We start from the raw sequence: 122,627 nt of genomic DNA on the forward strand, positions 1-122,627 counted from the left end.
GGCATAGATTTGTCTTTCAATGGTTAACTTTGTTCTTACATTTTATTGTATTTTTAATTCTTTGAACATTTGAGGTTTAGTCATTTGAACGTTTCATTCTAACATATATTTAATTTCACAGTATAATAATAACAATAATACTAGTAATACTAACTTATTTTTAAATTTTAGAGATTAAATGAATTAAAGTTTTAAACACATACGAATTTTAATTTTAAATTTAAGTTTAAAAACTAAAAATATATTTAAATAATAATAAATAATTTTAATGAAAACCATATTATAAAACTATTGACTTTTATGACAAATGAATAGTTTAGTTGATAAGATAGAAGTTTTTATACCAATTATCCGTAACAAATAAACTCTTGTTCCCAACGTATATACAATAGTGGAAATGGCTTTATACTGCTTGTCAATTAAAACTACTGTATATAATAAATTTGTCAACTTTTATAATAACTATCTTTATCGATAATACACATAATACAACATAATTAACAAACTATTACATTTATTATAAATATTCATCATATTATTCTCGGAGTCTAATAATTATACCTTGGATTTTCACACAGATACTTTTTTTAATTTTTTTTTGTTCTATATCTAACAAAATTTACGAGCGATCCAAACAATTTGATACTAGATAACATTCAACAAATTTTATATTTCGTTAAAATACAATTTAATACTCAATGAGCACAATAAAAATAATTCGAGAAGAACACGGAATAAGACTGGGAAGCCACAGTCTAGCATATTGATAAGTCAAAAAAGATTCGCCACAAAGATGATAATTTTTTATAAAAATCAGAGTTTTAAACCAAGAACCAACAAAATCCTCTAGTAAATGCATATATCATGACTCGAAAGTATGTATTTGACGTCCCTATATATAGGTACAAATGTTTAAGACACCTAAGAAATCTTAAAAGAAAGTCTAAAGACATTGGGTCCAAATAATTTCCGTAATTATTCTTCAATTGTGGTCATGATATTCACGTTCTTTAAATTTCTCTTTTCACGGAATATTATAAGATTCAAGATTGAAGGAGACATGTTTTGATCTTTGACCTTGTCATAGATCATTTAAATTGCAAATGTTTTTCTTCAAGTTCTTCTCATATATCTTTCAGAAGCTAGTCCTTTATCATTCCCTCCTCCTTAAAGGGGATTTGTCCTCAAATTCGTACCCTTAAAGATTCTTTATCATTTGTAACTTTTTTGAAAAAACATTCCAATATTATCTAAAATTCAATTAGGCACATTTGCATCCTTATTAACTATTAAAGAAGAAAAATCATTAGTACTTATCCAGACACAACTAACAACAAAGTATATCTTACAATATCAAAATAAGAAATTCTAATCAATTTAGATATTTAAATGTTAAAACATGAAGATCATTCCAAATATTAATACAATTAAGTTTGCCTAGTGCAAAAGACATTCTTAATATCATATCAAATTATAACAATTTAAAGAATTTATATTTATACTTAGATAAAAAATTAAATATATATGAATTCAATCCAAATTACTTTGTCATAAGAAAACTCTTAAACTAAACTTAATATATGGACTTTATTTTACTGAATATTAGTAACTTCCATTAATAGTTAAATTTTATGATTTGAAATAATTAAAAAAATTTATGATTTTCTTCTAGTTAGAGATAATTTGTGGGTATCGTTATGCACCTATTGTCCGGGTAGCAATGTTTTTAGGTTTTGTCATCTTATAATCACAATCAACCGGTTCTGTTTGGTATTAATTCTTCTTTTAATTCATAAAAATTTATCACAGACGTCAATCTGTTAAGTTAAAAACTTTAATAATAGTTTTCAACTTTCGTTATTTTTTATGATAGAAGTACATATTCAATTGATTATGTAAAAAAATTCTACTAATGACGTATAGTAATATATTATTCAACGTGTTTCGGTGTAGATATTTTCCAGTGTGTCTTTGTTGCTCCTGGCTGTCTGGGACGCTTGCTCTTCTCCAATTGTTGTTGTTCATACTCGCCAAAGGAGGGGGAGGTACCTGCAAAGATACTCCCCCTAAAATATTATACTGCTCTGAAATATTATTTAGGGTCTCTAGACATAAAAAGAACGTACCTGAACTTTTGCCCTGTCATTGTATTTATAAGCAAAATAAAAATAACCACCTTACCTAAAAATATGGTTAGTGGCTTTATAAATATCTTAACCGTTTAAGATATTTTATGTAATAAATATAATATCTAAGATATTTTATAAATATCTTACTACATAACATGCCCCCCAAGTCCGAGTTAACGGTTCCGTTTTACGGACGTGGTAACTATAGGACTTATGAGTTTGAGGGAAGGTTGTATTCGCTGTGGTCTGAACGTTTCAAACCAAGGATGACCGCGCGGTTGAGTTTGAAGGACCGAAAAGATATGAAGCCGAACAGCAAAAAAGCGGGAATGAGTGAGGCCGAGCGTGAGGACCTGAATGGCCGAGCGGTAGAGGCTGTATAGCCGAAGGTCATAGGAGCTGAATGCTTGAGGCCACGGACGGTAGAGGTCGAGTGGCATGTGAGGCTGAATGATTGAAGCCAAGCGGACATAGGAGCTGAATGCTTGAGGCCACGGACGGTAGAGGTCGAGTGACATGTGAGGCCGAATGGACAACACTAATGGCGTCGAACGGCCGAATACTTGAACGCTCGTGGCTATGTATGGCTGAGCGGTTTAAATCAAAGTGCGAATACCTTTGATGCCGAACCGCCGACTGTTTGAACGCTCGTACACATGAGTTGTCGAGCGGTTGAAACCAAAGGGAAGCCGAACGGCCGACTGCTTGAACGCTCGTACACATGAGTTGTCGAGCGGTTGAAATCAAAGGGAGGCCGAACGGCCGACTGCTTGAACGCTCGTACACATGAGTTGTCGAGCGGTTGAAATCAAAGGGAGGCCGAACGGCCGACTGCTTGAACGCTCGTACACATGAATTGTCGAGGATGAGGGTCGAGTAAGGGTATACTGGGTGTTCAAGGGAGAACAGTTACCCGTGGGAGTGTATCCCGAATGTACTGGGTGTTCTTGGGCGAACAGTTACCCGTGGGAGTGTATCCCGAATGTACTGGGTGTTCTTGGGCGAACAGTTACCCATGGGAGTGTATCCCGTAGAACGCTTGTGGACATGGTTTGTCGAGCGGTTGATGTTCTGGGTGTTCTTGGGCGAACAACTACCAGAGGGAGTGTATCCCGTAGAACGCTCGGTTTTCTGTTGGCCGTCTACTGTGACCTGCATAAGATATACAATATGTAAAAAATATAGAGCGTTTTAAACCTGGCGGTCGAACGTCAATAGGATCGCATGGTAGAGCGGTCGTTTCGATAGATGGTCGAGCCGTAGAGGCCGAGTGGTCGAACGTCAAGGAGGCTGAGTGTTTGAACGCTTTAGGTCAAGCGTTCGTGAAAAACGAATGCTGGGATGCTTGAGATGCAAATCGCCGAACGATTGAGGCGAAAGGGTGGAGGCCAGGCGGCCGAACGTCATTGAGACCTACATGCTGAACTGAGGCAAGCGGACGAACGTTATCGAGTCCGATTGGCTGATCATCACTAGGGTCGAATGGCCCAATGCTTGAGTGCTCGTATAGATGTATGGTCGAGCAGTAGAGGCTGAAAGACCGAGAGTCAATGAGGCTGAGTGGCCGAAAGCAGGAACGTTCGAGGTTGAATGTTTGAACAAATGAGACCGAATGGGCGAAAGGTTGAGCGTTCGGGAGGCCGAAGTGTCGAATGGTTAAGGCCCAGGTGCCGAACGTTAGGAGGCCGATCATGAGTATGGCCGAATGTTGGAGCGCTCATGTTGGTGTATTGTCGAGCAGTAGAGACCGAGCGACATGTGAGGTCGAACGTGAGGACTGTGTGAACGCTCGACACATAGGTTGTCGAGCGGCCGAGTGGCACGTGAGGCCTAGCGCTAGAGACCGAACGTTAATGACGAACGAAGTGCCGAACGCTGAACGTGTGAGACGCAATTGGCCGAACGCTTTAGGCCGAACGGTCGTGAAAACAAATGCTGGAATTGCTTGAGACGCAAATGGCCGAACGATCGAGGCAAAAGGTTGGAGGCCAAGGGGCCGAACGTCATTGAGGACGACTGGGCGAGCATCAGTTTAGTCGAATGGGCGAACGCTTGTGGATCTGAATGACCGAATGCTGGAGTGTTTGAGGCCATGGATGACTGAGCGCTAGAGGCCGAACGTCAATAAGAAAGGCCGAATGGTCCATGCGAAGCTGCTGAACGTCGATGAGACGGATGGTCGAACGGTTGAGTCCAAGCGTCCGAACGTTGTTGAATGCTGGACGTTGGTGGAGCCGAATGTCCGCATGCTGAAGTTTTTAAGGATGAAGAGCCGACAATGGAGTGCGGCTCGTTCTTGAGTGTCGACCAGGAAATGGTCGAACGGCAAGGAGATGGTCGACCTGAAATTGTCGAACGACAATAAGGAAAGTTTTGCCGATCGGTCTCGATACACATTCGGTCTTGTCGGTCGGCCTAGATGGTCGACCTGGAGGGTGGCGCGTCTTTGATGGTCGACCAGGAAATGGTCGAACGGCAATGAGGAAGGTTTTTGACGATCGGAGATGGACGACCTTGGAGGGTGGCGCGTCTTTGATGGTCGACCAGGAAATGGTCGAACGACAATGAGGAAGGTTTTTGACGATCGGAGATGGACGACCTTGGAGGGTGGCGCGTCTTTGATGGTCGACCTTTAAATGGTCGAACGGCAAGGAGATGGTCGACCTGGAAATTGTCGAACGACAATGAGGAAGGTTCTGTCGATCGGTCACGGTCGACACTCGGTCTTGCTGTCGACCAAGGAGGACGACCTTGGAGTGCGCCGAATGGTTGATCGCCAGGGAGGTCGAACGGTGGATTGCCAGGGAGGCCGAATTGTTGAACATCAGTGTGGTCGAACGCTGGAACGCTCGTGACCATGGATGGTCGAGCGTCATTGAAGCCGAAAGGCAGAACGTTTGGCGAGGCTGATTGCTGGACGCTTGAAGCCGCACGTCCGTTAGGTCAAATGGCCGATCATGAGTAGGGCCGAACGTCATGGAGGTTCAATAACCGAGCATCAGTTTGGTCGAATGACCGAACGCTGGTGGATCCGACTTGCCGAATGAAGGAGTATTTGAGGTCATGGATGACCGACAATGGAGTGCGGCTCGTTCTTGGTGGTCAAACAGGAAATGGTCGAAGGTCGTTCGGAGTTTGAAGTTTGGGGAATAGAATTTGGGTTGGATGATGTGGAGGCAGAACCGAATGACGCGTGGATTGTGCGAGGGTTGCGGAAGACGTGGAGACTGGGTCTGACAAGACACCGAAAGGGTTTACCCTGGGTGACAACCGTCTTCTTCCCGCCTCTCTGTAAAATCCCTTTCTGCCCCAAAAAACCCTAGAATCAGCCACACTGCGGAACGGCCGATCCTGAGGTTGTCGTCGACGGGAGCCGCGATCCAAGGTGATCGAAAACCATGGAGTCCCCAGGTTTGGGATGGACTGGCGGAAACGCAAACCTAGCCCTGGCTCGTGGCGCTGCGGATGGCGCGGAGGCAGAACCGGACGGCGAGGTGATCTTTCGTGTGGGAGTCTTCCGCGAAAACCGCGAGTTTGCTGCCGGCGAGCCTGGTCATGTGATTGGAACCGAGCTCCTGGCATTGGGTTGTGATTTGGGAATTTTAGGGTTTTTGGTTTGCGGATTGTGCGATCGTGGAGACGATGGGGATGACTTCATGGTGCCCTTGTGACAGCAGCGCCTGGTGGCGCGCCGGAGGCTGATGGGCGGACCCGATTTAGGGGCTGTCTTCGGAACACGTTGGGTGTAGTTTTCAGAAGAGAGGTTGTCATTGGAGACGAAGAGTGATAACCTGAGCTCAATTTGGGGATTTAGGGTTCCACTTTTTCCCGCGCCTGCTGAGAAACGATCCTCTGCAGGTAGGGATTTCACTAAACGGAAGAGAAGATCATCTAGCCGTAAATCACGCTCTGATCACAGAGTCTTTGTTCATCCATCAGATTTCAGTTCTTGTCTCCTTAGAACTTAAGGATACAGAGGTACGAGCCTATAGAACAGGTATGTTTTTGCGCTGGATCTGACCCGCAAAGGGGTGTGATTTTGCGGAGGTGCTCACTAGCGCGATTTTGCAGAGGTGCTCGCAGTGGCGTCAATGGCTCGCGGAGGAGATTCCTGGCGGTGATGCGGCGGCTTCATCTCGAAGAAGTGATTCGTCGAGGCCGAGGCTCCACTTGTGGCTTCTTTGGGTTGGCACTCGGCCCCACGGTGGGCGCCAAAATGTTTCGGTGTAGATATTTTCCAGTGTGTCTTTGTTGCTCCTGGCTGTCTGGGACGCTTGCTCTTCTCCAATTGTTGTTGTTCATACTCGCCAAAGGAGGGGGAGGTACCTGCAAAGATACTCCCCTAAAATATTATACTGCTCTGAAATATTATTTAGGGTCTCTAGACATAAAGAGAACGTACCTGAACTTTTGCCCTGTCATTGTATTTATAAGTAAAATAAAAATAACCACCTTACCTAAAAATATAGTTAGTGGCTTTATAAATATCTTAATCGTTTAAGATATTTTATGTAATAAATATAATATCTAAGATATTTTATAAATATCTTACTACATAACACAACGTAATTTGTCAAATTATAACCAAAGAATCTGTGAATTAAGTTATTGTAGCATCGTCTATGAACATATTTGGGTACGAGATAAAAACAAGGAATATATTAAATTAGTTGACACATAACTTCGGTGGCAACGGATTCTCGTCCTGTCTTCCATACTTATGACTTCAAAATATTACATTGAAAGCATCACAATAATATATTAATCTCAATCTCACCCTTTCGTTTTCTGGAATTTCAGAAAAGAAAAATTACATCTCCCTTTTTTGTTAATTGAAATTCTAAATGTGTTTTTGGAAATAAGTTATGTAAAAGTATCTGCAATCCGTTAATTTTATGTTTATGCATTAATTGAAATGTCAAAAATCTCACTTAAACTGGTTTGAATGATTTCCCAAACTTACACTTAAATTTTTTGTTTAGCCTCTACTTTCTCACCCTTTTCTTCACCTTTTTGCCAGTGGTTTCTGAAAAATTTCTGATGGATAGGGATAAGTCTAAAAATGAGTATGCGAAAAACAAGTGTAGAATAGAAAAAATAGTAAATTTTACATCGATCTTTATTTTCTACTACTTTGGTCTTACTTTAAAAAAATAACAATTTAATCTTTTATATTTTTAAAGTGATTCAAATTGTTTCTTTGGTCAACTTAAACTTAATCTTCAATCTTCATCTCAGCATTCATCTTTCACCTTTTTTTTTCTTTCTCTACCTCTCAAATGCTTTTTTGTCCATTCTCGACCATACTTAACTTCTTCCTCCCTCCCACCCACACTCAACCTCTTTTTTAACAAAAATAATAACATAAAAACAAAAAAATAAAACTCGTTTCTTGAATTAATAAAGAAAAAAAACAATCTTTTTGTTATCCTTTTAGTGTTGACAAAAATAAAATCCAAAAAGGTTTATATATACAATGCAAGATAAGTTAAGTTGAAACAACATTTCAAATAAGGTTACAAATTCAAAACAATGTTTTGTTTTCTATTTTTGAGAGAGAGAGAGAGAAGAAGAAGAATCGAATAAAAGGGAACAAGAAAAGGATAAGTATTTGGTGGGGAGAGAAGGGAAATAAGAATAAGGTTGATGGAATACACTGGAGAATGGGGAAGAAAAAGGAATACGGAGGAGGAAAACGGAAAATGAAACAAAAAAATTAATTTTAAATATTAATAGAGTTAAAATTATATTGAATTATTTTAAGAATATTAAATAAACGAACTTTTTATAAGATAAAATATTTGTTAAGAAGTGCACTTTAAATCTAACTCAATTCCATAAAACTCATTTATAAGTTAAGAACTCATTTATAAGTTAAGGTTTGTATCCACTTATATATTATAAATTGACATTTTCTCTAGTCGACATGAGACTTCCAATCCACCTCTCACGTCGAGGTATAGACATGATCTCAACCATTAGACTAGACATTAATAGGTGGTCTAATAACGGCCTGATAAGGGTGGAACAATATGTCAGACAAATAATAAATACCATGTTAAGTAGTGAACTTTAAGCTTAACTCAACTCCATAAAACCAGCTTATTGAGATTAGTCATTAGTCAAACTAATCCATACCAATGACATTGTAAAAAAATAATTATTTAAGTTATACATTTTTTAATATTATTAGTTAATATATATCATTTAATTGATGTATCCGTATTTCTTTTGTAACAATTTTCTTTTACAACTTTTACTTATATTTGTAATAACATATATTTTTGTTAAAAGTAATGATTATTATTTCATGGATCTCCTTTAAAAAATTAATTACTAATCTCACATGTGTATATATATATATATATAATTTTTAAATATATTTTTGTACTACTTAAACAGAATAATTTCGCATAAATCAATTGACATGTGTTTTTGTTATTTAAAAATATATAAATGTCAATTTTATTTTATTAGAAAGAAAATAACATACAAATCATATTTGACTATTTCTCTTTTAAGATGTTTTGAGATTAACAAACTCTCATCTATTTGAATTTCCTTATTTATCTTCGCGTGAAAAGTTATCTTTCACAAGAAACTTATTAGATAATTATTAAAAATTATATATTATTTAACAGTGTTATTATTTATTATATAGACATAAATTGATGTTATCAAATTGGTATTAGATGTTAAATTAGGCTTAATTAAAGTCTAGTTTCCTAAGATGAGAATAGAATTTGAACTATGGTGCTATATGCTATTAAATTCCTCTTTATTCTCAGGTTCCATATTATGGGAGAGAATGTTAGAAATTTTAACATTAATTAAATGAATGACCAAATTATACTATACAATTTTTTTATATCATAGGCCTTTAAAACTAAAAATATTAATGAAAGATTCTAAGAGTGTGGTTCTTATAAGATATTGTCATTTAAACAAAACTTACAAAAAACATTAAAGTCTTCAAATGGATGAAACGTGATTCCTTATATCACGATAAAAACTATTTAATTATTTCAAATTGAGTATTGTATTAATTTCCTTAATGTATCTCTATTAGAGCTAGGTACGTGAACAAGTTGGCGTGTTTAGACTTAAACTTATATAAATTAATACTATAAAAAAATATGTATATATAACCTGAAATAGATGAATTTTAATTTTTATAATTATTTTTTATTTATTATTTTTCAAATAGCATTTTTTTCATTTTTATATAATTTTTTTCTCTAAATGAATAATTATAATTCTCAGTCCATTTTTCTTTTATTTAATTTTCGTAAACCTGGTTTTATTTTCCTCTTTTTTCAATGGAAAACAGGGTTACAATCTCTCCCACCTTCTCTCTTTCACAGGTTCAAAACATAAGGTCTCCTCTACCCATTGTCCACGTTCAACTTATGTATGTCCGACATGCGTTGTCCCATTCTATTATTAGCATTGCCACCCACGTTGACTTTTCTTATAACCTTTTGAGAAACTAGACTTTGACAACCTTTGCAAAACAACGCACCGGTTAACAACTCTCCTTATTAAACGTTAAATAATACATATTTTACATTTACATTACAAAATTAAAATAATTTTAAAAGATAATCTTTTATACTTTTAAAAAAATAAAAAATAAATAAATATCAAATGAATATAAAGTTTTTATTATTGTCAAAATATTATTTCTGATTTTAACAAGTAACAAAATAAAGAGTCATCAAATTTTATTTGACAGCAATTTCTAATATAATTACAATTCTATTGATGCTCGTTTCTTGGATTATTCTTAGCATATCGTTTTTGATTATTGGATTGAATTTTAATTTTGTGGGAGAAATTCTTCAATATGCTCCCATCTGCCACGAGACCTCGCTTCTGAATATAAAACACTTTTTTTATTTGTTTTGCGAAAAGTTCCACAGAAATGGAATGGTCGAAACTTCAGTGACCAAACACGTAAGAAACAGAGGTGTTGAAAAATATGTAGTTGGCGGCTACAGAACCCTAACTAGGTCTTCGTCGTAACATACGTTTTGAGAGAAAGAAAACGTCTTTGTCGTTTCACCATTGCACACTGTACCACCAACAGGCGGCACCAGTTAACGACAACAGAATCTGCATTTTCCTTGTAAACTTCAACGCGTTATTTAATGATTTCCTACTTCCAATCACCCACATGTAATATATTTATTGGTTTCTTGTAACGAATTTGTATATAATTAATCTTCGACGGGTTTCCTAGACCAGCCATAACTGTTTCTGGATTTTTCAACTTCAGTTTTTATTCAAAGCTGTAACTATTCTAGGAGAGCGTAAAAACTAAAGGAATATACTCATCGTAAGTGGCCATCGAGGAACACATAGGAGAAAAAGTCATCTATCCCTAGCCATCGACTCCTGTTTTGAAAGCTCTGTTCGTGCCATAAATTGAGCAAAGGGATAGCCTTTCCTCTGCCTTTCTTGATCTTTCTCCACTTCCAGACCTTTCTTTCTCTCTCACCTCTTTTTATTTTCTTTCTTTAATCTTCCATCCTAGTTTAAGTCTCAAACTAGGTGAACTTTGTTATATATAAAACACTTTCATTTGATCTTCTTGGTATTGGTCTTGTGACTCTCGAGGTATTTTAATCAGAAGCTTAGTTCGTTGCTTATACAGTTGAGTTGAGTGTTTCATCAAGTAACGTATTTCTGATCGCTTCTTCTTTACAAGATTTTAACTTTGGTACCCATCGTATATACCCATATACAGAGTCATCACGGAATTTGGTGTTTTGTCCCCCAGAGAATGAAGGGCCAAAATAATCAATACCCCTTAAACTCTGTTTCCAAGTTTTTCAATGCTCAATTTCACTTTGTTCGGTTCATCGCCTATATCGTTATTCTGGGCTTTGGTATAACCATTGGGGTTATCTTCAGTTTCTATCTTAGGAACTGCAACTTTAGTCTACAATTCACGCAGTTGTCACTCTCTTCCTTTCCGAGAACACAAATCCTGCCAACACCAACAGCAAAACCAGAAATATCTAATCAAACTCAAATTCAGACACAGATTCAAACTCAAACAGAAATCCTCACAGTAACTCAAACTGAAATTCAAACTGAGAGTGGTCATGTAGGATTGAAGGATTTCCTTCAGCCTCCCGAAGTTGTGCATGACATGGACGATGAGGAATTGCTTTGGAGAGCTTCAATGACTGCAAAGATCCCTGATTACCCGTTTGACCGAGTTCCGAAGGTTGCCTTCATGTTCTTGACAAGGGGTCCTCTGTTTTTGGCACCTTTGTGGGAGAAATTCTTCGAAGGGAATGAAGGGTTGTATTCAATTTACGTGCACTCCAATCCGTCCTACAATGGATCACGCCCGGAGAGTCCTGTATTTGAAGGTCGAAGAATTCCCAGTAAGGTCAGTTTTTTTTCTTATCCAGTTCTTACATTTACTATTCTTTTATTGTCAATTATGGAAATGACTATTTTTTGTGTGGGTGGGATCGTTAACTTAGTCAACGACAAATATATCCTAGGTACCGATCTCGGATTATCATCTACTGAGAACCTATAGCTACCATAATTGGAATGCATCATACAGTATGCAATTTTTTGTTAGAAAAAGAAAAGATCATATGCTGTATTTCGTATTCTATATTACAGATTTCTTGTTATATTCTTGTACTTGTAGCTGTGCAAATTGTTTAATGGAAAGAACAAATTAAAAGCCACAAAAATAAGAATTCTCTATTTTATTATAATCACATTCCCCAGTTACGAGGACTGCAATGTGGGATGCTGAAGCTTATTTTCACCCTCGTCTCTGGTCAAAATTATTTTTTAAAACTTAGAAAAAGTAAAACATGGTCTAAGTTGAGCGTTCTTTTGTTGTTTAGGATCACTGGAACGTAGAACTCATATTGGACATCCGATTAAAAATAAGATGATCGTTACAAACGATCCAATACAGTAATTAGCATTCAAATTGATAGTTCATGTCCCTCCCTTAACTGGTTACAGCTAGCTGCTACTGGATTGGGGAAACATTTCCAAATTAGCAAACCCAAAGTGACAAAAGGACAATGATGTTTACTACCTTTTAGTGTAAATTGTACACCATGTCAATTCTTTACGAATTGATTTATTTGTCTTATCAGAAAGTACTTATCAATTGTGTGGATCCTCTATTACAACCATAATGTCTTGTGTATAAAAAAAGAGTAAAACGAATCTCAGTCCTCACGTAATAGGGTACTACCGTTTTTAATTTTATTTCCATTTATCTAGTTCCAATACCGACAATTTGCTTCTATTTAGAAAGAAACATTGGTCAATACTGTTCATCTCATTATCTGCTATTGTCATAATGCAGGAAGTGGAATGGGGCAATGTGAACATGATTGAAGCCGAACGTCGCTTGCTGGCCAATGCACTCCTTGATATCTCAAACCAACGCTTTGTACTGCTGTCAGAGTCGTGCATACCACTCTTCAACTTCTCAACCATCTACACTTACTTGATGAACTCTACCCAAAACTATGTCATGGCATTTGATGATCCAAGTTCGGTTGGCCGAGGCCGGTACAGTATCCAGATGTTGCCCGATATCTCCCTCGACCAATGGAGAAAAGGGTCCCAATGGTTTGAAATGGACAGAGAGCTTGCACTAGAAGTAGTATCTGACAAAAAATATTTCCCAGTTTTTCAAGAGTACTGCAAAGGTTCATGTTACGCAGACGAACATTACTTGCCAACGTATGTGAGCATCAAGTTTTGGGAGGGGAATTCAAACAGGAGTTTAACTTGGGTTGATTGGTCAAAGGGTGGTCCACACCCTGCTAAGTTTCTGAGGTCGGAGATTACTGTCAAGTTCCTAGAGAGTTTAAGGAATCAGAAATGCAATTATAACGGAGATAGCATCAATGTCTGTTTTCTGTTTGCTAGGAAATTTGCACCTAGTACTGTGTCCAAGCTCACGAAGATTGCACCCATGGTAATGCATTTCTAATACTACCATAGGTACAAAAACAGAGATTACCTTATGACAATTCATTCATTCTTTTTATCTTGTAATTTTGTAACTTTCCGGTATAGACTTGTTTAATCAAATACGGTGAGTTCTCCATTGGTTCCATACATCTGTTAGACTAATGAGAACTGGATGTTTCAAAAACGGTGACAGTCGAGGAAATACAAAACCAATTGAAAGATTTAATACACCTGCATTAGACATAAAAAAACAAGGTACGTCTGGAAACACAAAAGAAAGTGAAACAAATAATTTGGATACCTCCATATTCCTTGACGGTCAAAAAAAGACAACAAATGTCAATAATTAGATAAATTTCGCTAATCAAAGCAGGCATGCTTACTTTTGAAACCCTCTTCATTACAGTCGACGTCAACCATTATTGCACAGACCCAACAATGAGGTTCTTTACCCACCTGCACCAAAACATATTTTTGCCCTTTACCTCTTTTTAGAGCCCTATTATTATGTTAATAACTCCTACATTAATTTAAAGCAGCTTCAATTAGCGGAAAACCTCGAAACCAAAATCAATCTTGGCATTTAGGAAAGTGAGCGAAGGACAAGCATCAAACATATACGAGACTAAAAATAATTAGGAAAACAAAACCCTCAATAATCTGATTTACAATACTACCACCAACCATCCACACAACCTAGTTAGCACCTAGTCCCTTATTTCACTGACTCGTTCCACACGCATCTTCAGACATGGAAGGTGACTCGGAAACAGAGTCCGTCGAGTCATGACACGGCGACACCTCGACCCCACGCAACTCCTCAATCATCTTCACCACGTGGCTCATCCTGGGCCGTTGATCAGGTGCAGCTGCGGTACACGTCATCGCAATCTGAAGCAGCCCCACCATCTCTTCCTCAATATCCTTATACCTCATCAGTTCCAAATCAAACACTTCAGCTGTCCATTCTTCCCTCACCACTGACTGGACCCACCTGGGCAGGTCCACCACCCCACCGTAAGCACTACCTGCACTCTCCACCACGGAGGGGCACTTCCCAGTTAGAATCTCCAGTAGGAGCACACCGAAAGAGTACACGTCAGACTTCTGGGTCTGTTTTCGACCATCCGATGCTTCCGGCGCGCGATAGCCGTTGGGCCTCCCACCCAATGGGCCTGGCCCCGCGAAAACCGAGAGCCCAAAATCAGACACGTGCGCGTTGCCCTGCTTGTCGAGTAAGACGTTGGTGGATTTGATGTTACCGTGGGTGAGTCTAATGGACTTGCACGAGTTATGAATGAAAGCCACACCTCTCGCCGCTCCCGCTGCTATTTTCAGCCTCGTGGTCCAGTCCAGTGGGGTTCGTCCGGGTCCTCGGTTCCCTGTCGGAAGCACATCAATTCGACCATCAGGTTCCATTTAATTACACATTTGCCACTACATATATAACTTTCAATTTCCTGGTGCAAAAACCTCCTATGCACTTTTTGGACATTCAGCTGCCAAAAGATAAAGCTAAAGGCCAAATGTTGCAGGAAAAGAACATAAAGCACTATAGTTCTCCTATTCTTTAATTTTTTTATTATTGAAAAGCAGTCCAAGACAAAGGAAAATCAGTCTGCATGTTACAATACATTGTCCCGATTCCCAGGGGTTTATGATTGTGATTTGTACAACAACTGTTCAGTTAACAGTTCCTTTATCTACAATTGCTGGAAACAATGTATTAAAAAATTACTACAACGTTGCAAGGAGGGAGAAGGGAGGAATCATCATAAAGAGAACCCACCCAATGCACATGGTTCATGATCAAAATTTGAAGGAGACTCGTAAGTGGACCCCCCCCATGAAACCAACTACATCTAACCTACATAGAGGGTAACCTACACACGCTCTGGGTATGGTCCTAGTTGCAACGAAAATTAATTTCAAAGCAGTTAACCCACTCCTGAGCTGAGGGGCAGCTAAAGAACAAAAAAAAAATGTAAAATTTTGTTTTATTTCATTCATGTGGCCTATGACATACAAGCAGACAAACAGAAACAGTGATGAAGGTGCAAATGAAAAAACGAAATGACGTAGGTAGGTTAGAGATACCGTGAAGGAGCCAGAACAAGGTGGCATTGGGCATGTAATCATAGACCAGCAACTTCTCCTCGCGCGCAAAATAGTAAGCTCTCAAACTAACGCTATTTGGATGCCTTAACCTTCCCAACACCTCCATGTGTTGCTCGAATTCCCTCTTCCCTGTAATCTGCGCGTCCTTCAGTCTCTTCACCGCAACCACGTTCCCATCATCGAGCACTGCCTTGTACGCGGTCCCAAACCCTCCCTTTCCAAGCATTTCCGCAGATGCTCGCAGCAAGTCCTCTAGTTCAAACCTTTTCTCACCCTCGAAGAACACCATGCGACCCCTCTCAAACCCTCCCTGAGCAGGGTACGGACTTGACGAATACACAATCTTCTCACTCTCAAAAAGCTTCGTTCCCTTCCCTTCTTTTAACTTGTAGTTTCTCCAGAAGTAACAATACAAAAGCAAAGACACTATTGCAAGAACCAAAACATCACCAACTATAATAGCTATAAGCGCCACTGGGCTTATTTTAGAAGCACCCTTCTCGTGGCTTTTACTACTTGACGTTGGTGTTGACGTTTTTGGCATTGAGCTTGGTGAAGATGATACCGTAGGCGTTGGGCTGTTATGGTTCTGTGGTAACAACGGCGAAGCAATGGCGCCTTCTGATCCGGGTTTGGTTGGGTCGGATGCGCATTTTTTAACTGGAGCACCACAGAGAAACGGGTTTTGCCCGAACGATGATTCGGGGAAACTTGATAACGTTTTGGGTATCTCGCCGGAGAGGCGGTTGCCGGAGACGTTGAATTCTTGGAGGTCGGGGAGGTTGAAGGCAGGAATGTGGCCGGAGAACTTGTTTCCGTCGAGGCGGAGAGTGAGGAGGTGGGTCAAGTGGGAGACCGTCGCCGAAATCTCGCCGGAGAAGTTGTTGTTGGACAGATCGAGTCGGTAGAGGCGAAAGAGCGACGTGACGGTGCCTGGAAACTCGCCGGAGAAGGCGTTGCGAGACAAGAAGAGGAGTTTGAGGGCGGTGAGGTTGGAGAGGTCGGGAACGGGACCGGAGAAATGGTTTCCTTTGAGACTGAGAACTCGGAGCTGAGTTAGAGAAGTCAAGGGATGAATGGAGCCTTGGAGGTCGAGGTTTTCGAGAACGAGTCGCGAGACACGGTCGCCAATGCACGACACGCCGCTCCAGGAACAGGGGTTGGTGCTGCTGGTATTCCACGTTGTGAGCTTCTGGGAAGTGTCTGAAGCGGTTTTGAAGGTCACGAGAGCGTCAAAATCTGGGTTACTGGAACCTTGAACCGTGAGAAGAAGAAAATGAAAAACCAGAAAAGGAGCAAGGTGAGAGAGTCTTGCTGCCATTGTTACTCTCAGAGATATAGAGAGAGAGAGAGAGAGAGAGAGAGGGAGAGAGAGAGAAAGTAGCGAGAGAATAGTGTTTGCGTTTGAGGCTGTGTAAAAAGGTTGGTGTTAAATGTGGAATTAATGTGAAAATGAAAGGGCTTAACGGTAATGGAAGGAGAGTAATAATTTGGGTGGAGTTATTGTTATGGAGAGAGGGATTAATTGAAATGAGCGTATTGTGTTAATGCAGTTCGTGGTTTTGGTGGTTTCGGAATACTGACACATCGTTCTGCCTCAAAAGACTATACTAATATGCAACTTTTTGCTGTTACGTTCAACTGAAAGACCACTCTGTCGTTACTGTTCTCAAATGTTTATGACCAATAATGAATTGTGTTATTATTGGTAAGTAGTGGTACTAATCTTTTATTATTTTCTAATACGTTTGATGGAGACTTCATAATTTATTACTTTAGTTTATATCACTTTTCACGGTACCACATCTAAGAATAATTTTAGGTACTTTTTTTCAAAAATTTATGTATAGTTATTAATATACGCGATTATACCATACTACTTACTAATATGCTTCGATTATAATATTTTGTTGATTTAATTTTGAAAAATTAAGCAGTAGCAGAAGATAAATCTGGGATCCAATAGTAAGTTGAATTATAGTATTATGGATGATAATCGGCTTCACATTTTGGTTTTGGACTTACATGCACGTGTTGTCCCATTTCAACGAAGCTTTAAATACTTCTCTTTCTGCAAATGTTGAGCGTTTTCTTCTTCTCCGTCCTTTCTCCATCAAAATCTTCTTCATATTTTTTTTGCCCCTCCATGGGGAACTTCACTTTTTATGTTGCATAGCTTTGCATCGAGAAATGAAGAGTGGAGGACCAAAAACGGAGTTCAAATATGCTATAAATAAAGCTCAATATGACAGAGATAGATCTTGGACTCAGCTGCCAAACACTTGTTTATTTAATCTTTTGAACTAATACTCAATTATTCATTTTTTATTGCTAATTGCTAGAAGAATTGTTCAGAACTGAGGAGATCCGTGAGAAGCTACCTTTCTCTCTCCCTCTCTATGTGATCCGTACTAGAATCAGTCTGCCACCAGCTTACTCTATCATGCCATATTGATTAAAATACGACTCTAATGCTTAGTTCACATAACCAATCCATTAAAATTGAAAAGAGTATTATTTAAATAATTCTCTCTAAATTTAAGTAACCTTTATATGTATGTATAACTTATATTAAATAACTTTTTTATAAATAATTGTTATTTACAATTTTCGATGTAGATGTTCTCACACGTTTCGTACCATTTAATTTGTGTTTAGTATACTTGAAATAATTTGAAAAATAAGAGAAAGAAAATAGTTAAAATGATATTGTTTATCTGAAATGAAATAGAGCAGGAAAAATGGTGAAATTTAGGTGTTCTGTATTTAATAGAAAAGAAAATAATTTTCTTTATGTATGACTATTATATTCATGGATTTTATTTTAATTTTTGTGTATAAATATCGTATGTTTAAATGATTTACATAATGAATTATGTAGGAATGATAATATTTTTATGTAATCTATTTAAATAAAAATCAGGGTTTCGCAATCATATAATGGATTATGTTCAGTTATTTGGAAGCACCTAAACAGATTCCAATAACAAACAATGTCAAAACTACACAGAAAAAGTCATGAAAACAAAAAAATTCATGTTGCAAATGCATTCATATGCTTTGTAATCTAATCGTCAATAAGAAATGGACTTTACCTGATTCAATGATAAAGAATTGATTTATAAAATTGGTTTATAATATTAATATATTATAATTTTATTTTATCTTGTAAGATTTTTAAATCATTTTTTTTATACTAAAATATCGTATATTTACATCGAAAACATGAAATGTGAAAATCAAAAAGATATAGTGTGATAGACTTAAACCTCAACTAAGATATACTATTGTAACTTTAATATTATATTGAAGTAATAAAAATTATAATCAATTCAATTATACACAACAAACTATGTTAAAAAAAATCAATTTATTTGGTTAATTAGGTTGTAAGTGCACCTTTGCATAGTTATATTAAGAAGAATCAATTTATTCTGTTACGTTGAAAGTAAATTTTTTTGCTATTTATTTGACGTGATAGATTAAAAAAGTTTACTATCAAATCTCCTCTCATTTATCTCTAAATTCACTCATATAAACAATAAAAAATTTATCTTTTAAATCATCTCAAATTCCCTCAATCACTCTCCTCCAAGTTTATTTAAATGAACAAAGCCTTATGCTGTGTTCGTTTCAAGCGAATTTACTGTTTAGAGAGATTTGCGAGCGAGGAATTGAGATGTGGTTGGCGTTCGTTTGCGCGGATTGAAGACGATGGAACGCGATGGATTTGCGGGATTGCATGATTTGGACATCTTCGCTGAAGTGAGGCGATTTGCGGTGATTTAAATGACAATTACATATTTGCCCTGATAAAGCAACTGAAATTAAAGGTGTTATATTCGGTTACGCGTCGTTGTATTCGGTTACTGTGAAGCACATTGTATTCGGTTACCTGGGGGAGGAGAAGGAGAGTGAGAAAGAACAGCTTGAGGGGAGAACGAAGAGAAACGGTAGGAGGAGGTTCGAAAGTGAGGGGCGAGGAAGAAGACGGAAGCAATCTGGAGGGGCGGCGGTGGAGGAATGAAGAAGGTATTGAAAAGGTTGGGAAAGATGAAATGGAGAAACGGCGACAGACAGGCGTGAGAATGAGAATGTAAGATGGAATGGAGAAACGGCAAACAGCGAATCAGTGCCACCCTTTCCATCACTGTTTAGCTTCTCTTTTCTTACCTTTCCAATCCACGTTACATATCAAACAACACAATCCCCAATCCCCAACCCCCTTCTTCCATCTAAATATATCATCATCACCTTCAATGAAAATATCCTTGCTTCTTCAAACTTCTAAAACTATTATCTTTTCTTATAAAATAAATAATTATAGATTTAAATAAATCATTTTGGTATTGTAATGTTAATTTAGTTTTAAAAAAAATATAAAATAAAACGTGTGATTTCAAATTATCTATTGAAAAAAATCACAAGAAATGTTTTCTTTAAAACAAAAGGAATAACATCCACACTTCCTCCTGTATACCACATATCACATTCTCAATGACTATAATTTTTTCTCAAACTAAGAAAATGTCTTTTAAGAAACAACAATGTATTTTAGTTTTATTCTTATACTTTATTTGCATTAAAAAAGGAAAAGCAAAAGAACGAAAATGAAATCATTTAAATATTTGTAATTAGTTTTTATCATTCAAGGGCAACCAATTTTAAAAATTATTTATAATTTTTATCTTTTTATAAATATTTTTACAATTAAATATAACATTAATAAATAACATTTTATATTATTTTTATAATTAGGGGTATTTTGGTAATCTTTAATTTTTACTAATTAAACTAAATTTTTAAATCTATCACATCAATCAAATTCTACACTAATTTTCACAACTTTACTTCCAAATCCACTCTCAATTACCCACAAATCCACTCAAAAAAACAACTAAAAAATTACCCTCAAATCCACTCAAATCCATTCAAATCATCTCCCCCAAATCATCTCCCACAAATTACCCCAAAAGAACACACCCTTAGTTATATTGTAAGTCTACTTTTGTTATTTAGTTTTCTCTTATCTTTTTCTTTACAAAAGATCAATTCATCAACATTATTCGTTTCCTTAATATAATATCAAGAGCTTGATCTCTCAATGGTCTCTGCTTCTGCAAAATCTCACATTTCCCTCCCTTTTCAAAACTCTTCTAACCCATCAACGATTATTTTCTACCCTAAGAAAATTTCTTAGTTTGGTAGCAACAAATTCTTGTACCATCAAAAGTTTATAATTCTTGAAATTTCTTGATGGCACAAATGTGCCTCTAAAGTTTGTCACTACTGAAGATGAAGCAACTACCAACGTTAATCCTCAGTTTACGAAAAACATCATCATCTAATATTTATGTGACTTATCGCTTTGATGCCTTAAATATTGTCAAGCATGCTCAGAGATGGTGGGCTTCAACTCACATCTGAAATATATAAAAAGTTTACAATATGTTACTAAGGTAAATGCAGCTCGCTTCATTTCCGTATAAAAAACGCTGACTAATTTTTTTTACTCGTTCTACAAAATGTTTTGTCGTAGGTTTACGGATTGACATGTGATCCACATAAATTTATTATAAACTTTATTTTTATTTAATTAAATTAGTAGAAATAATATTTTTATAAGCCCATCTCTTAAAATAAGTTATATTCATGATTTCATAATTTATAATTTTTTAAATACAAGTTTGTTGAAAATAGAAATAACTTTGAATTATACTGAAACACAAACGAGAGAGTTACTTTGCATGTACTAAACACAAGTGAGCGAGCTACTTTTAGATGACTGAAGAAGAAACATAATATAAGCAAGTAGGAAATACACATATGTTGTGCTAGTTTGGCTGGATTTTAGAAATTTTGGTTAACATTTTTTTAACTCTTATCAGTATATTTAAATAACATAATTAACATTTATATAATTAACTAATATAAATATAAATAAACTTAATCTTGTTAAAAATATTTAATAAAAATATTTTTAAAGATTCATATATAAATTATATTTTTTAAGTTGAAAAAAGACAAAATTATTTAATTTTTAAAATATTAAGATTAAATTAAAACAAAATAAAAATATAGACGAAATTGAAACTAATACACACTTAGTGCCAAGTCACACTATTATTACCACGTGATACATATGTCAATTTTTTTAAAATAATAAAATAATAAAAAATAAAAATATTTAAAAAATATTTAAAAAATTCAAAAAAAAATCTGACATGTAACATCTCAAAACCTAACTGAGACAAAATAAAAAATAAAAAACTTATTTGAAAAAAGTTATAAAAATTAATGACCATCTATTTAATTAAATCTTTAAAAAACAATTAAGCCCAGGTACGAAGGTTTTTTTGACGTTATGAATTTTTGGCTCGACTTTATATGGGTCAAGATAAAGGAGTTTCCTTTTTTTTTATCTGAATTTTTTTCTTTAATTTCTATAATATGTGAAAGGATCAACATATTCTTATTATACTTAGCTATATTATAAATTATATAATTCAAAAATATTTTGTTAATATTTCAAATTATAAATTCTATAACATAGTCTTAAATATGAAGTATTATAACTTAGATACGCAGACAATATATTATATATTATGGAAATGAAAGAAAAAAAATTATAGAATACATAAATAAAAACCCTAAAATCAAAAGGCATAACGAACCATGAATAAAATTGGGGAGTGGTGACATTCATTCATCATCTATTCGTATTCAGCTAAACAAACAAATTGCAATCAATATATGTTATCCAATTAAATTTAAAATTTGATTTTTATAATTTGAATCTTATCAAATACATATCTGTAAACAACACGTTACAGAAACTAATCAGTACTCGGTAGGATACGTAGTGTGAGAGGTGTAGGTGGTGTGATCAGAGGAACTAGGAGGAGATCTGGGAGGTGAAGAGAGATAAGGTTTTGGTGGTATTTGCAACACCTCCAAGCTTCCTTCCATCATATCTACCACTCTACTCATTGCTGGCCTCTTTGATGGCTCTGTCTGAATACACCACAAGCTCACAATAATCAACTTTCGTATCATTTTTCTATCACTTTCACTTTTTATGCTTCCCAGTCTACCCTCCTCATTCAGCTCAAGACGTTTGTAAACCCACTGTGGAAAATATACTTCGCTTGAACCTTCACCTTCAACATTCTTATTCATCTTTGCCCCCACCATTTCCAAAACCACCATCCCATAGCTATATACATCAGATTTATGAGAGACTACTCCAAAATTTCTAGAAAATACCTCAGGAGCAATATATCCTATAGTCCCCCTAGTTCCCAATAAGGACACAATACTTTCCTTTTTCTGACATATCTTAGCCAGTCCAAAGTCTGAAATCTTGGGACAGAAATCCTCATCAATCAATATATTGTGAGGCTTTATATCAAAATGCAAGATTTTAGTATTGCATCCTCTGTGTAAATACTCTAGTCCTCGAGCAATTCCAATCGCAATATTGTAGATGGTTTTGCAGGTTAATCGAAGACTAAGCTTAAGTGGATCCTTGTCTTCATATAAGAACTTCTCTAGAGATCCATTAGGCATGTATTTATATATGAGAGCTCTTTTAGAACCTTCCTGACAGAATCCTAGTAAACTAACAATGTTAACGTGAGAAGTGAGACTGATGCTGGCAACCTCGTTGATGAATTCCTCACCGTTACCTTTGGAGTCGCTTAAGATTTTCACTGCCACGAGGCTTCCATCGTTTAACTTGCCCTTGTAGACGCTACCATAGCCTCCTTCACCCAATTTGTTTCTGAAGGAGTTGGTGGCCTTCTTTATCTCTGAATAACTGTATCTTTTGGCTGCAAGATGACCGTGGGTGTTCAGAAACATCTCAATGATCTGGTGGGTGGGGTTTCTCTTGTTGTAATAGCGTCTTCTAATGTACCAACCACCCAAAACTATAACTCCGAGTGCTCCACTCACGCATGCAACTGCACAGTTTATACATAACAGTTTAGAAAAATAAAGTATACTGTTATTTTTACAACCGACTATACACACTTTACATTTATTATTTTACTTTTTTTTTCTTTATAAATACAAAAAAAAAATCTTTTTTAATGACCAAAATATATTGTAAAATGCATCTAAATGTAAAAAACCATTTTTCAAATATTTATGGACACCAAAAGTAGCATTAACAGTTAATATACACTTAAGGAAAAATTGATAAATTTATATGTTCTATGATGTGATAAGAAGAGAGATATAGAAGGAAAAATAAAGTATGTAATAAGTATATAGATAAAATCAGGTTTATAGGTTATATTATAGGACCATGATATTTTAACAACTTTTTTTAACAATTTTCTAACAACGAATGATGTGTCATTATTTTATTGGTTCGTATATTTGAAACGGACCAATCACATGTTACCACATAAGTTATTGTTAAAAAGTTGTCAAAAATAATTGTTAAAGAGAGATTTTCCTATATTATATGATGTGATAAGAAGAGAGATAAGAAGAAAGATATATGTAATGTAGATAAAATGAATGTGTATACATGCACGGTTACTTCTTCTGTATCCATTTGATTAAAAGAAAAAATATTTTTCACTGGTTAAAAATAACATGTGTATAAATTAATTTATAGAAAAATAAAATTTTCAACTTATAATTGAATTACTAAATTAGTTTAAGACAATAAATTTCTCAGTAATTTATATTTGGTTTCATAATACTTGTATTCTGTAAATTGTGGAAACGGCAAGAAAAGATGTAATATGAAATTCTTTTGCTGTATATTTTTTCAATAGTTTTGTTTTATTACTTTACACTAAATCTAATTTTTTAGAGACTAAAAAAAATAGTTGTTGTAATAAAAAATGGTCAAAAATACTAAATTAAAAAAAGAAGCAATTATTTAAGTTTTTTTAATATATGTTTTTAGAACCTATTCCTATTTACAATAGTTTAACTATTGCTCACTTGACAATAGGACGAAAATAAACACTGTATACAATATTATTAGTTAAGGGTCGAACGAAGAGATTTAATACATACCTGCTATCACTATAAGACGAGTTTTTGTTGATTTCTTTCCTGAAAAATTACAAAAATATGCAAATATTTCTTAGTTAGCACAGCAACATAATCAGATAAGAAAACAAATTATTCTATAGAATAAACGGGGAATTAATTAACATTTAAATGATAAAAATAAAATTAAATATAAAAAAAATTAGAAAATAAGGTTACAAAAAGAATTTTTTTTTTACCACAACGTTTATGTGTAATTGATTCGTTTCAAATGCTCTTCTAAAAAATAAATTCAAATTAGTCAATAAAATAATAACACGTGATCCATTATTAAAAAATTATTATGAAAGTTGTTAACATAATCCTTAAAAAAATGTGACTTGTATGTCTTTTAAAAAAGTTTGAAATTAGCAAAAAGAACTTATTTAAACACTACATACCAAGTCAAACGAGGTTTTGAGATAAGACAGGATAAAATAAAAACTAGTTCAAATGCCTGACAAACATATCTTACGTAGTGAATCTAAAACAAACAGAATTATATATAAATTTTGTGACATTAAAATAGTTATTTAAAGAATTATTTAATGTTTTTACATATCAAAACATTTGCAAATCTTCTTAAAATAAATCAAATCTCAAAAGCATCTTATTCTAAAATACTGTAAAATTATTGCATTTTTTAGTATTAAACATCATTATTATAAGTCGACGAGACTCCAGCACAGCGACGGTGGTAGAATAGATTTTAATGTTAAAGGATCATGTTTGATAGATTTTTGTATCATGTAACAGAGGGAACGAACCTTGGTCACAGTAAAACATTCCGGTGTTGTCAACTCGACATTGGCCTCCATTAGCATACAGACACCTAGAACAGTTCTGAGATAATTCTATTCCAATTTCGATTTCATGAGTTACGTACTTGAAAGGGTCGTTGGGATCAAGATCCACAAACTGCACGTCGAAGCTTGTAGGAAGCTGAACCATTGTACATCCTTTGAGGTGACTGTAGCTGGAAGAAGGGTCGGTGTCCACCAGTGAATATAGTGTTTCGTTTCTGCAAATTGCTGAGTTAGAAACAGAGTTGTTTGGTGGAGCACTGAGGGCGGGTCTACATTTGAGTACGTCTACGTAATGATTTAAACGAGAAGTCTTAGCCAAGGGTGAGCTGACTGTGAAAGTATAGTTGTGGTTGAAGGTTTCACAACTTCGTTGTAGCAAAAAGTCGCGGAGTTCATCGTCTTTGACGGTGATCTTAAACTGCTCGAGCTTCACAATACCAAACCATTTATTGCTGTTTTTAATGGTTTTTTGGGCCCCTGGTTCGTGGTCATCACAGCCATGTATCACCAACATGCCACAGTCTCGGTGACGTATGTCGGTGAAAGGAAAACTGATGTTGCCGAGATCGCCGCAGTTAATCACGGAAGGACAGCTACCACCCAATACCCCTTGTACAAGGCATGCAAACAAAACGACTCCAGACACATGAAGTGCAGCCATCTTTGGGTTGGTTATTTCTGGAGAGTGCTACAGTAGTCTCTTGATTGGGATCAACCTAAGTCTTATTGTAATGGCCTCCTCAAAGAAAGTGCGTGAAGAACAGAGGAAACAGAGGTCACCACGGAAATGTCAGCAACCGACAAGAAAAGGAAAACGACCAAACAGTGTTGTTGTTATTTTCCACCGCACTGACTTTGACATGCAGCCGTTTCTGACTGAGTCAACATGCAACAATATTATTATTACATTGAACCTAAGATCAAACCAGTTCAAAAGTCTATTTTTGTCGAGTCTCTGCGGCGCAAACTCACGTAGTTACTGTATAACTTCCGGTAAATCACTGCTACAGTTACAATTATTGCTCTATTTTAGAAAGTAAGACACAAAGAAGCAGAATAGTGTGTTATAAATTTGAAATACTGTAACATTTACTTCATCTTATGTAGTATCCTAGCCTACAAGTCACAAATTACAATGTCTCACTTGATAAATGGATGGGAGAAGTGGAAGGAGAAGACAATACAGGTTTAGGTGGAATTTGCAATAACTCTACTTTGCTTTCTAGCATTTCCAACACTTTACTTATGGCAGGTCGGGCTGAAGGATGAGTTTGTATGCACCATAAGCCCACAATTGCCATCTTTCTTACCAGTTTTTCATCACTTATATTTCGCATGTTTTGCAAGCCAAGTTCTTGCTTTGATTCAATACGATTGTATATCCAATCGGGAAAGTAAATTTCGCTTGAGGGGTCTAGCCCATTTATAGTGTTCTTCTTTCCTCCAATCATTTCTAAGATCATCATTCCATAACTGTAAACATCTGATTTATGCGATACTACACCAAAATTTCTAGAAAAAACTTCTGGAGCAATATAGCCTGCTGTTCCTCTAGCACCAAATATTGACACCACACTTTCTTTTCGGGAGCAAATTTTTGCCAGACCAAAATCTGAAATCTTGGGATTGAAATTCTCATCCAACAGAATGTTATGAGGTTTGATGTCAAAGTGTAAAATTCTAGTATTGCAGCCTTTATGCAAGTATTCTAGTCCTCTAGCAACACCAATTGCAATATGATACAACATTTGATTGTCCAATTGATGATGTGTGATTAGAGCATTTTCTTGACAGATAAGTTTTTCAAGTGATCCATTGCACATAAACTCATAAACCAAAGCTCGTTTAGAACCATCGCAACAGAACCCCAAAAGCGTGACAATGTTAATATGAGAAGTTCTGCTAATACTAGCAACTTCATTGATGAATTCTTCTCCGTCATCTTTTAATTCGTTTAGGATCTTCACAGCAACGTAACGTCCATCCTGTAATTTTCCCTTGTATACACTACCGAATCCTCCTTGGCCTAGTTTGTTTCTGAAACAGTTGGTCACTTTCTTTATCTCAGAATAACCATACCTCTTAGTCTGAAGGGCTCCATGTTTTTTCAGAAAGACCTCAATCCGTTGATTGGTTGGATTTTGCTTCTTCCTTCTTGTATAGTAGATCTTGACCATCGCTATCAGTAAAACAACTGTAACAGCTGGAGAGGTTTTTCGTATCAGAAAGATTGTTTAAAAAGAATTAGAAAGAAATCCTATACAGAGAAACAGAATGATTTCGGTTATATTTAAGACTGAAGAATTTAAAGTAAGCAATGACTAATTAATGATTTCAATGCAAGCCAATCCATCTAAGATACAAAAGAAGCCTAAACTCAGTATAGATTGGCAGCTAATTTTGATATTATGGCTGCTTCAAAGATCAGTTTGCTAATGGTGTTCAGCTTTTAGTAATCAAGAACAATGAAGAGCTAGAATAATGCTAAAGTTTTCTAATGCCTAACTACTGCTGCTGAGTTGAAGACTTTGGACATTGGAGTGCAGGGCTTAGGCCAATCACGGTCGTAAGCAAGTCGGGGAAATCTGGATAAGGATAGAGATTGAATTTTTTGTTCCAGGATGCATAAAAGAGATAGATAAAAGACCAAGTTAAAAGGAAACGAAAAACTGATTGGATTATACACTTTGATAAGGAAGCAATGTGAACAGAAAAATAATCCAATTCCTACTTTTTTTTGTAATAATAATATTAAATATAATACTATAAACGATCCTTAATTATGACACTAACTGGTTAAACTTTAAGATATGACTTGTACCATTGTTAACTATTTAGCATTTTATACGAAGACAGAAGAGAATAGTCTACCATTACAACAAACTAACACATATATTAAGAAGCCCCAAATTACTTTTGTAAAGTTATAAAGAGTGAGCACATTTATTTAATAAGTGGTGTGTTAGTAAACGAAAACACTAAACTATGTTTCCAAAAGTAAATTATTTTAATTAATAAATAAATAATAACAAAAAAACCATAATGAAAGAAATTTCTCAAATTCTAATTTAGACCAATTAAAAGGAAAATTAATCTATATGCATTACCTGATGCGAGTCCCAGTACCATTTTCGTAACCCAGCTTCTGCTCCCTGCAGATGTTAGAATATGGTTAATAACTATTTTTGTTAGAATTCTTTGAAACAAAATCAATCGTTAAAATTAGCCTTCGAAAAAGAACACAAATACAGAGCAACCGTATATGTTCTAATTTTACTTAGTTTAGCATATCATCTACCTTTCGCTAATTCAAGGTATCTGGTAATTTTATATTTCTGATAGAGTGTACTGTATATGTAGGTGGTAAAAATGTAAAGTATTTCTGAATACCTGTGGCGCAATAGAATTTTCCTTCATTGTCAAGTAAACATCGTCCTTTTCCATCACCAAGACACCTTTCACATTCATTCGATAACTGAACTTCAATAGCAGTAGTACTGATTACAAATTGAAAGGGGTCGTCAGTAGGACTTGCTTCTACAGCAAGCTGAACGGTTGAGCATGGTGCTAAAGAGCTGGGCCACTGGAAACCCGGAGGAGTTAGTATATTTGGATTGCCATAGAAGATGTTGTACTCAGAACAGTTTGAATATTTATGAAAATCCTTGGAAAGGGAGGGTTTCAGGGACTGACTGCATCTGAAGATGGTGATATTGTATTTGTTGACGAAAGAAGCTAAAGGAGAGGAGTGAGGAAGAGTAAAATTCTTGCTGAACGCTTTGCAATTTTTGTTTCGCAAATAACGTTCTTGTTCATCATCTGAGATCAATATTGTACGAGGTTCTACCCTTAGAACAGAGTACGAGGTTGATGTGGAGGTGCCTAGTTTGATAGTTTTGGGAGAGGAAGGAGGAAGTTGTTGACAGCCATGTATAACCAATAAGCCGCAGTGTTGTTGCTCGGTGGTTGTGAAAGGAAACCGAATGCGCCCAAGAAATCCACAGTCCGAATATGGTGGACACGTTCCATTCTGAGCTGAAACAATCAGAAAAAGCTGTGACAAAAATACTATTAGCCATTTCAAAACAAGAACCCAGGCCATTATTTCAATTTGCAAAATAAATATGGTAGAATTTCTTAAAAACATTAAACGCATTCAATGCATCAAACATGAGAAAATCCCCTTTTCTAAGTGCAGGTAGTGACGAACTTCAAGAGTTTATAATTAAGAACACCATGCCCTAATAAGTTGTGTTGCATGTTGTTTTTCGAAGTGTCCACGAGTTATCATCATTTTTGAAGTAATTGAGACGCAGTTGACTTCGAAAATGACGGCAGAAAAATAGTTTTATATAAATTGTGATTTACTTTCTTATAAATACTACTTTATGTTTTATTAAGTAATAAAAACGAGAAAAATCAGTGAAACAATAGTGATTGGGGCTGTCGTGAAGTAAGTCACCCCTCACAGAATTCCACGTAATCAATCCAACAAAGCTCTTGGACCAATTTAGGATAGATTTATTAAATAGAATCTGATTAGATAGGCTGCTGCTTGTTTATATCAACAAAAAATTCAAACTTTAGGTAATTGGTATATGTATGATTTTCTAGGATGCTTACTATCCCCATCTTCCTATGTGACTTTTATGAGAAATCTATTTGTGCCTTTTATAAGACATGTTTTTAAATTGTTTCTTATATTAATTTTGTTCATTAAATATATATTTTAACAACTTTATATTTTTGTAATTAATAATTATCAAATACTATGGATGTTTAATATAATAAACTAATTCTTTCCTATTAAAATGGAAAACTATAAAATTTACACTTTCATTAATATTAATAAACATTAAACATCAATAAAACAAATCAGTTCAATCGCTCTACGATTATATTCACAAAATCGAAATTTTAATCAGTCGGATAAGCTCAATTCATAAAATAAATAAGTATTTTTTTTATGTTCATATACAAGAAAAAATATTGACACAATGAATCTCACATGCAATTACATTACTAAAACACCAATAACTAAATAAGTATAAACTAAAATTTATGATAATTGAATGCGGATACCACTTCGTTCACATTTTTCTCGTATATAGTTTGTTTATATAAATTCACAAAGTATAGTTTTATTTTTTATTTATTTATAGTTTATAATATGTGACCTAAAAATCTTGCAGCATGTATTATGTTTCTATTAAGGTCATATGAATTATCAACTTCAGATAATTTTTGACATCATATGCATTATTACGTGAAAACAATTCTACTACTACAAATATGTTATTTTGGCCAAAATTTCTCTTAATTTTAGAACAAAATTTATAAACCCATAAGAATACTCGAAAATAAAAGAAGTTTATCAAAACTTAGAAAAGAACAACATTGAATATTTTAGAAAAGAAAATCATTATCTTTCTTGACTAATACCGATTTGCAGGTTTGATATTTTGCTGAGCATTTGTTAATGGCTGTCGTTTAGCCTAAATGTAGAACTGATTGCTACAAAACGCGTTGAATAGATATTTAGACAAAGTGAGAAGAAATTTAAAGCTGTTGAATAGAACATGGACAAGTAGATGAAAGGGAATTGAAAATGAGATACAGCCTTTTAAACGCCTCTCTTTGTAGCCATGATCATCAGCATGAAGTGAAGTCGGGTGCGCACATGTTTTGAAAACATTGTGTTAAAGTTTAATAATGATGTGTCAGAAATTAATTTCAGTGGTGTCAAATTATTTTTAAAAAGTATTATTACGACGAAAAAAAATTCACAAAGTATATTGAATTTTGGACGTGCAATTTAATTTCACTTTTAAGTGGTTTGAGGAACTTATGACGTGCAATCTATATCCCTAATTCTCTACTTTGGGTTTAGAATTTATTTTTTAGATTGATGATTATTTTGTTTTACTTAATTGTATTAGGATTTGTTATATTATTTGACAAATTTGTTTTATATGACGTATTTATTTATTTTAAATTGTTATAAAATCTTTCAATATTTATACGAAATAAACAATTTTATTTATTGATTAACATTTGTATTATATTTTTTATTAAAATAAATCTTATTCTTAATATATAAGATTTTCACAAATTATAACATATTTTTCTAGGTTTTAAAGACAGGACTTATCTAAATTCTACTATTATCACACAATTCAAGTCTTCTAGTGACAAGACTTATGTTTTTAATTGATGAGCGATAAAACTTAAATATTTAAAAGATAAGATTTATTTTAAATTAAGTTGATTCTACCTATTAATATACACGTGACATGTAAGAATATATATATAATATTAAAGTTTCGAAAATCATCTAATTGAATAATTTTTAAAAATTAGAATACTTAATTGCAACAAATATCAGAAATTATTTAATTGATAAAGTCACTTTATCCTTTAATAGAAAGACTAAAAAGTAAAAATTTCGAAAAAAAAAAACATATATGAAATTTTGTAGTAAATACTGAAATTTTTCTTTTTAAAAAATAACTATAATATTATATATAATCTCATAATAGATGGAAAATAGTTTTAAGATGGAGGGTAAAAGCTAAACAATTCAATTACAGACAATTGGTTTTATTTAAGAATATTTTATTTATAACTTATTTTATACATTTATTTCAATATTTAAAATGAGTTGATCCAATCTATTTATTTATTATGTTAAAATCAAGCCTAATTAATGGTTGACTATTTATTAATCTATTGTTGTTCAAAAAAGTTTATGTAGATTATTTGAGTTGTATTTATCTTACTTCACATTAAAAAAAAACAGTTATTAACCCGACCTCACTTGAAATCATGGTGAGATGAGTTAACTCATAAATTTGAATCTACTTTTACACTTCTAATAATTTTATCTAAAAGTGTTTATCCTTGTAAAAATAAAATTGTGCGGAGGAAGGAAACAATGTTGCTTTGGAAAAACAAAAATGAAGTCTACAAAACTGCCAAAATTGTTATAATAAGCAAAAACAACAACACAAAAAGTAGTCGTCAATTTAAGAAGTAAAACTAAATAAAAATATTTATAGTTGGATTTTGTACAAAAAAAAACTATCAACTTTTGTAAGAAAACTATAAAATTCTTATATTAAGCCAAACACACAACACACAGGTACTCATAAATTTATTAGCGAAACTAAAAGCAAATCATACAGGAATTAGTGTAATGTAATGTAATATATGTTACGTATTAAAATTCTCACAAATTATAATGTGTCACCTGACAAGTTGACTGGAGAAGTTGAAGGATCTGATAAAAATGGTCTGGGTGGGATTTGCAGTAACTCAACTTTACTTTCTAACATTTCCACTACTCTACTTATGGCTGGACGAGTTAAAGGATAGGTTTGGATGCACCATAAACCTACTATTGACATTTTTCTCAATATTTTGTCATCATTTTCATTTAACATATTTTCTAAACGAAGCTCTTGATCTGATTCAAGAAAATTGTAAATCCACTGAGGAAAATATATTTCACTCGAACAGTTTACTTTAGCCTTAAAATTATGTTTCATTCCAGCCATTTCTATGACCATCATTCCATAACTGTAGACGTCTGATTTATGCGACACTGCACCAAAGTTTCTGGAAAATACTTCTGGAGCAATATACCCTGCAGTTCCTCTTGCACCAAATATTGACACAGCACTTTCTTTTCTTGGACATAGTTTTGCAAGTCCAAAATCTGATATTTTTGGGCAGAAATCATCATCTAGTAATATGTTGTGAGGTTTTATGTCAAAATGCAAAATTCTAGTGTTGCAACCTCTGTGTAAGTACTCTAATCCACGTGCAATGCCAATTGCAATATCATATAGTATTTCGTAATCCAATTGGCAAGAAGCCCGCATTGAACTTTTGTCATCATATATAAACTTATCTAGAGATCCATTAGACATAAACTCGTATATTAGAGCCCGTTTAGACTTATCCAAACAAAACCCCAAAAGCCTGACAACGTTAACATGTGAAGTCCTGCTGATACTTGCCACTTCATTGATGAATTCTTCTCCATTGCCTTCTGATCTATTTAAAATCTTCACCGCAACATGTCTGTCGTGTAATTTCCCTTTATATACACTACCGAATCCCCCTTGGCCTAATTTGTTTCTGAAAGAGTTTGTCATTTTCTTAACCTCCGAATAACTATACCTCGCCGTAGGAAGGGGTCCGTGCTCCTTCAGAAACCCCTCAATAATCCGATGGGTTGGATCCCTTGGAAACAAAAGAGTAATAGCAGAGATGATATTTGTCCTGAAGCAGCAAGCCAGGACCATCAGTAAAACTACGACTCCAGCTACTACCAAGGCAGAAGCTGCAAATTTTATTCAATATGAAAGGAAAATGTCAAGCAAAATTAATGATCTATCATTTCTTTTGATGAACTGGACTAACTTTTGGCTTTTTGTTAGAAAACAAATGTAACAAATATGCCTAGTGTTGTGATAATCCAAACTTATATATAACTGTCATAATACAGTTAGTTTGTTAGCCTTTAGTTCTACGTTACCTATGTACTGTGCCTTATATAAGGCAATACTCTTTGAATGAAAATATATCTCAGTTCTCTCATTTTATGTGCTCTCTCTACCTTTCCCTAAACATCTCTGCATAATTCTCTGATAAGTCTTCCCGCACTAACACCTAGAAGTTATACTTGTGCCTGCATGTTGGCTCGTGTATGATAAAAAGAACAGCCAGTTTTACAGAATTATTAATTTGTAGACTATGGTCGATCCAAACAAAATGATAATCGAGTATTTAGTGTTCTACCTGTTGCCATTACCGGAATCTTCTTTCGGAATTTCTCTGCACAAGAGAAGAGAGATAGAACAAATCAAAGCAAATAATTTATTTAAACCAATTAATTCCAAACATTTGCTAATGCAGCCTTTTGTATTTATTTTTTGATGATTTAATAAGCGCTTTTCATAGTTGTTGTTGTATGGGCAGATTCACGAGATAATTTTACATGAGTGAAGAAGACATCAGGCTTTCAGCAATTATGAACGTGAATGGATCTCGAGCGTTTTTAAATGTAACCGTACCTGTGTGACAGTAGAACTGATGATCGCGGTCAAGACTACATTGACCTTCTCTGAGATTATAGCACTCATCACAATCCTTAGATAATACTACTTGAACAGTCATCTGAGCAGATAAAAACGATAGAATGTCTGTGGTATCAGGCTTGTCCTTTTTTGATAACTGAAGAACTGAGCAGGATGAGAAAAGTTTATGAGCCTCATCATTTTTAGGTAAGGAAAGGCTGTCATAATAGATATCATAACCATACTGAGTGCAGGAGTGATTAAAATAATGTGGTGGGGGTTTCATATTGAGGTCATGTTTGCATCGGAACAGTGTCACATTATATTTTATATAATAAGAGTATAAAGGAGAATGGGATTGAAGACTGTAGCTATTATTCAAAGTGTCACAGATGTTGTTTTGTAAACGCCGGTGCAAATCTTCATCCGAAATTGAAATCCCATCCTGCTGAATGTTGCCTGTAAGCACAAAGTATTTTCCATTTTTCTCCAGCTGGATCAATTTTTGGATTGATAGAGGATTATCACAACCATGTATGGGTATCAAGCCACAGTCTGGTTGTTCTGCCTTGGTAAAAGGGTAATGGAAAGACCCAAGATTGCCACAAGTAAAGGAGTGTGGACAACCTTGGTGCCCATATCCATAACCAGCACAGAGGATGAGTAGAAGGTGATAAAACAAGAGGAAGTTGAACAAATATACGATAGCCATACCAAATTCCCAATTGCTAGTAGCTGGTAAAACAATATTTTAAGGAACAAGTGATGGAATCTCTTAACAGTGAGCGGATTCTCTATGAATGATGTTATGCTTAGTGTTCTTAATCTTGCATAGTCTCACCCCATTCACAATATATACATGTCATGAATGAACTAATCTAAAGAACGTCTTTGATTGGCAAGTTGACTTGGAAGATGAGAGTATGGAAGACTTGGAAAAAAAAGTTAAGTGTAGATACAAACATGTCATTGTCTTCATAATTACAACAATGAAACCTGGCTCAGCTTTCCAGTCAATTTCTCCCATTGATTTTGTCCCGGACCCCGTCCTGCAAAACCACAGTCTGGTTGTTCTGCCTTGGTAAAAGGGTAATGAAAAGACCCAAAATGGCCACAGGTAAAGGAGTCTGGACAAGGTTGGAGCCCATTTTCATACCCAGCACAGAGAATGATTACCAAGTGAGAAAACAAAACAAGTGGAAGCAGAGCAGATCAAGTAGAGCAAAACCAAAATCCCAATAATTTAGGATAATGCGCTAAGGTGAGTGTTCCTTAATCTTAGGCAGTTACATGGGCTTCACAGTAGATAATGTCATGTATCAACTCATCTAAATGAACTTCTTTGATTCGAGGGTTGACTTGGAAAACATGTAAAAATATTGGTAGATACAAACGACCCTTACTTGGGAAAGACACTTATCTAGTCACATAGTAGGCTAAATACAAATTCATAAAGTTTTTTGATAAATTATGTAGTCTTCAAATTTTTTTTATTTCATATTTAGTCTTCAAAATATTTATTAATTAGCCTCAAATTTAAATATTAATTTTTTAAAAATAATTATAATTAGTAATCAATATAGATATAATTCATAAATTGACTATAAATTTTTATTTATAATAAATACTATTATAAATATCAATAATTTTAAATTTATAAATTCGTATTTAATTAGTTATTAATAATATAGTGATTTTTGATTATTTGTTCTTAAAATAGATTGTTATTTTTTTTTGTAATGTTATAATTTATTATAGCATTCAATTTATTTAATAATATCAATAAAATATTTTTGAAACATTTGTTCATTTATATTCATTTTTCATTCTTTTTACTTAATTCAAATCACAATTTTCACTTTCTATCCTTCCTTTGTTTGCTTCTCAAATTAAACTTTAAAAACTTGTAATGAAGTAAATTATTTAATTTTGTTTGTTTAATTGTTGGACCAACCTTAAAATGAAGATATCAATTTAGGTATTGAGTTAATACAATTTTTAAAAAAATTAATAATATTAAAAAAATTGTAATAAAAATCAAAGGTCTTTTTTTTTTTCATTTCAGAAGTTTGCAAACATACAGGTCAACTAATTTACAATCTTACATGACTTCAAATACATAAGTTGTCTTTATTTCCTTCTAAAATACTTTATACTGAGAATACCTTTACTACCAAATTCACTTGAAACTTAAATATAAGATCTTCTACTTAAAAACTCTCAAAAACTAAAAAGATTTAAATTGAGACCAACAAAAATTTCTTAAAATTTCAAAGCAAGATATATAACATTAGAGTAAAAATTAAATAAAATCTTACATCCTGTGTAGAACAATGAAACTCACTTAAAAATAGTATAAGATCTCAAAATAAGACATTGTATTAAATATGTTCCTAAAACTAAACTTATACTGACAAGGCTTATAAGACAAAAATCTACTGTATATATTTTGATAAAATATTTTTATTAAGAATAATAAAGAAAATACATTTTTAAAAAAAACAAAAAAAAAAACTCTCCAACTTATGACATCAAACTAAAAGTAAAAAATAATTGTAACACTACGATCTTTATAAATTAAAACTTTCATATGACAAATTGTGCGGAGATGGTGAAGGAGAAGACAAAAATGGTTTAGGTGGAATTTGCAATAAATCAACTTTACTTTCTAACATTTCCATCACTTTGCTTATGGTTGGTCGAGTTGAAGGATGACTTTGTATGCACCACAAGCCCACTATTGTCATCTTTCTCACCATTTCATCTTCACTTTCATTTCTCACATTTTCTAAACCAAGATCTGAATTTGATTCAAGACGACTATAAATCCAATGAGGAAAGTATATTTCACTCGACCGGTCTACTTTTGTCTTAATATTCTTTCTTCTTCCAACCATTTCTAAGATCATCATTCCATAACTATAAACATCTGACTTGTGTGACACAGCACCAAAGTTTCTGGAAAAAACCTCTGGAGCAATATATCCTGCAGTTCCTCTGGCACCAAATATGGATACCATACTTTCTTTTCTAGGACACACTTTTGCAAGTCCAAAATCTGCAATTTTTGGACAGAAATCCTCGTCCAGTAATATGTTGTGAGGTTTTATGTCAAAATGTAAAATTCTAGTGTTGCAGCCTCTATATAAGTACTCTAATCCACGAGCAATGCCAATTGCAATATCATTTAATATTTTCCAATCCAGATGTTGAACATCCTTTGATGCATTTTTGTCTTCATTTAATATTTTCCAATCCAGATGTTGAACATCCTTTGATGCATTTTTGTCTTCATAGATGAACTTGTCAAGAGATCCATTAGGCATAAACTCGTATATTAGAGCCCGGTGAGTATTGTCAAAACAAAATCCTAAAAGTCTAATGATATTAACATGTGAAGTTCTACTAATACTCACAACTTCATTGATGAATTCTTCTCCGTTGCCTTTAGATACAGATAAAATTTTTACTGCAACAACACGTCCATCATGTAATTTCCCTTTGTACACGCTACCAAATCCCCCTTGTCCTAATTTGTTTCTGAAAGAGTTGGTCATTTTCTTAACCTCTAAATAACTGAACCTGGCTGTGGTAAGGGGTCCGTGTTCCTTCAAAATGCCCTCAATAACGCGATGAGTCGGATTTTCCTTCCAAAACAAAGGATAGAAGATCTTTGTCCTGAAGCAGCAAACCAAGACCATCAGCACTACGAGTACAGCAGCCACCACGGTCGAAGCTGGAAAATATTTAGTGTATATAAGAAAGTAATGTCTTGTGTGTATGAATAAAAGACACCAAACATGTTTACAGGCTATCCTTTATGTTGATCAGCTTGACTAGATTTTGCCTTTTAGCAATAAAACCAATGTGACATGCAAATCTGCCTAGTATTTAGACTCGAACAGAACCTGAATGGTGGCCTTTGTATGATTATAAAAAATAATTATTTACAGAATAATTAATTCTGGATCCTGATCGATCGTATAATAAGATGATAAAACTGAATTGGGTGCGTTTAAAGTGCTCTACCTGTTGCCACCTTCCACATTTTCTTTCTGGTTTCCTCTGCATGAGGAAAGGAAGAAGAAAAAAAAAATAAAAACGAATTATATAAACCCTTTAATTCATGTCAAACATTTTGGTAACGCAATATCTCCTAGTTATTTTTTGATTATTTAAAATTGCAGAAGAATCGTACCGTAACTGTTGGCACAAGAAAATTGCTCTCTGCTGTCAAGTTGACACTGCCCTCCTTTGCGATAGTAGCAATCTGAACATTGATCTGTTAATGCTACTGTAACAGTGACATCGCCAGTTACGAAAGTAAATGGGTCATTGGCGTCAGGCACGTCTTTAATTGGAAGCAGGACCTTTTTACACGCTTTCAAAGAACTCTGAGACGCATCCTCGTCTGTTTTATTGAAGTGGTTGTAGTAGATATCGTAGCCAAGGCACGCATTATACTTGCTCATATTTTTATTTGTGACATTGAGGGTCTTGTTGCACAAGAACAGACTTGTGTTGTATAACAATCTAAAAGCAGCAAAGTGAGATTTAAGAGGAAGAGTATAACTGTTTGTGAAAACTTCACAACTTCGGTTCTGCAGAAGATCATAAAAATGTTTGTCTCTTAATTGAAAAGTTGCGAAACGGATAGTAGAGCTACTAATAAGCGAATATGTGGTTACAACCTGAACCCAACCTCCATTTGGTTGTAATTGGATATATTTGGGCGTATGTGGATCATCACTACAATTTCGTATGGACAAGAAGCCACAGTCGGGGCGTCCAGTTATAGTAAAAGGGAAAGTGAGATTGCCAAGATATCCACAAGGAAATGAACACCTTCCATGGTCCCCGGCTGCCAAGAGAAGTGGCATAAACTTAGAAAACAAAAGCAGTAATACGAATCCATGAACCGGACTCATGCTTCTTCAATCGCACACTACCTTTATGAATGAGCTAAAAGTGTTATAATTGAACAAGAGTTGAGTGTCTTCAACTGTTTTAAGCGTTCTTGGTGATGGTTGGCGTGACCGGATGAGTTGATAATACGTCAGTTGACTTGGAGAGTGACCTTGGAGGACATAGTCTGAGAAATACGTATGGAAAAATTATCACAGTAGGGTAGCCATAGTGGGACACGGCAATCGAACCCAGAAAAACCAAAGATAATAATTCTTTCGGTACGTGGGTCAGTGAATACTCTTTCATATATAGTCAACAACGAGATATCTATCAAAGTTCTCCATGTCAAAGTTAGTTTGATGAGATGACCTATTAAATATATATTAAACTTGGCACATGATGGGGACACAAAAAAAGGTGATGAACTTGATCATAAAAGTGTAAAAGTTAAAATGGAAGAAGTGTAGATAATAATATAGAGTTGAGTTAGTCGGCGAGGGATAAGAATCATAAAAATAGAGATTGCAAAGAGTAAATAAATAACTATATATATATATATATATATATATATATATATATATATATATATATATATATATATATATATATATATATATATATATATATATATATATATATATATATATAATTTTCAGAGATTGGGCCAAACAGGTCACAATTTTTCTTTTCTATTTTTTCTTTTGTTTTTTTCTTTAAAAAGATATTTTCCAAGGTTTTTACCAAATTCCTTTTTAATTAATTAAAATTAAAGAAAAGAAGAAAATTAATTAAACATTTATTTTCTAGCATATATTTTTTGAAATAAAATTTTATTCATTCTAGACGAAATTGAGTGTTGAAAGATTTCCAAAAAAAATAACAAATATATAATTAATAAATAACTTATACTTTGGATTTTTTTTCACCTTATTTTGTAATAAATCTTTCATTATAGTCTATATGATCCAAACTCCACTATAAAATTAATCATAATAGTATTATATCTTAGACAATTTCTCCTTGTCACTTATTAATTATAACAAAAATCACCTATTTTGTTGACTGAAAATTAACCATCCAACTAACTTGTCGTTCCGGAAAAAAAAAATACTGTAAAATAACTATAAAAATGCTATTATGCCTCCATCAATTAAATAATTTTACTAAAAAAAAATAATAACTCAGATTTCTTTCTATCCTACAGTGTTGAGAATCTCCTTAGAAATAAAAAAGAAGAAAAATACTTTGTGGTAAAACAAAATTAGTAGAAATTCATAAACTGGACTGATCTTCCACTTAAATTACTCCCTCTGGTAAATCTGTAATGACCTATGTCCTGCTTCTGCATCTCACTTAAAACCAACACGTATTTTAACATTTAAAATACACGCAAACATTTCTGAGTAATTAAACTTTGCAATTGTAACATATTTTTATTCTACGGATTGATCTAATATACAAAAATCACACATCATTGTATAACAAATCACTCCCTTCTATCACTATATTATTGAGTTTATTGAAAAGGAGATTTTCGAGTTACACAAATACTAATAACATTAAAGTTAACCATACTTTTTATTCAAAAACATCATTCTTTATTTAAAACTTTAAGACAATATATTTTTCATCTTTATATATTATTCTACTTCATCGTATCACACACTTAAATTCTCAAAATGTCGGTTGGGAATGTGTTTAAATTTTCAAATCATTTGCATAATAGTTTATGCTCCATCTTCTACAACCATCTAACCCTAAGTTGTCAATATTTTCTCAAAGCCCAAAACCACGGTTAACAGTGCATCCTATCTTATACCAATAAACATTGACAGTTACATTTGTGATAGACAGAACACGCTCCTCCTCAAAAAGGATAAGAATAAAACTGAACCAAAACATTTTCGTTGGTTTTTTTTTATCTGTTACTTGTTTTTCTTGTGTTTATTCTATATGCATGTTTTTTTTGTTTATTTCCTAGATTGATTTCTTGATCTCAACCCCTTAAATACGAAATAACACCTTTTTCTTATTGTATTCTTATCTTCATAATTATGTATAATTAACAGTATCAAACCTATCAATCTTTAACATCATTTAAAGGGATAACGACGACAATCAAACAAAAGTCTTATCCTTTCTGATACATATAAAATCTTGTCTGCATCTCTCAATTTGCACCTTCGTACATATCTCCACTGCCACGACAAACTTGTAAATATTTTTCTTACTTTTTTTTCGCTCAAGTTTTGAGTCCGTAAAAAACATCTTACGTGAATATAATTTGACTTCTTACCCTTCAATTAAGACTAATCGAAATTCATATGCAAATAATTATTTAAACACACTACCTTTACATATTCAAACATCAGCATATATTTTAATTATTATTTATTCTATTTTAATTAGTACTTAAAATATTTAAAATAATTATTTTTATGGTAATTTTTAATATATCTTGTCAACATAGTTTACATGATAGGCTTAACTTATATTGTTTTTAAAGATTGATTTGAAAAGGTGAATTTGATTAAGAAGAAAAATACGTAAAAGTTATTTGGATTAAAGAAAAAATAATAAAAAATAAAGAAAAATAAAAGAAAAATTTATTAAATTTATTAAATAATGTAATGAGTTTGATAGATTAAAAAATTTTATTTAATAAAAGTAAATCATTATTATTTTACTCTTACTCATAGAGAAAATTAAAATAAAATGTAATTAATATAAATTAAGTTAAAATGAAATAATTTTTGGATAATTAGTTTAAATAACATTAAGTAATAATTTTTATATTTGAAATTATTATTATTCATGATATTATAAATTTATTTAAATTATTATTATTTTTTAATATTATTATTATCTTGTAATTTTATTATTTTATATATTTTACCTATTTATATTATTATTTATTATTTAAAATGATTATTAGTTTTATTATTATTATTTAAAATATATTCATTATTAGTATTATTATTATTATTATTATTATTATTATATTATTATATTTATTTAAATAAGTTAAGGTTAAATTTATAAAAGTATAAACTTTCTTTGCATAGGTAGTGTTGGAGAATCTAATAAGAACACAATTTAAATTAATTTTCTTAAACGTGAATGATAAATGTCTTTAAGAATTTATCAAGCAAATCTCTCTACATAATAAAAACTTCTCAAAATACTCAAAGATACAAAAACAGTTTTGAATAATTAATATAAATCCAGGATAGAAAAAAAAAGAAAAGAAGAGAGAGAGAATCAATACAGAATTGAAGTGATCCCTCCCCCGTTTCTCTACATCCTTCCCGTTCTATCTTTTTCACTTTTCAATCCTCGTCAACCGGACTTAAATAAAAACAAACACACAACATTGATATGTTTAAAAGAATTTATAAATTTAGTTGACTCAAAATAATTTGTATTACTTTTTTTTTCTATTCCTGCCCCCTCATACTTGAATTATCTTTGATTATCTGAATTCTTTTTACCTATTATTATTTAATCAATTTTATAAAAATTTATTTATTACACTAATTTTAGTATTTGTTAGTTTACTTTTTAATTTTTTAATATAATTCAAAATAAAAAATAATTAACATTATAAATTGAATGAAGTATATAATTATATAATGATATGTAGAATTACTTTGTTTAAATAAAAATGACTTTGTTCAAATAAAATAAAAAGTATGTACAACATAAAATATATAAAAAAGTATATAATAATAATTTCATAAGAATTTAATTATTTTAAAGAAATTTAAATTAATAATTACATAATATATTTTTATCTAGACAACACAGATTTCATTTAGTAAAACTTATGTAATCATATATTATATCTTTTAATATTTATAACTAGTTTATGAATAAATTTATTAAATATTTTTAAAACAATAAACTTATCATTTCGGAATTTATAAGTTACAAATTCATCAACTAGTAATTAACTAATAGTGACTAATTGCCAAACATGCCTTTAGTATACATTATCTACAATGTATTTGCTAATGACTAACTGACTGCCAACTTAATTAACTAATTTATAATATAGTTTGAGCAACAAAATATTGTTTGATAAGATACTTAAAATATCCAATTTTAAGAGAGGGTGGCTTATAAGTTTTAAACCACATTAGATAGCTTATAGTATGTACTCTTTAATTTTATTTTTTTATAATTTTCTTCTATTATTATGATTTATATTTGATTATATTTTTATTATGTTTTATCCTTTTATTTATTATTACATATTTGTTTTTTATTTTGTAACCACAATTAATTAACTTACCATTTTCATTATTTGTTGGGTTAGCTTTTAATTTTTTATGCAATTAAAGTACAAAAAACTTAATATTACAAATTGAAGTAACCAATTCCCTATTACACGATGATATATGAAAATTACACTCAATAGAAATTATAAAAAAAATAAATAGTATTTTGAAATGACAGACAAAAAATAACTTTTGAAAATTAATAATTAAATTTAATTAATACTCATTAGAGAAATAATCAGATAAAAATGATTTATTCAAATAAAAAATAAAAAAAATATTTAAAAATAACTTTTTAACAAGAAGTTAATCACTTTTAAAAAAATCTAAAATTACAATTGAATAATAATATTCTTTTCTTGAAAATGTTAATTGTATAATAAAACTTATGGTATTTTCATTCGCCAACTAGTTTATTAGCTAGTTTTATCAACTATTTTATCGTTTAATTTTACCAACACTTTTAAGATAAGCTAATTCATGAGTTCAAAATTTATAAGATAGGAGCTTAACAACTAGCAACTAGTTTATCGGTTGGTTTCCTCAAATATATCTCTAATATATGTTTATACTTAAAGCATTAATAGATTAGAAATAAATAGTTAATAAAAAAAATTGAATGAAAGTGTTTAGTTTATCATATGTCCAATTTTTCTTATAGAGGAAACTGGTCAAATTCGCTTCACATGAAGGATTAGATACACAAAGAACTTATATTTCACTTGGAGACACAATAGCAGTTAAAAATGAGTCAATGACATCACTCTCTACTTAAAACTTTAAGACAATAAGTTAATGAGTCTTTCATTTTTATATAATGCTCTACTTTCTCATTTTTATCCAATGTGGGACTTAGACTTAGACTTACACTTACACTTAAATTCCCAATAATTTCCCCCTCAATGTGAGTCATTTCCACATAAGTACACTCCTCTTCCAGCGGAAGCATTTCCAACCAACCACAACCACGAGTAGCCTTTCGTACCTCACTTACCTAAAAGAAGACTTTCGATATAGGAAAAATTATATTCTTTTAAGCCGGTCACCAAGACAAACCATACCACTATTGGGTCTATTTAGGAGGAGGTTCACCGGAAAGACACGAATGACATCTAAGTCCAACCATATAAAGGATTGACAGCACTATATAAAGATTAAAGACTCATTAACCTATTACCTTAAGGTTTTTGGTAGAGAGTGATGTCAATCTCTTATATGATTGGGTTCATATTTCATTAGTATTGTGTCTCTCGGATAAATCTCCTCTTCGGTAGATCCAACACTTCTTAGCATTTACATCTCTTCTACCGCACAAAAGATCAAAGCAAACAACGCATACGCAGCCTATTGCATGTTTTTTTTTTCTTGTGATTCAAGAAAGGGTGCATAAATGCTAGTTTGGTGACAATTTACAGTACGTTCATTGATGAGATCATTTTACACGAATGAAGCACAGCAAATCAACTTCCCAAATTCCCAATTTTTTTTAGAATGAAGTTCTGTCTTGTCATGTATGACCCCTTCTAAAATGTGCATTTGATTCAGAAGTTGACTTGGGAAGAGAGCATCAAATACTTGGAGAAAAATAGGTAGATGACAAACATGTTTTCGGTTATGGGATCATCTTTATTACTCCAATAATGAAGAATGTGACCCACCACGTTTTCCGTTCAATTTCTTGAAGCAACGTGCTTCATTTCTAATCTGTGAAGCAAATATACAACAATGTTGCGCTTTGGTAACTTCTTTTCAGAAAACTCTCTTCACGTAGTTCTTTTTTTCCTTCCATAGAACTCTTTTGTGGTGAGTACGAAACCATCCACCATGTGCAATAACTTCTTAACCAAAACGATTGAACTTTTATTCAGGTTTATTCTCTTCCGCTGTCACTTTTTAACATTTTTATCTTCTAATCACGTTGAGCTTCGACCATTTTTTGGTAGTTTTTGAATTCTTTTGTGACTTGGTTTTCAAAAAGTAGACCTAAACCATTGTACCGAAATAATGCTACCAAAACATAGTGGGCCAAAAAGATACTGTGCTCATTGGTCCACAAACATTTTGAATGAACTAATTCTAGCCTGTAAATGGTTTTTCTGGATACATTATGACTTTGTTATTTGTCTTCGACCATGGAAGCTGTTCGTACGAACTTTAAATTGAAGTGATCGAGTGTTTTGTGCCAGATGCTGTAAAAAAGTATTTCGTGGCAAACATTTACATGAATCATAGCATTTCTGCCACTGAATAAAAAATTGCTGACGTGAATTTGGATGGATTAATTTTTGAAAGCGTTTCAATCCCCAAGGGTTGGAAAGGTGATGGAAATTTGTACAAAGCACGCAATGCTTCATAGAAGATGAAGATGACAACCACTTTTGTGGGTACATTAACTACTATACAAAAGAATTTACCAGGCACCGATTTTAACCTTCCAAATCTAACGATGAATCAGAGGTGAAGAATCTTCAGCCGCCCAAAAACCCTTCCAGGCACTCTCCCAGCCATGGTTTACTACTCAAACGCAATACCCATTTTAGATGAATTTGCGGATATTACATATACATCTGTCGCTACTTCAAGTGAGATTCAATCAATTAATTTGCTATAAAAATCGTTAATACAAAAAATGTGAAAGGTAGCATAAAGAATTCTAGAATAAGACCCCAATTTTGAGCCTATGAGACCTTAACTCCACTTGGACGTTTTCCTTCCATTGCATCCTTCTTATCACGGCAATCAGAACAAAGAAAGGGACCTTGCCAGGGTTTGGAGCTGGTGGAGAAAATTGAACCCGCGTGCACAGAAATGCCCTCACTTGGAGCAAGATCAACTTGACAAACAGCACAAACAAAAATACCAGATGTTGATTGCCCCGTGTTCAAGTTGTCATCATTTCCTAATCTGCAAGCAGGCCATACTAACTGATTTCAAAGTATTTCAAAGAATAAGATAGAATTTGTGATTCAGCAATTCTAATAACTCCATAAGCAAACCAGGAAAATACTTCCACCAAGAACAAATTCATAGCTACTGCACACATTGAAATTGGGTCACGTAGATCCCAAATGGATATCATATCAATTAAGAGAGAACTATAATGCACAATCATTTATCGCCACATATAAACTGATTAAACTATATAATGTACTGTAACACTGAAAATAAAGCAATAAAGATAAAATTTTAGTTCGTTTGATCAAGAAGGGTGCTGATATAAATATTTATGAGGGAAATACTGTTTCTAATAGTAACACTGTCAAAACAGAATTTGGATATGACAGATATAAATATTTATGAGGGAAATACTGTTTTAAATAGTAACATACTGTATGTCAACAGAATTTGAACACCTTCCTATCGTAAGTTCTTATCTTCAAAATCATGTCCAACTAACTCTAATCCTATCTGAAAACCTACTCGAATTGAAACAGAGTCTATAGCCATGGGTGATATTCATAAATGACAATGCATAACATTGAAGATCCTTAATGTTTGCGCTTTTTGTTGGGGAGCAAACTTAATGCGCGCAGAGACAAGTCCATTAATGTTAGATGAAGAAAAATCCAAGTTGATCTGAACAAGATCAATTAAATAAACAAATGGCTGTCAGAAAAATCCTTAATGCCTGCACGTATCTCAAACTATCCCAGCATATCACTTACCAGTCAGTAATACTCCCCTACTTTTAATGACATAATAAATATGGAAAACAAAAATGCAAGTAACCTTCATGAAATTTTCTCATTTTCCTCAATTGAATAATTTTTCCTACGAAAGAGAACGACGGATTACCTTTCAGCAAGCATTGCCGATCCTTCTTCAAACAGTTCCTCCACTATATTTATAGCTGAAAGCTTTTTTGATAGCTTACTTGCAGAATCACGGGATCTCTTCCTGAAGGAAAGAAGATCTCTCAGCTTGTTCCGCTTTTGGGGGGGAGGTGTTGGTGGCAATTCATTATCAGGTGGGATTATGTCAACTACTATGCAAGTTGTATCATCCTTTAATCCTCTCGTTCGTAGTGCTTCCTGAATAACAGTTGAAATGTATATACAAGTGAGAAGAAATGCAAACTCTGTAACACTATGCTAATGTCAATCACAAGCCAGAAGACATGCTGATTTGGTTAAACTACGGATAGCAATGTAGTGCATACTACCTTGACAACCTGCATAGCTGCAAGTTCCGCAGGCAAACCTCGACAAGATTTTGCAGCCATTTCTGATGATAGAGCATCCCATATGCCATCAGAGGCAATTATAAGCCTCCCACCAGCCTTTGATAGCTATAATCCATCACAAAGAGTAAGCTTTTATCCTGAACAAAGACCTCACTGGCTGCATAGGCATTGTATATCTGACATAAAGAAAATGAAATTATCTGGAAACAAATTATACCTTCACTTGTTTGACATATGGTATGGGAACAATGAACTCTCCAACATCCATGTCTCCAATTGACCTAGAAAGGCATAGACCCCCTGGCCAGCATCGAAGGGGACCAATCTGTAATGGTTCAGAACTATACTTCAAAACAAGGATAAGCAAAATTCAAAACTCCCTAAATTAGATGCTGAAAAGGGGGCATGGGAGAAATGGAAGATTTCTCCTTTCTTCCATTTTAGGATGAAAAAATAAATATAAGTACAACTAAATATGCTCACCTCTGCACCACCAACTATGCTAAGTCTCCCAACTTCACCTCCACTAGCAGTTACACGTTCCCTCCTGTGCATACAGAGTAACTTGTAACAAAAAGCATTAAAAAAATAATAAGCAAACTAATTAGGCCTTAAGGGATAAAAACATACTCTTCAATATTCTCTTCAAGTCTGTGATCAACAGTTAAGGAGGAAATAGCACCACCCTGGGCATCTAGTACACAACGGGAATCTCCAACAGATGCAACAGTAACAGTCCACCTATCCACTATTACAAACGTGGCTGTGGTTCCAGAAGTTTCTCCTAGACAAAACCAAATGAGGGCTCAGATAATCAGTAAAACGGAGAAATACATTCCTGATTCCCTTGTTCCGTATTTTAACCCTCCCAATATGAATGAATAACTATACTACCACCAAAAGTGAAAGAATAAAAGGTAAAGTCCACACCTCGGCTCTGAAACTCCTTGTCGGTCTTAACGAAACCCGCAACCAATGCCCTGGGTAAAGCATGCAACCACTCATCTCGCCCAAGCCCACGAGGAAGAGCACTCAACACGTGATTTAACAAATTCTCCCTAGTAAAAATAGCAGCAGCATTTCCATTATGCCCATCAAAGATCTGTGAACCAGAAGAAATGAGTGACCATCTCATAGGATGATGTGCTTCCGTCCAAAAGGACACTCATTTTAGTCCGAAAGGACTGTTGCCACAGCCCAAGACTAAAAAGTAAAGCTAAATTTCAATTAGAACAAGCAGAGCAAAATATAATCAGAAGCAGAAAAGTTGAACAATACCGCAAATACAGAAAAGGATGATGAAGGGTTCCCGGGCACTCGCTGACAATCTGTCTTAATAAGAAAGTAATCCTCCCCTTTCTTGGACTGAGCTGCATGTCCAAACCTCACAGTAGGCTTTTCCATCTTCTCACTCTTCATCTCTCTCTTGAGCAATGCGGCAAGAGGCACAAGATCGTGATGACGCCGCCTCCCTTCACCAGAGGCCATATCTTGCCCCACCAAAGAACCTTCAGCTTCCCCTTTTTCTCTCGACCAATTACTCGAAATCAAAAGGTCCTCACTCTCGCAAGCATATTAGACCTCCAAGCATAAAACACTCCTCCTACGAGTAAACACTTCTTGACAATATAAATTTTATCCCAGCCTGATCTACATTCATCGCAAAGATCAACAATTACCAACTCATCCCCAAAAACAACCAAATAAAGCATGTAAATCCAAAGTGCAAAAGCAACTTTTAACAATGCATCATGCAAGTATGACCCAGTTTTGACATCTACCAAGGTTTTAATGTACGAATACGGGAAATTGCAGACAAAAGCAACCACAATAGCAGGAAACTGCAACCACAATTGTTGTGGCGGACTCAAAAAAGTCTCGACCTGCAGTTGAAATCGCAGGCTGTTTATTAAATCTTGACCTGTACTGAGCTTTATGAACCACGAGCTTGAATTACTTTTTTCTTTAAAAAAAAACAGGGAAAACTTGTTGCTGGGTTCAAAGTACCCAAAACATAGAACAATTTACAACCTTAAAAAGTAGACGACAAAGTAGCTGAATTACCAGGGTGAATGTCTGGATGTCCACCACGCGCAAAACCAGATCAGATAAGACTGCTACACCAAGCAAACTAGAAGAGAAGAAAGAAATATTTCAATACGTATGCGAAACGCGTATTGGTGACTAGGTATGAACTGTTAAACCCAATAATGCAAACCCATATATGATCTTCCATTAAACAAATAGAAGCACCCAATTCTTAGAGAGAGAGAGAGAGAGAGAGAGAGTTATTCACTTTAAAGAAATAAGAAACAAAAAAAAGCATAAAAAACCTTACGACCAACCCAACACTAAGTCAGTTCGGAGAACAATTTTCTACCACCAAGAAATGAAACAAAGATTTCAACTTTTATATGTAGATTCCACCCCAGAACCAAAAAGAATAACAATAAAGCAGATGCTGCTGGCGTGGTTGCACGGGATCAAGCTATTTTTCATGGAAAGAAGAAAGTGGCTTTACTGACTTATAAAGCCTTGCTTGCAAACACCCACATTCTGTTTCATAAATGTCGGTATCTATAAACTTTCTTTCTCTCTTTCCTTCCCTCAGAGGGAAAAAAATATACACACAAAAAAAAATGCAACCCCTTTTTTTTCTTTCTACTTTCTAAGAAAAAACGAGTAAAATACGGTGAGGAAGTAGTGACAACTGGAAAAACATGTTGTAGCAGGCAAGTGTGAAATTGAGATGGACATACAACCTAAGCAGGAGACCAATTTCCGTCACAAACGAAGGGAAAGAGTGAATGAGTTTGATTATCTATCTCCTTGGATTATGACAAGAACAACTAGAAGATAAGGGAAATTAAATTAAGGAAAGAAACAAAGAAGCAGACTTGGTGAAAGTATACAGATTAAAAAAAAATTCCGGGAGAGGAAGATGGTGGGGACCACCCAAAATTGTTTGCAAGAAAAAAAAAAACTGGTTGGGAGGTGAAATAAATAAAGAAATGTGAGTATGGAAATTCGTGAATCGAAAGGGACACGTGTTGTAAGGGTTTGCATTTGTTTCTGGGATCGCAATGATGTCGACAACGAAGCCTTGTTGTTTGTTTGGTTGAGAGAGAAAGTGCGCTGCAGCTTTGCATTGCTTTGCCTTGCACACACCTCACACTGGACCACATTTTCTCTTATTTCTCAACTCTACCCTCTTCTTCACTCAATTCAATAGTCCCTTTTTTTAATTTAATTAATAGATGCGTAGTTAAAATAATTATAAATAACTCTGACTTTTAATGAGTTGTTTCTTAATATTGAGACTACTTATATAATGTATTACAGATGGTTTTGTTCAAATAAAAAATTATTATAATATACATCGGAAATTAATTTCCAAAATATATTTATTACTCGAACATACCAGATACACTATAGTTGATCTACATGCTTGTAATTATTATTTTATATCTATTATCTATTATCAAGATAAATGTTAATTTTTTAAACTATTTTAATTAAATATTTATGTGTAATTTTCTAACTAGAGTTGGTAATTTAATATTTAATATGTTTAATTTTAATAAATTAATCAAGCGATTAAAGCAATGCATGTTATATTTAAATTAAGGGGCTGACAAATAGGGATTTTAGGTGTTGCATCTAGAAAGCATGGTTGGATTTTAGAGTTGGACTGAGATATGTATTTTTTTAGATTAAAAAAATGGGACACGAACTTAATAAGTGAGAGGGTGTTGATGGTATTTTGCAAAGTTCTCTTTTCTTTGCCTTCTCAAATATAGAAATATATCTCCATAATAAAAGTACTTTTATATGTAAAATTATTTTATATTTTTAAATCTGATATAAATATTTTTAATATTAATATTTTTTTAAGATGACTTTATCTATTTAATATTTAGTATTATCTTATCTTTTAAATATATAGATATTAATATTGATAATTGTTCAAGTTTATCTCATGGTACTAATATGTTTCATTTTTTTAATTTTTTGTATGATTATAGTTCTGATTTGATTAAATAAATATTGGAGTATTTTTTGAATATTATATTTAGGTTTTTTTGTTTCTAAACATGGACATAAGAAATAAATTTGAGTGGAAAAAAAGATATATGAAATTGAAGTTATTTGGATTAAAAAAATAATAAAAATTAAAGAAATTTAAGAGAAAAATTTGCTAGAGGCTATAAAAGATGTGGTGAATTTAATAAATTAAAAAATATTTTAATTATTATAATTAGAATATTATTATTTTATCCTTGGTTATTAAAATAAATTAAAATAAAATATATTAATGATAAATTATGTTAAAATGAAATATGAATTATTATTTAAAATAAATAAAAAATTCAAAATAATACAATTATATTGAAATAGAATGAATTCGAAAGAAATTAAATTCAAATAAATTGTTAGTTTAAATAAAATTATTATTATTATTATTATTATGAAATGTGATTTATTATTTAAAATGAGAAAATTAAAATTAATAAAATTATATTAAATATGAAATTGTAAACAGTAAAAATTAAAAAAAACATATAATTATTTTTGTAATTAAACATAAAATAATATTACTTTCTCCTGTAATATCTTGACTCGTGCAATGATAAAAAAGGTTCACCCTTCTCAAATTTAGTTGCTCAAATCCCTCCAAACATTTTCTTTTTTTTCTCTGTTATAATTAATTATATAATGAGAATTTAGTTTTAAATAGAAGGTTGAATTGACCTAGGTGGTTTTAAGTGAAGATAGACATGCTGTGGATATAATTTTATGAGATGACAAGGTGACTGTCTTCAATATTGTTTAAATTTTGTGTGTTATTAGTATTAAGACAATAATACATGTACAGTAGATATTCTGGTGATCATCAATAATATATATGTTGTTCTCCACCATTTTTTATGTTTTCACCTTCTCATCTTTTATTTTTATATCATTTTTATGTGTCATGGAATGCTAAGCCTTTTAATTTATTTTATTGTAATTTTCAATGAATTATGAGCTAATGTAATAATTGGTTGATTATTTTTTTATTATTATTGTGATTTGTTTTTTTATATGTCTTTTTGTCTCTCAATCAAAAGTTAGTAACAAGTTAGTATAGTGTTAAATTTATGTAACATGTATCATACAAGTCTCATGACTTTTAATGTTAATTAAGAATTTATTTTGATTAAATGTGAATAAGATTTTGTCAATAATTGATAATATATTTTAATTAAAAATGAAAACTTTAACCAGTATTAATCAATAATTTGTTTTAGTTAATTAGTTTTTTACTTGGTATAAAAGACAAAAAATAGACATGATAACATATAGTATAATATTTAATTGATAATGTATTTTAGTTAAATTTACTATTATTAATCTACAAAATTTTTACTTCTTTAATTGATAACTGAAGTGTGAAAAAGAGTTGTTTTAACATTTATAAATGAGCTCAATCTTGTAATTATTCATGTTGTTATGTAAAATATTGTACAGGAAAGAGTGTATTATTTGGAATCTGTTAGCCAATTTTCGCTTAGCGCAAACCAAAATTTGCAGAGCCAGCAGGAAGAAATTCGTATAGCGCATCATCACAAGACACCATTATCGCAAGAGATTGCGTCAAATGTGTACGTTCTAGATGACTAGAAGTAGTTAAATTTTTCTTTCGTTGGAATTGGATGTAATGAACTCACTCTGATATAATTTTCCTGTTCAATATATCGTTGTTCGTTCATATGTTCTTTCTTGAATTTACTATCATTGTATGGAAATATAATGTTATTTGAATGTTTCTAATTACTAGAAAGTAACTTTGAACATGGACATAGATACAACACCTAAGTGATTTGGGATCTAGGGATAGACTCAATAACTTAATCATTCTTAGCATCGGACTTAATGCAAATTGTATGTTAAATTGACTAAGGGATTAACAGTTTGATATATTAATTTAGAACTAGTTGCTAAGGGATTAGGACTATGCCTTGATATGAATGTTTGAATGAAATAATGATATATTTATCTTCATATGATTAATGAAATCCAATTCCAACAAAGTTTCTTTTAAATATAATTCCTTGCACAACAACTGTTTGATAAAATACCAAAAAGAGTTTTTTGTGTTGTTTTGTACATTTTGACGTCTAATTGAGTTATAAAAGGAAGAATTGTCATGTGTTGCACAAGTTCTTTGGGAGAAGATACTCTAAACTTACTCTCTAAACTTACTCTCTAAACTTATTAATAACATACTTTGTTTAATAGTAAAAACATCAACAAAGTAATTGAGAATTTACATCTATTAATTGTAAATTTAAGACAATAATTAATTAAAAAAATAATTTTTATATAACAAATGATGAATCCTATATTGAAAAGGAGGGAAATCAATATATTTTGTTTATTATTATTTTTGTCTCTTTTTATGTTTTTCTAATTTTATTTATTTGTTATATAATTATTCTGTTTAATCTTTATCTTCTTTTATTACATTTATTATTTTATTTGAGTAACCTAATTATATAACTTTTATAAGAACTAATTTATTATAAATTAATTTTATATTCGTTTGGAGGTGACTCAGAGTGAGTTTTAACTTTTCTATTTTGTTAGCTAATATTTTAACAACATTAATATTGTTATTGTTTAATAGTATTAGTTTACTACATCAATGACAATGTTATCATTTATTAGAGAAAAAATGATTTGGTTGTACACTTAACAAACAACATTTGAGAAAATGAGATTTAGTGAGAATTGAGTATCCCAAGCATAATTGAATTCTATAGCACCTTTCCAAACAGGTTGACCTACGTTAAGAAGATAAACATCACCTGAAACTTGTAAAAGTAAACGCTCAATTGTTTCAACAATTTGAAATCTTTTGCAATCTAATTGCACATTTGTTTGAGGACATGCACACCAATTTTTGATAGACACAGTCCATCATGGCTTTTCATGTACTATTCATTCTGTTCCGTATTAGTTTACATAGATATCACTTAAAGAACATTGACTATAATCTAAAATCATCAAACATAACACAAGTTGCCAACATTTATTTATAAACAAGAGTTATATCTCTTTCACTAAAAGAAATCTCACCTTAAGAAACAAAACCAGACAAAAGAGCCACGATAAAAATCTTTGTAATTTATAATAATACAAATACAAGTTTCACTCTACAATATGTTTAGACAAAGAATAACATTGTACATCATTTTATTTACAGGCGCACTTGAACTAGTTCCACTACTTTAATAAATAAAATTTCATTTGAAATCAGACACAATAAGAGAATGAAATCAAAATTTAATCATAAGTTAGAAAACAGTAAGAATTAGTAGAAGAGAAATATACTTTCAATTATATACGTGAGTAATAAATACGTTAAAAATAGAAAGAACTAATGAGATAAAGCAATAAGTGACTAGTCATGCATCATATCATTCCGAAAATGTTGCAATCAATTTCAAAATCCCATGAAGGCGTAGTACAGCAATAAAATTCGTATTATTTTTCAGAACACATGTGTAACTACTAATTTTAAATCAAATTTCTCCTCATTAACTAATTTTTTGTCCCTTTATAGTACTAATTCTAAATTAAAAATAGTAATCAATTTACTTATTATTTTGAAATTTGTTAATAATTATATTATTTTTCTAAAATAATCTTTAAAATCATCACTAATCATAGAATATTAAATTAACATGAATTATTACTATTTATGGCATAAGAACAATATATTTGTTATATAAATATAGAATGATTGTATATATATTGGTACGAGTATCGTATAATTGATTTTTAGTCACTACATTATTCAAATAACTGAATTAAATTTTACATTTTTAATTTAATTGTTACACTAATTCCTCGTATATGTATCATAAATATATCCTAATATTATACACATAAATATTTTAAAGTAGTAGTATATATTCCAGCAATAATGTGTGTGACATAACACACCACTATATAACTAACATGTAGATTACATGATCCGATAAATGAAAGATGTATTTTAAGAATATTTTCTAAAAATTAAATATTTAATTTTTTTTCTTATCTCTACAAAATTTAAGTTATCTTTTAATCAATTTTGTATCTTACATGTAAAAAAATAATATATATTTTACTAATAACAATACAAAATATCTTTGAAATCATTAAGAAATAATGTTCTTTTCGTTTCAAAATAATAATTTTTTAAATAATTTATATTTATTAAAAAATGTAATTATTTTGTAGAATTAAAATAACGTTTGTAATGTGTTTCTCGTCATAAGCTTTTATTAATATATATTAAAACGTTAAATTTTATAAAAATATTACATTATATAAAGGTATTTCAATTTATAAATATATAATAGTTAATGTTTTTTTATAAATATGTACTTAGATAAAAACAACTGTAATTTTGAAATTGGTGAAATGATAATATAGCAAAAACAAAAATAATACTGCATGGCCTATTTGAACACCAAACAAGTGACTAAAATCTAAGCCAACTGTGAAAACTTAAAATACATGTTCAGTGATAAGTGTTAACGTGTATAAAAAGATTAGAACTTAATTAATTTCATAATAATTCGAGAGGGTAAAAATACTTCTAAAGTTGGATAAATGCCTTTCAAAGATGAGATTGGCTGAAGAAGAAAAAAAGGTTGTTTGGTAATAAAATATTGAGAAGATTAAAAGTCGACTGGCCTACTGAGATAACAAATATTTATTATTTAGAGGCCAAATTGTGTTGTTAAAATAAATTGTGGGTTGTTGACACTATCCATGCAATATGTAGCTGCTGCATGAAGCCTAAAACCTGTATTAAGAGATTACTACCTATATATATAAATCATTACACATATATACTAATTTAGAATTTGAGAAAAATGTCATGCAATTCAGGCCAATAATAAAGATGAGGCAGCACGTGATTGCATGAGTAATCATTGTTCCTTCCCCTAATTTTATTACTAATATTCAGCTACAACCTATTCATCTAACTCTAAATAGGTATCCAATGCTCAATAAGTCAGATTAACTTTAATCAAATTTCACAAGTACCAATACCCTTAATTAGTATCTCTATTAACATCGCTATAGCTAGTAGATCTGAAATAGGAAGAAACAAATTACAATGTTGGACAAAAAATAAACCAACTCTACCTTGTCTTTTTGTCATTAGTTTTTATCTTATGAAAAATATTTCCCACTTCAATAGAACTTTAGTAATTAAACTAGTGGAGAAATAATAATATTAGTTGCAATTACTGAAATTGCTTTACTGGTTTATTTTCTGTGTGAAGCTTTCAAATTAATATGATTTTTCCCTTCATATTCATCCAAGTTCTCTCGTGCATAATGTGTAAACAGAAGTATATTGTTACAAGGGTGACAAATTAACCCAAGTAGTAGGTCATCAGTACTCACAGTTTTTGTTGTTTTTGTCGAGCAGGCAGAACTGCCAAACCTTTAAAAGAAATTCATATGATTATACTTGTCACTGCACTCAAGACAACCATCCACTTGCATAAACACTTCAAAAGGAATTATCACTTGAATATTTTAAATTGTTCCACTCATTATTATTAAACCATATATTTATATAATATTTAATGCATCTCAACTTTTTTACAACAATACATTTTCACTTGGTGTTAAAGTGTTAAGGTTGTCAGATTTATATTATAAAAACGGTTGGGTTTATCGAAAAGAGGTTCATCAAGGAAATATGAGGTATGAGTTCAACTACATAAGGGATTGACACTACCCTCTACCCAAAATCTTAAAAACTATAAGTTAATGAGTCTTTCATCTTTACATAGTGTTCTACTTTCTCATTTCTATCCAAGGTGGGACATAGATTCACACTTGAATTCCCAACCTCAAGATGAGTCCCTTCTGCATAGGTACACTCTCCCTCCAGCAGAATCATTCCCAACCAACCATATTCACGAGTAGCCCTTTCCAACGGTCGATCATCTTAACTGGACTTGCTTACCTGAATACCCTTCGCCATGAAGACTTTCGGTATAGGGATCATTATACTCGTCTGAGCCGGTCACCAAAACAAATTATCAGCTCTGATACCACTATTACGAAAATCTCACGTTACACACACTCAGATATTTTCCTAAAAATGATTCTGCTATTTATTGATAATTGAAGAGCTTTAAATAGTCGTGACACTTACAATATTACAGGAATAAAAACTGAAAATAAAATATCAACTATCTTACAAATAAAATCTACTTAATCTATCGCGTAAAATAATATTGTACCTAAACAAATAGAAAATCATAACTATATATCCCTATTTTATCTCTATAAAAATCAAACTAAATATTACTAGACCCAAAACTAATAAAATAAGATTTAAATAAAATTATTAATAAAACCCTAAAATTTAAGTTTATCCCAACAAACTCCCTTACAAACTCCCTCATAAATTCTTCCTTCCTTCATTCGGCTTTTCATGTGCATCATCCAATTGGAGTTATCCAAACTCTTGCTAGTCATTTTGTCTTGGTAACCAATTCAGATGAGTATAATGGTCCCTATATAGAAAGTCTTCCTGGCAGAGAGTATTCATGTAAGCAAGTTCTGTTGAGATGAATCGCGGTTGTAAAGGGCTATTTGTGGCTGTGGTAGGTGGAAATGCTTCCGCTAGAGGGGGAGTGTACCTATGTGGAAGGGACTCACCCTTGAGGGGGAGATTGTTGGGAATCAAAGTGTAAGTTTAAGTCTCACATTGGATAAAAATGAGAAAGTAGAGCACTACATAAAGATGAAAGACTCATTAACCCATTACCTTAAGGTTTTAGGTAGAGAGTAGTGTCAATCTCTTATGTAATTGGACTCATATCTCATTATTGTTTGTATCTTCTCGGTGAACCTCTTTTTCGATAGACTTAACAAAAATAAAGTGTTTGGAGAATTAAGAATGTCAAAAGTTGGGCAAAAGAAGTGAATTCGCTCCTACATGTAGCTGCATATGGTCTTTCAGAGCGTTTAAGGATATGGTTGACTCAAATGTATGTAGGTATGAGCATTAGAGTGGGGCATTTTTTATGTGGCTAGTGTGATGCAAGCAGTTGGGGGGTGACAATGAAACATGCATTTAAGATGCGTTTCTTGGCCCATGGATAATATATCTAAGAATTTGGATTAAAAGTAGTAGTTGGGGAGAAAAGCTGTATCATTCAGTAGTTATGTGCAACTTTCTGAAAGTGACTTTCAGATTGTATGGTTATCATAAAACAACAAATTGCCAACTTGGAAAACTCATCGCTTTGTGTTGTAGCATCATGCAACAGTGTGAAATATTTAAGCACATCAATTCAACCCTATAATTTCTTTATTATCCTAAACATCGCTGTCCATTATGTTTTTCCATGTTCCATTTGGCCCATGGAAAACTTGTACTAATATATATACTCATCACATGCGTAGTGCTTTCCAGGATAACTTTTATTTCTGTTCGCATTCATATTATTTGTCATATCAAATTATGTATTTCACAATTCCATTCACAATATTATCAGACATTAAATCTAAATTCCTTATTTCAGTCAATTATTTCAGTGAACACTAGATGTTAAATTATGTTTTCTTAATATTAGTGAAAATGAAAGCTGCTGGATAAAGTTAAAGCGAGACAAGAGCGTCTTCGAATAATTGTGAAGAAACAAAGTTTTGTAGAATTCGAAGGACACATTGTCCAAGTTGAATATACTATTAATCCTTGGCAACGTTAAACACCCTGAGATCTCAGTCTGGATTCCCAGACCAAGAAGTCTTGGATCACTGCTCATGTTTTTCTTTTGTTTTTTCTTTTCTTCTTCGCCTTTTTTTTTTTATCAAAGTTGGTACTTTTTGTCCTGTCGATATTTCAATGTTCGTGCTTTAACAAAGAAAACTGTAATGGATAAGCCTTCAGAAGGATGGGCTTTCATGGGCCCATAATTAGAGGCCAGTTTGGTAAATGTACAGGGAACACAACCACTGCTTGGCACTCCTTGGTCCTACCCTTTTAAATAGCATATATCTATTGAACAGTACAGATCAGAAAACCGATCCCACCTTTGTTTGGCAGTGAGAGAGAAAAATATAGGCAGAAGCAAAATTTATAGGTGAAAAAGGAAAAATAATAGGTAAAAAAATGAAGTAAAAAGGATGTTTGGTTGAAGAAAATTAAAATGAAACTAAAGTGACAAGGTTTGAGTTGAAAGAAAATATATATACAATTTTTATGTAGAAAAGCTATTTTACCCTTTTCATTTGTTTACTAAATTGTATTACAGCTAAATAAGTAATGGCTATTCTGTACCAGTTCCATCTGGCAACCCATGCGCAAGCACGCAGATTAAGAAAAAAAAAATGCACTGAAGAGTGAAAAAGAAAACAATGTTTTTTTTTATGTCAAGAACCCGCGGGCGAGCATCACGGATTGGTTGAATCGGAAAAAATTGAATTAATTTTATACAGGTTAATTTTTTTTAATTCAGTAGTTTATTCGGATTGAACCTACGATGAATTATATTGGCTTAACAATTCACTTAATTTAATTTAATTATTTATTATTTTGTGTTTTAATATTAGTAGTTAACATTTTTTTATTATATTATAAATGAGAATAAAAAAAAGATATTTCAAAAAAGAAAAATATTATAAATTTATTTATTCAAAAGACTCTAATCTTATAAATGGATAAATAACACAAAAATTATCAGTATTATAAAATTATTTATTCGCATTTTAGGTTTGTTTTTGGATTACATTTGAATTGTACGTTAATTTTTTTTTTTTTGAATTATTGTGACATTCGGGCACTGACGAGGGCGGGGAGTGACGCCGGTGCAAGAGGCATGGTGCAGGGGCACAGACAAGGAGCGGCTCCTGGCAGCTTCGGGTGGAAGGGGTACATGGACGAATCGAACATACACCGGAATGAGAGGGATCTGGAGACTGTATAGGTATGGGACTATACGGTTGAAGGATAGTTTAAATGGATTGATTTGGCTACTCATATCACCAAATGCATTTGCTTTTCGGTAGCCTAACTCGTAAGAACTCCATGGTTAAGCGTGCTTAGCCTGGTGGTTCGAGTCTCTGAGTTGCCGGGGCGTCACAATTATCATCTTTGGAATTTAACATAAAGAGTAAAATTATTTTAATTTAAATTATAATTTCTTTTATTTAAAAAATTTTGTAATTAAATGAGTCAGTGAGTCAACCTATTTAACCCACCAACGCCGGGTCGAGTTCGGATTTGTTCGGCTTACTAATAAATGAGTCGGATTGGGTTGACTCACTAAGTAATTAACATCTGGTGAATCAGACCGAGTTGAGCTGGGTGGTCCGTTTTGACAACACTAATTTTTTTTTAATATTAAAAATTTAACTTATTTTAAAAAGTATGTTTTGGGAGTGTTCAAATTTTGACATTCTAAAAAATATACTTTTGGAATGTGTTGAAATTTTAACGCATTTTGGAAAGTTATTTATAGAAATCAAATTTAAAAGAAAAAAAATGACAAATTGTGATTAAGTAATAATAAAAATTTATCCCGTTTGTTAATGAAGTCACTTGTTTGGTTAAAGAGTACAATTTTCAAAAGAGAGAAGCATAATTAAGGACATAGGTTCTTTGTGACAATGATATGATTGTCATGGATTACTCCAAGTAATATAAAGGTTGTGTCCTTCAAAACAATTATTGTCCAATCTTGAATTTCAAAATCTTAATATTTTCAAAGAAGTAATTTTAAAATGGGTTAAAATTCTAATATTTTAAATAATAAATTTCCAGAAAATCTGTTAAATTATAAATTTTGGAAAAATGATTTTCTGAGAGTGTTACAATTTTAGCTTTCTACTTTGAAATATACTTTTCAACAAAATATTAAACAGTATATCGATACAATTAGATGGCCTGAACAACATTACCTTGATTTAATTGAGCTTAAACCTGCAAGGCCCGTTTCCTAAATTAGCTTAAAAATGGGGTCAAGAAATGGACAGCCCAAATCTTATCACCATTTCTTTTTGCACTTCCATAATTTCAACATGTACTTCTATAATTTTTGTATTCGATATTTAATAAACTAAAATATAATTTTTTATATTTCAAACAAGAAGAAACTGTCCAAATTCAGCTCAATCTAAATTTAATTATTGAATTTTACACACATATATAGAAGTTATGATAATTAGACTTAATTAAAATTATTTTTTTTTGTTAAAAATTGATTTTTACTTAGTATTTAAAAAATATATTTTTATATAAATACTGTCATTTAATTTTTGTATTCACATCTTCCTTTCTTTCGATCTCTTTCAATTGACTTGTTCTAATGTGTGATTAAATGATAACTATTTTTTTTCTAAATAATAATAATATAGAGAATAGGCATATTAATGACGGAAAAAAATAAAGGATATTATTTAATGAAATAATATAAAATTTATATTATTTTATTTATTTAAATTATCTTGCAGCAACTATAAAACAACAAAAAATAAATATAAATGTATACTTCGATATTATGTATAAAACTTATTAAAATATTTTATTTTTAATGAGTTGAAAATTATTTTATTTTCATTCTTTTTTACTTTTCAATTTCTTTTTATGTTTATATAGACATATATTTTTCATTTAGACTTTTTTTGGATATTTTGGTTATTAAAATTATATGTGACTTTTATTTATTAAAAATATATATGTGAATATTTGAAAAATATATAATATTTAAATTTTAATTACTTTTCCACCATCTTTATCTTAATTCAAACAATCACATTTTCACCTCTCTATTTCTTTAAATTTACTTTTCCAAGTCCACTCCCAAAAACAAATACATGTTAAAAGAATTTTAAACATATCAGTTTTTTATTTTTAAATTTTACAAACACCTTATACTTCTTCTTTTATTTACTATAGGCATGGTCTATCTGAGACATATTGTCACTACAGTCACAACTGAATCTGGGACTTCGCCAAATCCAATCAGAAACCAAATTATTAGATTTAATTTGAGTTATTTGGATTTTCGACGTGAATGTTACAAAACAATTAAGATTTCCACTTTTCTAAAGTTGCATTAACAATATTCATGTTTCGTATTGCCGAGGACCGAGATGTTATTCTTTACTTTGAGAATAATGTTACTATATTTAAAATATATAATTTTAATATAATGTAACATATTTCATACTATGATATAGCTGCAATTTTCTACTGATCACCTCATTATTTTTTTATTTATCGTGAAATTGACTTATCACCCTCTTACTCTAAAAATTGGGTTAACATAATGATTTTTAAAGGTTGTTACATATATAATATTGTTTTAATGTGTGTTATTTTGTAGGTACAACAACATAACGAAATTGATAAAAGGAAAATAGACTAAAATTTTACATGAATAATAAGATGGTTCCATTATATTAAATTGATTTTGTTTAACATACAAACTCACGCTAGCCATCAATGCGACTATGAATAGGATGTTAGTGGCAACATTAATATCAGTTTTTTTTTTCAATTCACGAGGGCTTATTTGGTAAAGTTCTTTGTTAAAGCCCAGCAAGAAGAATATAGACATGAAAGTTTTAATGATTTTATTATATAAGGATGACTTATTGATAAAATTGGAAAGAAGGGTGTGAGAGGGTATGGATTCAATTTTCCCATTTATAAATACTAACCACTAACATTATTATTAAAAAAAATAAAAAAAAATATTTTTTATACCTAATTCACACAAATTCTTTCTATTTAATATTTTAAATAGTTACAGACAATAAATGAAATCAGTTACAGAATAAAAATATAATAAAATTATTAAAGTTATTTAATTTTATAATTATTTGTTATGAAAATCTTACACTTTAATAAATTTTTTTATAATTATTATAATAATAAAAATTTTGATAAAGAAGAAACGACTTTGTAGTAGTAGAAGAAGAGGAAGAAGAAGACGACCTTGAATCTTAATCCCAACCAGTTTTTTCAATGCAAGAAAAAACAAGGCATTGTTTTTGGATGTCACAAAAAGCATGGCTGTCCATCTTTTGTCTTATATGGACACTGATTAATGGTGCTTTAAGAAAGCAACATTCTTCTCTCCCAACTCATAACGTGTCTCACGCTTCTCTTTACCCAATTCTAACCTTACTTTGCCTTATTGTTTTTTTGTGCTAAAGATAACACTAAACTAATAAAGCCCCCACAAAAAAATAGAACAGCTTCTCCTCACAACACAAGAATATTTCAGTAGGTTAAATTGAGACGAAAAATTTAAATTTATTAACATCCATTTCAATCCAAGAGACCGATACACGTCAAGTGACAATGTAAACGATTTCTCATATCACAGAATAGTGAATACCATCATAACCAAGATAAAATGCAATTATATTTAAGGAGACTTAAATAAAAAGCAAAACTTTGAGATGGGACAAAAGGGAAGTGGAACCATCAAATTGGTTGAACAGATCATTCCGGAATAGTAAGGAGGAGAGGGCGCCAGTATTTCCTTTTCAACAACGACCTGCAACGGAAACCGCTCCAAGGCGAGTTCGTTGAACCGGGTTCGTTATTCCAAGAATGCGGAACCGCAACGGAAACCAACATTGGAGTAGTTTCGTGATCCTGCACCTGCTCCTCTCGTGGCGGCGATGACACAAAGAGGTCCTTCAGGGAGTGTCTCCGCATGGGATCCTTCTCCACGGCTCGCCGAGGTGACCGGTTCAGGCTAAGAAGAGTGCGCAGGGATGTTTTGGGCCGCCGGAACTGAACCAACGGGCTCGTCCTCGGGCTTTGGGTCGGGCTTTGCCCCACTCCACACGGCGTTGAGAAGAGTTTGAACTTGTGCAATGCAGCCATGTATTGAGTTATTTCTCCACGCTTCCTCGCTCTGTTCTCTGCTCTATTAAAAGAGGGTTAAAGTGAGTTTGAATTTGAATATTGATAATTGTGAGGGGACAAAGGTGATTGATTGCTCCTAACAAGCATGGGATCTATTTTGGGAACGGTTGCATCTTTTCTTCCACACACATTCATTACTTCTCTTTAATTCTTCCTTTGATACTTTGGACTAAAAAGCACTATGACTCATGCCAAGACCATGGAAATTGAATCGCTAGTAGGCCCAACCATTTTCCCATCTGGCTTTTTTTCTTTTCAATAAAATAAAACGTAATCGTTGCACCAACTGGATCTTGCGATTTTAAAGAACAAATATATCCTCCACAAAAACAAACATTAAATGTACTACAGTACAACGTCACGCGCGATACTAACAAATAGTTACATTGATTTGACTGATAAATAACGAATTATGTGAGGTAGATTACAGAATTTTTCTTCTCCCTTCGATTTTTCTTTACTTTTTTTTCCCCCCAAGTCCTTGTCTCTTTGAAATTCGTAATCAATCATTAGTGTAATGGAACTAGGAGCATCGAGAGTACAAAAAAGGCTCGGTAATATATTCTTAATTTTTACCAAAACGTGAAAAACTATTGTTATTATTAGCCGAAAAGTGGTTAACCACTGACATTGGGCGTTGTAGATTCACTTTCCCATTTCTCGGTGAAGGACCTTGGCGAAGAAAGCTTATTATTCATTAAAATTTCAATTTGACCCGAATTCCGTGAAACTGATGGTGGTGGTTGCACTTCTTCCCTTGAGGTAGACGACATAACATTACCACCATGATCTCCTTTATCTGGATTCTCAGACTCATAATTCCCACTTTGGATTTTCTTGAGGAATTCCAGAACTTCGTCCATAGAAGGCCTCAGTTCGTTGTCTCCCTGCACACACCGAAAGGCCAATTCTGCCACTGAAGTCACCATCCTTTTAACGACTTCATCTGACTCAAATCCAAAGGATGGGTCTACAAGCTCACGAAGCTTTCCTTTTTGAATCTTTGTCATGAAAAAACTTGCTAAGTTAACTTCGTCCCTTTCCCTGGCTGCATCAACTGCTGGCATGGATGATATTAGCTCCATTAGCACAACCCCAAAGCTATACACATCACTCTTATCGGTGAGCCTGTAACATTGAAAATATTCAGGATCAAGATACCCCGGAGATCCCTGCGGAGCTGTGGACACGTGACTAACATCATTGGGAAACAATCTTGAAAGCCCAAAATCTGCCACCTTAACGGAAAAATTAATGTCAAGCAGAACGTTATTGGTTTTCACATCACGGTGAATGATGTTAGAAGAATGGAGATAGGAGAGTGCAGCAGCAGTGTCTATGGCAATTTGCATTCGAATGGGCCATGTCAGCAAACCAACTCTTGCTAATTCACCGTGGAGATGGCTAGCAACTGTGCCATTTGGAATGTACTCATACACAAGCAACAGCTCTTGGGCGTGACGTGAAGTGCAGCCATAAAGGGACACGAGATTTCTGTGGCGCAAGCGAGAAAGGATCTCAATTTCATTCATAAACTGTTCCACTCTCTTGTAATTGTGCTCAAATAGATGTTTGATTGCAACTTCCCTTCCATCTCTCAGTGTCCCTGGTTTTTTATATATAAATGCTTAAGCGAATTAATAAGATGAAAAGTGATTGTATCTCTGCAGTGGAAATGAGGTATGTAGTGTATTGTATGCTGACCGTGGTAAACAATGCCAAAGCCTCCATCTCCCAGCTTTCTAGTGGAGTCAAAATTGTTGGTTGCTTCTTGAAGCTCCTTATACGAGAAGATGGGTACCCCAAAGAAGATCATGTCAATCTCTGTGTCTGGATTTTGGAAGGAATCACCATAAGTGTTTCTCGATTGAGCATACTTCTGTTTGCAGTAGCGTAACGTGAAGAACAACCCAAATATGACCCATGGTCCAAGACCGATTCCTTCAAAGATTGCGACTTTAATTAGTTTCACAACTAACAGAGACTCAAATTAAAGTCATCTTTTTAATGTCAACCAGTGAATGAACCAAAGAGGAGAAAAATAACTTCTATGACAAATTTTGTATTTAAGTTTTTTAATTAAAACTGTAAAAAAAAAATGTTTCACGTGTCCTAATAATATCTTTTAAAAAGAATACTTTTGATTATTTAAGTTAAGGTATTAATTAAATTTTTCCTAAATAATTTAAAGAAATCAGTGATGATGAAATCAATATGGCTTTCTAAAACTTTGTAAGGGGACGGGAATTCCCTATTAGATCTTATGTTAAATTTGTGTCACTTCGTTTCTATCTATAATCTTCAAGAGTTCTCTTTTAAAAAATGTCGGAGAAAACCAGAATGTGATATTAAACTTGGTGAATAGGCAAAGTATGAAATTGTGAATAATTCTAAAACACTATTCACAACTTTTTTGTGACAGGTATTGAGTTTTGGTATGTTTTATAAATGTTAACTTTATTTTCTTTATAAAATATTAAAGGAAATTGTAAGAGAATAAGCCATTATCATGAAACACATACGCATGGGACAAAGTTTCGCTGTTGAGAAATTGATTCTCCCTAAGTTTTCATTTTATGAATGAAAAAACGTGTTCTATTGTAAATTTCGGAGTGAAAACTTAGATTCGGAAGGGGAATGTCAGGATGTGTAAGTTACCTAGCATCAATGCAAGCTTCCGAGTCGAAACTCTATTTTTCCTGCATAATTTAAAGCAAAGCAATTGTTCCGATCAGATGACAAAGAAGTGAAGTGAACCTAGTTATATGCGATCACTAGATGATAAAGCAAAATTTTCTATAATATTACAGTCAAGCAGAGTAAACGGGGAAGTAATAAAGTAGAAAATAATTACATAATTTTAACTCTTGTGTTGATGAGAAAAAACATAAAGAGTTAACTTGATTTTTAGCAGTTGGGAAATAAAAAAGCGTGAAAATTGTAGAAATATGGTTATGTATGTAAATATTAATGAAGAAATTTTGTTGAGACATGAGTATTACCTCATGGCGCAATATAATTTTGCGTTGCTGTCTATTCGGCAATTGCCCCCACTTCCCTGACACCGCCAACAGTCATTTGAAAACTGGAATTGAAAGGTAATTTGAGGAGTTAAAAATCCAAATGGGCCTATGAAGAACTGGGAATCTTGTCTGACGGGAAGTTGAACCATTGAACATGAGGAGGTTAAAGAGCGAAGGTTGTCCTGATCAGAGGATGAAGGGGCAAAGTAAAAATCAAAGGAAGGACATAGAGTATAGTTGACGAAATCTTTTGAAATGTTGCGGTTTTTCTGGCGGCTGCAATTGAAGGCGGTTATATTGTTTTTCAGGTAAAAAGAACCGAAAGGGGAGGACGGAGGGACGGTGATATTATAGCTCAAGGCACTACAATTAGAACTTTCAAGAAGATTGACGAAGTCCTTATCTTTAATGGTAACTTCAGTCTTCCGTCTCCAACCAACAATGTTTGTAACTTGTAAAAGTTTTCCACCATTGGTCAACTGGACTTGCTTCAGTGCTGTCTTGTTAGGATTATTACAGCCTTGGATTGCCAAAGCACCACAATTGGGGTATTCAAAGGTGGTGAAGGGAAAGGAAAACCTTCCCAAACTTCCACAATCAAATGAGTCCGGACAGTCAGAACTGTGCCCATTTGCATTTCCGGCTGCGAGAAGCAACACTGTCAGATGACAAAACAAAAGTATTACATAAACATCATACATTTTCGTATGATACAATAGAAGCACCACAACCATGGAATGCCTCTATATATTTGTATCTCGCTTATAAACCAACTCATACGCCAGTTGACTGCGAATATCAATGTACATTGGGAGCAAGAATTTAGGTGATTTGTGATTGGTTTATGGCTATTTAATCTCCGTGTTACCGTGTTGATATGTGGATTTAATATTAAATGCGTAAAGTCCTAAAGATCATAAAAATATGATAAATTCTTATAATACTCACGTCCACCCTGACGAACTCGGTTGCTCAGACTCTTGACCAGGTACAAGTGTTTAACACTTTGTTTCTTGGAATTTGACTTTCCAAAGATAGCTAGCTATCTGACAATAAATACCCGCCGCGGTGTGAAACTCGAATCGTACTCTTTGGTACAGATGCACTCAACCAATTAGTCGAAGATCTGTCACCACATACGCAAAAAAAAAAAATACTAATTTTTTTTCAAATTCTGACAAAATAATAAAAAAAGGGTGATACCTTTACAACCCTCTACATTTTTTCTAATAAAATTTATTAAGAAGTTAAAGAGTGTGCAATATGTGTTATTTAAATAATATTAGTAATATATATACTTGAATATATAAGATTTAATTAAACTTTTAGTTTTTCTTTAATTTTTTTATTTTTAATTTAATTTATATTAATTTTTTAATTTATTACATGCTTATATAATTTTTAATTTTTTGTTCTTGTGATTGTTATTTTATTCTACTATTTTTGTGAGTGATTTTTAATATTTTTATTAAAAAACATGTAAAATATCTAGGATGATTCTATTAACAATGATGACAAAAACAATTCCTTAGTCGTTATAAATAATTAAAAAAATATTATTAATTTTAAGTAGTGAATAAAAAACAATTAATAGTCTAACTGTTTCTCTTTTATTTTTTTTTTATTTTCTTGACCAGATCTTTAACACTTTAAACTTTATTGTCGGTTTCGCAAAGAATAAAACCATTGGCTAATATAGTCAGCATTTTCGTCTCCGCTCAAAAATTGAGTTTGAAAAGCACACCTCAAAAAATCAACCAACCACCCAAGAATCAAACGAAAAAGTTATTCGTGCGTGTAACTAAGTTGTCCCAGACTAAAATGTGAGTGGTCGGTTGACCAATAAACGTGATTTAGATGATAATTTCAATAATCATCAAGAAAAAATTGTTCAAAATTTAGAAAGTTTGTAATTTAAAATTAAAATGAGATAAAGTAGCTCCAATATTTTATCTTTACTCAGAATTCAACTTTACGATATAATTATACTTATATACGTTCTAATAAAATTAGTATAAGTCAGATTTTAATTTTTTTTTCTAAGATTATTTCTTAAATGAGTGAATTTTGATTTGATTCTCGATAAAAAGAACTTGAAATATTTATCACATCAAAATCTCAAACCACTCTGAATTAAAATTACGCTTTTAGTTTCTAAACTTTGCGTAAATTTATTTTAGACCCTATTTCAATGTTAACCCATCTTAGCGTCTATTTTTTACTTTGTTAAAATTATGTTTTATGTGTGTCTTTAATTCCTGATTTTTTTTTATAAATTTTGTTTTAACTTCTTTAATGAATTGAGTTTCTTTGTAAAATTTATCCATTTACTTTAAAATTGAGTTTCCTTTAAGGATGATGATAAACGAATACTTTCATTTTACTTTACATATCACAAAACTAATAAATTTATATATATTTTATTTTAAAATATAAATTAATTAAAAAAGGTTAAATAAGAAAATAAAAATATTATTTTACAATTTTCCTTTAAAATTCTGGCAATATTGAAACCTAGTGGCCTTACTATACTACTACCATCCCTAACTAGTGGACAAAATGTTTGTGCTGGAGATATTCAAAGAATAGGTTCATTTGTTTGAGAAGAGGGGCTGGGATTTCCAAGAGTTCAAAAGTTAGGGATTCTCTAATTTTGTTGATTCAAGTTTTGAATACATTCAATGCTTTGTAATTTTTGCTTATTATGGTTTATATAAATTATTATGGGTGGTTGATTTTTGTTTTAAGTGGTGTCTAAGTCAATTGTTGATTTTGATCACAGTACTACATTTCAGTTATTTCTAAAAAATTTCTATTTTTTTTCATGAAGACGTTATTGTCAAAATTATCTACTCAAACTAATAATGGAAAAAATAATTAAGGGACTAAATAAATAAGAAATCGTTAGGAACTACACTTAGTTTCATAAAAATTAAAAAAAAAAATTGGTCAAGAAACATTAAAAAGTTTATAAATAATTTCGTAAATAAATCAGACGGAATGATTGCTACATTATCACTTAACAATGTATTAACATAACATTTTGTAATGATAAGAGATAGAAACGGCTGGCCGGAATACTTATATCCAATCTTTATTTGTTCTTTTAATACTTTAAATATTAATTAATTTTTTTTTATAAAAAATAACAATTATAAAAAAATAGAAAAGTAACTTTTATTTAAATTAGTAAAATGATGTCAATTGTTTTTTAATATTATTCCTTGAGTCTGCAAGATCCCAGCACAAGTGTTTCTCTTTTTCCTACATGTCGCACTCACCAATCCCAGCTTGAATTTTCTGCAGTGCTTCCACAACTTCATCCATGGAAGGTCTTAATTGCCTGTCTCCTTGTACACACAGGAAGGCCAATTCCGCCACTGAACTCACCATCCTTCTCACCTCTTCATTTGACTCAAAGCCAAGCGATTGGCACACCAACTCACTGAGTTTCCCATTTTGAATCTTCTTTATGGCAAGACTCACCAAGTTTATCTCATCACTTTCCCTGCCGGCATCGATCGCAGGCAACGACGATATCAGCTCAGCAACCACAACCCCAAAGCTAAATACATCACTCTTGTCCGTCAGCTGGTAGTGCTGGAAATACTCAGGGTCAAGGTACCCCGGAGTCCCCTGCGGACCGGTTGACACGTGGCTTGCATCGGTCGGAAGCAACCTCGAAAGTCCAAAATCGGCCACCTTAACCAAAAAATTTGTGTCAAGTAGAATGTTGCTGCTTTTCACGTCACGGTGAATGATGTCGGAAGCGTGGAGATAAGCCAAGGCAGTGGCGGTCTCCACCGCAATTTGCATCCGAATTGGCCACGTCAGCAACTTCTCCCTTCTGTTGAGGTGGTAAGCAAGAGTGCCGTTTGGGACGTATTCGTACACAAGCAGTAACTCACGGCTGTGACGCGAAGTGCAACCGTAGAGGGAGACGAGGTTCCTGTGTCGCAAGTGAGTGAGAATCTCAATTTCGTTCATAAATTGTTGCACTCTCCTGTAGTTGTGCTCGAACAACAATTTCACTGCAACTTCCCGTCCATCTTCGAGCTTACCTGCATTTTTATTTTTTGGTTTTAATTTAACAAGTGAATCAAATCTCGTATATTAACTATTTTATATGATACCAACCATAATAAACGCTTCCAAATCCTCCCTCCCCTAGCTTTCTGTTGCGGTCAAAATTGTTTGTTGCTTCTTGAAGCTCCTTATAAGAGAAGACGGGTACTCCAAAGAAGATCCTATCTGTCATTATGTCGAGATTATCGTGAGGATCGGCTCCATTTCTTGATCGGAACAGAGCCAGTGCACCACCATATTTACAGCGCCGTAATGTGAGGATCAACACCAATGTTATTACATTGCACAGTCCAGCACCTATACCTGCCATTGTTGCATACATTTCCAATTATTAAGCTTACATGCATAAGAGTATCATAGAAGGATATGTCATCTCAATGAAAAAAGTTGTTCAGCAAATTATTTTGGAAGCCAATTCCTTTAAATACAGTAAATTGTTTTTTAGCAAAGAAATTGGAGAACAAAGAGGGTTAAATATTATAAAAAGAAAAAAAATGACACTTTATGCAATGCAAGAGCCACTCTGGGGTATTAGACCATGTTTATTACCTATTATTAATCCTAGCTTCCAAGCTGGACTTTTATCCTCCCTGCATAATAGGAAAGATCGATCACATACTTAAAGATATATGAATTTGCTAAATATTAGAAATACCTTGGGGCGCAATGAACTTTTCGTTGGTTGTCGAGGTGACAAAGGCTTATGGCACCCAAACACTGCATGCACTCATCTGACGGATGGAACTGCAAGGGAATGTCAGCAGTTAAGAATGCAAAGGGATTTGCAGAGACTGCATAGCCATTGACGGGAAGCTGAACCATTGAACAGGAGGAAGCTAGAGAGTTGTGAGACACGTCATCAGAGTGTGGAGGCCCCATGAAGATGTCATAGTCACAGGTTGTATTTTTGAGGAATGTTCTGGGGGTCTTAACTTGGCGAGTGCGGTTACACTTGAAAATGGTTATGTTGTTGTTGACAGTGAAGTAACCTAAGGGAGAGCTAGGAGGGAGTGGAATATTGTGGTTGAATGTCTCACAACTATCGGATTGCAGGAGATGATTGAGATGATCATCAACGAAGTAGAGAATAGTAATACTCAATTGCATCTCAAAATTTCTAACCCTAATCCACCTTGATCCGATCTTTACCGTTACCCCTTGCCCTGAGTTTGGGTTGTGATCATCACAACCATGGATTGGCCATATGCCACAATCTTGGCGTTGTAGCGTGGTGAAAGGATAACCGAATTTCCCATGGTTTCCACAATCAAACCAGAATGGGCAATCATCCTTGTGCCCATTTCCATTCCCAACCCACAGAAGGAAAACCATAATGAACATGTAAACAGGAAACATCCTCAGATGATGGTAAAGAAATGGTTGTGATTGAACCCAGAAATGATAAACTCAATAATTTATAACCCATTCCTCGCCGCAAGTGTGTCACACGATTGACAACTTGTTTCATATCTGCTGTTGACTCGAAAAACGAGTAAAGAAGCAGGGCCTGGTCCCCAACTTCCAAAGCTGAAACACAACACATGTCCCTTTTGAATCTTTGAGTAAACAGTTTGTTTGGCGGTCTCCTTAAAACTAAGTTCATTTAACACTCTCTTTTAATAATTAATATATAATAATATATATTATAAATTTAAATTAAAATTTAATTAAAATATTATTATTTTTTAATGTCAGATGAATATAGTTTTATCTTAAATAAATTTAGTTGTCTTTCGCTGTGTTAAAATATCTTTACCCCGTCATCGAAAGATCGTTACTCTATTGATCCTGATATTTGACACTGGATTTTGATTATACTTTCGATTAATATTATTATTTTAATTTAAAATTTTAATTTCTTTATTAATTATAATATATTATTAATAAAAGAAAGAGTAAAAGAGAAAAGTATCCGAACACCATATTTCTCTTTTAGTTTACACGTACCTACCACTAACAAAAGAACATCTTTATTTTAAAAATAAAATAAGTCAGAATAAATTAATTAGAAGAATAAAAATATTAGTTTTTTTAAGACTTAATAATGGTTCCAATTTTTATCATGTTTGTTTGAAATGGTCCTAGTTTAATTTAGTTTTTTTTTGCAAACGGTGTTTAAATCGTTAACGATCCACTAAATGAGATGACATTTAGAAGCTGCCACGTCACCATTTGGGTATTGCACAACTGGACAGTTAGCCGTTAACAATTTAAACGCCGTCTGCAAAAACGACTAAATTGAACATAAATTACATCCTTTAAAACAACATTGAACAATAAAAAAAACTATGATCATTTCGAACAAAATAGGGACCATTAGTGTTAAGCCTTTTTTTAATTTTAGAAAAAATATTATTTTCCTTTTATTTTTTGGGCAACATGGTTCTAAATATGAATGACAACAGGTCGAGTTTGGCACGGATAGTGTCTACCTGCAACCCGACCCGACAAAAAAATCAACCCGTAACCTGGACGGATATCCTCTTAAAAAATATCCGCAGATATTTTAAAACTCGCAAATATTTAAAAAATATATTTTTTATAAATTATTAAAATAAAATTACAAAAAAAATGTATAAAATATAATATAAATAAAATAAAACATAAATTAAAATTTAGTATTAATTAAATTTAACCTTATAAAATATAAATTAATATTAATTTTAATTAAATTTAACTTAATAATATATAAATTAAATTTTTATTTTGACTTTTTACGAGTAACATATATTCACAAATACAAATAGTATAATATACACACCCGACTTGTTTATAAACGAGTATTAAAATACTCGTTATCCACGATACGCAAATAGTAAATAATCGGATACCGGCATATTATTTTGCCGTTGTAAACTAGCACTACTTGCATATACTCCATAACCAGTTGAGCCTGCATAATGGGACTAGATTTACAATTGTGACCATAATTTGAAACCATTAACCACAAACATGATTCCCATAACTCTCTAGTATAAGATGTTGAGAGTTAGTATTAATAGTCCCTTCTGTTTATTTAATTTTGTTGATTCAGATATATAATACACCCAATTTTAGAAAATAATCAGTCTCTATGGCCGCTTCATTTCGGGTAGATATGGGAAACAGCTCTATTCCAAATGATTCAGACAGTAATAGTTCACGGCTGTGACGAGAAGTGCAGAGACAGTAGAAGCTATTAAATTACAAACAAGTTTTATATTATTAAGTTAATTAAAAAATTTAACTGATGATATATAGTTAGTTATAAAAGTTCTATATTTAGTGAGAAAGGAAGAAAGTTACAAAGTGCAAGATTTATTGACCACTAACATTAGGACTGGTAGAGCGACAGTTCCATTTATCTGTCACGGCCCTTGGCGAAGGTGGCAACTTCATATTCATCAACAATTTCACTTCATCGTGATCTACTGAAGATGGTGATGATGGCTCTTCATCCTGAGCATGCCCTGCTTCATCCTTCCCACTTTCTATTCTTTTCAGCACCTCCAACACTTCATCCATGGAGGGTCTCAAGTCTTTGTCCTGTTGCAAGCATTGAAAAGCCAATTCTGCTACTGCAATGATTTGTCTTTTAACATCATCATTTGACTCAAAACCAAGGGAAGGATCCACCAGCTCAGCAATTGCATTTTTATGAATATTCCTTACCGCTAGATCTGCCAAGTTTATTTCATCCTTATGTCGGTTCAGATCAATTGCTGGCATAGATGATATTAGCTCAATAAGCACAACCCCAAAACTATACACATCACTCTTGTTGGTAAGTTGGTAGCAGCGGTGATATTCAGGATCAACATAGCCAGGGGTGCCTTGTGGAGCAGTGGAAACATGGGTGACATCAACAGGGAACAGTCTCGACAATCCAAAATCTGCAACTTTAACACAGAAAGTGTCGTCAAGCAGAATGTTGCTGGTTTTGACATCGCGGTGAATGATGTCAGAGGCATGGAGATAGGCCAATGCAGTAGCAGTCTCAATGGCCACTTTCATTCGGATAAGCCACGGCAAAGAGGCAAGACTCGTTGATTCACGACGATGGAGGTGACTGGCCACAGTTCCATTTGAAATGTATTCATAAACAAGCAGTAGTTCACGGCTGTCATATGAAGTGCAGCCATAGAGAGACACTAAGTTTTTGTTGCGCAAGCGTGTGAGGATCTTGATTTCATTCATGAACTGTTCTACTCTCCTATAGTTGTGCTCATATAGCCGCTTCACAGCAACTTCACGTCCATCCTGGAGTTTTCCTAGTTGTTGAAATAGAGATGAAAGAAAGAGTTATTTGAGAACAGAGAAAGTGAAAGAAAACATATTGAATTACTTTGTACACAGAAAGGTGTAGTTGTTTGGTACATACCATAGTAAACAATCCCAAAGCCTCCTTCTCCCAGTTCTCTTGAACGATCAAAACTTTTTGTTGCTATTACAAGATCCTTATAAGTGAAGACAGGGACCCCAAAGTAGATACTCGCACTTACTGGGTTTCGATTTGAAAAGAAACCAAACAAACATTTGGGTTTGCGGTTCCATAGTATTAGTAGTACAATGATAACAGTAGCCGACATTCCAATACCTAGAACCCATAAAAAAGGAGAACTATCAGTTTAAGATTATCTTGTAGAACGTGTAAATGTGAAATTTGAAACTGTTTGACTAATTGCTAGTCTATGACTCTGTCCTCGAGCATTGACATGGAAAGTTAAAATGAGAAACGAATAGGAAATCAATGGGGGTGGAAGAAAAAAACCATTCAGAAATTGAAAACATGGGGCACAGATTGGCGTATAAGAAACGAAGAAATGTTACCTACTCCTATCTTCCATGCCAAATTCCGCCCCTCTGCAATAGAAATCAAAGGGCCAATTAATTAAGAGCAAACGATAAAGTTAAATTAAATTTGATCACCTATACCATTTCTTACTAAATTACAGTGATACTTCTCTAGTTCTTTTAAGATGCACATTATATTCTTATTTTTTTTATGGTCCCGGGGCAACTATTTGTTATAATATTTTAACAACAATTAAATAACATTAGTATAATATATTAAGGGTGTCAATGTAAATATAACATGTTAAAACAGTCAAGAGACGTTTTATAGGTTTTTAGAAAAATGTATTGGACATAATCCAAAAAGAAGAGAAAAATGTAATTTATTCATCTTTTCTTCAAGGGTGGACTTAAAAAATATGAATAGTTTCATTGCATAAGTGATTAAAAATAAATGAATATTATGGTATAAGAATTTTGAATACAATATTAAATTTACCTAAATATTGTTATAAGTATGGAGATATAATAATGTGGGTCGGTCTATTTATTTTAGTCTGTCTTGTATATAACCTGTAAAAGGAGATCCGACTCGGATAAGAAATACAAATTAATTTCTCTTATCCGTTTTGCATAACATTTGATCTATGGTGTTGAGGATTGGTCCACAACTGCACAAGAAAATATTTATTTTAGTATTTTCTTTATCCATTAAAATATTTTAAAATACTAGGATTACATGGTTTCTATGTTAAAATATTTAAAATATCATATTTTAAGGATTTAAGTAAATACGGATTATACAAACAAAATATGAACTAACCCATTATTGTTGTGCATGGGTTGCGGATAATACAAGACGGACTAATGGACTAAAATACTTAGTTCATCCCACACCACGTATCACGTATCCATCATTATGCGTATGCGTTGTTAGCTAAACAAATAAATAATATTAATTATATATGTATTTATAAATAAATAATTATATTGCGATGTTTTTTAATTTTTTAATAATAAATAATTATTTATAAATAGAAAAACTGTATTGAAATGCGTTATTAATCTTTATAAAGATAAGTTTCTGCAAATTATGATATAAGGCAGAAAACTTTGAATGGGGTAGTTGTGTGTACCCTGTTATGTGTCTACTAAATAAGAAACAATTATTGAAGTTGATGTTTTCTGATACTCTTTTATTGAAAATTCATTTGTTGAAACCTTTAGTTGAGGGTTATGGCAATCCCTGAACTTGAATCCCCTCCTCCTCTGCATTCTTTAACCAAAAAATAAAATTTGCATACCTGTGGCGCAATAGAATTTTCCTTCAGTGTCAAGTAAACATCGTCCTTTTCGATCACCAAGACACCTTTCACATTCATTCGATAACTGAACTTCAATAGCAGTAGTACTAGTTACAGATTGAAAGGGGTCGTCGGTAGGACTTGCTTCTACAGCAAGCTGAACGGTTGAGCATGATGCTAAAGAGCGGGGCCACTGGAAACCCGGAGAAGTTAGTATATTTGGATGGCCATAGAAGATGTCGAACTCAGAACAGTTTGAATATTTATGAAAATCCTTGGAAAGGGAGGGTTTCAGGGACTGATTGCATCTGAAGATGGTGATATTGTATTTGTTGACGAAAGAAGCTAAAGGAGAGGTGTGAGGAAGAGTAACATTCTTGCTGAACGCTTTGCAACTTCTGTTTCGCAAATAACGTTCTTGTTCATCATCTGAGATAAATATGGTACTCTGTTCTACCCTTAGAACAGAGTACGAGGTTGATGTGGAGTTGCCTAGTTTGATAGTTTTGGGAGCGGAAGGAGGAAGTTGTTGACAGCCATGAATAGCCAATAAGCCGCAGTGTTGTTGCTCGGTGGTTGTGAAAGGAAACCGAATGCGCCCAAGAAATCCACAGTCCGAATATGGTGGACACCTTCCATTCTGAGCTGAAACAATCAGAAAAAGCTGTGACAAAAATACTATTAGCGATTTGGAAAAAAGAAGCCAGACCATTAGGAATATCGAATTGTCAATCAAATATGAAATCAGGGAAAGGTTTTGGAAAGGAAAACAATAAATGCATGATAGAAAAGAAAACCCCTGCTTTGAAAAGAGAGGAGTCGGACACTTGAGAATTTAGAATAACCAACGACAGTAATATAAACCCACAGTCAAAAAGTGCTGCACCTTGTTTTTCAAACAGTCCACAAAAAAACATTTTTTCGTTTTGAAGGATTTTATGCGCTACTTGATTTCGAAAATGACGATTTAATTAATTTTCATATTGAGTGATCTGAATATTTATGAATGCAGTTTTATTTAAGGATAATCACTTGGTATCAGTCAATAACTAAGACAACTAAAACATTTGGTGTATAACTTTTCTTTTTTACTTAAAAGACCAGAATGATCCTTTTGTTTATCGTGGCTTGACGATAATATTGGTGTTTGGATCAATAAACTCATATATTAAGACATATTTTCACGTAAATATTAATACTGCACTAGTTTTAAATATATTGAATTCGTTTTTAAATATAATTAATATGTATGTGATTGATGAAAAATAATTCATTTATGTTTGAATACTAGGACAGACGTAATGAGATTATTCTTTTACTACAAATATATTCTATACTTATTTTTAATTATAAAGATAATATGTGAATATAATTTAGGATTATTTCTCTGTATTATTTTAGAGAAATGAAAATTTAAAATAAGTCATTTTTATTATAGCTTCCTAGATAAAAACAAATTATTCAATAGTTATTATATTAGAGAGTGAAATGCCTCGTTTAGTATATATTTATTTATTTTTAAAAATTTGAAGGTTAAAATATATAAAAATTTGAAAAAGAATAAATTTTAATTTCATATTTAAATTTAGATACTACGAACATATTTATTTATTTATAATATCATGTTTTCATTATTACGTTTTTATATTTTTTATTAAAATTAATTAATTGATACCAAAATAATAATAAAACACGTACAAACACAAGTAGGGGTATACTCCACTAGAGATCGGGTGTGACAAAATTTTTTAGATGAGATAATTAAAATAGGAAAGTTACCACATATAACTTATATTAAATGTATGAAGATTACTTCGTTAAATTCATAAAATCTATCCTTAATAATTTCAATATAATATCTTCTTACCCTTTTAAATATTTTAGAAAAATTATAAATATATTGCTTAATTAGTTGTTCAAATTTATAATCAGTACAAAATTAATTATTGTAAAGCTAAATATTAATGAAAGTGCACATCATTTTAGAGATGTTTCCTTGCTTGATGGAGGAAAACAAAAGACAGAAAGAGAAGACTCTGTCATTGACGTTTTCAAAGTCACCTTTTGGGAGTGAGATAGTCTATTGTACAAGACAAAATGGAACTACTAAGAAAAGTAATGTGCAGAGAAATTAAGTGAATGCTGATTTTGATGTTAATTCTTAGCTAAAAAAGTCCACATTCCATGATGCACACGACGCGGGAAGTTAATTATGGGTTTGATCAAAGTTATAAAATAAAACACAAGAAAATTAGCGAAAGGATCACTCCCTAATGATTGTAATTTAAATTTGTTATACTGAATTATTATTAAACAAGAACAAAAAACATATTACGCTTATCTAACATAACAAATTAAACTAAATTAAAATTTTAATCATAATAAAGTATTTATGAATAAAATCAACAAAATGTCATTTCATTGTTTAAATTTTAAAAAAATATTATAATAAAATAAATAATATTAAAAAATTTATTTTAACAACAAAAAGTTCATAAAAAAATTAATTAATTAAATTTTAAATTCTTAATAATTTTATATACTTTTAATAAAGTTTTATTACTCTTTTTTTTATTTATCTCAATATTTTTAAATTTTTAATATGATTGATGTTATTATTATATAATATTATTATCATAGTTTTAATATTATGTTAAAAAATTAATTTTAAATTTAATTTAATTTCATAATATTAGCTTGTAAATAAAATTCACGTTTATATCAAATCGTTTTACTTTTAATTGATAGAAGACTTCCAACAAGTATACACTCTCCTGCAATTTGATGAATAATATTTCAGAAAGAATGATTTTTTTTTTCCATCTTGAATCCAGGTGACCATTAAAGCATTTATGTATGACAGAATCTTGTTTTCACTACTTCAATAGATGTTTATGATATACTCTTCCATATAGACTTTGGTTCTTTTTCCTTGAATTATGTTGATTATGAGATCTCCTCTCTCTCGATTGCTTTCTTTCTATAACTTTTCTCTTTATATTTGTCAAAATTATATCTATTCTGATATCTTTTGTTTCCTTTCCTTGATCAAAAGAGCAATTGTATACATGTTATCGTTCTATAATTTTTCTGCATGATGTAATTTTTTACAATACAAGATATAATCAAAGAATTCCATGAATAATATTATATCAAAACATATACCGATAAATCAAATAGTCATATAAGAGCAAATATACAAGTGTAACAGCCCCAAATACACATATTTAAAGTAATTATTTATCACATGTTAACAATTTTTAACCACCAAAGTTCGTGAATTCAACATATTCACTTTTGTTATTCCTCTTGAATATGTAGCACAACATTAGGACAAGGCCAGACAAGAAAACTCCTTCAAATGGTAGTACATTACATTATCAACATAATTTTAAACATAAATGCATTCAATTGTAAGACGAAATTTGTTAATCACACAAGAGTCATTATAAGTTCCTTATTTACTCGCACAAGCATACAGAGAAAGGAGGCCTTAGAAAGAAAATTATCCATCAAAGTGAACAAGGCGTTCTCACCATGAGTGCCAGTGGTTTATGGTAAATAAATACGAGTACGAATCACTGTGCAACCGTAGAATCAGACAATTTCATGGTGTAACCAAACTTGTTCATATCAAGAAGAGTCACGCTTTCTTCCAAGAATTATAATTATCTCCATATCAACTATGGGAAACCACAGCACAAACATATATTACTCTTTCTTAAATTTGTTCCAAAAATTTGTTCTAAAAAGCAAATATTACACTGCAGAACGGTTTTATATAAATCTCAAACTTAACTAACTCTAATAAATAGTACTTAAAGAATTCCCTTTATGTTGCTTTTGTTCTTGATATAGAAATTTCCAAAAAAAAAAAAAAAAAAAAAAAACTACTCTTTCAGGAATTTTGTTTATTGTTTAATGTCAAGAAAGAAACCAAATTTTCCTTTACCGATACAACCAGCTACGGTAATTGTAAATAAAAAAGTACACGACAAGAAACTCATTTATAATGACTAACTAGTGAATCAAAATTAAGCACTGGCATTAGAGGCAGTAGATTCACTGTGCCATCTATCAGTGACGGCTTTAGGTGAAAGTTGTACCGTCATGTTTTTCAATAATCCATTCTCATCCCAATCTGGTGAAGGTAGAGAGGGTGGACTTAACTGTTCTTCATCCAGATGCTCAGGCGTATCATTTTCAATTCTCATCAGCACCTTCAAAACCTCGTCCATTGAAGGTCTCAAATCTTTGTCTCGTTGCAAACACTGAAAGGCCAATTCTGCCACTGAAATCATCATCCTCTTTACCTCACTGTCCGACTCAAAACCAAGAGAAGGATCAACCAGCTCACTAAATGCACTTTGCTGAATCTTCTTCATTGCCAAGTTAGCCAAGTTTATCTCATCCCTATGCCTGCTCATATCAACAGCCGGCTTAGAAGATATCAGTTCAATAAGCACAACGCCAAAACTATACACATCACTCTTGCTTGTAAGCTGGTAGCATTCGTGATATTCCGGATCAAGGTAACCTGGGGTCCCTAGTGGAGCAGTGGAGACATGTGTGACATCATTCGGGAACAGCCTTGAAAGACCAAAGTCAGCAACCTTAACACTGAAACTTTGGGTAAGGAGAATGTTTTTGGTTTTGACATCACGGTGGATGATGTCAGAAGCATGGAGATAACACAATGCACTTGCGGTCTCTATCGCAATTTTCATTCTTATGTGCCATGGAAGAGTGTGTGGCCTTGCAAAATCACCGTGGAGATGGCAAGCAACAGTGCCATTTGGAACGTGTTCGTACACGAGCAGTAGCTCACGACTGCGATGTGAAGTGCAGCCATAGAGGGACACCAGATTTGTGTGGCGCAAGCGAGTGAGGATGTGAACTTCGTTCATGAACTGTTCAACTCGCCTATAGTTGTTCTCATAGAGACGCTTGATAGCAACTTCTCGTCCATCTAGCAGTTTTCCTGATTGTTAAACACCATATCAATCACTGGTTACAACTCATTCACACAAAATCTGTACAAGTATATAACATGAATACAAGTATATAACATGAAGGTGAGAGAACGGTTTACCATAGTAAACGGTTCCAAAGCCTCCACTTCCAAGTTGCCTGGTGTTGTGGAAATTGTATGTAGCTTCTTTAAGCTCCTTGTAAGAGAAGAGAGGGACTCTGTAGTAGAACCTGCAATTTTCGGGGTCTGGATTTGAGCTGGGACCAATTGAATCAGTGTCTGCGTTTCTCGATTGGTGTTGAGGACCTGAAGGAATGCGTTTTCGTCTAAATATAAGGCATCCAGTTAGCACTATGGCTAATAATATCACGCATAAACCTGCAATGATGAGATACCAAATATTAATCGGGAAAAACTTTGAAGATACAATACTTCCACAAATACGAACTCCCACTCCCAGGCATGGATTAAATAAAATATATATATTACTAACTTACCTGTTACAAGTCCAAGTACCAGCCTCAAAGTTTTACTGCTATGCTTTGGCTCTGCAGATGAAGCAATTATTGAAGAAAGTTTAGTAAACAATGAAGTAATGAAGTTTTAGACTAACATTAGAACATAAAATTACGACAGTCTGATCTAATTGCCAATTTGCCTTGGTGCCAGTAAAGTAAAGATCGGTACATGGAAATTTTTCGGAAGAGATTAATATTTTAAATGTGGATTTACGTTGAGAATTAGCTCTTGATTTCTGGTAAACAGAAAAAAAGTTAACATTCAGTAATCAGCTTGACTCTTGCCAAGTTGCCACTGAAGTGCTAAACAGGAAATCATTAAATGGTCAATCAAGAACAATAATTTTTTAAAGAATAATAAAAATAGGTGCAGCTACCTCTAAAACTATCCTTCATTGGTGACAATCTCAGTGGTCTGATTCAGAAAACTCAATGTACCGAAAAGAAACATTCAATGGATAAAGGAACATAAAAGAGATCTATGCGAAGCTGACCTTTGTGACAGTAGAACTGATGATCGCGGTCAAGATAACATTGACCTCCTCTGTGATTATAGCACTCATCACAATCCTTAGATAATACTACTTGAACAACCATCTGAGCAGATAAAAACGATAGAATGTCTGTGGTATCGGCCTTGTCCTTTTTTGCTAAGTGAAGAACTGAGCAGGATGAGAAAAGTTTATGAGCTTCATCATTCTTTGGTAAGGAAAGGCTGTCATAATAGATATCATAACCATACTGAGTGCAGGAGTGATTAAAATAATGTGGTGGGGGTTTCATATTGAGGTCATGTTTGCATCGGAACAGTGTCACATTATATTTTATATAATAAGAGTATAAAGGAGAATGGGATTGAAGACTGTAGCTATTATTCAAAGTGTCACAGATGTTGTTTTGTAAACGCTGGTGCAAATCTTCATCCGAAATTGAAATCCCATCCTGCTGAATGTTGCCTGTAAGCACAAAGTATTTTCCATTTTTCTCCAGCTGGATCAATTTTTGGATTGATAGAGGATTATCACAACCATGTATGGGTATCAAGCCACAGTCTGGTTGTTCTGCCTTGGTAAAAGGGTAATGGAAAGACCCAAGATTGCCACAAGTAAAGGAGTGTGGACAACCTTGGTGCCCATATCCATAACCAGCACAGAGGATGAGTAGAAGGTGATAAAACAAGAGGAAGTTGAACAAATATACGATAGCCATACCAAATTCCGAATTGCTAGTAGCTGGTAAAACAATATTTTAAGGAACAAGTGATGAAATCTCTTAACAGTGAGCGGATTCTCTATGAATGATGTTATGCTTAGTGTTCTTAATCTTGCATAGTCTCACCCCATTCACAATATATACATGTCATGAATGAACTAATCTAAAAGAACGTCTTTGATTGGGAAGTTGACTTGGAAGATGAGCATGGAAGACTTGGAAAAAAAAGTTAAGTGTGGATGCAAACATGTTATTGTCTTCATAATTACAACAATGAAACCTGGCTCAGCTTTCCAGTCAATTTCTCCCATTGATTTTATACAGTATATTCGCACAAACACAGGACTGGAATTGACTCTTCCGAAAAATCCATAGGTGAACTTTGAACGTCAGTATTTGGTAATCGAAAGAGTTCGATATTTTCTACATATGCATTATACTATTGATTTTGATGGATAATTAAAAAGGAGATTAGATTTAACACATGTGGTAATGAAATAGGAAATGAGAATAGGTTTTGTGGATAGTGACGGGCACAAGTATGAGTCTTAAATGTTATAGAAAACGCGTCTTGAGAAAGTCTCCAGTAGATTTCAACATTTCAGGATTTCTCAAAAGGAAAGAAGTAGAGAATTTCAGAGCATGGCTACAAAGATCTTTCTGTATGCTCAGAATTTAACTGGTTTACAATATATCAATTGACGAATAAAAGTACATAAAATATTAAACTGAAATATATTAGCTTTATGAAAGCTAGTTTATTTATTTATTTCTTGTTTCATATAATATTTTATAATAAACTTGTCCAAATATGTATTAATTTTTTTTATTCATGAAAATACCATTAACGGAAAAGTGGATGTTAACAAAAACATTACATAGAGATACTCTTGTTCGACAATCACTTTTAGAAAAAGAAAAAATAAAAATAATCAAATTCTTTCACAAGTTTAACCTAATTTTTTATCAACTTAAAAATCAAAATTTAAAGAAACTTAAGAGAAATTTTACAAATTATATTTTAACTTTTAAAAACTTTTTTGTTTAGAATGTGGATGAATAAATTTACCCATACATCTCCTAGATTTTAAGTAATATTAATATATTATTTTATAAATATTGGAGCATTTAAAAATTATATATCGTGGAAACATTTTTTTTTCATTTTTAATGAAAACTTACATGTCTAAGAGAGTATGAAATGAAAATGTAGTCTTCTCAGTTACATTACCAAGATCTTAATTTTAACAACAATTAGTATTTTTTTATGAAGAATATTTTCAATCAACATTTAAAAAGATTTTTCCTTTTTAAATAAAATAAATAAATGTCTAAATAAATTACTATTATATTATTTTTGTATTAAAAATATTTTTAATGCAATAATATTCATTTTAATTATTATATTATTCATTTTACATAGTTTTTAAAATAGTGTTTCTTTTATTTTTATTGTTTATATCTTAATAAAAAATAAAATTTTAATTTATATTTTTCATATTCTCTACTCCTATCCGTTAGATCCTAATACAAAATATTAAAATTCTCACTTAGAAATAAAAAGAAATTATAATATATGAATTAGTATAAAAATCACTTTTTATTTTATAAAATTGAGTTAAGAGTTAATATCAAAATTTATTCTTTGTTAATTTATCATGTTACCCACAATTGAGTTATTATTGACAATCCATTAATGTCCTCAACCTATTGGCAATACTACTGTTGTTGTTAGCCAAGAAAAATAATTTGTTATAAAAATAAAACTTAGACTACAAAAGCTTGGGCTTAAAATAAAATATATATATTTTTAGCTTGGGTTTTTACCAAAAAAACACTTTTATGTTGTTCTTTTTAAATCGATAAGTTAGACTTATGCTTTGAGTTGATTTATGTCATAAATGAATTCTAACACGAAACTAATCGGACAAGGAGATTTACACTTCTTACGACCAACAACATAGTCTTATGATTTTGGGACAAAAACAATTTATTTAACTTTATATTTGTTCCAAAGTATTATTTCTAATACATTTGTTAATGAAACTTATTCACATTAAGGATATATCATGTGCATGTATTATAAATCTTTAGTGAATGTAAAATTGATCATAATCCTCAAACATAAAAAAGAAATCAACATTTTTACAATAAGATGATTTCATAATTAGAGACGAAGAGTATATTAAATTATATGTTAATAGTATGTTAAATTATATGTTAATTAAATATTTTAATAGTATGTTAAATTATATGTTAATTAAAGATAAAACAATTTTCCAATAAGTGATACAAACTTAACATCGTAAGTTTATTTTGTAAAATTAAATTAGACATAAATTTTTCTTTTTTAAAATACCATATGAATCCAACGTACAAATGATTAAAATTACTTTTAATTCAAAAAGTTAAATCATTGAGTTTATATATTTTTTTATATGATATTAAATATCCGATATGATAAACTTAAACACACAATTCGAAACAAAGTGATTTTTTTTTTTCAAAAAATTACATTGCTAAATTTTCCATAAACAATGTCGGTTTTTAAAATCCAGCGAACATTGTAGAACAGCCCAGCAAACTTGGTGCCAATAACTTACCCTTTTGTGGTATCTTTGTACAGAATTTTGTAATATTTATATGTACTGATGCATCCTCACCTTAGCTCTTTTGCTGGACAACAATGTGCTCTATAAGTAATCATCCTCTCTCTTCACAATTAAACAAGTGTTACTCAACTAATAATGAGTATGGTAAAATGAGATTATCAAGAAATAATGATAGAGCAAGTGATTAGCCACTTATATTAGGTGTAGTACATTTACTTTCCCATTTATCAGTGACAGTGTCAGGGGAAGTAGGATTCGTATTCTTCAACAGTACAGCTTCATCCCACTCTGGTGAAGCCGGTGGTGGTGAATGTGCACGACTTTCTGCAACTCCTCCATTATCAACATCTATCTCATCCTTCCCACTCTCAATTCTCTGCAGTTCATGCAACACCTCATCCATCGAAGGTCTCAACTCCTTTTCCCTCTGCAAACACTGTAAAGCCAACCCTGCCACTGAAACTATCATCCCTTTAACCCTACTGTCCGAATCAAAACCAAGGCAAGGATCTACAAGCTCACCAATTGCACTTTCTTGAATCTTCCTAACTGCTAGATTTGACAAGTTAATCTCATCCCTACTCCTGTTCATATCAACAGCAGGCTTCGATGAGAGCAGCTCAATAAGCACAACCCCAAAACTATACACATCACTCTTAATAGTCAGCTGGTAGCAGCTATAATATTCAGGGTCAAGGTAACCCGGGGATCCTTGGGGAGCTGTGGAGACATGTGTTACATCGTTTGGGAAGTCTCTTGAAAGACCAAAATCTGCTACCTTAACACAGAAGTTGTTGTCCAGGAGAATGTTATTTGTTTTCACGTCACGGTGGATGATGTCTGAGGCGTGGAGATAAGCCAATGCACTGGCAGTTTCTATGGCAATTTTCATACGTGTAGGCCATGGTAGAAAGCCAGGCTTGGTTAATCCACCGTGGAGATGACATGCTACGGTGCCGTTTGAAATGTATTCGTACACAAGTAGGAGTTCACGGCTGTGCCGTGAAGTGCACCCGTAGAGTGACACTAGATTTTTGTGACGCAACCGTGTGAGGATTTTAACTTCGTTCATGAACTGTTCTACTCGCCTCCAATTGTGCTCGTATAACCGCTTAACCGCAACTTCCCTTCCATCTGGGAGTTTCCCTGCAGTTTAATTTCAGGGTCTAAGTGTTACAATAAGAATTACATGATAAATATTTCTTGGTTCAACTAATTTTAGCTTAAGAAAAAGCTAGTTATTTTTTTTCTTCTTTTTAATTTTTCCCTTACAGATGTTTATGAATAAGTCTGTCCAAGCACACACTGTTATGTATTCACTGTTTAATTCTTCTTTACACTTTCAAAGTCCTATCCAATTTTCATTTTACATGTAATGTGATCAATTTTTCAGAGATCAAAGTTCTGGACCATGGACGTGTTGAAATTGACCAAGACCAATGAACACGTAGTACAAGTTCTAAACTATACAATAACATGTTGTGTGCCAAACAATCAATGAATTGTGCGGTGTTTGATAAAGTAGCTTACCATAGTAGACAGTACCGAAGCCTCCATCTCCAAGTTCCTGAGCATGGTCGAAATTGTTTGTCACTTCTTTAAGCTGCGCGTAAGAGAAGAGTGGAACTCCAAAGTATTCGGCACTATTTGCTCGAAGAGAAATGGAGGAGGAATCTGAATAAGAATCTCTTGACTTTAGTTGTCCGCCTGAGGTAGCATGTTTTCGTTTGCGGAGTAGAAGGAAAAACAACAACCCAATTAACATCATGCATGGGACTCCAATGCCTAAACCTGTGAAAAGGGCCCAAGGGAAAATATCAATTGAAGATACTGGGAGACACAACAGAGTGTATGACTGCTGCTACTTTCCTGAGACATTGAAATTAGCACTCATAGAGCTATACAAAATTTTAAAGAAGTTTTCATCATTCTGGGAAGAAAAAAGAAATCTGCAGATCCTCTTTATTCACACGCTGATGAACTTTGACACTCAGGATCAACAATTTTGAAATCGCATGTTGAATAGGAATATCGAGTTAAGTAAACAGTTCATTACCTAAAGCCAGTTTGACCTTCCAACGCGAGCTTTTTTCCGGAGCTGCAGCCATTCCAACAAACATTTTAGCAAACGACACAGATTTGAAGTGCGGAGATACATTTATGTAGACATAAATATAGCACGTTAATTGTGGGTGTTGCACCAAAAAATACTAGACAATAGACAAGCAATAAAAACAACTGAGCTCTTTCAGTCTAAGTGTACTAAATTATAGATTTGAAATTTTAAAACGATGAGAACATGGATTAGGAACATCAAGGTCACTTCTCTTGAGCTGTTTGATTATGTTTATGATATATGAGAAGGAAGTGGACTAGGGGCATTTTACAGAAAAGTAAACTGTGAAAAAACATTTAAGAACCTACAATGCGGAAAGCGGATAAAAGCAATAAGTATTAGTGCATTGCATTCGTGGATGCTTGTGTTTCCAGGGTTTTTGTTGTAGTATACCATTGGCACAACAAAATTGCTCTCTGCTGTCAAGTTGACACTGCCCTCTTTTGCGATAGTGGCAATCTGAACATTGATCTGTTAATGTTACTACAACAGTGACATCGCCAGTTACGAAAGTAAATGGGTCATTGGCGTCAGGCACGTCTTTAATTGGAAGCAGGACCTTTTTACACGCTTTCAAAGAACTCTGAGACGCATCCTCGTCTGTTTTATTGAAGTGGTTGTAGTAGATATCGTAGCCAAGGCACGCATTATACTTGCTCATATTTTTATTTGTGGCATTGAGGGTCTTGTTGCACAAGAACAGACTTGTGTTGTATAACAATCTAAAAGCAGCAAAGTGAGATTTAAGAGGAAGAGTATAACTGTTTGTGAAAACTTCACAACTTCGGTTCTGCAGAAGATCATAAAAATATTTGTCTCTAAATTGAAAAGTTGCGAAACGGATAGTAGAGCTACTAATAAGCGAATATGTGGTTACAACCTGAACCCAACCTCCATTTGGTTGTAATTGGATATATTTGGGCGTATGTGGATCATCACTACAATTTCGTATGGACAAGAAGCCACAGTCGGGGCGTCCAGTTATAGTAAAAGGGAAAGTGAGATTGCCAAGATATCCACAAGGAAATGAACACCTTCCATGGTCCCCGGCTGCCAAGAGAAGTGGCATAAACTTAGAAAACAAAAGCAGTAATACGAATCCATGAACCGGACTCATGCTTCTTCAATCGCACACTACGTCTGTGAGAAAAATAGCATAGAATTCATCTCCGATTCGATTATCCAAACTGAGCAGAAATTTGTCTAACTTGCTTTTATACTCTTTCCAATATAACACCACTGGAAGCGCCTGATACGTCAGTTAAATTAGAAAATGACTAGGAATTCAGGGAATACTCCTTGAAAAAGTTTCCAGGGAAGAGGGAGTGTGAAACCAAGACATTTACACATACATACATATCTAGCCATTAGGGGAGGGAGACCAATTCTTGCGACTATCGACAGAAGCACAAAGACTTGACTTGTCTGCTTATTCCTTATAATCTCTTAACGTACTCTGCTTCAAAAGCGAAACTTGCCTTGGTCCGGGAGGCTCTAAACCGTGTAAGAGACGCAAAGCAGAATGAAAAACACTTGTGTGCATCATAATGAAGATTAAAAAAATATCAGAAGGAGTCCAGAAGAGTTGGGAAATGCAGTGGGGCCAACGAGGTTGAAACATTTAAAAGAGGTAGGAAAAAAGAGTACTAAATGACGTTGAAAGAGTGTAAGGAATAATAAGAGAAGGTTAAGGAATGGTTAAGTCCTTTTAAGCGGTTAGGTTCACACTTTACTTCAACGTGACAAGTCAACGAGGCCAGAGAGAAAACGCGTTCGCTGTCATAATCACTGACTTCAAATTTCTTGCCACCAACCCTCCTCCTTTCTGCTGTTTCCAGTTTCAAACACTTTTCTAGCACTCTCTGTGTGAACTAATGAAAGTTTTTTGTCCTGCTTCACTGGCTTGCAAACTACTGTTAACGATAATGTATTACTCACTACTAAAAATCAAACTCAGATTTTCATTACATGAATCAATCCAGTGAGCGCAGGACTTATTATCACATGAATCTGATTAATTTTGCTTCTTTGGCAACTTTATAATAATGAGATAACTACAGATATGATTAACCCTTGTATCAGTTATCATGTTACTTTCTCTGGTAATCTGCTTTTTGTGTCCACAAACATAAATGGAAAGAAAAGTCTCTTTATTTATCCTTTTCAAGTGACTTGGCATCTTTTACCGTAGTGTGAGACAAACATTTTCCACTTATTATGTATTATTTATTTGCTTCCCAATTTCATGTTTATCTTGCAAGGTCCCATCTTATCTAACCGAAAAATTTTGATAGCCAACCACACCAATTTCAATTTAAAACGTCAATTCTCTTAAGGTGACTTTTTTCCATTTTTCAAATATTCTTTGCCATCTTTCTTTTGTCACAAAACTTATCTATTCTTCCTTTGCATCTCTCTTCATTTCACACACTACAGGGATGTGAAACAAATTGTTTTAGTTTTTCCAAGACTTGAAATTATTTATTTGCTTATAATGTAAACTCCATTATTTTTATGTTCAAATTTGTATGCTATGTCCTCATACTCCACCGTTTTGACATATCTCTCCCGAAAAGAGAGACAAAAGACTTTGACATGGGACTCACAATAAAATGAGATCCATCCTAAAATTTTACACCATATAGGAAACAGTTTTACACTGCAAGTGGTGAAGTTGATTGAAATTTTATCAACCAAATAAAGAAGTTTCTTAAGAAACATACTTTTCTCTTGTAAAGTACACTAAAGTGAAAGAAAGTAATTAGCAACCTTTGAGTAGGGATCAGCCATTCTTATTGGTAGTAGTAGTAGTAGTAGCATACTATATAAACTACCCTAAGAAACACGTTACTTTGAAGATTTAATCCCAACCTCCAAACACATTACGCTGTGGGTAAATATTAAGGTATAGTGACATTAAATGCATCAACTTTAGACCTAATATATCTAACTTATAAGCAGGGTTCCTTTCTAAAAATTAAAGTGAAATTATCACCTAGTTGTTGTGAACTGTGACTACGATATTTCATAGTCATCACAGAATAATTACGTCAACAAAAAGGTATTAGATAAGTTCCGCCACTAGCCCATTAAGAAGGACTAATATGGGTTGGTGTGTTTTAATAATAATAGTAATAATTAAATTAAATTTACTTCTCTTAAAGACTGTACAAACATCTATCCTAATTTTGGTTTTTCTCCAAAATTTATAGTTTGGATTATGAATTTCACAAATTTACTTTTTTTTTAAGATTGTTTATCATATTTGAAATATATAATTTCATAACCAAAAACTTTACTCTAATATGGAATGGAAGAATTTCTGGAAAATTCCTTATTTTCCAATACAAAATCGTTTCATAGATAACAAATAGTTCACAGAAAGACTTTTATTTTATCTGGACTTGATAAACAAAACATAACGAAATTCCAATAAATCTTCTTGAATATTACATTCGTACTAGATACTTTATTAATCCTTTTCTGTAAAAGCAGCTAAGTTCATCCTTTAAAGATTTAAAGTTTTAATATTTACTCTTTTTTTTACCGTTTACTATATTTTAGATAATGAAAAACATTGATCAGCCATCTAACAAATAAGTCAAGATGGCCGAGTTGGTCTAAGGCGCCAGTTTCAGGTACTGGTCCGAAAGGGCATGGGTTCGAATCCCATTCTTGACAAAGATATTTTTTTCCTTTTTATTTATTTTTTATAGAACTAACAGTTTGAATCCCTGCCTAATAGTGGCCCAGTTCAACATTCCATAAAGTTTACAAACATCCAGCCCAATCCATTTCAACCCACCCTTAATTCTATTGCATAGTATACTTATCTGAGAAATGAAAAACGAATTACAAATATAAAGTCCGAAAATAAAAATTTTTTAATTATATTTTGACATTAAGTCATATTATCGGCATCTTGTTAGGTTTTGAAAGCTTATTGTCAACAATAATGAATAGTAATAATAAATTGGTACAATTAATGAAACTTAAAGCTTATTGGCTTATTTGAACAAATAAATAATATATTGTATAAATAAAAATTTATATGATCCATCAAATTCGTTATTTCGCAGCAAAAAGAAGTTTTTATTTGAATTTATATAAAAAATTTAGTTTAAAAATTGTATTTGTACAAGTAATTTTATTTGTACGGTTATTTTTTTCGTTAGTACAAAATTTAACCTTTTTAAAATGCAAAGTAAGAGTTTAATAGCCGTAATTGTGTTTTAGTAAGTTTCTAAAATAAAATAAAAAATGTTTGATGAAGTATATAACCCTGAAATATCGTATTAATATCTTCATATTTCTCAATAATATAACCTAGAGCTAAATACATGCAATGAAAAATAGCCAATAGCAGCCCCATCCTAAATAATTGACAATGAATCAATGAATGAAATTTAAAGCTCAAGCATTGGAATATTCAAATTATTTTCTGAGTCAACTATTTTATAGATACAGAAGTAACATTTTTTTTTTATTTCAAAACTGTACCGACATTATTAATTATTTCTTTTGGTACATGTGCTGACACATTAATTTAAGTTATTAACAATATTATTATACTGATTAACACGTCATTATGGCTTGACTAAGTACTTTGTGTAGTTATTTTCACTTAGTTTTTGTTAGAGACGTAGCCATCATTGAAGATTGATTAGGTCCTTTCTTTTACCAAACAAACTGAAGTAGTATTTTAAACCTTCAATACAGAAGAAAGAAGAGGGGAGCTTTCAATACTCCCAATTCTGCATTTGTGTTTGCCACAGACAACACACTGCAAACCAAGAAGACACGCTAAATGCAAAACATACATCACTTTTGTAACATGCTTAATTATCCTTAAAACCATGTTTGTGTATTGAATCTTAGTCTAAAAACTAAAGTATTTGCAACTTTATTAAATCTTTAAATTTAATTCCAAAATTCAATATTTTAGTAGTCTGTAAAGATAATTTCCTATTAACACTTGTGTTCATCCAGCCATTGCAATTATGCAGTTTCAGTACAGCTAACATGTAGTCCCTATTTAGTTGGGATCTCTTTCGATCAAATAAAAGCAATCCATTTTCTCTTTTCACGATAAAAATAAAGTGGAAAAGTGCAAAAGGTTAAGCAGAAGAAGAGTGACTGACCTGGATCATCCTCTCCACATTTGGCAGAATGAACTCTGTCAGTGCAATAACACCTGAAAGCGTACATATTTGAATCAAAACCGCACCTCCCTCCGGTACTGTTGCAGACGTTGCAGTTACTCGCAGTCCACGACAGCAAAAACCCTTTGCTCAACGCTTCAGCAACCCCTCCTATTCCATCTTCCACAACCGTATCCACCACCTCACCCTTGCAATTCTCTGCCACAACGCTTATATTTTCATCTCTTTTATCCAATGCCAAAACGGAACTCGTCTCGTTTTCTGCAGAACACCCAACTCTTTGTTCGTGAAGCGAAGGTGCGTCACAGCCGTAGAACAACACCATGTCCGTTTGATTCGGAGCAACACGGAACACGTTAGTAGGAGGAAGAGTGAGATTCTGAGTTGGAACAAGACAACCTCTGGTGGTGTTTGATTGCAAAGCTGAGAACGCGGCATTGGACAGTCGCAGGGACTGATTTTGGTAGAAGATTTGATGAATGAGGTATTGGGTGTGAGAGAGATTGAGGATAGGGAAGCCATCTAGAGAACAGGAGATTTGAAAACCAGGGCTCCCACAGTAAGGTTCTTGCGTTCCTTGGATGTAAAAAGGAAAGCTTATAGATTGGTTGTTGTTGGGGCAGGTTTTGGGTGCACAAGCAACGAATTTAGGATCGACTTGAGAAGAAGTGATTTGGGCAAGGAGGTAGAAGATGATGATGGGAGAAAGGAGGGGTTTGAGGATAAAAAATTGGGTGTTTTGGTTTATCATCTTTGAAGGTTTTGTTTGTAGCTGTGGATGAAGATGATTGAAGAGAATTGGTTATACGAAAAAGTATGAACAGTTTGATTATGGCCGCCTAAAGCGAAGGGATTTGACTTTGAAAGCTGGAATTGGGAGTGGATGGTTCTGACATTTCTTTGAGTGAAAAAGAAATGTCTAGTTGTCTCTGCCTCTTATCTCTGAATTCATCATCTCCACATACAATACAATGACCAATTTTAAAAAAGAAGGGAACAAGTTGAAAATGTTGACTCCATTCTCCTCTCTCTCTCTCACTGATTGTTTAATTGATTTTCATTTCGATTTGTCTACCATTGCAGACGTTACAGACAGGGAGAGAGAGAAAGATTAATGGGTTTAAGTGCTAAAATATCCAAATTGTTATGCTAATCTTGAAAACAAAAATCCTTCAGTCAAGTAAGTTTATGAATAATAAACCATATAAAATACAGATAAACATGATAGTTTGACACTAATGTTTTATGTTCAAATTTGAGTTTTGGTTTTGATAATTGATTTCCAGTTTGTAGATCATTTTTAAATGATTGATATGAAATTTTAATTTTAATTAAAGAATCATTTATCCATTAAAATATTGTATTTGTATATATATAAGTTTTACAAAAGTTGGTAAAAGAAAACACGTGAGAAATAGAAATGTTGGTTGAGATGGTAAAGGAAAACGGTGTTATAAAAGGTATTATAAATTTGTGTTATGTTAATGATTTTGTTTTATGAATTACCTCTCCTGGAAAATCCACTGCGTCACTTTTGCTCTAATTTCCCAAATTAATTGAAATGGTGATAATTATTTAGATCTGATTTTTTAATTTGCGGGTACTATATCATTATTGTACCAAAATTAATTCGAGAAGAACTCTCTCGCACTACAGAAAACCACTCGTTTACAAAACTTGTACTCATTAATTACTTGTCACAAGCAGGCAACGAGATTTATATATAGACACAATACATCTTATTAAGTCTAACATTCCAATTATATATTAATCAGCATTTACATTTTTAATAGCATTATAAAAAAACTAATAAAAAATAAGAATGATGTGAATTTATCTTCGAAGTCGTAAAAACTAACTAAGAATAATACGAATAAGCGACACTTCTAAAATACACTAATTCATTATTACATATTTACTATTTCACATTCTCTCAAGTAAGTAACTCGAGCTTAAAAGTTATCTTTTATATACTCCCATCCATTCAAAATAATGAAAAGACGGATAACTACTATATTATCGAAAAGCACAAAAGATCTTTGTGGAGATCATCTCTTACTTTATAAAATTAATTGATTCATCCTTTACCACAATAATTAACCTCATTTATAAGAATTCATATGCACTTTAATTTAATATCCGCTGGGTTCAGCAATTTTAATTGTGAGTGAAAATTGATGACGAGATTAAGGATATTTTTATTGGATTTGTGGGCCAAATCTAAAGTGGTGTTGAACTTTAAATGTGCCCTAGCCTCTCGGCCTGAGAAAGTAAGTAACAATTGAACCGGGCCTCTGACTAGTGTATAAATTGAGGACAATGACACACATTTGACCCAAAACAATGGAAAATCAAATGATACAGATGCGTAAGAAGACAAAACTCCTCGTGCAACATTTGATCCCATCAAAGGGGTCGTTTGATCCCATAATTTCAGTAATACCATAATATTCCTCATGCTCGAAATCTTATATCGTAAATTAATACGAAAAAGTAAAATGATAATTATAAAACTTTTCTTACTTATTTAAAGTAAAAAAGTTTATGAACAATATCATGTTATGATTTTTTATTATTTTTATAATATTCCGTAACTTTCAATTAAAAAAAAATTGTCTTTCCATCTCTTTTTCTTAAAAACATTCATTTTCAAACACGTCTAATCACGAAATTGGACGTTACAATTGCTTGGACCATAAATTAAAGAAAAAGGTTATCGAGTCTCCACATTCAAAGCAATCTTAGGTTTCACAGTGATTATGGGTTGGGCTTTGTACACTATTTTGTGCGTTGAAGTTGTTTATTTTCTAAGTATGAATTTTCGTTATTTGACTTCACACTATGTATGCTGTTTTTCTGTTGACAAATGAGGTAAAAATAACAATTTAGTTTTGATTATTATGAAATGACTTCTAATTTAAAAATGAGTCAAAACGAGGCGAAGTCCGTGAGGGTATATTTGCTGAAAATTAGAAGGTTGAAAACTGATGAATATGACTGATGGGAAGAATAAAAGTGGCATGTTCATGGTGGATCTTGTGGGTCTTCCCACTAGCATTTCATTTCCATTTTTCCACCACGATTTCTCCCAACACGACCACACTCACAAACATCTATCAAACTCTCCTTTTGTACTTGCAAAATTACTGTCGTAACAATTCAATTTGAAGCTACAACAATTCTTAGGTCATGTTGTCGGTGACTGATAAACAGAATATCTATTTCAAACAGAAAATATATCTTTGTAATTTTTCACCGCACTGAAATGGAAGTCATTAAAAAATTGTGACAGTTAGAATTCAATTGGTTTGCTCTGAAGGCTCAATTATTAATGACCCAATAGTTTCGGTTAGCTATGACCCAATCAAATTTTGCGGAACAAATGCACCTTTCCAACATGCATGACTACTGTTCAAAACAAACGAGACAAAAAAAAAATTAATATGTAAAATAAAAGTAAAAAACTATAATGTATTTATATATCTATAGTATTATGTAAAGAGATTCATCTTTTTAGTGTTCATATTTTATTTTCAATTTTATTATATTAAAAAGTATAGAATTTTTTATAAAAGTTTTATTTAAAAAATATAAATTTAAAATATAATTTGATTTGCTAATAATTTTCTTTAAATAATTTGTTTATGTTATGTAGTAAGATATTTTATCTTAAATATTATATTTATTACATAAAATATCTAAGATATTTATAAAGCCACTAACCACATTTTTAGGTAAGGTGGTTATTTCTTATTTTGCTTACAAATACAGTAACAGGGCCAAGGTCCAGGTACGTTCTCTTTATGTCTAGAGACTCCAAATAATATTTCAGAGCAGTATCATAATCACTCTCTTGAGAGCTGAGGCTCCATAACTCACATCTGACTTGAGCGTCGGAGTATCTTTGCAGGTACCTCTCCCTCCTTTGGCGAGTATGAATAACAACAATTGGAAAAGAGCAAGCATCCCAGACAGTCAGGAGCAACAAAGACACACCGGACAAAGTTTACACCGAAACATTTTGGCGCCCACCGTGGGGCCGAGTGCCAACCCAAAGAAGCCACAAGAGGAGCCTCGGCCTCGATGAATCCCTTCTTCGGATAAAGCTATTGCCGCATCATCGCAAGGATTCTCCCACGTGAGCCATTAATACCACTGTAAACACCTTTGCGAAATTGTGCCTCTTCGCGGGTCAGACCCAGCGTAGAGAACGCCTCCAAATCAGGTCCATCCATCAGCCTCCATCGCGCCACCAGACACCGCTGTCACAGGGGAATCATTAATTCATCCCCATCGCCTCCCAAACACGGTCACGCTGATCCTACGACAGTGGTGGAGACCACCGAACTCCTATCCACGATGCGTCTCAAACAAGAACATCCTACACCAGCATCTTCATTGGCGCCACTCCTCAGATCTCAAAACGCGTAATCAAAACCAACCCCAATTCGTAAGAACGGGAACGATCCTCTACAGTTGGTGATGAGCCTAGTCCGCAAAGAAGACCACCACTACCGTCACTCACGCTCTGATCACAGGGTCATGGTTCATCCACCAGACTTCAGTTCCTGTCTCCTTAGAACTTAAGGATACAGAGGTACACCAGAAATCCCTAATTTCCCAATTTCCACAAACCCCAAATCCACAAACCGAAAACCCTAAATTCCCAAATCAGAGACAAGCCCTTTCGGCGCCTCCAAGCCCGCCGCATTGTCCGAACTACCTTCCGCGTCTTCCGCAGCACCCACGGCATCCACGTGCCGTTTTGTTTCTGCCACCACAACGTTCAGATTTCTAATCCCCATATGTCATCGACAATTTAGGGTTCGCGAATGAATCTCTGAGCAGATGTTTCCTTCTCTGTCATGGAAGGTTTCATCCAATCTCTCCTCTGTAGGGCCTCGGCTAGCGTTGCCGAAATCCGCCACCACCCATTGTGAACGCAGCAACTAATTTGGCCTGAAACCCCACTTTTACTGAACCGTCCAATAAGTCCGACACATGGACTCAACGATCCTCCAAGATCGCCCACTTTATCAAACCATTGGTGATAGACAGCACACGGTCGTCCTCGACCGATCGCCCATTTTTGTCGAACACTGATGCGATAGCACCTCGATCGATCGTCCACTTAGTGGACCACTGGTGATCGACAAAGTACGGTCGTCCTTAACCGATCGTACGCTCGTTTGGAGGAACGACAGCGAGGCCATCAGTGACCATAAGCGCTGCAGCACTCGAACGAACGACAGCGAGGCTGGACGACCGAAATTCTCGCCGTTCGCCCTCACAAATATTTTGGTCATCCGACCTCACCGTTCGACCTCCCTGGCGATCAACCATTCGACGCACTCTAAGGTCGTCCACCTTGGTCGACCGCGAGACCGAGTGTCGACCGTGACCGATCGACAAAACCTACCTCATTGTCGTTCGACAATGTCCCGGACGACCACCAAGAACGAGCCGCACATCAAGTTCGTTCACCCTGGTCGACAACAAGACCGAGTGTCGACCGTGATCGATCGACAAAACTGTCCTCATCACCGTTCGACAATGTCCAGCTCGACAACCTATGTGTCGAGCGTTCAAACCTCCTGACGTTCGGTCCCTAGCGCTCGGCCTCACGTGCCACTAGGCCGCTCGACAACCATTATGTCGAGCGTTCAAACAGTCCTCGCATTCAGCCTCACATGTCACTCGGCCATCCTTGGCCTAGAACGTTCGGCCATCCTTGGCCTAGATCGTTCGGTCACTCGCCTCAATAACGTTCGCCCATTGGTCCTCAATGACGTTCAGCGTCTTGGTCTCAAGCGTTCGGCAGTTCGCTCACAATTGACGTTCGGTCTCTACCGCTCGACTATACATCAACACGAGGGCTCCAGCATTCGGCCATACTCATGTTCGACCTCCTGAAGTTCGTCACCTGGCCTTGACCGGTCGACAACTCGGCATTTGTGACGTTCGGCACCTTGACCTTAGTCGTTCAGCCATCCGCGTCTCAAGCGTTCCAGAATTCGTTCTAAAGGACGTTCGGCCTAAAACGTCCGACATTCTGCCTTCTGGACGTTCGGCCTAAAGCATTCGACCGCCGCGTCCGTTCGACCCAACTGATGTTCAGCCATCTGGCCTCAATGACGTTCGTCCTCTTGGCTTCAATCGTCGTTTGGCCATTAAGTCTCACGGACGTTCGGTCACTTGTGCTCATCCCTTCTGCCTCAATTGCGATGTTTTATGTGGTCTCAAGCGTCCACCATTCGGCCTCGCGGACGTTCGGCCTTTCAGCTTCATTGACGTTCGGCTTCAAGCGTCCAGCAATCAGCCTCGCGGACGTTCGGCCTTTCAGCTTCATTGACGCTCGACCATCCATGGCCACGAGCGCTCCAACATTCGGCCATTCGACTAAACTGATGCTCGCCCATTGGTCCTCAATGACGTTCGGCCGCTTGGCCTCCACCCTTTCGCCTCAGTCGTTCGGCGATTCGCGTCTCAAGCATTCCAGCATTCGTTTTCACCAACGTACAGCACTCAGCCTCACTGACGTTCGTCAACTCGGCTTTTATGGCTCGACCATCCATCGACACGACCGTTCGGCCATCCGATCTCTCTGACGCTCGATCTCGAGCGTCCAGCATTTCGCCTGACGTTCGACCGCCAGGTTTACAACTTAACCGAATGGTCTCATCTATATGCTTAATATTGTTTCTTACAGTGCAGATAAGCACCTCTTGTATGTAAAAGCGGACACCTGAGAGTCGTTCATGCTGAACACTAAAATTGGGGAACACTCCTAGACCTGGTAGACGTTCGCCCTAGAACACCCAGGCGCATTGAATAAAGGGATACACTCCCGCTGGTAGATGTTCGCCCTAGCACACCCAGGTGCATTGAATAAAGGGATACACTCCCGCTGGTAGATGTTCGCTCTAGAACACCCAGGTGCATTGAACAAAGGGATACACTCCCGCTGGTAGATGTTCGCCCTAGAACACCCAGACCATCAAACCTAGGGGACCATCCTCTAAGCCCTAGCTTATATTCGCCCAAGAACATCAAACCATCAAACCTAGGGGACCATCCTCTAGCCTAGCTTATGTTCACCCAATAACATCAAACCATCAAACCTAGGGGACCATCCTCTAGCCTAGCTTATGTTCGCCCAAGAACATCAAATTTTCAAACATTCTATCGTTCGAAATCGAAAGCGTTCGTCATTTGGTTTCAACGCTCGACCATCAATGTCAACGAACGTTCAAAGAGTCAGCCGTTCGGCCTCAACGCTCGACCGTCAATGTCAACGAACGTTCAAAGAGTCAGCCGTCCGGCCTCAACGCTCGACCATCAATGTCAACGAACGTTCAAAGAGTCAGTCGTTCGGCCTCAACGCTCGACCGTCAATGTCAACGAACGTTTAAAGAGTCAGTCGTTCGGCCTCAACGCTCGACCATCAATGTCAACAACATTCAAAGAGTCAGCTGTTCGGCCTCGCCTTTTGGTTTCAACCCCTCGACAATCACTGTGTCGAGCGTTAAAACAGTCGGCCGTTCGGCCTCGCCTTTTGGTTTCAACCCCTCGACAATCACTGTGTTGAGCGTTCAAACAGTCGGCCGTTCGGCCTCGCGTTTTGGTTTCAACCCCTCGACAATCACTGTGTCAAGCGTTAAAGCAGTCAACCGTTCGGCCTCCTTTTGATTTCAACCGCTCGAAAATTCCTGTGTACGAGCGTTCAAGTATTGTGTACGAGCATTCAAGTATTCGGCCGTTCGACGCCATTAATGTTGTCCATTCGGCCTCATTGACGTCCGTCCGGTTGGCTTCAATCATTCGGCCTCACATGCCACTCGACCTCTACCGTCCGTGGCCTCAAGCATTCAGCTTCTATGACCTTCGGCTATACAGCCTCTACCGCTCGGTCCTCCTTGGTTTACGCTCTCTAATACAGCGAATACAACCTCCATCAAACTCATAAGTCCTATAGTTACCACGTCCGTAAAACGGAACGGTTAACTCGGACTTGGGGGGCATGTTATGTAGTAAGATATTTTATCTTAAATATTATATTTATTACATAAAATATGTAAGATATTTATAAAGCCACTAACCACATTTTTAGGTAAGGTGGTTATTTCTTATTTTGCTTATAAATACAGTAACAGGGCCAAGGTCCAGGTACGTTCTCTTTATGTCTAGAGACTCCAAATAATATTTCAGAGCAGTATCATAATCACTCTCTTGAGAGCTGAGGCTCCATAACTCACATCTGACTTGAGCGTCGGAGTATCTTTGCAGGTACCTCCCCCTCCTTTGGCGAGTATGAACAACAACAATTGGAAAAGAGCAAGCATCCCAGACAGCCAGGAGCAACAAAGACACACCGGACAAAGTTTACACCGAAACAGTTTATAAATAAACCTAAATAATTTACACTTATATTACTAATTTTTAACTTAACATTAAGTTTCTTTTTAAATATTTTCACCTACAACCATATTATTGTTTAATTTTATTTTTCTAATTTATTATACACACAAAAAATCACGCTCATAATTTAACTTTAACTCCTTTCATTTTTATGATTTTATCAAAATTTGTATTAAGAAACTAAATGCTTTGCAACTACTATGGGTTGATGTTTTTTCGTGGGGGTTTCTTGTTTTTTTTTGTTTTGAAATTATTGTTGACTTTATTTTCTTACAAATTTAATTACAATCAGAAGGGAAAAGATATAATACAACCCTACAATCAAAAATCAACGTGAACATCATCAGTTATTTTGTTATTAAATTGAAAAACAAATGAACGAACAAATAAAAAACAACAAATTATGGTGACGCGGGTTCCTATGTATGGATGTGAGAAAAGATGGAGATGAGATAAAAAAAATTAGATAAATGAAGAAGGTGGATTACGGTTAGATGAGTATTTCTGATTTTTTTTCGTTGAGGCTATAGGAATGACAGAGAAAAGATTAAAGTGAGAAAAATGAAAGAGAAAATGTTGAGAGGAAGGAGGGAGGTATGCAAGAGTTTAAAGGTTTCTTGTTTTTTTAAGAATGAAAATTATTCAAATATCATTTACCTTAAACCTTAAAATCCATAATATATGAAGGTATTTTTGTCTACCAAAACCTGGTACACATTGCTAAAAATGTACTAACTAAAAAAAGACTTTACACATGATAGCAAACCCCATATATTTATATGTACATGTGTATATATAGATGTGTATATATAATATATATATATATATATATATACTAATATTTTGACATGCGTAACAAGAAGATTATTTTTAAGATTGTTGAATTTTGTTTTTATTAAAACTAAAAGTAAATCAAGAATTTAAAAATAAATTTTATACTTTAAATAGTGATGAAAAATATTATCTGAGGAAGAGACAATAACTTAACAATATTTATATTTGATAAAATAATATTAATTTATACTTACAATAACTTTGAATTTAACGTGAAATATTATTTTTAATTTTATTTTTTAGTTTAGTTTGAGTTTATTAATGATGTCCATATTTAATTGTTGGTTTGCTATTTTATATAATATTTTAAAATTTATAATTATGACGTGAAATGCCTTCAAACACGTTAAGAAAGTTAACAAAAAAGGTTTCCTTTTACAACTTTTCTATTTTGAATTTCAAATAAATTTTTTGTTACTACAAGTTTACAATAATTTGTAATTTCAAATTTCAAATTTAAACTTGGTTATCTTATATTTTAAATTTCAAATTTCTAGTTTACATTATGAATCCGAATTTTAAAAAATAATTGAAATTGAAATGGTCAGTTATTTTTCATCTTCTAAAGTTTTAAAAAAATTTATAATTTTCAATTTTTAATAATACACTCTGTTATTGAAATTATGTATATTATGATTTGACTATAACAAATATATTGAAAATACCTGTTGTTTATAAATATAATTTTTTTTATTATAATTAAATTGAAATAAATATTTTTGGAACAAAAATTTATTGAATAATATGAATGATAATATGAGATAAACAAACTAAATATATAAAGCTTAATTTTAATATAAAAATTATAAGTTCAAAATAGTAGTTGATTATAAATAAAGTTAGTAAACAAAATGCAGCAACGAGTATTCTAAAAAAAAAGATCTCCACTGACTAAATATGATACTAAGACATGATTAAAAGACGTATAAGAAATAAATATATTTGTTCTAACAAATTAAAAGTAAAAAATAATTGTTTCTGACAAAGCTATGGTGTCTCCTGTGACAAATGAGGCGGAGATGGTGAAGGAGAAGACAAAAACGGTTTAGACGGAAATTCCAATAATTCAACTTTTTTCTCTAACATTTCCACCACGCTACTTATTGTTGGTCGACTTGAAGGGTGAGTTTGTATGCACCACAAACCTACCATTGCCATTTTTCTCATCATTTTGTCATCACTTTCATTCCTTACAATTTGTAGATCAAGCTCTTGATTTGATTCAAGACGATCGTAAATCCAATAAGGAAAATACAATTCACTTGAACGATCGATTTCAATCTTAACATTCTTTCTTCTACCAACCATTTCCAAGATCATCATTCCATAACTGTAAACATCTGATTTATGTGACACGGCGCCAAAGTTTCTGCAGAAAACTTCTGGAGCAATATAACCTGCAGTTCCCCTCGCACCAGTAATGGATACCGCACTTTCTCTTGTTGGACATATTTTTGCAAGTCCAAAATCTGAAATTTTGGGACTAAAATTCTCATCCAGTAATATGTTGTGAGGTTTTATGTCAAAATGCAAGATTCTAGTGTTGCAACCTCTGTGTAAATACTCTAATCCACGAGCAATGCCAATTGCAATGTTATACATTATCTGGCAATCCAATTGATGAGCAACCTGTAATGGATTTTTGTCTTGATATATGAACTTGTCAAGAGATCCATTAGACATAAACTCATATATTAGAGCACGTTTAGAACCATCAAAACAAAATCCCAGGAGTCTGACAATGTTAACATGTGAAGTTGTACTGATACTTGCGACTTCATTGATAAATTCTTCGCCGTTGCCTTTTGATTCAGCTAAAATCTTTACTGCAACAACACGTCCATCATGTAACTTCCCTTTATATACGCTACCGAAGCCTCCTTGCCCCAACTTGTTTTTAAAAGAGTTGGTCATTTTCTTAATCTCTGAATAATTGTGCCTAGTTATAGGAAGAGGTCCCTGTTCCTTCAAAAACTTCTGAATAACATGATGGGTTGGGTTATCCCTCCGAAACAAAAGAGACGAGGGATAGATCTTTGTCCTAAACCAACAAGCCAAGATTACCACCACTACAACTCCAACAACCCCCACTGCCGAAGCTGGAGAATTTTACAATATCAAAGGAAAATGTATAGCGTAAGTAACATGTTAAAGACTATTCTTTTTATGAATCAACACATATATTGGTTTGTTTGATAAATCTCTTTAATACTTTATAGTAGTTATCTCTTGTACTATGAGAAAAAAGTATTTATAGAATAATTAATTTTCCGACTGTAGTAATAAAATAACGAAATTGAATTGAATTTGTTTGTAGTGTTATACCTATTTTCACCATTGTAGCCCTGTTCTTATTGGTTATCCCTGCAGAAGACAAACAAATATATCAAAGCGAATTTCAAATGCTGGATATATTATTTAGGTTGCTGATATTAATTAGTATTTATTTTTATTTACGTCTTAAGAATATTTAAAAAAACAATTCTTTTGATCACTCGATATTTTTAATCATAATAATCAATATATTTTATATTATGTAACGACCTATACTATTAAAACAAAGAATGGAAAAAACTTAAAATTATACGACAGAATAAGGGATTGCTTCAACTCACAAACTTGCATAACCAATTGAGCTATAAACATAAACATATTTTCCGTACTCCTGGTTTTAAATATAACAGGTTAGTTCTCTCGTATGTTTGATCGGTAAGAAAGAAAAAGTGTTGACGAGTAAATGAACCTAATGAGTATTTTTTTTATTTTATTTTTCACTTACTTTTATATCAATCTTTAAATTTTGATTTCATTTATTTTTTATTTTCCTTTTCTCCAAACATATTTAAGTTTCTACTTAGTTTTTATTTATTTATTTATTTTTCTCCTCGTTGCCAAACATTGTCATTACAAACATTTATATTCCTTCAACAAAGTCGTGCTCTGACCTTGATAATTGTCATAAATACCTAATTCTTAAAGACGTAACTTTGTTATTTATTTATAATAAGCGAATCTAACTGTAAGATTCCAAGTAATTTGGTTTTTCGCTTTTTGAGATGTTACATCTAGTTCTTTTTTGTTGTTGTTAGACTTGTTATTGAGAAAGAATTTGAAAGAGAACTGTTAGATAATCAAATACAAATTAGGAAAACTTATAATATATAAGTGTAGGTAAATTTTACCTTGGAGCTTAACTCCGAAACACAGAAGAGACTATAGAGAGGGATTCGCCCAAACATATTTAATTCGCTTATGCAATGGCCAATTTTTGGGATGCACGTACATCAAAAGAGAAAAGAGTGACTGACCTGGATCATCCTCTCCACATTTGGCAGAATGAACTCTGTCAGTGCAATAACACCTGAAAGCGTACATATTTGAATCAAAACCGCACCTCCCTCCGGTACTGTTGCAGACGTTGCAGTTACTCGCAGTCCACGACAGCAAAAACCCTTTGCTCAACGCTTCAGCAACCCCTCCTATTCCATCTTCCACAACCGTATCCACCACCTCACCCTTGCAATTCTCTGCCACAACGCTTATATTTTCATCTCTTTTATCCAATGCCAAAACGGAACTCGTCTCGTTTTCTGCAGAACACCCAACTCTTTGTTCGTGAAGCGAAGGTGCGTCACAGCCGTAGAACAACACCATGTCCGTTTGATTCGGAGCAACACGGAACACGTTAGTAGGAGGAAGAGTGAGATTCTGAGTTGGAACAAGACAACCTCTGGTGGTGTTTGATTGCAAAGCTGAGAACGCGGCATTGGACAGTCGCAGGGACTGATTTTGGTAGAAGATTTGATGAATGAGGTATTGGGTGTGAGAGAGATTGAGGATAGGGAAGCCATCTGGAGAACAGGAGATTTCAAAACCAGGGCTCCCACAGTATGGTTCTTGCGTTCCTTGGATGTAAAAAGGAAAGGTAATAGATTGGTTGTTGTTGGGGCAGGTTTTGGGTGCACAGGCAACGAATTTAGGATCGACTTGAGAATAAGTGATTTGGGCGAGGAGGTAGAAGATGATGATGTAGGAATTGGTGATGGGAGAAAGGAGGGATTTGAGGATAAAAAATTGGGTGTTTTGGTTTATCATCTTTGAAGGTTTTCTCTCTAGCTGTGGATGGAGATCGTTGAAGAGGGGAAACATAATTATGAACGGAGAGAAAAAAGGAGTTGTATATTCTCTCCCTCTTCACTTTCAATTGAATTAATTATCTCAAAAAACAAATGACATGATAATAATTATGAACAGAGAGAAACTTAAAGTTTATTGGCTTATTTGAACAAATAAATAATATATTGTATAAATAAAATGTAATATGATCCATCAAATTGGTTTTCCCGCAGCAAAAAAAAAATAGTTTTTATTTGAATTTATATTAAAAAAATTAGTTCAAAAGTTGTGTTTGTAAAAGTAATTTTATTTGTACGGTTATTCTTTTTAGTTAGAACAAAATTTAACATTCTTAAAATACAGAATAAGAATTTAATAGCCTTAATTGTGTTTTAGTAAGTTTCTAAAATATAAAAAAAAATGTTTGATGAAGTATATAACCCAGAAATATTGTATTAATATCTTCATATTTCTCAATAATATAACCGAGAGCTAAATATATGCAATGAAAAACACCCAATAGCAGCCCCTAAATAATTGATAATGCACCAATGGTGGAATTGAAAAGAAATTTAAAGACCAAGCAGTGGTTTGGAATATTCAAATTATTTCTAAGTCAACTATTTTATAGATACAGAAGTAACCTTTTTTATTTCAAACAAAGGATATTTCTTTATTAAAAATGGTGCCTCCAATTCAACAAATTGACCAACTTCAAGTAAAAAAAATTCTTTGCCAGCCCGTTACTCTCTAAGTCTCCTTTAATTGTACATTATGAAATACGAAATATTAATGGGTTTTAAATTAAGTTATCTGTACTTCTTCACTGATCTTGACTACAAAATTCTACACCTGATTTTATTTTTAAAAGGTACTTTAAAGAATTAAAAGAAAAATTTATATTTAAATTAATCTCAATCTCGATTTTAAGGTGATATGAAATTATTTGATATACAAAAATAAAATCAGAAACTATAAATTATATTTGCATGTAACATTATTTTTAATTTATTCATAAAAGGTTCTCTTATATAATTTTTATAATTTAACTTATGTTTAAATTAACTTTAACTTTAAAAACTTCACTTTTATTTCCAATAAATATAAATAAATTTGTTCAAACATACTATGGGATAAAACTGTGACATCCCAAAATATATAGCAATGTATATATGTAGAATGCATCGATTATAATAATAGAAAGCAGTTAAGGGTACACAATAGATAGAATTAAGGAGTACAGCTATCCAAGTCTGGCTGAGAAGTTTTAAACCTTAAGTACAAGTTCATAATTTTCCGAAATACAAGACTAATGAAATTTTAAAGAGACCTAAAAAGTTTCCCGAAATGACGGATCATGATAAAATGAAGTCTAGAAGTCTTTCAAAATGAAGAGCTATATAACATAAGAGCTAGTAGAAATCCTAAGCACTAGGTGCTAGGTCTTCCTCAACTTCCAAAGCTTGCTCCAAAGGTACACCATCACCTACTGCTCACATCCAAAGGATTGGATGATCATCGCAAGGGGGAAAGCAAACACATGCAACACATACAAATGCAAGGGTGAGCTAGGTCTCAAACAATTATACAATTCATTTTCAACCAATCTAGCATTTACCAGAATATCCATACACATAAGTCATCATAAACATAAGCATTTATTTCATAAAACTCATCAAGACAAGCATCCTATCATGTTAAGACTCTAGACACGTCCGGACATAGAATGTATGTAGAGCTGGGGCGGGTTGTGCACTTGTGATGGCCTCTACTGCTTTGCAAAGCCATTGCCGAGGGGTTCCACCCGACCATACACAAGGCTAGTCCGTTACCGCGAAATAGACCTCCAGTGATAGCGTCTACCCTAGGACCTCCCACTACTCCCACCACACGCGTCAATCCTCTCTAAGTGAGAATGAAAGACCGTTGGAGTGTTAGGGATAACCCCCCATATGGAAGCCTCTTACATTCATTCGATACACTAACTGATCCCACCGAGAGATCTAAATTTCCGATTAAATCCGACCATTTTAAATGTCATGATATTCCTTTTTGGATCAACAATGTACATCACAAACCACTTATAACCATACACTTTCAACCAATCTGGATCACATGAAGATGCATTCGTAATTTGTAACCGAAATATTTAAATACCATAACTTACTGGAATGAGAGAAAACATAACAGAAAATATCATCTCTGGACGAACACTAATTGGACGAGCGCCAAAAGCCCTTGGGCGGATGGACGAACGTCCTAACCCATTGGACGAACTACTTGGACGAGCGCCCAAAAGCCCTTGGACGGACACTGTTTGGACGAACGTCCTCACCCCTTGGACGAACTACTTGGACGAACGTCAAAAGCACTTGGACGAACCCTATTTGGACGAACACTTCAATATCAAGCCTCATCATGACCGAACGCTACCCATGACCAGTCCCGAGGACGAACCTCATCGAGAACGAACGCTAATATAACTAGGACGAACGCTTCAATACCAAGCCTCATCATGACCGAACGCTAACACTTGCTACCTGAGAGTATAAGACCGAACGCTATTATCACTTAACACATGATCCAGACCGAACGCTAACATCACTAGGATGAACGCTAACTGATTACTAACACTGGCTCAAGGACGAACGCTAACTATCACTAACACATTCCAATGGACGAACGCTAACTGATTCCTGACGCATATCCAAGGACGAACGTTAAGTGTCTTAACGCTATAGCAACATCTGAACGAACGGTCAGTTCAGTCGGTGCATGACCGATCGTCCAAATCAGACATGGACGAACGGTCAGCTCTTGTCTCTCTGCAGAATTCTGCAGAATTATGCAGAATGAGGCCAGAGTTTCCCCTTACCATTTCCAACCATTTTTATCAACTTCTAACACCCTTAATTCTTGTTTTATCCGTGATTGGACTTACCTAATTGATTATAAACATTCCTAATTCCATTCTAAAGTGATTCATACTCAAATTCAACCCTAAAACACCAATTTTCACAACTTAGGTACCCAAATCCAATTCTACTACTTGGAACCTGTTTTCAACTACTGTTATGCTTCTAACAAGTCACAATGGACTTGTCTAGGCTGCCCAAACAGTCCAGGAACACTGCAACCTTCATTTACTCAAAATCCCTACCTCACTTCCTCTAAAATGGCCTAAAATTGACTCTAAAGACACTTTATTTCCTTTCTAACAGTACTACCACAGAATTTTCACGCCAAAACAGTTCCAACATACACAATTCCATCATTCTAAGTCATTCCAAACAGTTTATAGACATCAATCACCAAAATCACATAACACACACTTCCATACATGCATTTCAAGTTTACTAGAACCAAGTTCATGCTTCCACAACATACCATTTCAAAATTTTATCATGCATTCACTCCACACAGTAAAATCAAAAATAGAACTAGCTCCCCTTACCTCTAGTGTAGACAACCAAGCTCAAGTAGGAACCCTAGACCACTGGCTTGCACTTTCAAAATGTTAGAATCACCTATAAATCATCAATTGATGATAGAAAACGAATCTTAGCACCAAATAGAAGCTAGATTATGGAAGAAAACGAAATGGGTTGCATGCAACAAGTTCAATCACATGCTTACAACCCTAGGGCACATGAGAAAGGGGGTTTTCTTACCGGTTCAGATTAGAGAAAATTGATCGACTAAGAGCAACACCCGCTACTTTGTGATCGTTGGGGCAGCACCTAATCGAGAATTCAATGGTTCAGTGTGAAGAATGGAAAGGGAGAAGATATAGGAGGAGGAGAGAGCTTGCAGGAAGAGGAATGGTTTCTCAGACAAGAGGAATGAGTTAAAAACCAATGTTTCCAAACTAATGTAATTTTATTTTAAAGTACTCAACCTCTCATCTTTTGCCACTTGTCGTCCCCTTTTTGCTGACTCAAATCCAAGTCCTTACAAAAACAGTAAAAAATTGTGTCGAAGACACTGTAATAGAAAACTATTTATGTTAATTCACATATTTTTTTTTTGTCAATTACTTATCCACCTATCTAAATTTTTTGTTCCTTGCAAGTTAACTGTAAAAATTTGTCTAGTGCAAAGAAAATAGAGTAGTATAGTCAATGCTTTTATTTCTTCTTGTTGACAAATTCTGTATTTCTTTGTCAGAACACAGTTAGTTTTCTCCTTTTCTTTATTCTTTTCCTTCTTAAATAAATAAATAAATAATTTAAAAAAAAAAAAAATCCCTTTCATTCCTTTGCGAAATTTTCAATTTCGAACTATCTTCATAATTTTTCAAAAGATCTATGGTGGGTTTTGTTCTATATCTTCTCCAAATGTCATCCATACGAGCATTTCTGAAGAGAAAGTGGATGACGTAGTTTTGAACTTATATGTGGAGTCCTTTTTTTTAGAATTGATATATGTGAGGTGATTTAGGAATTCCCTTCGAGTTATTAATTTATTACTATTGTTCTAATACAATTCGAAGTTATAGGCCCAATTATCATCACATCCTCTCTCCTAGTTTGACTTAGAAGTGACCCAATCAAATTTAGCATAACAAAATTGACATCACTTCTACTTTCTGCAAGTCTTCAATTTTTAAGTACAACTCCAAAATTTTTAAAATGACATTTCACCAATTTTAAACCTGACTTGTAACAGTTTTAAAAGGTGTCATTGCAGTCCATTTTAGTTCTGTTTATCATTGGCATGCTACAAATAAGACAGGGCTGGCTAATATGCTAATAAAACAAAAAAAATTTGACTTGCTTTTGTCCAAAAGCAAACTTGTGATTGATTCACCAATTTATTTCTCTTTAATTTTTCTTTTATAAAAATTTTATATTTATAATTTATTTCTTATTTATATTCATTTTTAAAATAAATTAAATCATATAAATATTTGTTATATTTTTAATTAATTAATTAATATTTATAATAGTAAAAATAATTATTATCTTACATTTTAAATGATTTTTATTATGACTAAAAGTGAAAATTAATTTGTACGTGTTATCAATTTAAATTATTATATATTTTCATTCTTCAAAAAATATTATCAAAAATTTAATATTTTAATTTAAAAAAATTGTTTTAATTTTTAATTAAAAATAAAAATAAGTTAGTGCACTAGCCAACCCTCTCTTGCCTTTGGCAGGTTGGTGGAGATGAGCGAGCTGTTTAGGATGTCCAAAACACTAGCCAAGATTCATTTCAGCATTATGGAATTAGCCTTTTGGAATAAAATTAAAAAAATAATAAACATATACAATGCTTTTAAAATGAATATCTGTTAAGAAATTAAATTTTAAGTCTAATTCAATTATTAAAAAACCAATCTTATATTTAATTATATAAAATTTTCAATACACTCATTTTATATCAAAACATATCAGTGAAGACCAAACATTAATAAATAATCTATCAATCATTTGGTAAAAAGATAAAATAATATATTTAATAAATAACAAAATTTACCAAAATAAATTTTAACTCATTATTCTAATATTATATTAACTGTAATATTATATTAAAAAGTGGATTTGAATATAATCCAATCTATTAATATTGATTTTTATAAAATAAATTTTATATTTATTTAAATGTTATAAATTATTTTATTTATAAATTTATATAAAATTTTCAACCATTTTCTTTCTAAAATTTTTCTCTTCTTTTATTTGTTTTTCTTCCTTACAGAAAATACAGTGGAGAACATAAATGGATCAATGGTGGTGACGTCATATAATGAAAAAATATTTTGATTTTTTATTAGTAAGGGATGCACTTAAGAATAATAAGAGTAAAGGAAGAAAAAGCCTATTGACATCTTCAAGGTCCACGACGGGCGGTTAAAAACAAACAAGGTAAAGATGTTGGACCTTCTAAAATAAAGGTAAAAAAATACAATTTAATGTATGCATGTGTAGCATTTTTTTTCACATATACGAAGGATTTAAAACTATTTATATCTACTTATGATATAATGTTTGTATTTGTACCGATAATAAAGACAGAAGATAAAACAGGATCGCTGTTGAGTCAGCACGAATCTGGTAAGCCAATTGAAACACCACACAGTCTGAATGCCAGGGTCATATTATCTTTTTGGTTAAACAATATACTTTTAACACATAAATGTAAAGCTAATTAAACAAGAGATTAAATTTTAAGGATTGTTATTTCATTTTTTTACAAATAAATTAGAAACTATTGATCATAAAATTTTAATATAAAAATAAATAAAGCAATGTAGGAATACAGTTTAAAATGGCAAAAAGTTTTCTAATTTATTGAACACTTCATATTATTTTCTAAAATCATTCTTTCTAAACGCAATGTTTTCAAAAATATTTATGAGTTAAATTTCTCACATTTTAACCATGTATATCTAGCAATAAATAATCTTTTTTATGCAATAGGGTGAATAGAGTTGGGTCGGGTCATGAAGGTAACGTGGGTTGACTTTATCTAGTCTATTGGTCTCATTAAAGTTTCTCTTAAATAATAAAGGTTGTCTATTAAGGCACGTGTTGATTTATATTGTCTTATTTTGATAATTAATTATTTTATTTTAATTTATTGTTAAGAATTTATGTTGTGTAAATTATACTATTTAAATACTTTACATAAAAGAAAAAATAATTTATGTTATATGATTTATTTATTGTATATTTTACCAAACATGAGAAACTTCATCTTAAGGAAAATTAAGTCAATCGAAAGTTATGAAACTAGGTCAGATATTTATAATTTTTTTGGGACCAGCCCGCTTCTCCCCAATTTTTAGCTTATCATACGATAGTCAGCATTGACATCCCCATAGGTTTAAGAAAGAAAAAACAAGACATGAATTGGTTACCATATGGCACATCAAATTGGGTTTAATGGTTCTTATTTTTAGGCTTAGTCTACATCAAGTACAACTCAGGAAAGTTTTGATTTGAGTTAGGTCTCATACTATATAATAAAACGTACCAAAAACAGTAAAAAAGGACAAGGTTGTCAGCATCGAACGGTGATGGCAAAAATTTACCTTTAAATTTCAAAAGTGAAAAATGAAAGGATTAATATGACCATAAAGTATTTACTCATTAGCCTAGTGATTTCATATTCATCTTCCTCCTTTATTTTTTTCCCTATTTTTACATTTTTTTTTCTTTCTCCCTTGAATTTACAAAAGTCATACCTCTTTATCTATAATGCTTTACAGTGTTTGCAAGTTGATTGGAAAAGCATTAAGCTCTCCAATAAATTACCAATACCAATAATAGAGTACGCCCAATCTCAGAAAATTTGGACTTTGAGTGGATTGGAACACTTTTTTATATATATATAAAAGAAACCAAAGACTTTCAATTCCACTTTCCATGCAATTTTCTCAACGAGTGAAACTTCGTCATTCAATGAGTTGTTTGAGTGTCAAACTCACTGTTCTTAACTTTTAAAACTTTCAACTTTCAACTTCATTTTTTTCTCTTGTTTTGTTTGACTCATGCAAACGATGTGTTTCAAAACCTAGTTCAGCTCAATGTACTGTATTCAATTTGAATTTCTTTTGTCCAGCTTGATTTTTTTTTCTTTAGTTTTTTTTTGTTTATTTGTTGGTTGATGTTTGAATCATATAGATGAGATAAATACAGTATTATTTATAAATAAAAAAACCGTAATTTAAAGTAAGAGCCAAAAAATATTTAATAAAAAGACAGCACTAAAAACAATTTTCTTCCTTCTTTATTCAATACAGATAGTGTGACTATCTATCAATTTGTCGTCTCAAAGAAAACAAAGTGACGTTAAAAATCTGTAACTACTTTTTTCTCCAGCTTGTTTTGGACGAGTTGTGCTGCTGCGTTTCTCACCGTCTCATTAACGTAAAAAAGTTACAATACATTAAAAGTACGCATCCTCGCGTTAATTTACTTAAAATTTTCCTTTGTGTACTATGCTTAAAGTTATTTCGCAAACTAATATGAATAGTATATTCATATTGAAAATATAATGTCTTAAAACCAATAAATATTGTCAACCTTAAAATAACATTTTAAAAATAAATAAGTTTAATTCAATATACAAAATCAATTTATGAGATAAAAATTCTTATATAAATTAGTCTTATTTTTAATTAAAGTGGAATTTTTAATATTAATATATTCCTTATGTTCAAACATATAAATGATAATAATGGTTTGATATGATACGATCGTATGTGAAATAATAAAATAAATAAAATTTTACGAAAATAAACTTTAAATCAATATCATATTAAATTAGTAAAATTTATCTTCATATGTGAAACTTTAAACAATAACAAAAAAAAGTAGAATTTATGTTTGGATTTTGAATTTTTTATGCTTTTAGGATTATTTTAAAAAATTGTGAAATAAATAAAGATAAATCACATTTTAAAACACTTATAAAATAAAAAAGTATATTTTTAAAGCATGTCTTTATTTTTATATATTTAAAAAATATATTCATATCACCACTCCATAAAAAAAAAGAGTTAGATTTGATGCCCACCTTCAATTTATAAAAAAAAAAACAATTTTATTTGTTTGCTAATTTATTTCAAAATTACTATTTTTTTTAAATTTGTTTAAAAAGTAAGCGAAAATAAAAATATTTGTCTATAAATACGAATAATTGATGTTTGTGGATAGCAAATATTTCAATATTTAATTAAATGGACATATTTTCTATTTGGTATATATACTCTACAGAAACAAAAATATGTGGTTAATTTATATTTATTAAGTTAAATATAATTAAAATTTAATTTATATTTTATTAGATGATATTATATTGTTATTTTAATTTAATTTTAAAATATTATAAAATATATTTTTTAAAATATTGATAACGGATAATTTTTTTTTAACAAAGTATATAACGGATTATTATTTTCTTTTTAAAATCAAGTAACGAAGTACTCGACCAATCCGTGGGCATCCCCAATCAAAAGAGAGTAAAATGGCTTGTTTTGATCAGAGTTTGCAGAAGAAGAGTGCCTTTTATCTATTTCGTTTTAAAAATAGATAAATGTAGAGGATAAAGTAAGAAAGAGACAGTTTCCACGGTGGTACTACCTTAAATCGGGTGCGTACACGTACACTCCAATTTCTCTGTACGTGTCGTTCTACTAGTGAGGAATCCGAGTGCCTTCGTTTCCACCAATCAGAAATTATCTGTTGCAGTCAAATTCGGATATTTTGATTCACTTACTTCCCTCCATCCATCATCATCATCAAACGTCTTTATTCCCACCACTAATTTCACCGTCCAAAAGTCTATTATTGTCTTTTCAATATCCATTTAAATTATTTATTAATTCTAAGCACAAAACAATTTTATTTTTCACCGATAACCTATGTAAAGTAATAAATATTGCTTTTACTTTACTATTATTTCACCAGAATTTTATACGATACAATCCTTCATTGTGTTGCTTGAAATATTATATTAAGCTGTAACTTTTCGTACTCATGTTGTTCCTTAATTTTTGTGCTCACTGTATCGCAATTTTGATGAATCACGATTTTCCTCTTATATTTCTATACGTTAAATAACATGCTCTCTTTGATTTATAATGTTGAGATTACTACAATTTTAATATGTAGTTTCTAATCCTTTTTCAACAGTATTATTTTTAATACTATATTATTTTCTTCATAAAAATCTCCTTTAGTTATTACTACCCGTTTTCATTTTCAACACAGTGGTTTATATCTTATAAATATGACAAGACACTATAAATAAATAAAAATAATAGTTATAATTATATAAAAACATGGACTAAAAAAAACATTAAAACTCAGCCCATTTTATATATAATGTTATATGAAAATAGGTTAAGATACAATCAATTGAAAAAATAATTTTATTATATGATTTATTTAAAATACTATGATGGATTCAGATGTGATTTAATAAATATAAAGATGTATTGATTATTATAAAAAATTATAATAAAATAAAATAAAACTCAATTAGATGGATGTTGATTTATGAAAAAAATTAAAATTTTGTCTCTAATTATTAAGGTTTTTTATACTAAATTATCAAAAGATTAATAAGAAAATAAAGAAATACAAAAGTAGATTGTAAAAAAGATATTGAATAACACAATTTCATTACATCTCTAATGAATAATAAATGTTAGTATCCTGTTATGATTCATGTATATGAATATGTGTAAAATTATAGTGTAATTTTTCTCTAATGAATTAAGAATATAGTAAAACTACAAAATTAATTTACATGTGATATCAAAACATGTATTGTTTGACGTATGATTCTCTTATTTGTCTTTTTCTTCTCAAATTATGCTTTTCTCAGATCTATTTACAAGCCCAATTTATGAATTTAGATATTTGTTTATCAAATAGACACGATGAACCCTTATTTATGTTTTTTTTAATTCCTGTTTATTAGATTTAGGAATTTGATGTTTTGCTGCAGTGATAAAATTGATGGATGATTTTCGCTACATGTTATTGTGAATTAATTTATTATTGTAAATTCAAATACCAATTTATCTTGCCATATGGATCAAGTGCATGGAAAGCAATTCAAAAGTTGGTTTGTCTTTTATGCTTTAATTACATCTTTTTGGCATTGAGTGATTTCAATGCAAATTGAAAGCCACTTTTACGTGAATTCAATGTTCAAAAAGTTTTTATTTTTGGAAAAACTATCTTTGGTGTGCATATGACGATGCTCTTGGATTAAGTTCTTCATGCACATCAATTTATACGAATTGCAATTAATTAATGTGTTTATGTATTTGTTATAAGATCAAAATGAATGAAAGTGTTGTGTGTGGATAATAACAATTAAGAATGTTTATTTATTTGAGATCAACAATGATAAATTTGGTTAGTCACTAGTGTTAAAAAATTTAAAGTTATTTGATTTCAAAAAAGTTAATATTTTTAGTCATTGGTGTTCATAAAGTAGTTTTTGTGGAATAAATTGAGAATATAAAAAAACTACAAAATTAATGTATGATGTATTCACACTATAACAAATTATCTCGTTATCTACTATCAATTAAAATAATTTAGTATTTTTTACAATAACATAAAAGTTACACTCGTTACATTTTTTAGTTGATAACGTGACTTTTATTATGATACTAGATCCTATCATCATTGTTTTTAAAATAATATCTCAATTTTATTTTATTTTTTAAATTCCTTTTTATTTTATGTTTGAATTTAATATTTGTTTGGCTAATTAAAGAACGTAATTATCTTAACTAGTTTTATTCTTGATCATATTTTTATATAATTTAATTTCATTGTTTTAGGTGCACGAAAGTCATTGTTAAGAATCTATTTCTTAAATAGTTTTTAGATTTCAAGTAAGTATATTTTCGGTAACAGAATCTACTGTATTTAAAATGAGTTAAGTTTCAGAATGAAACTAAGTGTGAAATTTGTTAAGTAGATTCATGAATATGTCTATGACTTTTTTTCATAAACGTTTATTTATAAATGCTTATGCAGTATTGTATAGTTATTTCTGGTTGTTGGTTAGATTGAAACTTCAGAATTATTGAATATATAAATCCTTTTTTAGATTTTTGAAGTTGACTGTAATAATTAGACCGTAGTTTATGAAAATATAACATGAATTGAAGGACATATTTAAACAAAACTAGAATAATTTGGGTTTTGAATGATGATTTGTAATATTTAAACACTAAAGTTGCATTTGAACAAATTTATAGGAATGCATAAAGTGGTTAATTTGAGACATGCGACTAGTTTTTGAAAAGCACGAACTTATAAGAAGAAAAACACTATTTTATTACCATGTTAAAAATCGTCTAGAGAATTAGATAAGATGAAAAATGGTTAATTTTGTACAAAAAGATAATAAAGTCGTGCGTATAGATGTCATATTATAATAAAATATAATTAAATATTATAGATATTATACATAATCAATTATTTAATTTTCAAATACTTTAGATATTATATTTATAAATATTATGATTTTTTTTTAATTTGTTAATATGTTTTGTTAAATAAATTAATGAACAATGTTGCTAAATGACTATGTCAAAATAAATAACACATGCTTCAGTATAACATCTTTGGAAAACTTTTTATAAACTAAGATAATTGGTTATTCTAAAGAAAAATCTTTTACATAAATTAATATTGTCTAAATGAGTTAGAATCCACATGTCAACTCAGCTCACCACAATTTCGGATTAAGTTGAGTTTGAAAAAAATATTTTTTATACGGGTCAATTTTCATTTCAATCCTCTCAAAACCTGACTTACCTGGATTAAATCTATGATGAGTGAGTTGGCTCAAACTCATCTAATTCAATCTAATTATTTATTAATTTATATTTTAGGCTTAATTGTTTGCTTTGTCCCCAGTTTTGTTGAAGTATCTCAAGTTCGTTCATCCTTTTAAAAAAGTTGCAATTTTGTCCACACGTGGTTTAAAAGTGTCAATTGCATCTAAACATAGAAAAATTTGACTCGATCAAGTCCCTTTCGTTAATATAAACACAACCGCCGTTAACTTTTTCTCTCTCTCTTCTGTTCCTCTGAATACAGTAGCTTTTTGTCAGTACACTCTCTAATATTTTATGTGCATGAGAGTTAGAGAGAGAATGTTTAATCATTTAATTATTGAAAAGTTGGAGAGAGAAGGTTATTTTTGTTCAACATTTACAAAAATTAAAACAAAGTATTAATAAATAATAATATTTGATGTTTTGAAAGTTTTGTGTATGAAACTACTTAGATTATCTTTATTATATTATTAAAATGATTAAAAAATCATTTTTATTCATATTTTTCTAATAATTATTTAATAGATTAAATATATTTTTAATTTTTTTTTTTAAATTATATTTAATTTTTAAATTATATTTAATTTTTAAATTAAATTATATATTATTTGAACCTTATACTTTATTATAGGAATATGAAATACCATGTCAATATATAAATGTGACGTTTGTTACGAAAAAATATTTTATATAATTTTTATAAAATACAAACGGGAAAAAATAACATAATTTAACTAAGCTGGAAATTTTCTTTTTAAAATAATTTGAGAATAAAAATTATATTAATTTTAATAAATATAATTTCTAAAAGCTTGTATTTACAAATTTTGAGGTTAAAAATAAATTTTTAATACAATTCTCTATAAATGGTTGTATTTAAAAAATTTGAGATTAAAATTAGCTTTCATGGACGGTATTTATTTTACAATATCCAAAATATATTTTATAACGTATTTTACTTTATAATAAAATATAATTTGTTTACTAAAATTTTAACATATATTACTTTATGTTAAAATGTAAAAAAAAATCATTAAAATATTATTAATATTAAATTAAAAATATTATTAATATATTAAATTAAAAATATTATTAATATATTTAAATATATCCTTTGAAAAATCTCTATATCAAAGCAAGGTAAAATTAAATAAAATACTAGGATTTTTATAAATTGTAGTGTATCTAAATTTTTTATATTTTATTTTTTTATGACATATTTGTTATTAGATTTAATAATAAAGTATATAAAACTATAATTTATTATAAAAATAATTATTAATATAATTGATTGTTGTACCAACCAAAGGATAAGTAATGTGAACATAATCTAAAGACAAAAGGACATTAATAGCACTGAGAAAGAGTGACGCGTTGCAAAGAGGAGGAGAGGAGAGAGATAAAAGGTGTACTTAACTGAAGGGACTTGATTAAAACAAATTTTACTAACTTTGGACAAAATTGACACTTTTAAACTACATGTGGACGAAATAGTAACTTTTTTTAAAAGAGAGAACCAAATTGACACACCTCAACCAAATTGGGGACAAACCAAGCAATTAAGCCTATATTTTAATACAAGGATAAGAAAAATATGTTTATAAACAAGAAAAATATTATGGATTTATCTATCCAATACTCTAATATTATAAATGGATAAGAAATTTCGTTTTTTGTGTTTGTTTTTGGATTACATTTGAATTGTTTGATACTATTTTTTTATTTTGAATTGTTGAGTTGAACATCATTTTAGAGTCAAATTTGTTTAAATTTGAATTAAAAAAATAATAAATTTTTTTAGATTTAAAAAAAATTAATTATGAGTTAGTGAGCCAATCCGTTTAACATACCAACCCATGGTGTGTCAAATCAGATTCAAAATTTTTTGACTCGCTAATAAATAAGTCGAGTTTAATTGACTGACTAAGTAACTAACCTGTGATTAGACCATACCCCGTAGAAGAATAACATAAACACATTATTTTATAATTTTATATATATATATATATATATACCAATTAGCATCATTAAAAATCATAGAATTTGCTAAGTTTTACATCTTATTTAATAAATGTAGCATTTAGTACTTTTTAGTAAATTTTAAATAATAAAGACGCTGCACCGAACTAGAAAGAGTATTCTCATTTTCTTAATATAATCTAAAATTTAACTATACAAATTGACATAAGCAAAATTAAATTCTATTTATTGAATAAATCAATACAATAAAGTCACTTATGATTTCCGCCCTATATAAAGAAAATAACCAGTTGAAAGGGTGAATATTTATCATTTCATTCTCTTTCATCCATAAATTTCAAAGAAAATAAAACAAGTTGAACGATAAATATTTATAATTTCTTTCCCTTTCATTCATAAATTTCAATATATCATTAAATATTTTTTAAACTTTCAATAAATTACCCCCTCTATCATTAATACAACATTTCCAACTTTACAACTTCTCAAAAAATGAATAACATTATTGTTGTAGCATATATATTTAATTAAAACTTAAAATAAATACATTTTTGTTGTAAAATAAATAAAAAAACTTTCAATTTTAATTTTATTTTAGGAACTCCAACATGTAAGAGTATTTATCGAAAAGCTTCAACGAAGAATGTGAGCGCAAAAATTAAACTGAGTTTTTAATAACAAGGC

The 122,627-nt window shown here is 32.6% G+C and overlaps 14 protein-coding genes and 1 non-coding gene across 35 annotated transcripts; 2 read left to right on the top strand and 13 right to left on the bottom strand.

Annotated features, from left to right (window-relative positions):
• Positions 1-10,198: 10,198 nt before the first annotated feature.
• LOC108326222 (glycosyltransferase BC10) lies at positions 10,199-13,248 on the top strand. Its single transcript, XM_017559593.2, has 2 exons — positions 10,199-11,532; positions 12,487-13,248. Exons 1-2 carry the CDS (start codon positions 10,915-10,917, stop codon positions 13,120-13,122), a joined length of 1,254 nt encoding a protein of 417 aa, XP_017415082.1. The 5' UTR covers positions 10,199-10,914; the 3' UTR covers positions 13,123-13,248.
• Positions 13,249-13,664: 416 nt separating this feature from the next.
• On the bottom strand, positions 13,665-16,618 carry LOC108326221 (probable leucine-rich repeat receptor-like protein kinase At1g68400). The gene is made up of 2 exons (XM_017559592.2): positions 15,201-16,618; positions 13,665-14,485 (listed from the first exon to the last, which is right to left on the bottom strand). Exons 1-2 carry the CDS (start codon positions 16,540-16,542, stop codon positions 13,824-13,826), a joined length of 2,004 nt encoding a protein of 667 aa, XP_017415081.2. The 5' UTR covers positions 16,543-16,618; the 3' UTR covers positions 13,665-13,823.
• A 5,359-nt stretch (positions 16,619-21,977) lies between these two features.
• On the bottom strand, positions 21,978-25,894 carry LOC108324808 (LEAF RUST 10 DISEASE-RESISTANCE LOCUS RECEPTOR-LIKE PROTEIN KINASE-like 2.1). The gene is made up of 3 exons (XM_052874208.1): positions 25,043-25,894; positions 24,261-24,299; positions 21,978-23,185 (listed from the first exon to the last, which is right to left on the bottom strand). The coding sequence occupies exons 1-3, from the start codon at positions 25,740-25,742 to the stop codon at positions 22,062-22,064; spliced, it is 1,863 nt and encodes a 620-aa protein (XP_052730168.1). The 5' UTR covers positions 25,743-25,894; the 3' UTR covers positions 21,978-22,061.
• Positions 25,895-26,073: 179 nt separating this feature from the next.
• Positions 26,074-29,326, bottom strand: LOC108324807 (LEAF RUST 10 DISEASE-RESISTANCE LOCUS RECEPTOR-LIKE PROTEIN KINASE-like 2.1). The gene is made up of 3 exons (XM_017557735.2): positions 28,472-29,326; positions 28,189-28,233; positions 26,074-27,284 (listed from the first exon to the last, which is right to left on the bottom strand). Exons 1-3 carry the CDS (start codon positions 29,235-29,237, stop codon positions 26,212-26,214), a joined length of 1,884 nt encoding a protein of 627 aa, XP_017413224.2. The 5' UTR covers positions 29,238-29,326; the 3' UTR covers positions 26,074-26,211.
• Positions 29,327-32,273: 2,947 nt separating this feature from the next.
• LOC108324806 (LEAF RUST 10 DISEASE-RESISTANCE LOCUS RECEPTOR-LIKE PROTEIN KINASE-like 2.4) lies at positions 32,274-35,236 on the bottom strand. Its single transcript, XM_017557734.2, has 3 exons — positions 34,162-35,236; positions 33,887-33,922; positions 32,274-33,428 (listed from the first exon to the last, which is right to left on the bottom strand). The coding sequence occupies exons 1-3, from the start codon at positions 34,874-34,876 to the stop codon at positions 32,317-32,319; spliced, it is 1,863 nt and encodes a 620-aa protein (XP_017413223.2). The 5' UTR covers positions 34,877-35,236; the 3' UTR covers positions 32,274-32,316.
• Positions 35,237-36,592: 1,356 nt separating this feature from the next.
• LOC108324805 (PR5-like receptor kinase) lies at positions 36,593-39,369 on the bottom strand. 2 transcript variants are annotated; one of them, XM_052875121.1, is made up of 4 exons: positions 38,856-39,369; positions 38,363-38,765; positions 38,194-38,229; positions 36,593-37,900 (listed from the first exon to the last, which is right to left on the bottom strand). In XM_052875121.1, exons 1-4 carry the CDS (start codon positions 39,090-39,092, stop codon positions 36,735-36,737), a joined length of 1,842 nt encoding a protein of 613 aa, XP_052731081.1. In that variant the 5' UTR covers positions 39,093-39,369; the 3' UTR covers positions 36,593-36,734. The 2 variants fall into 2 exon arrangements, with proteins under 2 accessions (XP_052731081.1, XP_052731082.1); XM_052875122.1 differs by having other exon boundaries at positions 38,363-38,697; positions 38,856-38,944.
• Positions 39,370-45,862: 6,493 nt separating this feature from the next.
• LOC108326282 (probable protein phosphatase 2C 15) lies at positions 45,863-50,481 on the bottom strand. Of its 16 annotated transcripts, none has more exons than XM_052875130.1 (11): positions 50,298-50,481; positions 49,600-49,666; positions 49,317-49,418; positions 48,814-49,185; positions 48,466-48,637; positions 48,166-48,319; positions 48,019-48,082; positions 47,753-47,860; positions 47,515-47,640; positions 47,148-47,383; positions 45,863-46,256 (listed from the first exon to the last, which is right to left on the bottom strand). In XM_052875130.1, the coding sequence occupies exons 4-11, from the start codon at positions 49,021-49,023 to the stop codon at positions 46,031-46,033; spliced, it is 1,296 nt and encodes a 431-aa protein (XP_052731090.1). In that variant the 5' UTR covers positions 49,024-49,185; positions 49,317-49,418; positions 49,600-49,666; positions 50,298-50,481; the 3' UTR covers positions 45,863-46,030. The 16 variants fall into 16 exon arrangements, with proteins under 16 accessions (XP_052731090.1, XP_052731089.1, XP_052731088.1 ...); XM_052875129.1 differs by lacking the exon at positions 50,298-50,481 and adding an exon at positions 49,874-50,258; XM_052875128.1 differs by lacking the exon at positions 50,298-50,481 and adding an exon at positions 49,869-50,258.
• A 13,579-nt stretch (positions 50,482-64,060) lies between these two features.
• Positions 64,061-64,450, bottom strand: LOC108324804 (uncharacterized). The gene has a single exon (XM_017557731.1). The coding sequence runs from the start codon at positions 64,448-64,450 to the stop codon at positions 64,061-64,063; it is 390 nt and encodes a 129-aa protein (XP_017413220.1).
• A 341-nt stretch (positions 64,451-64,791) lies between these two features.
• LOC108324803 (LEAF RUST 10 DISEASE-RESISTANCE LOCUS RECEPTOR-LIKE PROTEIN KINASE-like 1.1) lies at positions 64,792-68,349 on the bottom strand. The gene is made up of 4 exons (XM_052875119.1): positions 67,495-68,349; positions 67,151-67,191; positions 66,197-66,433; positions 64,792-66,098 (listed from the first exon to the last, which is right to left on the bottom strand). Exons 1-4 carry the CDS (start codon positions 68,247-68,249, stop codon positions 65,110-65,112), a joined length of 2,022 nt encoding a protein of 673 aa, XP_052731079.1. The 5' UTR covers positions 68,250-68,349; the 3' UTR covers positions 64,792-65,109.
• Positions 68,350-70,667: 2,318 nt separating this feature from the next.
• On the bottom strand, positions 70,668-72,982 carry LOC108324802 (LEAF RUST 10 DISEASE-RESISTANCE LOCUS RECEPTOR-LIKE PROTEIN KINASE-like 1.1). The gene is made up of 4 exons (XM_017557729.2): positions 72,257-72,982; positions 72,151-72,191; positions 71,653-71,904; positions 70,668-71,576 (listed from the first exon to the last, which is right to left on the bottom strand). Exons 1-4 carry the CDS (start codon positions 72,955-72,957, stop codon positions 70,780-70,782), a joined length of 1,791 nt encoding a protein of 596 aa, XP_017413218.1. The 5' UTR covers positions 72,958-72,982; the 3' UTR covers positions 70,668-70,779.
• A 1,831-nt stretch (positions 72,983-74,813) lies between these two features.
• On the bottom strand, positions 74,814-78,511 carry LOC108324801 (LEAF RUST 10 DISEASE-RESISTANCE LOCUS RECEPTOR-LIKE PROTEIN KINASE-like 1.1). Its single transcript, XM_052875120.1, has 4 exons — positions 77,679-78,511; positions 76,411-76,443; positions 75,962-76,177; positions 74,814-75,851 (listed from the first exon to the last, which is right to left on the bottom strand). The coding sequence occupies exons 1-4, from the start codon at positions 78,388-78,390 to the stop codon at positions 74,899-74,901; spliced, it is 1,914 nt and encodes a 637-aa protein (XP_052731080.1). The 5' UTR covers positions 78,391-78,511; the 3' UTR covers positions 74,814-74,898.
• A 3,098-nt stretch (positions 78,512-81,609) lies between these two features.
• LOC108324800 (LEAF RUST 10 DISEASE-RESISTANCE LOCUS RECEPTOR-LIKE PROTEIN KINASE-like 1.1) lies at positions 81,610-84,490 on the bottom strand. Its single transcript, XM_017557727.2, has 4 exons — positions 83,663-84,490; positions 83,148-83,198; positions 82,771-83,028; positions 81,610-82,659 (listed from the first exon to the last, which is right to left on the bottom strand). Exons 1-4 carry the CDS (start codon positions 84,375-84,377, stop codon positions 81,713-81,715), a joined length of 1,971 nt encoding a protein of 656 aa, XP_017413216.2. The 5' UTR covers positions 84,378-84,490; the 3' UTR covers positions 81,610-81,712.
• Positions 84,491-87,116: 2,626 nt separating this feature from the next.
• Positions 87,117-95,224, bottom strand: LOC108326133 (LEAF RUST 10 DISEASE-RESISTANCE LOCUS RECEPTOR-LIKE PROTEIN KINASE-like 1.2). 5 transcript variants are annotated; one of them, XM_052875116.1, is made up of 5 exons: positions 89,989-91,045; positions 89,502-89,898; positions 89,049-89,090; positions 88,523-88,783; positions 87,117-88,138 (listed from the first exon to the last, which is right to left on the bottom strand). In XM_052875116.1, the coding sequence occupies exons 1-5, from the start codon at positions 90,223-90,225 to the stop codon at positions 87,177-87,179; spliced, it is 1,899 nt and encodes a 632-aa protein (XP_052731076.1). In that variant the 5' UTR covers positions 90,226-91,045; the 3' UTR covers positions 87,117-87,176. The 5 variants fall into 5 exon arrangements, with proteins under 5 accessions (XP_052731076.1, XP_052731078.1, XP_017414910.1 ...); XM_052875118.1 differs by having other exon boundaries at positions 89,502-89,830; positions 89,989-90,107; XM_017559421.2 differs by lacking the exons at positions 89,502-89,898; positions 89,989-91,045 and adding an exon at positions 94,250-95,224.
• Positions 92,709-92,789, top strand: TRNAL-CAG (transfer RNA leucine (anticodon CAG)). The gene has a single exon. It is a non-coding gene; the product is annotated as a tRNA-Leu (tRNA).
• Positions 95,225-104,446: 9,222 nt separating the features above from the next.
• Positions 104,447-107,703, bottom strand: LOC108325142 (LEAF RUST 10 DISEASE-RESISTANCE LOCUS RECEPTOR-LIKE PROTEIN KINASE-like 2.1). The gene is made up of 3 exons (XM_017558155.2): positions 106,831-107,703; positions 105,848-105,886; positions 104,447-105,621 (listed from the first exon to the last, which is right to left on the bottom strand). The coding sequence occupies exons 1-3, from the start codon at positions 107,669-107,671 to the stop codon at positions 104,510-104,512; spliced, it is 1,992 nt and encodes a 663-aa protein (XP_017413644.1). The 5' UTR covers positions 107,672-107,703; the 3' UTR covers positions 104,447-104,509.
• Positions 107,704-122,627: the final 14,924 nt, after the last annotated feature.

Source organism: Vigna angularis, chromosome 3 (assembly GCF_016808095.1).
Source record: "Vigna angularis cultivar LongXiaoDou No.4 chromosome 3, ASM1680809v1, whole genome shotgun sequence".
NCBI lineage: Eukaryota > Viridiplantae > Streptophyta > Magnoliopsida > Fabales > Fabaceae > Vigna > Vigna angularis.

Excerpts from the sequence above, each read along its gene's own strand:
- LOC108324806 (XM_017557734.2), bottom strand. The coding sequence starts at position 34,876 with ATGGCTATCGTATATTTGTTCAACTTCCTCTTGTTTTATCACCTTCTA. Across the intron at positions 33,923-34,161 it reads TCAGTTCTACTGTCACACAG|AGAAATTCCGAAAGAAGATT; the intron begins GTACGGTTACAT and ends TCTCTTGTGCAG. Across the intron at positions 33,429-33,886 it reads GATTCCGGTAATGGCAACAG|CTTCTGCCTTGGTAGTAGCT; the intron begins GTAGAACACTAA and ends TAAAATTTGCAG.
- LOC108324804 (XM_017557731.1), bottom strand. The coding sequence starts at position 64,450 with ATGGCTGCATTGCACAAGTTCAAACTCTTCTCAACGCCGTGTGGAGTG.
- LOC108324800 (XM_017557727.2), bottom strand. The coding sequence starts at position 84,377 with ATGGCTATCGTATATTTGTTCAACTTCCTCTTGTTTTATCACCTTCTA. Across the intron at positions 83,199-83,662 it reads TCAGTTCTACTGTCACAAAG|AGCCAAAGCATAGCAGTAAA; the intron begins GTCAGCTTCGCA and ends CTTCATCTGCAG. Across the intron at positions 82,660-82,770 it reads CTTTGGAACCGTTTACTATG|GAAAACTGCTAGATGGACGA; the intron begins GTAAACCGTTCT and ends TTTAACAATCAG.
- LOC108324808 (XM_052874208.1), bottom strand. The coding sequence starts at position 25,742 with ATGGCTGCACTTCATGTGTCTGGAGTCGTTTTGTTTGCATGCCTTGTA. Across the intron at positions 24,300-25,042 it reads AATGTTTTACTGTGACCAAG|GAAAGAAATCAACAAAAACT; the intron begins GTTCGTTCCCTC and ends GTAATTTTTCAG. Across the intron at positions 23,186-24,260 it reads TCGTCTTATAGTGATAGCAG|TTGCATGCGTGAGTGGAGCA; the intron begins GTATGTATTAAA and ends TAAACTGTGCAG.
- LOC108324802 (XM_017557729.2), bottom strand. The coding sequence starts at position 72,957 with ATGTTTCCTGTTTACATGTTCATTATGGTTTTCCTTCTGTGGGTTGGG. Across the intron at positions 71,905-72,150 it reads GAAGCTAGGATTAATAATAG|GTATAGGTGCTGGACTGTGC; the intron begins GTAATAAACATG and ends CAACAATGGCAG. Across the intron at positions 71,577-71,652 it reads ATTTGGAAGCGTTTATTATG|GTAAGCTCGAAGATGGACGG; the intron begins GTTGGTATCATA and ends ATAAAAATGCAG.
- LOC108324807 (XM_017557735.2), bottom strand. The coding sequence starts at position 29,237 with ATGCGTTTAATGTTTTTAAGAAATTCTACCATATTTATTTTGCAAATT. Across the intron at positions 28,234-28,471 it reads AAAATTCTATTGCGCCACAG|GGAGCAGAAGCTGGGTTACG; the intron begins GTATTCAGAAAT and ends TAACATCTGCAG. Across the intron at positions 27,285-28,188 it reads GGTACTGGGACTCGCATCAG|CTGTTACAGTTGTTTTACTG; the intron begins GTAATGCATATA and ends AAACCTCTCCAG.
- LOC108326282 (XM_052875133.1), bottom strand. The coding sequence starts at position 49,023 with ATGGCCTCTGGTGAAGGGAGGCGGCGTCATCACGATCTTGTGCCTCTT. Across the intron at positions 48,083-48,165 it reads CTTGAAGAGAATATTGAAGA|GAGGGAACGTGTAACTGCTA; the intron begins GTATGTTTTTAT and ends CTGTATGCACAG. Across the intron at positions 47,641-47,752 it reads CATATGTCAAACAAGTGAAG|CTATCAAAGGCTGGTGGGAG; the intron begins GTATAATTTGTT and ends GATGGATTATAG.
- LOC108326222 (XM_017559593.2), top strand. The coding sequence starts at position 10,915 with ATGAAGGGCCAAAATAATCAATACCCCTTAAACTCTGTTTCCAAGTTT. Across the intron at positions 11,533-12,486 it reads GTCGAAGAATTCCCAGTAAG|GAAGTGGAATGGGGCAATGT; the intron begins GTCAGTTTTTTT and ends GTCATAATGCAG.
- LOC108325142 (XM_017558155.2), bottom strand. The coding sequence starts at position 107,671 with ATGTTTCCCCTCTTCAACGATCTCCATCCACAGCTAGAGAGAAAACCT. Across the intron at positions 105,887-106,830 it reads ATGTGGAGAGGATGATCCAG|GGATAACCAATAAGAACAGG; the intron begins GTCAGTCACTCT and ends TGTCTTCTGCAG. Across the intron at positions 105,622-105,847 it reads GGCTACAATGGTGAAAATAG|CTTCGGCAGTGGGGGTTGTT; the intron begins GTATAACACTAC and ends AAAATTCTCCAG.
- LOC108324803 (XM_052875119.1), bottom strand. The coding sequence starts at position 68,249 with ATGGTTGTGGTGCTTCTATTGTATCATACGAAAATGTATGATGTTTAT. Across the intron at positions 67,192-67,494 it reads AAATTATATTGCGCCATGAG|GAAAAATAGAGTTTCGACTC; the intron begins GTAATACTCATG and ends TAAATTATGCAG. Across the intron at positions 66,434-67,150 it reads GAAGCTTGCATTGATGCTAG|GAATCGGTCTTGGACCATGG; the intron begins GTAACTTACACA and ends CAATCTTTGAAG.
- LOC108324805 (XM_052875121.1), bottom strand. The coding sequence starts at position 39,092 with ATGAGTCCGGTTCATGGATTCGTATTACTGCTTTTGTTTTCTAAGTTT. Across the intron at positions 38,766-38,855 it reads CAAATGGAGGTTGGGTTCAG|AACCGAAGTTGTGAAGTTTT; the intron begins GTTGTAACCACA and ends GATCTTCTGCAG. Across the intron at positions 38,230-38,362 it reads TTCTTGTGCCAACAGTTACG|AGGAAACCAGAAAGAAAATG; the intron begins GTACGATTCTTC and ends TTCCTCATGCAG.
- LOC108324801 (XM_052875120.1), bottom strand. The coding sequence starts at position 78,390 with ATGGTCTGGCTTCTTTTTTCCAAATCGCTAATAGTATTTTTGTCACAG. Across the intron at positions 76,444-77,678 it reads AAAATTCTATTGCGCCACAG|AGGGGCGGAATTTGGCATGG; the intron begins GTATGCAAATTT and ends TTTCTATTGCAG. Across the intron at positions 76,178-76,410 it reads GGCATGGAAGATAGGAGTAG|GTATTGGAATGTCGGCTACT; the intron begins GTAACATTTCTT and ends TATGGGTTCTAG.
- LOC108326221 (XM_017559592.2), bottom strand. The coding sequence starts at position 16,542 with ATGGCAGCAAGACTCTCTCACCTTGCTCCTTTTCTGGTTTTTCATTTT. Across the intron at positions 14,486-15,200 it reads CTTGTTCTGGCTCCTTCACG|GGAACCGAGGACCCGGACGA; the intron begins GTATCTCTAACC and ends TGCTTCCGACAG.
- LOC108326133 (XM_017559421.2), bottom strand. The coding sequence starts at position 95,021 with ATGATAAACCAAAACACCCAATTTTTTATCCTCAAACCCCTCCTTTCT. Across the intron at positions 89,091-94,249 it reads ATGTGGAGAGGATGATCCAG|CTCCGGAAAAAAGCTCGCGT; the intron begins GTCAGTCACTCT and ends GAATGGCTGCAG. Across the intron at positions 88,139-88,522 it reads CTTCGGTACTGTCTACTATG|GGAAACTCCCAGATGGAAGG; the intron begins GTAAGCTACTTT and ends ATTAAACTGCAG.